At 35.7% G+C, this 122,380-nt stretch overlaps 5 protein-coding genes across 5 annotated transcripts; 2 read left to right on the forward strand and 3 right to left on the reverse strand.

Annotated features, from left to right (window-relative positions):
* The first annotated feature begins 14,288 nt into the window (after positions 1-14,288).
* On the forward strand, positions 14,289-37,086 carry LOC129005942 (WD repeat-containing protein 73-like). The gene is made up of 5 exons (XM_054434978.1): positions 14,289-14,478; positions 15,441-15,657; positions 22,802-22,886; positions 24,160-24,468; positions 36,526-37,086. The coding sequence occupies exons 1-5, from the start codon at positions 14,435-14,437 to the stop codon at positions 36,972-36,974; spliced, it is 1,104 nt and encodes a 367-aa protein (XP_054290953.1). The 5' UTR covers positions 14,289-14,434; the 3' UTR covers positions 36,975-37,086.
* Positions 37,087-49,124: 12,038 nt separating this feature from the next.
* LOC129005946 (GILT-like protein 1) lies at positions 49,125-63,285 on the forward strand. The gene is made up of 5 exons (XM_054434982.1): positions 49,125-49,277; positions 56,934-57,065; positions 58,795-58,947; positions 59,449-59,592; positions 63,107-63,285. The coding sequence occupies exons 1-5, from the start codon at positions 49,128-49,130 to the stop codon at positions 63,197-63,199; spliced, it is 672 nt and encodes a 223-aa protein (XP_054290957.1). The 5' UTR covers positions 49,125-49,127; the 3' UTR covers positions 63,200-63,285.
* Positions 63,286-63,894: 609 nt separating this feature from the next.
* LOC129005936 (guanine nucleotide-binding protein G(I)/G(S)/G(T) subunit beta-1) lies at positions 63,895-120,338 on the reverse strand. The gene is made up of 9 exons (XM_054434973.1): positions 120,068-120,338; positions 91,267-91,355; positions 83,917-84,062; positions 81,454-81,624; positions 74,753-74,875; positions 73,997-74,126; positions 68,584-68,655; positions 67,383-67,599; positions 63,895-66,068 (listed from the first exon to the last, which is right to left on the reverse strand). Exons 2-9 carry the CDS (start codon positions 91,321-91,323, stop codon positions 65,962-65,964), a joined length of 1,023 nt encoding a protein of 340 aa, XP_054290948.1. The 5' UTR covers positions 91,324-91,355; positions 120,068-120,338; the 3' UTR covers positions 63,895-65,961.
* Positions 96,049-97,436, reverse strand: LOC129005930 (uncharacterized). Its single transcript, XM_054434965.1, has 2 exons — positions 97,403-97,436; positions 96,049-96,464 (listed from the first exon to the last, which is right to left on the reverse strand). Exons 1-2 carry the CDS (start codon positions 97,434-97,436, stop codon positions 96,049-96,051), a joined length of 450 nt encoding a protein of 149 aa, XP_054290940.1.
* Positions 102,428-103,162, reverse strand: LOC129005931 (elongator complex protein 6-like). Its single transcript, XM_054434966.1, has one exon. The coding sequence runs from the start codon at positions 103,160-103,162 to the stop codon at positions 102,428-102,430; it is 735 nt and encodes a 244-aa protein (XP_054290941.1).
* Positions 120,339-122,380: the final 2,042 nt, after the last annotated feature.

Here is a 122,380-nt window from a genome sequence, read left to right on the forward strand (position 1 = left end):
TATACCTACTGTAGGTATATATAGTCAACGGTAGTACGTAATGAAACCCCATTTGATTAAGCTGATGGCAAACAGCTGTTTTCTGGACCAAATCCTTACGTTAGTACAGGTAAAACTCACCTAAGAAAACATAAAAATTAGTCCATTCATGAAACTTGCAGGATACGTAGTAATTACCATTAGGTTTTGAAATCTGAAGAGTCCCTAATGATTGTGGGGGTGGAAGTACCATTTTATGGGGGTTAAAGTTTATGGGGGTAGTGATTTTGAGAACATTTTTATTTATGGGATCCAAGCAAGTGAGGTGTCGTTTTCTATGTTTCTTAGGATGCAGAATCGAAAAAGAACAAAATAAAAGCAATACAACCGACGGTTTATTAGAAAAAGAAAAACTAAATATGACAAATTAATTGAGGTAAAATAATCCAGTTAATATCAATTACTGTATTACAAAATTGACTATGAGTCTGTGTCAAATGTTAAAGTTGTAAGGAAAATTAGCCAAGAAACTGGTAGTTTCGCCTCTTTAACCACCACGTGTCATATTGTTCATCAGCTACTGATGCATCATCACCATCCATGGAATGGTGAGGGTCTCTAACTCGTTCTTCTCCATCGTTGTCTTGACTTGACACTGACAGCTAAGTGAGTATGGGTAGCAAAAACATTTCAGTTCTGGTGGTGATTCTGCAACTTAGGGTGAAGATAATATATAAGACCAAGAATGTAAAACTACTCGGACACCAATTTTTAAGGACCTTGGTCGCCCGTATTGACGCCATCAATACGGCGCTCGTAAGAGGATGCTGGGTCGCTATGAATTAATAAATGCCTGAACCGATTTTAATGAAATTTGGCATACAAGTCCTTGAATACAATATCTAATCCCAGTTTGATTAGGCCATTTCAAAATGGCGGCCGTTAATCACTAAAATAATTAAAAATTGTTTAGTGTTTTGTTTTATCAACTCTCTACAGAAATCAGCAGCAATCTTTCATTTTCCTTGCAATGACATGTTGTGATGCAGTTTCTGCAAGTTTCATGAATGGACTAATTTTTATGTTTTCTACTGGTTTTTTAGTATAATTTTACCTGTACTACGTGGGAAGTTCGTTAAAACAGTGTAAAGACCCATAAAGGCCATTATGTTATACATCAAATTTATAGTCTATGAATTTGTCAAGATAGAAATGATACTAGGGATGGATTGTAATTGTTACCGTTATTATATATACGTAAGGGGGCGAATAATTTTAGTCAATTTTTCCATTTCAATTTTAATCCAATCAAAGTTACAGAGGCGCGGCGTCAAGTTAATGATCCCGGTTCAATTGTTGACAATCACCAACGTCGATTGCATTATGATTGCTTTGTTACTAAAATAGCTATAGTCTCTGTATACGTAGTTGTCAGCTTATTACAGTTTATTTACAAAGCAATTCTAGTGTTAAAGACTTCTCTGACCACGGTTCAACCTATATAAGTTATGTGATGTACTGAGGTTAGTTAAATGGCAAACATGAACAGTATTATAAGACTCACCGCTCAGTCTTCTGAAGCACCCTTTATCGGAGGAAGGCGTGGCCATGATGGACCCTGCAACATGCAAAGCAAACATACAGTATAAGTTCTCTTTAACACAAGTTTAGATAAGAAGTCAATAATTAATAATAATTGTTATCTGTAACACTAACGTCGTTTTTAAAAACACGCACATCCATCAATACACCCTTTGTATTATTACAATGAGCCCCTTTAAGTAAATGTGCTATTTTAACGAACATATCTGAGTACATACTTAGATAATCTTCCAACTATTGATAAGCGTAATTCATCAGTTAAAAAAATTCTGCGGTATCACAAATGTGTGTTCACGTCCGCAAGATACGGAACAATTAGGCCTAAATGTTGAAAGAAAGAAAGAGATTTATTTTCTCTATTACACTCATATGATTATACAGGTGTGTAAATAGAAAGAAATATATGCATATTAACTTAATGCTAATAAGTTGTCCATCCAGGATGACCAAGCTAAACAAAATAATGAATTATTTGCTTTATAACTGCCAAAAATCAAAAATGACATTTGTAATGTTTGCTAAAGGAAGATATAGAGCTTCGCAAGCAAAAACCTTAATTTAATTTCCAGAACTTACAATTTAAGGTAGACTAAAAAGAAACAGCGAACGAAAAACATACAAACATTTATTTATATCGATTTACATTTTAACAACAATTTTGAATATGAAAATCCTTTGATCATGAAAGGTCTATCAACTATAAACAAGTTAAGTTCGAAGTTAACTCTGAGCGAGTCGTCGAACCCGTTTTCTGAAGTAATCACTCGACAGTGATCGTTCTCTGAATATTCATACTCTATGTCACTGAGGCAATCACTCGCCCAATATTTATACTCTGTGTCTCCAACGACTGAGATGGAACGATTGTTAGTGAAGGTTATTTTATGTTGTCCATTTATCACTCCCGCCCTTGATTGGGTAACTACGTTGTAGGAGGGGTTTGACCCATATTGTCACATGACAAACTGTCATTCCGTCAAATTCTTGTTCGAACACATTGGCATTGCTCTATAAAAATGTAAAATAGTTCGTGTGGCGTTGAATTGTGAGTGAATACAGTTGTTATACACTCATTACCAGCGACCACAGAGTTAAAATTTTAATTCTGTGGTCGCTGCTCATGTTAGGGTGAAGCGAGCCGGAGTGGTAGAACAATATCGGATTTGGATGTTTTAAAGTGATCACTGCCCTGAAGCTAACATAATTTGTTTGAAATTGGTATTGTAATAATCCAAATATTATACAGAAAAATCTGTTTAAATGTTATTTTATATAGGGGCGTTCGAGCCCAATTTAATACAACTCAAGTATTAGTACGTACAGTAATATCTCATTATGAAAAACGGTCATGGCGTAAAAAATTAACAAGTATAATAACAATGTTAATAACATCAATATGGTCATTACTTACAACAATTTCCGGACATCAAATTTACAATGGCATTCAGGTCAGGGTGATACGGATGCAGACGAAGAACCGTATGACCACTGTCATTCCCCTCTAAGATTTCGTCTAGACTGTATCTCGTTGGTGGTTTATTTTGCTGGATTAGGTTGAGAAGCTCTGCCTTAAACATTGTTGGTGTGAAATCTATGTTTTGTTGAGTCAACCATGTTAAAGTGTTAAAGTTAAAGTGTAAAAACCCAGAGGTTGGGGCAGATTCCCGAAAGGGTGACATGAGTCATAAACAAGCATCTGGCAACAAACACATTTCTCGATAAAGGAAAGAGAAAGCAAGCCTCCTGCAACGTGTTTCCCCCTTACAAGCCCCAAAACGCGACAATAAAAAGGTTTTACAACAATATAAGTTCATTTCAGATCACTATACTAATAATTCGTTTTTTAGACACCATGTTTCTCGTTCATACGATCGATTTATAGTCCAATTTATTTTGAGCGGGAGTTTTCATCACAAGATAACAAATTTAAAAAGGTTTACACCTTAGATTGATCATAATGTATTTCTGAAACTTGACAAAACAAAAATTGTTGTAAATCACCCCAGAATTCGTACAAATTTGAAACTTTGTAATACTGTATAACATTTGACAATACTTTCATAAATTTGATAGGGTTCTCGTAAAAATTGAACGAGTCGTTTTGAATGTGTGGGTGTGATACCGTAAACTCGAGTCTACACTATTTTTTCACGGGCAGTAGTTGTAGGAAACCTATGTTTTCAGGAAAGTACCCGAACTCCTCCCCGCGCCCATCCCAACGCCCGCCAATCCATCGGTCAAGATCTGTGGCGACCCTTATAGTTGCGTGATAGAATTTACTCTGACGTCACTACTTTGAACACGAAACCAAATTGTCTTTGAAGCGCTTTTGCTCTCTTTAATTACTCAATCCACTCAACCGTTCAATCCAAGGACGGGTTTGTTCCTGAGTAGTTTGAAATGTAAACAAACTTCTGTGGAAACATTGACCTACTTTTACCTGAGTGAGTTTAAAGTTAGATGCTCTTAACAAACTTAATAGGATTTTACAAGATTATGGATCCTACTTTTACATCGACAAAGAGGCTTTTAATGAATTATGAGAAAATACAAGTGAAGGTGCCAAACATTTGATTAACCAAACACAATATTATATTTGTCCCCGGTTGCTCACCCTCTGTTATCTAAATAGCATTGTTATTAAATTCACTATAAAAATAGGGGTAAATTTAATCCATAAGGACCTCCAGGCTTTCTAGACAAGAAAACAGGATAAACTAAACGCGTTTCTAATTGTGCTTGAACATACTAAGATTAGATTCGCACATTGCCGATACACCAGAGAAGCTGCAAGACGAGTTTTCCTTTTTGGCACAAAATACATTAAAAGGACAATAATTTTATCAAATAGCTAAGTAACATTGGGATCAAGCTCACGCCATGTTAAAATATCCTTAAATCTTCTTCGCTAACTTTTTCTTATTTTAGAAGAAATTATTTGCACATCCAAACTAGTTTGTAACTAATTTTTACTCATGTAAATTGAATTTTATATTTTATATTTTTATACATACAGTCTACAGAACAACCATCTCACAACCACGATCACAGGAAACATAGGCCCATGTCCAGTGGTAGCGATTTGGTACTTGTAGGGATTATTTTCAGTGATTTTGTTTGTCGCTTTAAAGTTTCAAGCGATTTTAACTGACAGCGTAACTGAAAAAAATTGTTGATATTATCATGTAAAGTTTGTTATATAACAATGCAGAAGAGATATCCTGATGCGGAAGTAATCTATTCATGGACTGGTGATGTGTTACCTGAGTACACTGAAGTTCTGTGATTTGCGTCATAGACTAGAGAGAACTTCAAGTGACCGTCTTCAAAGTTTGCCGGTTTACTTCCTAAAAGTATATATAACACGAACAATTATATCAATGGAACATTAATTAAAAGCTGCATTCTGATGACATGTCGACGATATGAGTAGTAAGTAGAAAAGTTGTCATACAACCAAAACCAGTAGAAAGAGATACTACTTGCGATTCGGAGCCTAATGTATCAGTTTCAGTTGTTGCAATACTTTTTTGGTATCGTAAAAAAATGTTGTAAGAAAGGTTTCGAAATTGTTCAGTACAACCATTGACTATTGAAACTAATCTTAACTTATACAATGGCTGAACAGATGAATAGTTAAGTATTTTGTAATGCAAATCGGTAATATGGTTGTTTTAGTAATCGCGATGAACAATGTTTTAATAGATAACACAAACGTGTTGTTTGTAAATTTGAATCAGGCCTGTGTTATACTTTTTTGGAAGACTCAAAACATGAGACAAATGCTAGTTTTGAATAGTAAAGGTTTTTAAGAGTGTTATTCTATCAATAAGTGTATTTTTCATTCTCAACAATGTTCTCCAGCTAATGGAAGAAGATAGCAAACGTAATTAATTAAACGACAATACTATCCCTTGTATTAAGTAAGAAGCATTTGATAAATGGATGTTTGCATAATATCCATGTATAGCATAATAATGTCAATAGGTTGAAAGTTCCGCAACATTTCTAGCTGAAAGACCAAGTGTTGGATGTTTCATTCAACACGTTTTAAACCACCTTAGTGTTAAAAGACGATGAAAATACCAGTTGCGTCGACTGGTTTCAGCGAATTTCACATATCGGGAATAATCTATTACCGTAGTAGGCTACTCATGGTAAAACCTGGACCCAGGACCGATTTACTTTTTCGTTTTGAGGTCCCCAGAGGCCAAAAGCATTCGTTCAAAATCATATATTTATTTATTTATATCTGTGTGTTTGTGTCCGTTAGCACAATAACTCGAGAAAAAATGATAATATTTTGATGAAATTTGGTATAAACGTGTAAACCTACTTTTTTCGGACGAGTTCGCGAACCAGCATGATCGGACTATGGGAACGGGGGTTTATGGGGAGTTTTATGTTGTAAACATTGGGGTTTTCCCATTGTTGACACTTAAAACATAAAATTTTGCAATTTCTTTATAAACCATTTAGTAGAGACCAAAAAACAAATAATTTAGTATATTGAAGCGTTATTATGCGCCTTATGGAGAAAGTTCTGAAAAGTTGTAAATACAAAATTTCCATGTCATTCTTATGGAGAATAAGTAAACTGTTGTAGTTTGCTTGTTTGTGAACATATTTTCATCAAATTTGGAAAATACATTTATTTCATACTAAGCTATTAACATTTTACAAAAAACCCCTTTTTTACCCTACCTTTTGCAACAGACCTAAGTACTCGTTTAAATAATGCTATTTAAATAGGGAATAAATGTGATATTTTTAAGGAGACATTTTAGAGTAAATTCAATCAGGCAAATGGAAATTCACTTAGTCTGCAGGTTTGCTGCGGCTTACGCAGAAGTTGTACACGGTACGTAGGTGGTCCGGGCGGTCCGATCTTTCGCCAGACGTGTCGGTGTCGGTGTGGTCCGGTTTGGCAAAGTTTCTCGCAGTCGCAATTCCAGGGAACATGTGTTATATCACTGTCGAAGCACGTTCATTGCAGGTCTCAATTGCCGAGTTTCTCTAAAATAAAACTATAAATAATCGTAACCCAAGTTTCTTTGTCGATTTAATTCGATTATCTCTAGTAAGTTAAAGTTGTTGCCATGATAAACAGCTGATTGATCACTTACTGTTCAAATTCTGTCTTCCTCCAAACAGTCGATTGTACCGATTAACCTTACAATTGACTTTGTGACGCTGTCGATCGAATTAACCAGTGAAATGCGTCAGTCTCGGTCGCGAGGTGAAATATTAGAACGAGTTGAAAATAAAATGGCCAGTGTTTGATGTTTATTTATTTATACGATATACCGTACCGTACACCATTTTTACAATGAATAGCGGGACACAATGTAAGAAATTATACGTGAAGAAAAAGGAAAGAAATACAATGATAAGAGCTTAGCTAACATTTTAACAAGGTTGGAGGTAAGTGAAACACTGAAGTTTGACGTAAGAAGGAGTGCAGACACAATCAGACCGTTAGAATAAAATGGTGAAAACAATAATTAGCTATGAAAAAGACAATAATAACAAAGATCAATAGATGAGAGGCTAAAAGACCATAATTAGGTCACAAGTTTGAAAGTATAGATGATAGCATAATATAGTAAAATTGAATTCCAACAAGTAAAACAATGTAACAATGTAACCATGTAGCACACTCTATAGTACATCAGAACAACCAGGGGTACTAGGACGTGTATTCCAAAAATAGCTACGGTATACGTATTGAAAAAATGTTTTTTACATTAATTTTTGTCCGTTTATATACCACTTTTAAGAGTAAACATTGGAATTTGAAGAAAAATAGGTGAATTTTGGGCTTACATGGGATGTTTAAAGTTAAATTTGTGAACTACTTTTCAGTGGGTTTAAATGTTGCCCTTCTTGCACCACGACGAAACATGTGATGAGAACATTCCCTCATTTAGTATACGCAGTGCCGGCATAGGGATGTGAGAATAGAAGGACCAGATTTCTACAGTATTTCCACTTCAAAAGAGAGCAATTTGAACCATCTTTAAAATCAGCTCACGAAATTCATGCAAAGATTTTTTTCAGTCTTCAAATATTTTAACTTTTCCATGCATTTACATCCTCGAAACACTCTCTTTTCTGAAAAAGAACATTTCCATCTTTTCAAGTTCCATATCATGTCCATATTCTTTGCGAAACAGTCTTAATATTCAGATACCACTTTCAAAACATTCAACCACCTTTTTCAAAAAAACATCTTTATTATAACGGTATACTGCTTTTCAATGCATTGCCAACCCATCTAAAAATTGAGTCAAACCCTGTTATTTTTAAAAAATCACTTCAAAAATTACTGGTGTCCAAGTGTTACTACCGTGTCCGTGATTTTATTGCTGCTGGGTAGTCATGGGCATATGGTATGCTTGGTTCATCGTTCATGAATTGATTGCATGTAAATATTGTTTAGTCTAGTAGTTATTCTATAGTTTATAAGACACTCTTTTTTATGTATATTGACTTAGCCAATGCATTAATGTAAATCTGGCCAAATAAATGACTTATGACTTAACACAATGGCGAATGGAATAACACAATGATGACTAAATATTACGACAGGGTGGTCTGAAGATAATATGTAGGTTAAACTGTTTGTTGGACAAACAAATATAGTTTGCAAATTAACTTCAACCCTACATAGTTCAATTAAATGCAACGAAATAATTATTATACAATGACCTATACCTATAGTTATTGGTTTACAATTTCGAAGTCAGTATAAAACTGTATCCAAACAAATGTAATAATTTACACGTTTCATGGTAACTTATATTCTGTTCTGAAGGAAAAAGGTATATAGGTCACATTATTTTAATAATTTGACTTTAGTATCATTCGTGTCGATTCATTTTAACTAGATTGTAAAATAGACCACAGAAAAAAGACTCAATATGAGGTTACGTAACTGACCGCAATTCATTTCCTTTCACATCCTTGAAACATTGACAATGTTATCAACTACAATTCCGGTATCATCGACCCATTCTTAATTTATTGTCTTTGCACAAATTCACCAAATAGCTTAACAAACTGCTGGACAAAAAATTATTGGCTACGTATCTTGGGAATAAAACATGACTGACTGAAATGAATTATGAAACATTTTGAAATAAACCTATATGTGCAATTATGTTCACTAGCATATGATAAAATCTTGCTTGACATCTATGGGACTTGTTTTGACGGTTTAAATACATACATAAAAATACACCAATGGATTTTATCTAGGTGATAATGCTGCAACCCCTAGTTCTAGCCTGAAGTAATGAGAAAAACAATCGTTTGTGTCGAGAGACCAAAGAAAGTTATATTTTAAACAAGAAAAAATACTTAACTCTAATGCTTACCGGTATATCATTTCCAATTCCTAGTCAAAGTAGAAATTCGTTGGGATATTAAACGACAGAAAATGATTTTAAAGTAAAGTACTAATTATTTTTCATACTGCTACACTTAGTACGTCATTTGGTTTCATTTACCCAATCCCAGCAGTGTAAACACTACTGTACCGCCGTATACGAATAGTGACCGATGCACAAGTTTAAATGTGCGCGGACGTTGACCCCGACAAACTACTGTACTATGAACTGACGATGGTACATACAATGTATCTTCTAATATGTACAGAATGTATCGTACAAGATAATTTTTCAAATTAAATTTCATCGCAACAAAGTTAATACAACGTTTATTCAAGTGTGAAAATTCTTAAACTGTATCAATCCTACGATTTTTGTTTTCATATTTCTGTTTCTGTTTTCACAATGGCCTATTACTACTCATCCAAAGTAATTTAAATTCAATTTATTTCAAAACATATTGAGTAATATATTTACAAACAAATATAAGTTTCTTATTGGGAATATGGTGCTCGCATAAAAACGAGCATATTATGTTAAATTATATTATGTTAATTTTATTATTAGATACAACACTAATAATAATGTAGTTTTTTCAACAAATAAAATAAATAAAAATTATTTACAACCAAAAGTAACTGACTTGCGGTAAAACAACATGTTTTGAGCTAGAGGCATAGGTTTATCACTTACAGAAAGACATACTAATAGCCTTGGCTTAAAATCTTGGCTTTTGGGCAGTTCCACAATGAGATATTGAAATGTAAGTTATTCGTTATTCCTAACTAATTAATTAATAGTTATTTTTAATTCATTTAAATCCGACAAGGGATTGTATTGGATAATAGACCTAAAATCCTAACTAATACATAGTGTCGAATTAGAAGCCTTTAAAAACAATTACAGAAAACCTATGTTGAATTAAACTAATAGGTAGTTATAACATTTAACCATTTGTTAACAAATAACTTTTCCAAAGTAAGAAACAAATTAGGAAAATAAGTGTGATTGATAAGTAAAACAGGTGGCTGTAGGCACAGAAAACATACTACTGTAAGCTAAGTGAAGTACCCAAGTGCTGCGGCGACGATACAGATACATATGGCATTATGGCGTACAATTGAATTCTAATCAAAAAGTCTACAAATTGGATACAGTGCATTTTGGAAGAGATTTGTATTTTCATTGACTAAATTAATTGATTGTACAGTAACGAAAGACAAGTAAATTTTAAAATCAAAATTATCATGATTTTGCCTGTAAATTCAAAAAAAAATACCCGTTGTGAATTTACATTTGAAAATATTATTCATGATATGAAACAGGAATATAGTTGTTATCTAACCTGTAATGCAGCCACGTGTGTATGATAGTAGATGGTGTGTAGGAAAGGGACAACCACTCGACGCGGCACTGAAAAACCGACTGCCACTGCCACTAGACACTATCACTATCACAGTATCACAACGACACACACTCGCTCACTTTTTACCAACCAACCAAACAAAACACCGGCTCTGGCTGGACGGCTGTGGAGTGGAGTGGGTTCGGGCGGGGTTGTTGAGAATTGGGAGGGGGGGTCAGCTGTTTTTATGCGGGAGCGCGGGAAATATGTTCGTCTCTTCTTCTTCTTCTTCTCGTTCAACAGGAATTGAGCCAAAAAATATTCACTTCTATAGTTTTTCAACCTGGGGCCCTATTTTTGAAATGGTTGACTGTTGAGTTGAGTGTCGAGTCATTCTATTTCCAATCGTTTCGTATTTTTGAAACGGTTGACGGTGGACTTATACAACCAAAACTACTCAACACCTATCGAGCTGTTGAGTGGAGGTTGACTGCACTTTCTTCTTCCTCTCTTTCGGCAAAAAATTACTCTTTTTGAGACGACGCCATATTGTTTTGTTATTGCTTTAATTTACTAATTGCGATTTAGAGGTTATGTATTTGTTGTCAATGCGTATTAGCACCCAATTATGCGATTGTTTTCTGTAGAATAATCGCATTTTAATTTTATTTACTGTGTCAATACTAGACTATTTAATCAAGGGTTTTAATCTTGTTCGAATGTTTGAAATAGACTAGGCATACTAATTGAACTTATTATAAGATAATTATTGTTATTAGACCTATGATTTAAGGTATTAAAGATTGTGGTAGAGAGAAACAATATCATAGTTTGTTTCAATACCATTCACCTAATAAAGGGATCAAATTAATTTAAGTTACGATATGCTTCCAGTGCAATGGCAAATAGCCGCTTTAACCTAAATAAAAAACAATTAAAAATAACATAAAACAAACCGATGAGATGAAGGAAACTAAAATAAGGTGATGTGTTCCGAAATAGAGACGAAGAAAGCAATTAATAATGTATTTAGGATTGTAGGACCTAAAGTAAAGTGCAGCCTATGCCTAAACTTATAATTAGCTACACCCTAAAACAAACATCCATAGTAAATTTTATTTTTAATACTTAAGTTTAGCCTATATAAGTTAAGGTACTTTGCAATCTCTAAGATTAAATTAAGCAAGACATAACCCATTATAACCTCAATCTCTCAAGAACGGAGTTGACAGTTTACCTCAGTGTCTCGAAATATGGCAGGCAGATTGAGATTAGCTGCCAGATTTTAGAGTAAGAAGAGGTTAAATCGAAGTCCGCAAGAACTCTGCATTGTGATTGGTTCAAAATGACGTCATCTGAATTTTTGACGGTCGTATGCTCTACATTTCCACCACGAGTCTCTCAACTAGTGATTCCCAACTCGCTTCCCAACTGTTGGGTTTCAAAAATACCAAATCATGTTGTTGGTTGAGTTGAGTGCTGACGATTGACTCAACTGTCAACCATTTCAAAAATAGGGCCCCAGCATAGCCCTGCTACCTGCTATACATTTGCTACATGGTATGGCTAAATCATAGATAAAACATACTCCCTTAGTAGATTTCTCATCCTTATGAAACAGTTGAAGACAATTTTATTGTTAGTTCTGTACGGTTTATGCAGAGGTCGTGTTTTGTTTACAATTTGTTTCCCGTTATTACAGCCATTTAAAACCTCGTTTAACCAAATAATACGATATAATCATAAACAATAACTTGTCCCCTAGTTATATAACCAAACAGTAAAGCACAAATCAATAAATTAACCCTAAAATAATGGAAACAAAGTTTCATCGACACTAGCGCCTTTATGTCACGTACATGCACTAGACACGAAAAACGTGCTTCAAAATTTACATTGGGATGAGAAGTCTACTTGTGTTGGTTCTATGGCTAAATCTTAGACATTGTAAGTTCCTCTCCTCTACAGAAATAACATTAGTTTTTTTTGTTTAACATTTGTTAGATCAGATCGACAGATGGAATCATTTTGTAACCATAAGTAATGGACCTCTCTCAACGCTAAAACAACTTAACCATATGGAAGTTCATTGTCGCCAAGTCAAGTCCTGTATAGCCTAAGTATTTTAATTTTAGTCTATGGACTTTTCCACACACACACACACACACACACTTAGAGTAGTTTAAGTCCACAAACTAACATCTTAGCCACGATGAATGTTTAAATCAAGTTAAATTTATTTTTATGTCTTGATTTGCTTGTAGATTAATTTCTTATATTGCTTGATTGTCACTTATCTTGTTGTATTTATTCGGTGAATTAGATTTTATGGGGAAAATCACAAAGGCTACAATAAAGCTTTTCAACCGTATTTTTCAGTAATGGGGGTTATACCATCTTGTTCAGAGTGAAAAGGAGTATATAACATACTCAATTTTAATCTAAATCCCACCACTAAACATTTGGTGGCGGTTTGTCGGGTACGTACATGACATGACAACCTGCCACAAAAAACCCCCGTGGTATATGACTATTAACCCACCGTCATGGGTTTTTCACGGTTGCCGGGGTGGCACCTTATTGATGACTCATTATTTTTTTCTACGAAACTTTTGTTGGAACAAATGATTTTACTAACTAGTTTTGACATTAATTTATTTAGTCAATGCTAACAAATATGTCTATGACAATCAATTATATTATTTAATTTTACCGTACACTGGTTAGAAAGAGACTAGTCCGTCCTAATTAGAAACACAACACTTTCCCCTTTATATAATGCTAAGCAGAAAGCTCGTTTTTCGTGTCTAGTTCATGTCCGGTGACACTGAATAACTGATCGCTAGTGTTGACAAAATTGTGTTTCTATTATTTTAGGGTTTATTTTATTGATATGTGCTTTAATATTTGGCTATATAACTAGAGGACGAGTTATTGTTTATGATTAGATAATTTGTTTAGGTTAAATCAAGTTTTTAATGACTAAAAAAACAAGAAACAAATTGTCAACAAAACACTTCTACAGTGCACCAGACAGGGTCTGACTTAGGGGAGGTACAAATGAGGCATTTAGTTCAAAATTCCTCCGTGAACAGCGCTGTAGTAGAGAGCACTTTGGCAATGAAGGTTTACTAATCGCAAAAATAGTTCTGTTCATAAAATAAAATTATAAATGCCTCAAATTCAATTTTACTATTTTTAATTATAAAATTAAACTATCATAACCTAACCGAACTAACCAAACTTGCTGATAAAGAAATAATATAACAAAAGTTTAGTAATCGGAAAAATAATTCTGTTTATTAAATAAAACTAGAAATTGCTCAATTAAAATTTTATAATGACTTAATAATAAAATTAAACTGTAATAACCAAACCAAACTTGCTGATAATAAAAATATCTTGGACAAAAAGTTACGGCTACCAGCGGGATTCGAAACCGGGATCTACAGTATACCAGCCCGGCACGCTAACCCTTAGACCACCGAGGCCGATGGCTATCGAACGTGTTTTGTTACGGTAATGGCGTTCCCTCAGCTAATAAGAAGCCCTCAGCTGTCATCGTAGCCTCTTCTATACCTCCCCTGAGTAAATACCCACCAGACAGAACTAACAATAAAATTGGCTTCAGCTGTTCGATAAGGATGAAAAAAATATACTTAGGGAGTATGTTTTTATCTTTCGTTCTTACAGTATAACTTTTTGAGGCAACATTGCTTTTAGTACATTTTTGTATCCATCCATGTATTGTTTTTGTAGTATTAGAGTATTAAACTGTAGTACATTAATCATTAAACTTGTAAAATAACAGATTAACCATTGACACACCGGAAGCAACTACATTTAGGGTACCTCGAGGTTGCATGAATTTTTAAAAGCCACAGCCTAGCCATCAGCTTAAAAAGAAGAAGAAGAAGTTGATTTTTTTGTTATTGTTATTATAAAGACACTGTATTGATGGTTAGGTTATTCTAGGTTAGGTGAAATTTATAATAAACTTAAAATACATAAAACCAGAAAGTACATTTTTGTTTTTATAAGATGTATGAAAAAACTTATGATTAGGAAATAGTTTAAAGGCTACTAAAAACCCACTCCATATTTTAATTTGACTAAAATGGAGATAACTGATGAGGACTGGTTCTATGATTCAATTTCAAGGTACTGTTTACTGTAGGCCTATTTAAGCCTAGTACTTAGCATGTACTTAGTACTGTACATATTTTCAGCTTTTATAAGGCATAAATTGTCAAAATATAAAAATCACATTCAGGGTGAAATGCTTTACAATTTAATAGGCCTAACCTCAATGTCGGGAATTTGATAGTAGAAAAATTTCAGTCGTTTATCCAATATTTTTTTGTTTATTTGACTTTTTCAGAGAAAATGACAGTCGTTTTAGAATTCAGGACGTTAACTTATTATTTATCATCATTATTGTGTGGAAATTACTTTATAGTTTTTTTACCTTATCTTTAATCCAATCCATCAAATCTTGTGTGACAGGTAATGACACACAAACACCATTTGTGTAGGTTTGATCTTGTGTGACAGGTATGTGCTAATATACGTTTAATATGTATACATGTATAAATACGTGTAGGCCTATATATACGTGTATAATATAAGTAACTTAATATACCGGGGGTGGATTAGGCGTCCGGCAGTTACCTAGGCTACTGTCATAACCTTTTTTAACCTAACCAACCAAACTTTCTGATAGTGAAAAAATCGAATGAAGGTTAAATTCTGTTCATAAAATAAAATTATAAATGCCAAAAATTCTAACAAAAGATGTACAGTCAAGAACAAATTCAAAGCAAAATCTTGGACGAGAAGATAAAATTACTGATGGAATTTGAACCATGGACCTCTTTAATATCAGTCGAGCACTCTATCCACTACACCACGAAACCGATGGCTGTATATTGTATCGTTGTGGTAATGTTGTTCCGGGCCCCTACAACCTGGTGACGTCACTGCCTAATCCACAACCGGTTACCGGACGCGTATCCTCTGTGTATAAGATTACTAAAACATCCACTATGCACATGACTTAGTGTTTAAGTTTAAACTTGTGATTGTGAAATTAATATGCTTACTCCTTTAAATGTATCTTCCAGATATGAAAATTTACATATGTTTGAATTGGAGCAACCAATACAACAAGTTGAATCTACCGGAACAGACAGCATCTGTGTATCATGTTCAAACACTAGAAGACACCAACTTCTTGAGCTCTCACTTCCATCTAAACTTTTATCTTCCAACAATGAGATTACCAGTAATACCGATTTGAAAATAAAATGTGGCACATTTACAGAAAAAATGTGTTATCAGGTACAGTACCTATGCTAGTTATGACCTTGGTACTGTTCCTAGTACCTGATGATATGTCATCTCATGAAATATTAGTTTGATATAAATATTGATTAAACTATTAAATTTGACCAATAACTTATATATTGATTTTCTGTTGTAAGTTAGGTCTTTTCAAGAAGAGAGAAAAAGCTACAGCATTTACGGTTGTTTAGATTAGTATAGTTCAGTTTGATAATGACAATTGACAAACAAGGCAGGCCCTACCATCTAACAATTTTTTTTTCTAAACACAGGGACTTCATAAAAGAGGACACATACATAACTTACATTGATGTTTTTGTAAATAAATATAATTCTTTTACAAATTATAAAATATCACTAAGAAAGTTACTGAACTTTTCTTTGTGTAAATGTTGGACTTTTTTTGTCATTATTAAGGCTAACCTAAACTGTAACCGCACCGCAGTGTGAAAGAACCTCATACCTTTGTACCTTATACCATACATCCATCGCTGACCAGTATGACTGGATAGATTTCGTCAATGTGAGCATACATACCCGCTTCAAGCTATTATACCTCTTCTTGGAGGGTCCTATAGCTTAAAATATTCACAATACATAGGCCTACAATTAATATTTGTTCTGTATTGAGTAAAAATGTTATTGATTTATATGCCATTTTATTAATATTTCATTATATTTCATATCACAGGCTTTCTGCAGTACTATTTAACCAAGTGTATGGGTAATAGGTCAATTGGGTGATTGCAATTTATGAAACTATCCAACGTTTTTTCTTAATTACTTTGTGTAGCCTACATTAACTAGTTATATATTCAAAAAGTACAACAGTGAATCCTTTCTACCTGCTTGAAAGATTGTCTTGTAGGCTACATAAGTAAAAGGTGTAAACTCACCTTACAATATTCATTTAGGCTAGGCCTATTCTATAAATGTTTAAAGTTAATAAGTTAACAAAGATATGGATTACAAAAGGTGTTTTATTTAAACAAATGAACAATTAACATGCAATGAGAAAAGGTTTGACGTTACAATGAAAGGATTGACAATGGTGTATGGGGTTGAAATTAAATTGAAATAAAAGATAAATTTGAATAATAACTTGAAGGTTCAAATAATTTAGGTGTGATATGTCTCAGGGTAGGGTGTCGTGTTGGCTTGAATGCTAAGAATTTAAATTTACTAGTGTCCAAATAGGCCTAATTAAGGTGTTAAACTTACACAATCCCAACAATGAAAAATCTAATTTTGGTGTTGTCCAAAAGGTAAGTCCAATTAGCACAAAATTTTAAAGAGTTTTAACTCTCAACCAAAATTTAATCAAATGTGAGTCTGAAGTAAACAACTTAAAGCAAGCTAACCCAATAAATGGACAAGCAGGTGCGATTCAAGTAATCTGTAGCGGTAATGAGAACAATGATCGTCAACTGCCGAAATTTAATGGACGAAGCGGTAACCCAATGGAATATCTGCGCAAACTTAAGCGATATTACGAGAGAGGGATCGAAAGGAATATGAACTGCAATCAAACTGAATACCTTAAAGACCTATTGGAAACGTCATTTGAAGGACCCGCATCCCGATGGTTGCAACTAATCAGATCAGACATTCTTGATTGGGACCATTTTGTTAAGGAATTTGAGTGCAAATATTGGAGTCAAGCCGTCCAAAGAGGAATAAAAGCCAAGATTGAGTCTGAAAAATATCGAGCTAATGGAACCTTGAGCCGTACGGAATATTTAACAGAACGAGTACTTTTATTGCAATCCATCTCCCCTAGTTTAAGTGAAGAGGAGATCGTATCATTATTGGCAGAGCGATTTGATCCAATCATCCAGGATAGTGTTAATGTGAAAATATCACCACAATAAGAGCCATGGAACGACTTCTACAGAAGGATGACATTCGAGACGGACCGAAGAAAGCTAAGAGCTACAACAACAGTCATCAGAACAGCAGACCGTCTAGCCCTAACATACAGAACCCGCAACGTTACAATGATCGATCCAACCAACAAGCTTACGTGCCTAAGATGAACCGCCAGAACTTCCAACACAGCGATAACTATGCACAGAACAACCAACATCATAGAAATCAACAAAATTACCGATACAACAGAAACAATGGTAATGAACCCCAACAGTACCAACGGGTGCACCGAGACTACAAACCATATCAGCGTGACCACTACCCAGACCGGAACTATGGCCAAAACTACAAATATAATCAGTTCACCCTACCAAGGAACAGAACCAACTATGTGCGATGTATAGGCAAAATTCCAACTCGCCTAATAACCCGAGTACTCCACCCATGGATCCTAAACAGCCACCATTCAAGTTCTCGTGTTTCACGATCTCCACAGAGGTCGGAAAACCACTCGGCGCTGTAGATTACGGCCGAGAAAGAATTATGTCAACTGATTCTTCATTGAATACAGTGCCAAAATACGAAATCCTCAGTCAATCTAGGAATCATATACTTAACCATATTCAGACAAATAATATATTATGTGATAAAAACTTTCTCTTAGAAGATGAATCCGAAACTAATGTCAACAAAAATTACATTCAAATTAACTGCCCAGAAATTAACATAAAATTAAATAACATCAACACAAATGCCTTAATTGATTCAGGTTCATCAGTTACATGTATAGCCGAATCATGGTTTCAAGAAAACAGAATAAACCTACAACCATTTGAAGAACTCCCTGTAAATAATACCGTTATAAAAACTGCTGTGTAGGAGAAAAGAGGAGCTATTCAAGCCAACACGTTGGTGCGCCAATTTGTAAACTCACCTTACAATATTCATTTAGGCTAGGCCTATTCTATAAATGTTTAAAGTTAATAAGTTAACAAAGATATGGATTACAAAAGGTGTTTTATTTAAACAAATGAACAATTAACATGCAATGAGAAAAGGTTTGACGTTACAATGAAAGGATTGACAATGGTGTATGGGGTTGAAATTAAATTGAAATAAAAGATAAATTTGAATAATAACTTGAAGGTTCAAATAATTTAGGTGTGATATGTCTCAGGGTAGGGTGTCGTGCTGGCTTGAATGCTAAGAATTTAAATTTAATAGTGTCCAAATAGCATACTTGGGAATAACGAATAGAAATTCTATCGAATAGCACTATTAGCTAGTTTTTTTGGCTAACTTCTATTTTATTAGTTTGTTTTTAAATTAACTAACTTATAACTTCTATCAGTTACTTTTTACGGGACTAACTAATAACTTCTAACTAGTTAGAATTTTCAACTAACTTTCCCAATTATGCGGAAGCATCTCAAGTACTGGTTATTTATTTCACGTGATCAGTGAGGGTTGCGTGTGCCCGTGAGAGGTCAGTGCCCTTGTAGACAAACAACGCGGGGGCTGGGGAAATGAAGTCAAAGTCCAGTTGCTTTGGAATGCAGTGGGCCTGTGGAAGGGTAGTGACGGCCATTATCAACACCCCAAGCACTGATGGGTGGGAATGGGAAATGTTTGTTTGGTGATTGATATATCATCTCAAGTGTCAAAACATTGTCTTTAGTTGATGTTCATTATCTGACAAGTTTTATGTCATTTGTTTATGATGTAGTAATGTAAAATGTGACAATGTTTGATTAAAACACAAGTACCAGGGGACCGATCTTGCTCGAGGTGTTTGATTTGTTCAAGAGGTAAAAAATAGAGCTTATAAGCCTACAAATATTTTCAGTTTTACTACGATTAATTAAGTAGTTAAGTCAATTCCTTTTTGTTAGAAATCCACTTATCCTCAATTTAGTCTACACAACTTTTTAATCTGGACGGTCAATCTATAAAATGTCCACAATAAGCTTCAATCAATATAAACTCATGATAGATAACATCTGTTATCTGACGACCGTTATTGCATTAAGTCACTGGGATCGTGGAACGTTGCAACTATAATTACGGGATGGTGTAATAACATATCAATTCGTGCAGTGCATCGTCGAAAAATACAAATCTCCTTGGCCTTTCCTTGAGATTTTTAGTTCAATGTCAGTGTATATTGTTTTGCAGTAAAACACTTAGTGTTTTTGAACAGTCGTAATTATCCCTTTGGTTAGTAAGACATCATACAATGCAAATGTATTATACAAGCAATTTTCAATAGCATTGAAATCGGAGGAAATCGTAGGAGCCATTTTTTAAAATCATATCGTGCGCAATCTTTACTCATATTATAGTATATATTAGTAACCAAGATGTGACATTAAAAAATACTTTAAAACAACTGCCCAACAAACAACTAATTTCTACTAAAACTAACTTTATTTTCTATCAGTTAGTTTTTCAACTAACTAATAACTTCTATCAGTTACTTTTTAAACTAACTAACTTATAACTTCTATCAGTTACTTTTTACGGGACTAACTTATAACTTCTAACTAGTTAGAATTTTTGACTAACTTTCCCAACTATGCCAAATAGGCCTAATTAAGGTGTTAAACTTACACAATCCCAACAATGAAAAATCTAATTTTGGTGTTGTCCAAAAGGTAAGTCCAATTAGCACAAAATTTTAAAGAGTTTAAAGAAAAGTTTATACTTAATTTTGAAGATGATGATTGAGTTGAGTCCTCTTGAGGCTTAGGCTACTATGTGATATAACTTGAAACTGGTCTTCTTGATAAATGAATTTGATTTAACTTAGGTAAAATTTTGACTCCTTCTTCTAACAATTTCAACTTCTCAATGGCTTCCTTCTCTTTCCATCTCAATGTTCACATCACTCATTGTTGAACACATGGGATCACTTTCACTGCTACTTAAATTTTGATTCCTTAAGGACTAATTTTGAAATGATATTATAAGAAATTTTGATGTATTGCAATTCTCTTACATATTTAATAAATAACGAGCTGGTGGCCCGTCCTACGTACGGGAATCGAGTTGTCAACTAAAACGGAATAGTTTAGAACATCTAGTTTACACGCATCTAGACACAAATTCTGGCAGTTTTAATGGGGAAGATCACCTTATAAACAAATGTAACGTGACCACCTATTTATTCCATTCGAATATGGACCTAAAATATGGCGATATGCATTTTACATCCGATAATTTTACCATAAAACAGCATTTGTGTCGATTTGAAAAATCTTGAAGTGAGATTGGCGACCGATTCACACTGGTTTTGAGTAGAGTAGTTACATGCCACCTCCAATTGCATACTTTACTACTTATGTACTTACCGTACCTTATCTTACCTCCGTGACCACTGAAACATTTATGAGGATTCTCTTTTATCACCTGCCTCTTCAAAATTTAGATCCCAGTCTGAGGATGCATTTCATAACTTGATATTTCCCGTCTATCGTGTGGTACTCCTTGAAATATACTTTTTAAGAGTTTATGCACAGCCTGTCCATCCAAGCTTTACCTACTTCTGGAAAGCATCCCTATATTTGGGTGTTAACACATTTCTCTTAGCTCTCTGTTCTTTTTTATTTCGACCTCCGGGCTGTTATCTTGAACTGGTCTGTATTTTTCTCTGCACTTTATTATCTAACCCAGCATTAAGGTTTTTCGGTTCTTTGGTCAGTGCCCAAGTTTCTGAATCATCAGCACTACGGGGAAAGTTGGTATCGTATGAGTCGACTGTGGTTTCTGCTGCAGTTTATTTGCCAGTTTTATAGAGACCTACTACACCGATTGACGTTTTCATTACCAACCAAAATTCTAGTATGCCGACATACTCACATTCAAACATACAGAAAAAGAAGTATTAACACGTAAACCACTTATATCTTAAACAATTAAGCGATAAACTGCTAAAAGATATTTCCAAAATATGAGTTTTAATTTGCAATGCATAAACTAAATACGAACAATATTTTTGTAAACAAACAACTCGTAACATAAACATTTCAATGACAGTTATAAACCAGCTGTTAGTTAAACCAGCATTGAAAATACTTTAAATTGCTAGCGTCGGCTGCTAGACTTTAAAAAAATTAAAACTTAATTTCAAAAAAACTGAAACCCTAAACTAAAATTATGGCTTCGACATTCCCTAGTTCTCAAAATTATATTTCTTTCAACACAAAAATCATGAAAATCCGTCAAGTGGTTGATTCAGAATCGTGAAATAAAAAAACCCTGTTTCGTTTTAATATTATAGATTAGGTTGTGGGTGTTGTAAAAAAAAAAATATATACGCTATGGAATGAATATTATTAATGATTAATTGAACATATTAATGAAATTATATAAATTAGGAAAATGAATATTAGGACAGTCTTTCTGAGGAGTGATTATTAGGTGTATGAATAGAAGTTAACATAAAAAAAAAACTTAATACTAAATAATGAATGAAATGAAATGAAATATTACAAAGGTTAATTTTGTTGAACATCTAAAGATCCTAAAGAAACACAAGATACGACTCATCGAGTTTATCTCGGGTAATAAACTCCTTGCCAACATGGTACAGGATGTTTTTTTAAACGCAACTCATAAGTACTGTTAGTCGCATTATGATGACAAGACAAGCATATGTTAGTATCCCTGTTTTCTTTACTTCATTGCCGATCAGCATGTTTCATAGTAGTTATCTATAAGGTTTTTAGTGTAATTGGGAATTTATTGGATATAAGCTTTGACTATTAATCCAATAGTCAATTATATAAGAGAGCCTACAACATGCTTATAAATAAGCGCTTTGTTGTCCCATAAGCCTGTATCTTCTTTATCTTACCGTACTTCTTTGTGAATTTTGTAAGGGGAGGGTACAAACTATTCTTTATACTTTTTAACATTGACCTTTTTGTTAGATATTAAGTCAAGTCAGCTGTTCCATTTGGTTTGGTTTGTTTAATACAAACCCTTAGTTAAACTTTCGTTTCCTTGAAATAGTCGATGTTTATATTACAAAAAATGTATCTGGTTTTGATTCTGCTATACAGCTTTTTTGTCAGCTTACATAAGAGATCTTAATTTAAATAAGCAGTAAGTACGATTGAGCTTTGCCTTTATGATCCTAGGTAAGTGCGGTGTAACTGTTTCTTATTGCATATACAAAAAAAAAACTCATTAGCCTATATTTCTGTACTCTCACCCCATAGCGAAGCACGGGCAGAGCGACTCGTTAATTGTAATAGAATGTTTGTTTCAGTTAAAAACAATTGATGAATGCAAATTAATAGTTTCATATGTAGATGTGGAGGGCATTTCTCTGTATGGCTTACCATCTGATTCTGGTAAGTTATATCCTAATTTATTGATAATTTAAGATTTAGGCCGATAATCCTCTATGGTACTTCTAGCTTACTCTGTTCAAACAAAAATTGGGAAACAAGTTATTGGTATTAAAAATGGCTATAGATTGTATTCAAACAATGTCAATAGTTTGTATCCATAAGTTCTTTTTTTTTAAAGAGGTTGGTGGCCTCTTTTAACCTTGCATTTGCCCGTCCACATAGACTAACTGCCTGTGTGTGGATTATATCCAGGAAAGCAAGGGGTGAGCCGGTACAGTACGAAGGTGAACTTTACTGATAAAATATTTACGGCAGTGACCAGGAGTTAATGATTGTGAATTCTATAATTACTGTTCAATGTATGTTTATTGCAGAGTTGATACATCAAAAAGCGTTGTTTAAAACTCTCACTTGAAAATGCAGTTTTAACCAAAACTCAAAAATCCAGAAAATAAATTCAATTTCAATTAACTCATGTGTTTGAAATGGCCCAGTAACAACCGAGGTAATTTTTTTTTAACTAACAGCATGTTTTGTTATCAGTTGATAATCCTGAAGGGCTAAAGCGATCCTAATGTGAAAAACATTCATCTTTGCATTTGTTTCAACTAGTGTCCCTGTTGCTCGAATTCAAGCAATTGCTAAGTATTACAGGCGTTATTTTTAAACGAATTTCAACCAAGTCAGCAACTGTTTGTAGCAAACTGTTAGATTAGCAAACTTATTGACTGTTTACAATTATTCTTCTTCTCACTTTTAATTTCTGACAACAGCTGAAGTTTCATAACAATTTTTGTTTCCAATGTTAATCTTATGGAGAAATACGAAACTTTAAAGGACTCCAGGGCCTCGCTCTCTCATTATTTCCCTAAAGAAAAGTTTCCTGCATAACTTCACGTTACGCTCTTTCCACTGACATAAAAAACATGTCTATATTCACAGTTTAACTGCATTGTTCAAACAGCAATGAATCAACAATAACATTGAGACCTCTTGAGGTTTAGGCTACTATGTGATATAACTTGAAACTGGTCTTCTTGATAAATGAATTAAATTATTAGATTAGACTGTATATTAGGGTATACATTGGTTCAGTAGTTTCGGAGGAGTAATTGTCACAAAAAATCTGCTTGCGTATTAAATAAGTATAGATTTTGGACAACATCTGTATTTGCTCCTCTACCCAAAACATGATCAAAGTCTAGCACCTATGTAATGTTCATTAGATAAATGGATTAGACAACATTTTATTGAGGACAACATCATTTTGCAGATGAAATAAAAAAAGAATCCCTCAACATTGATTGCCCCTTGGAGTGTCCGATGATTGCCACAAATGATTCTCTAGTGTGGTTGGCCAAGAAGAGAACCGATAAAATGTATCTATTTGACCTAAAGACAGAGAAGCCAGTCCAATCTTTAAAGCTAGACCAACACACCTCGGATGGGAATGATGAGAAGACTGTGCCAATGTTCCTGGGTCCTCATGTAGCAGCTTTTGGTGGTCAGAGGACTGGAGATGTTTTCATAGCTGATCATAGAGTGTCTCCGGGACGATGGTGTTTGGATACATCCCACCTCTGTGAGTATCTCATACTGTTGTCTTATTGTTACAAATATCTTACTGGAAAGTGATATTGGACAACAGCCATGACAGCAGCCATTTTGTAATTTGTGAACTCTTCCTCTACACTTGAAAAAGTCCTTCAGGGGACGAAATATTGTGTGCACAGTGTTTTTCTACATGTTCTATGATGGCCTACCTACACTTTCAAGGTAAGCTAGCTGCTATCCTCCTTTTTCTACAATTCAAAATCCTGGCCTAGAGCCTTTCCTTGAACAAAACTTACCGGAAAGTGAGCTATTCCACGAACATCTAGGTTTAATGACCCATATGACGTTCTCAGGGTTGGTTTTAAAACTGATTGTGTTTTAATTTATGTGTGTGAAGATAGTAAACTCAACTTTTTTTGCTGCCATTTAATTTTTCGTTGTCTTTAATTTCTGAAATATCTTGGACAAGTTTGTTTGGAAAAATAATTGGAAAACTGACCTTTATATCTATATATTTTAAAACTTTGGTAAAACATGAGGAAGAACTCAATTCCTGGCCATGGGTGGTTCCTCACTTGCTCGTTAATAGCATAATTAATTACAACAATCTTTTCACCACACTATGATGTTTTTAAGCTGTTTTACAAATGTTAATTGGAGGCTGAAAGCTACGTTTTGCTGTCCATACAAGCTGTCATCTGCAATTGGAGGCCGAGCAGGGTTTTATATCCCTAGGGCCGAAAATCAGCTGTTTTCTTATTTACTTAAAACATTAATGTATATTGAACACACAATCAGTGCATTGCAATAGACTTGTTTCATTCCGCTGCCTAGTATAGCAACTATTTATTATTATTTCTGCTGATTTCTTTGAATATTTCTTCACATAACCTTAAAGTTTACTTGTGTTGACTATTAGTATACATTTCATAAATGTTCTTAATCATGTATAGTGTGGTGAAAAATAGTGTTCGTGCCACGGGCCTAGGTAAGAAATATACTATTAACACATTATTTATTATTTTGAAAACTGAGTTTATTAATAAACTTTGCCTATTAGACACAGTAAAAAAAAAAACTTAAATTTATGATATAAATAACATGTAACATAGATTAATAACGTTGTCCATATAAATGATTTTGAATGATTTTACATGATTCTTTTAGCACTTTTATGACTATTTCATTTTTTAATTTTGATGGAAGATTATATTTTTTTAAAAATTCGTCAAAAAATTTTGTAATAGTCCCTCTTGCACCAATTATTATGCCAATTACTGATATTGAATTTAGATTATATTTGTTTCTTAAATAAGTTTCACATTTACTATAAATTTTCCTCTTTTCTTCATCTACTTCTAGGGGTTGGTTTGATGATGTTTCGAACCTTATTGTTGGATCAATTACAATTCCACTTTTAGATTTTGTATCATAAATTAAAATGTCCAATCTTCTGTTCGATCCACCATCTTCAGTGCAATGTATTTCTTCTACTACTTGCCAGCCTTTTTTTCGTAGTTCTTCTGCGATCATTGCTCTTACAGCATGGTGTCTTGCATTACGCAGTAAGGCACCAAAGGGACAAGAGCCAAGGACATGCAGAAGGGTTTCAGGCTCCTTGCAATGTCTGCAAAGGGTTCCATCCTGGCTTCGCCCTGGTACGCTGCGTACTGGTACAACACCAGATATCATTTTTAATGAAGTGATCCATTCTCCTGTAGTAAGGCCATTTTTTAAATAAATCCATGTGTTGCTACTAGGCACTTCTTTGAATAATTCTATTCCTCTACCTTTACATGGTAATTTAGACCAAAGTTCAAATTCTTTCAACTGTAATTTTAATCTCAAATTTAAACCAATTCTTTTTTTCTCTTTAAATTCAAAATCATGTGTAAAAATATCATCAATTTCTATTTGAGGTTTTTGAAGTGACATGGTAATTCTTTGGGGGATGTTTATTAGCTCGTTTACATGGCTATTTTGTATGTTTTTTAGAATTACACACATATTTATATGCTGTATAGAACTTTCCCATTTTGCTCGAATTATTCCCAGACCTTTGAACCTTTTAGGGGAATATAAGAAAGAATTGGGTGTGTCACTTGGTAGAGTGAGAATTTCTTTTACTGCACTTCTAATAATTTTATCGATGTCCTCAAGAAATGTAATACTTATTAATTCGTTTGGTGTTACTTGCAAAATATATGTTAGTCTAGGCCAGAGGTACTGATTTATGATATTCAATTCCTGATTTGGACCTAAAACATTAGTTCCAACTAATCTTTCTAGATCTTTTTGAAAGTTTTGTATAGCTTCACACCTATCAAAAACTATTTCATTTTCAAAATTTACACCAAGATATTTAATTTTTTCCCCAAGTTTTAGAGTATTGAATTTAATAACATTTTGTTCATTTTCAATGTAGATGTCCTCTTCAACAAGTTTACCTTTCTTAATATTAATTATTTTTGATTTATTTATATTAATATCAAGGTCAATTTGAGAAAGTAGTTCTTTTGTTGTCCTAATCAATTTAGACATTGATTTTTCTGTGTTAGAGAATAACACTATGTCATCTGCAAAGGCAGCGATGCTAATATTGTCTAAATTAGAATTAATGTTATATCCAAATTTGTTAGATACTTCTTTTTCTGAAATAGTATTTAAGATATCATTTATAGCTAGATTAAAAAAGATTGGAGAAAGGGGAGACCCTTGAAAAACACCTCTTTTCAATAAAATTTTTTCAGATTTAGTATTTTTAATCCTAATTCTTGTATAGTTATCTTGTATTAAATTTATTAACAAGTTTTTTAATATTGAAGGCATTTCTGTTGATTGGAGACATCTTTTTAAATGTGCGTGACCAATAAAATCAAATGCCTTTGAAACATCTAACATAGCAATCATACAGTCTTTTTTATTCGTTTTTGCATCTTGTAAACATCCATTGACCAGGGCTAGGTTTATGAAGGCTCCAGGTTGAGCTACAAACCCTCTTTGGTTGACATTAAGTTCTATGTAATTTCTTGTTCTTTTCTCCAGCACTCTCTCTATCAATCTTCTAAGAGTTGAACAGACTGAAATTGGTCTCCAATTAGCAGGATCAGCGGGATCATTCCCTTTATATATTAAAATAGTTTTTGCTTCCCTAAAACTTTCTGGGACTAAATTAAATTTCAACATAATATTTGTAAGATTACATATTGTTGGGATACAATTGTATGTCTTTAAAGTTCTGATTAACACTCGGTCAGGGCCAGGTGAACTGTCAATCTTCATTCCTTTCAAGGCTTGTGAAAGTTCTTTACAGGTAATTTTTGTTGGAATTTATTTATAATCTTGTTCCTCATTGCCTTCTTGGTACTAAGTTAGAAGCAACTGTCATGTGTTAATTATATGCCATGTGATTGCTATGTTTATTAATTTGTTGTAAATAAACATCACTTCCACTTTGGACTTTATAAACCACTGTGTGTAGTCATTTTGTTCCTAATATTATAAAGGAAAACCAATTATAAACAAGTGGTTATGGGCCCAGTTTCACTTTTACTGTAACATATTCTCTGTGGCCTATTTTGAACAGTTTAATTTTTGAAGAGAAGTGTTTAAGAAATATTATAGTAAATTTCATTGAAGGAACACTTACTATGATGGGAGACAAAGTTGTGTACTCCACATCAGCCCCTGGAATTTCTAAGTTGAAAGGGTCAGCCAACTATGCCAGTTGGAAATTTGACATGAAGATGGCTCTAAAGTATGAGGGATTGTGGAATTTCATTGAACCACGAAGGACTACTACAGAGACGACACCGCTAACTGTGGATCCAGACAAAGATGAGAGGGCACTCGCCAAGATTGCCATGCACCTGGAGGCAGCTCCAAAACTACATATCAGGACGGCTATATCAGCGAAGGAAGCGTGGGACATTTTAGCAAAGCAGTATGAAGTCAAGAGCACAAACAGGAGAATATTTCTGCTGGACCAGCTTTTAGATTTGAAGTTGGAAGTATGCAACAGCATGAGTGAGTATATTTCTAAATTTCTTGACCTCAATGCTCAACTCGCTGACATAGAGAAACCCGTGGATGATGAAATGAAGGCGTGTCTACTTCTAAGAGGTTTGCCTGAGTCTTACAGGGCATTTAGGATGGCAGTCGAGAGTACAGATAGAGTAGAATATAGTAAAGTACTAGAAAAATTAAATAGCATGGCTGAAAAGGATACCATTGAGTCCCCTGTGGTATTTTCAACTTTTAAAAGCAGTACTGGGAAGCCTTTTCTATCAAAATTAAATAATAGTCAAGCTAACTCTAATAAAAGCTCAAAGACGAGGAAGCCTTTTATTCCTACTTGTTACAAATGTAGAAAGGCAGGCCATATGATAAGGGATTGTCCTGAAAATAATCAAGCTAATATTAGTAATAGCTCAAAGATAGGGTCAATTTCCAAAATTGGTAAGTCAGATGTTAAAAACAAAAATAAAAATGCAAGTTGGACAACTGCTCTGAATGTAAAGGTAGAACCTGAAAGCTGGTACTTAGACTCGTGTTGTTCTGATAATCTTTCTAAAAGTAAAGAAAGTTTTCAAACGTTGAACTCGAATGAGGGAGTTAAAGAGGTCACTGTCGCTAATAATACCAAAATTTACTCTGCGGGTTCTGGGAAAGTTTCTGTGAACCTTAAAAACTTTGGTGAGAGAGTGATATCGAATGTGACGTATGTACCAGATTTATCTACAAATTTGCTATCTGTGAGCAAAATAGCTAGTAAAGGGCAAGTTTTAGTTTTTGATGACAAAGGGTGTAATATTTACATAAAAGATGGGTTTTCAGTAAGAGGTGAAATTTGTGGAACTGGAACAAATGTAAACGGACTGTATCGGTTGGATACAGAGAGTAAATGCAACATTAATCCAAATGATGGAAATTTAGCTATGTCTACTCAAGTTGACCATCAGTCAGTTAGTGTGGACCTTCACAATTTATGGCACAGAAGGTTGGGTCACTTGAATCATGTTAGTATGGGTGTTTTGAAAAAGGGGATGGCTTTGGGTATCGATTTTCCTAATCAGAGGCCAGAATGTTGCATTCCCTGTGTAGAGGGGAAACACTCGAGAGAATCTTTCCCAACCACTCCAAGTAAGAGAGCTGAGGCAAAACTAGAGTTAATCCTAATGGATGTCTGTGGGCCTATGAATGTTCAGTCTCTTCAAGGTAATCACTTCATGCTAATATTTGTTGATGACTTCACCAGAATGACCTTTGGTTATTTCTTGAAATCAAAGGATGAAGTAGTTGATTGTTTTCTCAAGTTTAAGACTTTAGTTGAAAATCAGACCAACCAGACTATAAAAACTGTTAGGTCAGATGAAGGCGGGGAGTACATGAATGCGAGACTAGAAGGAGTGTGTAATAGATTTGGAATAAGGCATCAGGTCACTACTCGATATAGTCCTGAACAGAATGGGGTAGCAGAGCGTGCAAATAGAGCTATCATTGAAAAGGCTAGAAGCATGCTAAGTGACTCAAATTTGAGCAAGGGTTACTGGCAGTATGCTGTGGAGGCAGCTATTTATCTTAAGAACCGAAGTCCTACAAAAGCTGTTTTTGGAGTCACTCCACAGGAGAAATGGACTGGATCGAAAGTGGACCTCAGTAACCTTAGAGTTTTCGGGTGCATAGGCTATGTGCATGTGCCTAAGGAGAGAAGGACCAAATTGGACTATAAGAGTGTTCCTCACATTTTTGTAGGTTACAGTGAGGATGTCAAAGGTTACAAATTGGTCGATCCTAAGTCTCCCCGTAGATTGATTTATTCTAGAGATGTCAAGTTTTTTGAAAACTTATTTTATAATGGGCGTGAAGAAAATAATGGTGATGAAACTATACAACCAGTCGAGACCATAGTAAGCATCCAGACCGCCAAACTCGATGAACCTTGCAGGAATCCTGAGGCAGAAGAGGAGAGCTTCATTCTTGATAATATCAACATTGAGCAAGATGATGACGATGTTGGAACTGGAGGATCCGCTGAAGGGGATTCGGGAAATGATGAGGAAGGTGTTGAAATTAATGTTGGGAGTAGGTACCCTCTAAGAGTAAGAAACCCTAAAATGTTTCCTGATTTTGTTACCTACATGGTTACCTGTGAGGATCTAGAGCCAAGTAGTTATCAAGAGGAAATAGAAGATCCGAATAAGAATTTGTGGAAGCATGCTGTGGAGGAGCAAGCTGATGAAGAACCTCTACATGGTTTTGTTGATGCCAGTCATGGAAACAACTTTGATGGGAAAAGTTGTACGGGATATGTTTTTAAACTGAGTGAAGGACCTGTGTCTTGGGGAAGTAAGAAACAGAGATGCATGACTGATTCCTCAACAGAGTCAGAGTTTGTAGCAATGGTTCAGGCATGTAAGCAAGCAATGTTTCTGAAGCACTTGTTGGAAGAGCTGGGAATATTTCTTGAGCATGTAAATTTGCATTGTGACAACATGCCAGCAATGGAGATTTTGCAGAAGAGAACCGTGAATGACAAGACCAAACATATAACTCGTAAACAGTTATTTGTCAGAGACATAATCAAGAGAAAACTAGTTGTGCTGAATTACGTTCCAACTTCCAGGATAGTAGCGGACATTTTGACAAAATCACTTGGCAAAATCAAGCATGATGGTTTCATGACCGACCTTGGTCTTACCCCAATGAAGGATCAAGATTAAGGAGGGGTGTTGGAATTTATTTATAATCTTGTTCCTCATTGCCTTCTTGGTACTAAGTTAGAAGCAACTGTCATGTGTTAATTATATGCCATGTGATTGCTATGTTTATTAATTTGTTGTAAATAAACATCACTTCCACTTTGGACTTTATAAACCACTGTGTGTAGTCATTTTGTTCCTAATATTATAAAGGAAAACCAATTATAAACAAGAATTTTGACTTCAACCTCTGTGTCTAATGAGTTTTGTAAAGTTTCATCAATTATTTTATATGAATTTGACATTCCATTATTTTCTTTTGACCATCTGTTTTGAAAGGATTCTTGTAATTCTCTTATTGGAATATTACATAATTTCTGTTCATCAGAAAGCACAGTTCTCACACATTTTTTTCTTTCATTGTAGTATAAATATTGAATCAGTTGATGATTATATTTTTCTCGTCTTCTAGCTCGATCACGTTTAGATCTTCTTTGAGGATTTGATGTTTCTGAATACTTTTTGTCATTGTAGGCAAATGTTGTTTTATTTTTCCTAGCCTCATAAAATTTTTGTGCAGGATGCTTTGGTCCATTAAGATGATTATTTGCTTTGGTAAGTTCCGATACTAACTCAACTACAACTGAATTTAAGTATTCAATGCTCGGTGCATTTTCATTATTTAAAATTATACTAAATGTCTTTTCAAATGTGTCTATTTTATCTTGAATTTTTTTACTCACTGAAGGCTTGGACAGTGCTATTTCGTCTTCATTATGTTGTAGAGAATTTTTGGTCTTATTAGATTTAAATCCTTTTATTTTGTTTTTGTTACTTGTGTTGTTGACTATTTTGTCAACTATCTCTTTCCTTCCATTCTCTGGATGAGATTTGCTAATGTGAATTTTAAGACCCTTCACTGAAAAATATTTTTTACAAATTGAACATTTTAGTTTTTTGTTACCTGTGTTATCAATGCTAATACTGCTGGTATCTATTGAGGTGTTTAGTTGTGAATCATTCCTAGTAAATCTTGTTTTATTATCTTTTATAGAGGATCTTTTATAAGTAAGGTTTTTAGATATATCTTCTGTTACAGTATTTGTAACTAGTGAAGTTGACTTATTTTGATTAGTCTCTTGTAATATTTCATCATCACTGCTCTCGTCAAAATAAGAGTAGTAAGGCCGTACATAGCGGGGATCTCTTGTTGCTGGTATTACCATTCTGTAAGGGTTATTTCTGTAGATGGTCCTACTTCAGAAGAGTGGCATGCTATTGTATTTATCTTATTATGATTTTTAGATTTCTGGTTGAGCTGTGTATTTGGTAATTTTGATTTTGAGATTTTTAGATCAGATAAATCTTTGTGTGAAGCTTTAATGTGTGGCTTTAGTCGACTGAAATATTTTAGGCAGTAAGGACACTGGTCCTTGTTCATAGAATAATTTTCAACTTTGTATGAAGGTCCAGGATTTGTTTCTATATCGCCACTTAGTAAAATTAAAAGTAAAATAATGTAACATAGACTCTCTACTTTTGACATTTTTGTTTTAAACATCTTTTTCCATAATTTTGGCTTCTTTCTGTAATACTTATTTAATAGTATTTTGTTCATTGTAGTGTTCATAATGTTAAATTGAAAGAGTAGATACTTTAGAGTCAAGTCAGTCTGAGAATCAAGTTTATTATTTGATAAGTATTGAAACTTTGAAATCTTACCAAGTTTTGAAATCAAAACATATTTTAGTAATACAATTATAAAAACTAGTTGGATGGATTTAATTTTCATGATGAATTCAAGAGAAAAATAAACAATTAACCTAACATTTGAATTTTAAAATCTTAATTTACCTCTTCTTAAGTAATCCTTGACAATTTTGTGGAGTATCTTATATCAAACTCTTCAGTTTTTTATGCAGAATTTACTCACATCAGTACAATTCTTGATGTATTTAACTTGAAAGAATTAAATTCAATATTTTGTTGGAGCAAAATTTTAGTTGATGTTTTTAATAATAACAGCTGTCAGGATTATGTTTTACACATTCACTACCAGGTGATACAAGGTACTTCATACCTTAGACAAATATAATTAAATATAGACCTACAGCTGTGCTGCGGTAAGCATTAGTTGTGTCGTCCACCGCTAGGAGTGCTGTGTAGTTACGTAGTTAACTACAAGGCGCTCCAAGTAGTGGACGCCAGAACTTAAGCTAACCACAGCACTGCTGTCTGTCTATATTTGATTCCATTTGTCTAGTGTTCATATAGAGAATTGTGGTGGCTTTAGACAACTTGTTAACACATTCACTACCAGTGGATTAAAGTACTTCATAAAGAGGAGTGTGGCTGCGGGTAGACATTGTGTTTAAACGCATTTAACAATGCCACTCTGTGCTTATAGTGTGTATTGATCAAACTACCAGACCTAACTTAGTTTATAGGCTGATCAAGCTAGCCTATATATTCCATAGAGCCAAATTTCAAGAATCTATATTATTAAAAGAATTCATTGGACTTTTGTGTACAGCAAATCGACTCCTAAATATTTATTTTTATAGGTATATTGGGTATCAATTTAAAGCTCTTATCCTCTAGATGTGCCTTTTGCGGGTTTGGATGATATATCGTGCTGAACTGTTTCAAATTTACATTTGTTTACATGAAAACAGATGGCCATGATACAATTTTGTTTACATCCATACAAAAATGGGGTTATCTGTGTAGTTGGTTATGTTTCAGTTGAATATTGTAATGCTATTTTTATGAAATGTAATGAAGGAAATAACTTACGTTGGATTTTGTTTTGTGATAGGATTTTGTGGTTTTATTGATGTTTTAGGGAATTCAAGAAAATATATTGTATCGTTATTTGTTTAAAATGTAAAGAAGAGATTTCATGTTTTCATAGTATGTTTCATTAGCTTTTGTAATTTTACCAAGATGACTCAAAGAGATCGCGCACGCAATGAAAATAAATAATAGTGAATGAGAAATAATAATTTTCAGTCTTATCAACTATTCATCAAATATACCACGGATTTTGAAGTGAGGAAGTGACACAGGCTGCTAGTATGTTTTATAATGCTGTTTGCATCCCAGTGTAATACTCACCCTAAACCCGGTCCTGCTCACTAGCGATCTTAAGGGTGCGCTCTACCCCTGCCGTTTCGTGTAAACGCAAGGGTCTGGAGACACAGTGTTTCCGAAGGCTACATCTCACGTTGAATCGAAATTAGAACGTCATTTTGAAGAGAATTAAATTATCTAAAATATGATGGCTGCAAAATGTTTATTATTGTACCATAAAGACCGAAGATCTTCTTTTGAGTATAGTAAAAAAACGGCAATTTTAAACTGCTTGAACTTATTATTGAATCGTTACTTTAAAATTCTAAAACCTGGGTCAAGGGGGGGGGGGTAGATTGTTCTTTGTTCTGTAAAACCCCAATATTTGTGTTTTATTAGCATGTATGGGTAGTTTACAAAGGCAGTTGCTGTGAACGTCTGCAAGCGCTTCTCGCGTCGCTGTTCAATGGCGCAAAATGGCTACTGAATCCCGAGCTGAGGCAGAGCAGGCCCCTAAGTCAGTTGTTTCACAAAGACATCAACTGAGTTGGCCTGCAAAGTACCAAAGATTTTGTTTTGTGGTCTATCTTTCCTCGCCAACACTGAGGGTTTAAGTAATACTCGGTATCAAAGTACAAGTATCAAGTAAGTAAGTAAGTCAGGGCCGCGTTAAGGGTCAGTGGCGCCCTGGGCAAACCCTAAAGCAGTGCCCCCCTTATATATAAATATATATAGGCTATATATATATATATAACTACAGGTTTTGACCACAGCAGTGTAGGGAGGGGAAGAGGAAGGGAGGTTGACTCGTCAGTTCGTAGAAATTCACAGCAGGTGGTTTGGGGGTTAGGGTGAGTGCAATGGACTTGACAGTAGTTACTATGCGAATGCCTCTTGCCCTACGCCAGCAGCTTATTGCACTACGCAGTGATTACTTTTCAGTACAGTACAGTGTGCAGTTTATTGCATTACACATGTATTGAACGAGATTCTACTAAGGGAGTATGTTTTTTTTCCATGGTTCTACTATATGCCTATGCATATATATATATTTATACATTAGCGTGTTTTTTTACCAGTTTTGTTTTGGGAGGGAGTTTTCAATTCCGTATCAGTGGAAATACTGGTTAATACATTTCACTTTCTTTAAAACTGCTTCTTGAGTTTTTTTTCCTTTGAGCCAACCAACCGCTTGCGGCTCTCGGCTCCACTAGGTTTTTTATGCATTTTTCACTGTTTATAGGCCTACTTACTTGTATCAACACTTCTCTATTTATTTATTACTGGTTCACTAACTGCAGTTTGAGTGTCAACACTGACTAGTGACTGTCACAGTTTATAGGTTGTGTTGTGACTGATTTAATGACTGTGCAGCAGGCACAACACGAACACAACCTACTGACTACTGAGGAGGAGGAGTACTGGACTGGACTTGGACTGGCGCCGCGCGGTAGTTCGTAGTTAAGTTGTGACTTGTGGGGATGGGGGTGGGACTGGGAGGGAGAGGAGGGGCAAGTCAACCGTAGGCCCTACATGCTGGCCTACAGTCTACAGCTGGCCTACATGCTATTCCCGTAATTTGCTGACGTAACCCAAATTGCAAACAAAAATCAGCTGATGTATTGCCATATAAGTATACATTTGTTTTGATTTTCTTATTGTTTTTACAATTTTTCTCAATGGTAAAATGGTGTTTGCAATCTGAGTGACGTCAGCATATGACCGGAATTAGCACACCTATGTGCTAATTCCTTCCACCATGCAGCCTCCTTGCCTCTGATAGTATAGTGAGTGCGCCCGGTTCCTGGCCCGGTTCACACTGCTGCCTGCCTTTCCCTGACTACATGAGGTATAACCTGAAAGTTGAGTATTTTCAATTTTGTTGTATTTATTTACTTTTACAATAGGGGAAAATCACTTAACTACAAGTTGAAATCACCCATTATATTTTTGAAATCCCCGGCTGATAAAACCATATTTTCCCTAGTGCGTGCGGTGGTTCAGGGCGCCCCTCGGGCGCCCCCCAGCCACCGGCACCCCTGGGCATATGCCCAGTCTGCCCGTTTATAAAAGTGGGCCTGAAGTAAGTATCTTTCCTGGCCAACACTGAAGGTTTAAGTACTAATTGTTGTGGGACAAATATTGTTCAAGATCTTTTGTAAACGTAATATTGATTTTCTTTCGTCTAAAAGATTTGAAATTTGGAAATTGCCATTTGTGCTAGGATGTTTCCAATACTTTCAAACCATATGATTCACTTTTAGATGGAATACCACATTCTATTGTGTAATATTATCTGATCTTTGTTTCAGCCTCTTCCAAAGATTCGAAATATTGGAGTTTTGCCTCTCTATTCGAGTGCTCGAAGGGAATAACAAACTCATGTAACAATATTTGTTACGCAAAAGTTTCAAGTGATGGGACATTAATGGTGTATGATACTAGGAATGTAGAGTTTCCAGTTTATAGAGACACTAAGTTAGGTGTGAAGACTGACAATGCTACGCCTCAGATTAGATTCAAACCTGGCAACAAAGACTGTGTTTCGGTCGGTGGCTTCAACGGAAATGTGTATGTTTACCAGTTGGAAAAGGAAGATCCCAAACTATTGTTTACTCATGATGGTCATAAACATGTGGAAAGTTATTCATCACAGACTGAGGTGACGAGTCATCTGTGGCCGCAACTTGACAACCTAGTAATATCAGCAGCTGATAATGGGACAATCCAAATGTGGCAGTTTGGAGTGAAGGACAGCTAATAGTTTACTGAAAGCTGTTTAGTTTACTTGAATTGAATGTGAATGAACTAATGCATTGTGAAAGTTCAATTGCATTGGGTTTTTTTACTTTTGCCTGTCATCATAGACCTGCTGGTCAAGACATTAAAATAAGCCAGTGATCAGCCGAAGACACTACCACTGATTGATTGTGTTTGGTCCTATGTGACCCTCACCCCTTCCTACTATTTCTATGTACCAGTATCGATAATGAAAGAGCTAAAAAGAATCAATCAAAGTATCCTTTATCCATTTTGTACAAACCAGGGCATAAAATAGCATGTTAACTGGGTGATACAAGTGTCACCCAGTGCTGAGATTTTGTCGGTGCCGGAATATTTTTTTTTAATCTATCAGAATTTACAAAGTATTAAAAAATACCCCCGCCGCAGCAAACCTGCAGACTAAGCGAATTTCCATTTCCCTGAATGGATTTACACTAAAATGTCTCCTTAAAATTATCACATTTATTCCCTATTTAAATAGAATCAGTTTAAAACATACTTAGGTTTGCTGCAACAGGGAGGGTAAAAGTGTTTTTTATGTAAAATGTTAATAGTTAGTAAGAAATAAAAACATTTTCCAAATTTGGGCAAAATATGTTTATAAACAAGCAAACTACAACAGTTTACTTATTCTCCATAAGAATAACATGGGAATTTTAAATTTACAATTTTTTGGAATTTTCTCCGTAACCATTAGGCGCATTATAACGCTTCAATATACTAAATTATTTGTTTTTTTAAGCTCTACAAAATAGTTTCGAAAGAAATTGCAAAATTTTATGTTTTTTGGGTCAAAAATGCAGGGGTGCCCATCCCCCCCTAGACTCATGACGCACCCCCCCCCAATTGAGCAACAGCCCCCCCCCATAAATGATGTACACAACAAATGAGAAACATTATTCCCCCGCCCAGCACTATTTGTAAAACTATAAAAGAAGTTTTATAATTTTTTTCAGATATTTAAAATTCAAACCCAGTTAATCTATATCAATAAAGTTATAGTTTTGTCTGTACATTGTTCAGAATTATACATATTTTGGGCTATTTATGTTTTATACATTGAAGAAGTTGAAACATGTCTTATTTCCATTTATGTCCGTCTGTCACGGCCCAGAAGGCATTTTATGCAGCCTACTCATGGCCTACTCTAAAGAAAACTAGAGTACCGATTATGATTCTAATGGTTTAATTGTATCCACAGGATTGGCGAGAGAGTCCTTATAGCCATTAAAATATGACATCACTATTTTGGAAATAAAATAACGGACGATCAAAAATACAATTTTGTGTGATTTTTCTAGTTTATTTTCTCCATGTTTACTACATACGTCATTAATTTATGAAATACTAATAATCTGTTAAGAGAACACTATATGAAATTACGAACAGCTGTTTTGATAAAGATCCTTTTCCTAGCTGTCACTGATATGTTTACATAAATGTTCTTTAAGAATACTGTGTAGGCCCTAACCATTTCCGATCACGTTTGTAAGCAAATCCAAAACCAAGTGAGATTAATAACCGTGTGGCTTTGGCTTACATAACGGGTTTGATTTATCACGAGTACTATATGTAACTGTAAATTAAATTAAATAACTAGCCATCATCCAGGTCGGGAACCAGAGATTCTGTGTGTATCAAGTTGTACTTGAATTTGATTACAGGGAAAAGACCGTGAATCAGTGTTGTACAGGACTGGAAAACTTATCTTTCTATATAAATAAAATTAGAGTTTTATAAGTCACCTCAATTTAAGGAATTTTTTATTGCCAGAATATCCATAACGAATTGTCAGCGTCTTTCTCGATATAACGATCCTCTCTCCCTCCCTTTAGAAACATCACAGCTCCTTTGATGAAAATGAAATGGAAACAACGCTTGCGCCAACAATCGTCTGCTCCGTTATACACTTCTGTCTGCTGTGCGCTATGTTACAACATATTTCAGATACAACAGCTGGGGAATGATGACGATATAATGCTTAGTACACTGTGATTGAGTGATAACCATGGTAACTTTAGTAAGGCTGTGATTGGCCAATGAGTAGGCCTAAATATGGCGACTTGTTGAATTTGTGTATGTATTGAAGAGAAACCTATTAATGAACAGAAGAACAAAGAAAGAGAATAACAAGATTGTTCTCGTTACATTCTTTTTTAAGAGTGTTTTAATTATCTCTAAACATAATTTTACACTTTTTTTATTACTTATCTATCAATTCCTATGCTGTGATACAGCATCGGTAGCCTATCTGTCTATCATGAGCAGTACCTTATAACACACTTTCTAAAGGTTCCTTTAATATTTACGTTATTTATAGCAATGTAATGTTTGGCTAATGATTAGTTGAGTTTGAGTTAGCTACAATTTTAAACGTTGCCGTTTGTACAACTGAACCAAGATAAATGATTTGAAATTTACAATAATAATGATTGTGCAATATTGAATTTCGTTTATAAAAATGTAAATCGTGACTTAATGGCTGTTTACAGCGTTTTAATGAGTTTGTCATCTGTTTTTATACTATATTGGATTAACCTATTTTTCATTCCCCCCCTCTCCCTATTAACTCAGGTAATCGAGTATACACAATAGTGTAAAGTATTGTAGCCTATGCTACTTGCTACTTGATTTTATTTTAACGAGATTTATGTCAACAAAGCGTTCTGCTGTGTGGTGTAGCTGGACGTGTCTGTACCATGCGTTATCTTTTATCTATCACAGCAGTTGAGCTATCCCGTGCGCTCCCTCGCTTAGATCTCACGTCTTGCTAATCTTAAATAATAACTTTCTACACGAATCCTAAACTATCCTAAAATCCTATTTTAACTAATTTAATTCAATAATATAACTATTGTCATTAATTATCCACTTTCTATCTGGCGATTTCGTAATGTATTTTGGATTTTCGTCACGTTGAACACTGTTGCAATTAACTTTAGCCCCCCCCCCCATTTGAATTTTTTGAGCCCCCCCCCAAGAATTTCAATGACGCAGTCTGCGTCACGGCCCCCCCTTGTGGGCACCCCTGCAAAAATGGGAAAAACCCATTTTTACCCCATAACAGCCCCCATAAACCCCCGTTCCCATGGTCCGATCATGCTGGTTCGCGAACTCGTTCGAATAAACGTAGGTTTACACGTTTGTACCAAATTTCATCAAAATCGGATCATTTTTGCTCGAGTTATCGCGCTAACGGACACATATATATATATATATATATATACCGGGTGTCCAAAACCACCCGTACACCCCTTTCAAAACGATGGAAACCATTTCTTACAAACAAAAAATAATACAGAACTAGCTAAATTGGGCACGGTCTATCAAATTCTGATAATTTCAAATCCAAAACCACACCGGAAGTGGCTTTTTCAGACCGGAAGTTGACTTTTTTAAATGTAAACTACCAATTTTGATTACAGAATCGGATTCTACGTTGAAAAATACATAACTTTTGTCTAAAACATTTTTCGAAAAAACTTGTTTTCTACCTCTAATGCCCCATTAAAGTCAATAATTTTAGGTCATTCACCTGTCAAAGTTACTCGAAACAATAATAGAGAAAAACAAATAACAAAGATTACATAAAGACATGTGATAAATAGAATCAGCTGTTCATTGTAAACACCTTAGCAATTGAGTAACAGCTGGTCTACACATTGCTTGATTTCATTTTATTTTAAAAATAAATCATTTGTTTTTACATTAAGGGGTCAAATGTAAAAATAAATTATAAAAAAAACATAAACTTAACAATGTGTAGACCAGCTGTTACTCAATTACTAAGGTGTTTAAAATAAACAGCTGATTCTATTCATCATATGTCTTTATGTAATCTTTGTTATTTGTTTTTCTCTATTATTGTTTCGAGTAACTTTGACATACGAATGACCAATAATGATTGACTTTAATGGGGGATTACAGGTAGAAAACAAGTTTTTTTTAAAAAATGTTTTTGACAAAAGCTATGTATTTTTCAACGTAGAATCCGATTCTGTAATCAAAATTGGTAGTTCAGATTTAAAAAAGTCAACTTCCGGTCTGAAAAAGCCACTTCCATATATATGAATTTGAACGGATGGTGTTTTTGACCTCTAGGGACCTCAAAACGAAAAAAAAAATCGGTCCCGGGTCCAGGTCTTACCGTGAGTACTACGGTAATAGCTTATTCCCTATATGGGAAATTCGCTAAAATAACATTTTGTAAATATTTTAGAGTATTGAGCTATGATTTTGGCCCAAGAGGTTGTAAAGGATTCTTGCCCTGTCACAACGTTCTAGAATACGTAATTAAGCGAGATTATAAGGACTATTTAAAAACAAATATAATCGAAAACTTCATTAAAAGATACATAGAAATGTGTGATTTTCACTTTAATTTATGCACAAATTTCCGAGAGATAACCCCCGGAACCCCCTTTTTGAAGGGGGGTATCCGTACCCCCAGACCCCCCAGTAGGTCCGGCCCCCTTGTCGCCCAGTGGAAATCCCTTAAAATATGCTCTGGTACAAACAATATATGAAACGTGTCAATAACATTGGGTATAACAAAACAAAAATATTAATAACTGTACAAGAGTCAACGGAATTTAATAATTTACCTTATAAACAGGTTTGTTACTTAAAAACTAGTAATATTATTTGTTAAATTATTTTCTTTAGAAATGCTGCAGACTTTATCAAATGAGGCAGGCTAAATTATCTACCTTTTAATAATACGCTACACGTTTATTTGTGGTAACTAATTTGTGAGAAAGGCTGGACGTAGAAGCTTGGTAGAGATGTCTTAAGAACTATTGTCATCTATAGATGAGCCATCAAAAGATGTGACCGCTCGAAAAGTGTAGATGCTGCACAAAGCTTTAGCTGAGTGTGGCCATACATTTCGAGAGCGGCAATAACTGTTAGTGCTCGTAATACATACAAGATTTTTCATACCATCATAATTAATTTATCATAGCACACAGATTAAATTTTAGCTGTATATAAAATGTCATTTAGGTTATATTATTTGCTTTGTTAACTGGTTGTTAACCACAGAAAACTTACTACTATAACCCAGAATGCCAACCGCGTGGTAAAAAGCATTAAGTGTTTTGAGAGAGCTTTGCCTGTCAATCGTAGGCAGCGCCACCAGCGTTGCCATGCACTCAGCATAGCAACGCTGGTGGCGCTGCCTACGATTGACAGGCAAAGCTCTCTCAAAACGCTTAATGCTTTTTACCACGCGGTTGGCATTCTGGGTTATAGTAGTATGCAGGGTGTCCACATTCTGGAAAGTCAGGGATAGTCATGGAAAGTCATGGAAAAAAATTTTGGTCATTGAAAGTCAGGGAAATAGGCAAGAAGTCATGGAAAGTCATGGAAATTTTCAATTATGGATGGATTTGAGGGGACCATTCAATGCTCTAGTCAGCCGTAACCTGGACTGTTGTAGCATTTTTCAGGATTTTTCACAAATGTTCGACAATTCAATTTATTACAGTTGTATTATTTTATGAGTTTTCGGTTTGTTTTAGTTCATTGTTGTACCTATTGTACTCCATTGTTAACTGTTATTACATATTTCAGTATTTTCTGCAAAATAACATGTCCAGGCAGTATTATTTGTGTGTGTATGTTATATTATAATTTGCGGGTAAAGTTTGTGAGTCATGGAAATCAATGGTAAATGGTCATGGAAAGTCATGGAAATTAATGACACATTTTTTGTGGACACCCTGGTATGTTTTCTGTGTTGTTAACGTACTTAATTCACGGCTGTGATTAGTGTAGAAACGCCAACTGTGAAATCAGCTGATCATTTCCGCTCTAGAGCTGAAATGAGCTATTTTGTGTACTGTTTACAGCTGTAGCAATGTGATCATTTCCATGCAGTGGTAGGATATGTTTTAGGCCTAGGTAATTACGCTTTGGAAGAGATCATACAGGGTGGGGCAATGAGAACGCCACAATTTGTTTTAGCTGTCACATGTTAATTGTTGCAACAACAAATGATCAGCTGTGCTTAAAACATTAATTAAACTATGCCATTTTAGTAAATGTTATGCCCGAGGCTATTAACACTGAGATTTTGATGTGCAAACATATTTTTAAAATAGTGGTTCTTGTGCAAAAACCCAGAGATTGTTTGGACCACATTCCCTCCTTGGTCAACATGGCACTGTTCCAGATTGGAAAACAATATAATAAATAGGTTACATACCTTATAAATCCGACAAACAGCTCAATTTAATTGAAGGTCGTTTACATGTTTCGGCTTGTATCGGCCATTGTCAAAACATCGCAGTTGGATGGTGAAATCCTGGTCATTGTTTTCTACTAAAAGTACATACACAAACACATACACACGGACGGGACGAAAACATTACATTAATGAGTCTGCATCCTGACCTTGACAACGGTGTGCGTGCGTCCTGCCCGTGTATTTAATAGGCCTATTTAAAGAGTATTATTCGTTTTTCGTAATGTTTTCGTCCCGTCTGTGTGTATGTGTTTGTGTATGTACTTTTAGTAGAAAACAATGACCAGGATTTCACCATCCAACTGCGATGTTTTGACAATGGCCGATACAAGCCGAAACATGTAAACGACCTTCAATTAAATTGAGCTGTTTGTCGGATTTATAAGGTATGTAACCTATTTATTATATTGAATACAACAGCTCAGGAGCTAGAATGGAAATGAATTTTAATGGAAAACAATGGTGAACTGGGTAAAATGATTTAGGATAAACGCTTAAACCTTAAAAATAATCGGTGGGTGCCACAAAACTCTTTGTACACCAGCAAATGTTGAAAGAGTGCGAGTCGCAGTAACTCAAAGTCCAAAGAGATTTGCCAGGAAGCGGTTGTTGTTGAAAGCTTTACATTGGCTCCTTTTTTTGGATGGGGGGGGGGGTTTCTAATAAGTTACTTGAAGTTCGAGGTTTTTCAAAGTCACCCCACAGATTTGCTTGAACCGAAGCTAAGAATTAATTGTCCAAAAACTAAAGTGATTCCTGAAGAAATGCTGGAGGAGTATTTGATGGAGTTTTCAAGTGCCTAATGTCAAGTAGGACAAGGACGTCACTTGCAGGATTTCGTTCTCAAAGAAATGGAAAAATGACTTTTTTAAATTAAAATGGCAAAAGGTAAGCTATGTTTTGATGTGCTATTTATATCCATAGGGCGAAGCTCACGAATCTTCAAAAGAAAGCTTATGAAAATTATTTTACTACTCGACTTTTTGAGGAAAGGTTGGGAAAATAACAATGATCACATGTTTTAATTCATCTTAGAAGCTTTTTCTTTACTATAAATTTTGAACTGCTTAAACTATGCTTGAATTAGTAATAGACACACTATATACAGTTTTAATGGACTACTCGATTCCTGTACGTAGGACGCACCCAACAGCTCGTAATAATAATGCAAATATTTTTTTTTAATTAAAATTCTTGAACTTATTTGAGGAAATTTTATTGGTTGAACAATTTAAAGGGAAATAATAATTAATCATATAACAATTAATTATAATAACATTACTAATGGTAAATAATTAATCTATACTAGCTGTAACCCAAAGCCCGTGTTTAACTTCTTAATTTTCAAGACGATCTCGTTCGCATGGCTCAATCACGTCCTGGTTGAAGTTCGTGAAGTTATATCTGTGATAGTTGATATTACTAGTTTTCAAGCAGTTAAAGAGGAGCCAACAGCTGCAATGGTCGCAATACTTGTATTTTTGATACTATGATTCTGTTTAGGCATCAAGTTGTTAAATTAATTCTGATATCTGAATATAGATTAATTAATTACCATTAGTAATTTTATAATAATTGTTATATGATTAATTAATATTTCCCCTTAAATTGTTCAACCAATAAAATTTCCTCAAGTAAGTTAAAGAGTTTTAATTAAAAATAAAATATTTGCATTATTGTTATTATTATTATAAGCAGGTGTATTATTATTATAAAAAGGCGTTTAATCATATATTCAAAGTCAATGGTATAATGTTTTTAGGGAACTAACAGTTTTTCTTTGGGGTTTCTTACAACTTTTGGATCGTGGAGACTTGTGTTATTGTATATTTCCAGGTGTAATGCACATTTCTTACCTTCTGACTGAAATTTTTTGACTTCAATGAAACACTCCCTTTGGAAAAGTGTAGTCATTCACGTAAACATCACTAATGCAATTTATTGTCTACTTTGGGCTGATAAAAATTATTTAATTTTTCTAAAGCGTAGCACGGATTACAACATACCATAATTAATTCATCCTGACAAAATAACCACATAAAAACTACAATTAAGTTTTAGTTTGATGAGTGTTTGTTGATTTGTTGGATGACTTTAGATCCTGTGTTTTAATAAGGCTAACTGTAACATTCACTAACTATACCTATTAATATATATAATTCTGTAAGACGAAATTTTTACCAGAAAATTGTGGACGTCTGGTAAGTCGCAGAAAAGTGGGAGAGGTCTTAAATTTAAGGTCTCGACCCCAGGGACTCGGGAAAAATAGCAGAACTCCCATAAAGTTACCAGAAAACGAGATATAACCATAGACTAACCAACACAAGTAGACTTCTCATTCCATTGTAAATTTTGAAGCACGTTTTTCGTGTCTAGTTCATGTACGTGACACATGGGCGCTAGTGTCGATGAAACTTTGATTCTATTATTTTAGGGTTAATTTCTTGATTTGTGTTTTACTGTTTGGTTATATAACTAGGGGACAAGTTATTGTTTATGATTAGATCGTATTATTTGGTTAAACGAGGTTTTAAATGGCTGTAATAACGGGAAACAAATTATAAACAAAACACGACATCTGCAGAAAACCGTACAGAACTAACAATAACATTGTCTTCAGCTGTTCCATAAGGATGAGAAATCTACTAAGGGAGTATGTTTTATCTATGATATAACGTAAAATATCCACAATAAGAAATGCATGGGGACTGAAAAACGTCTGCATTCTATCAGCTGTTACTTATTTATTTGCAATGTTTACATTTATTCCGAAAGTCAATGTTGGTAAATAATGTTTCAAAATGAATTGTGTTTATTTTTTTTTTCTTTTTCTCAAGGTCTTCTTTAATTGTATTAACCAATCTATGTACCTTGTTCAAATGTAAGTCAAGCCTTTGACAAAGTTTGGCACTCAGGCCTACTTTATAAACTCAAACTGAATCTTCCTCATACATTTTATATGACAATTAAATCATACCTAACCGACAGATATTTCAGAGTTAAATTTGGAGATAGCATTACAAAATTGTACCCAATTCAAGCTGGCGTTCCCCAAGGAAGTGTTCTCGGACCTGTACTATATACTCTGTTTACAGCCGATCTACCTGAAAATGTGAATACTTCTGTGGCCACTTTTGCTGACGATACAGCTATTTTAGCGTCCCATCCTGATCCATTGGTAGCTTCACTTAATCTTCAAAATTCCCTAGATGACTTAGAAGAATGGTTGCAAACATGGAAAATAAAAGTGAATGAGAGCAAATCTACTCATGTGACCTTCACTACCAGATTAGGTACTTGTCCTCCTGTAACCTTAAATAATGTCCAAATTCCGCAATCCCACGATGTGAAATATCTCGGTATGACGATTGACAAAAGATTAATTAACCTGGAAAACCCATATCTGGAATAAAAGAATGTACCTAAATTTAAAATTTAAAAATCTTTCCTGGCTCCTAAATAGTAAATCAAAATTGACCATTGCAAATAAATTATTACTATACAAAGTAATACTGAAGCCAATTTGGACTTATGGAATCCAACTGTGGGGAACGTCCAGTATGTCGAACATAAACATTATCCAACGATTTCAGTCAAAAGTTTTAAGGTTCATTCTGCAAGCCCCGTGGTATGTTAATAACAATATCCTTCACAAGGACAGTGGAATTCCTACGGTTGAAGAGGAAATAACCAAATTTAGTGCAAAATATCTAAAGAAACTTGAAAATCACCCTAATCACCTGGCTCTAAACCTCTTGGACAACAGCACCAGTATATACAGGCTAAAAAGGATTCATGTTTTGGATCTAAGCACACGTTTTGTTTGAACAATTTAATTTTCCCTTGTTTATTTACATATTTATGTTTTCATTGAAATATTTTTAAGTTAGCTCTGTCAATGGACAGAGATTAACTAACGTTTTATTAAAATTTGTTATTGTATTTGCTAAATGTTCTAAAAATGAACAGATTGTAAATAAAATTGTGATAAAAAAAAAAATTTTTTTGTTTTCCGTTTTTATAATAAGTGACGTAACTAGACAGGGTAGGGGAAGACCTGCAAGCTGCAAGACGTGGAAGAGTGTCCAGGAATTCAACAGTCATGTAGGGCATAACTGTGAAAGAAATCCAGGAGCTGTTTTACAACCTGTCTTTAGAAGAACGCTGGAAAATGAGTTGAGTTGTTTCCCACAATCTAGGTCCTCTTAAAGCGCTTGCCTGCATTGTGGTGCATTTCACTTCGCAGAGGAGGCCACAAAATGGACATTTCATTTCAACGCATGTTGCCACAATGGACATGCCACAACCACAAGTAAATGACGAACTAACTGTTTTTACATGATTCGAACTTCATAAAAAACGTAAGGCAATACAACAGTGCAATTGCTATTGTGTTGTTTTCCGCTACACAAAAAGAGATTCCGGGAAATGGGCCTTACTGTCTTAAAATTCAGGGACAAATTCATAGATATTTCTGACTACCACCACTAAATGGGGAGTTGCCTTCATAATAATTAATAATAATAATTTTAACCTTTACATTTGGTTCTCAAAATGAAAACTATAACAGAATTCGTAAGATTACAAAACAAATCTTCAATTTTAAACTAGAAAAGATGTGCAATGTTTGGCTGTATGATTTCAGCTCTGATTTGTCGCTCTCCGGCCAACCGTGTGCACGTTTCCATTTGTAATATGTTGTGTTATTGATTTAATCATTATTTTAAAATTGTAGGCTATTTCATTGACACATTAGAAGCAACTAATATACGACTCCAACGGAATGAAAACCAAGATATAAAACAAGAAACACTGTTAATTTTAAGTAACATAAAATTGATAATTTTAGAAACATATTTAGAATATTTGTCTTTTTATATGGGTTTTTATTGTAGTCTAAATTAGGGGCTATGGCCCCTACAGGCCACTAGTTCTTGATAAAACAATAATGCACTTCAGTATTAATCGTGTTTATAATCAATCGCCAATCTCAATGTGTACGATTGTTATGTACAGGATATCTGTTCGTGGATATCTAGTACTGAATATAATATGTACAATATTTTTAGGATATTGCATCTAAACTTATATAAATATCTAATGTGAAACTTTTAATATCCATTAAATATCTAAAGAATATCTTAACAGATATTTTACAGATTCATTAGATAAGATATTTTTAAAATATATTTAATTACATGTAGATATCTGTTAGACATATTTCAACCACTTTGGATATTCAATGAATATCTGGTGCTTAGGGTAGGTATATGGAATGTTCCCTTTAGAAAGGAATTACAGTACAACCATAAATAGTTGGATATTTTTGCGCAAGGTTTCTCGTCATGACGAACATTTTAAGTACCTATATGGTTTATGGGGGTGTGACTTGTAGTTTTCTCAAAAGTTCATGGGTACTTTGGGAATTATATGGATTTTGCATTATATAAATTTTGCCAGTGGCTTAAATTTCAGATTAACAAGATGTTGTTACCTTTCGTAGCAATGACGGTGTTTAGTGAGGTTTTGTGACAGTGATACGGTTCGTGAATAAAAAGTGAAGTTTTGTTATTTAGATTGACTGGTTTCTATTTATTAGTTTGTTAGTTTAGTTATTGTTCCTTATTATTTATGAGGAGTATTGAGAAACGCTGGATCAATAAAGGCGTTTTTATTTATTTATTTAAAATCAAAATTTATTAACATTACCCTACACCATATGAGTTTAGAGGAAAGAGGAAGCAAGCAAGTTTCCAGCTATAAAACCTTTATAGTTTCTCAAAGGAACATAATCCCACAAAATATTATGTAATGTTGGTTGTGTGGCTTGGTTACTTGGTATAATTTGCATAACGTCCTCCAGACGCTGCCAGGTGTGACTTCATGACGGCACAAGGAAGGACGGAGGTGGCGCTCCACGCGGCGCGGTCACACTCGACAGACTCCTTCCAGCCGCAGCCGCTGACAGACATGGACCTCCTCGCCGTCCTTTCGTTGTTAGCCGTCGTGGTCGCCTCCTTCGCCCAGAAACAGGTCAGTATATTTAGGCTACATCCGCGCGTGCATAGCGTTGTTAGTTAGTTATCATTTGTTTGCTGCTCTTATCACTACACCGGTGGTGGTAAAAGTCAGGGTAAAAGTCGTAGTTCTCAATCTCGACGTCTTTTTATCGTTTAAAAATCGTGATTTAATCATTCTTGTAAGTGTGTAAACTGTTTTGATAGAGTTTATACCTTAGAAATACTGATTGATTATGATCTTTAGAATGTTGATTTTAAATTTAATACCACTTTATCATTACTTTACAGTATATAGAATCCAAGTCGACATTTTTTTAAAATATAGTGACTACCTACTTAATATGGATTTTGGGGTTATATTTCAGGATCAGTAATTCAAATTAGGACGCTGTAATGAGAGTTTATTTGATAGTTTTCGAAATTCAATGCTCTGAGCACCCGAGGGGAAGGACTAAAATAAACAAGTGGCTTAGAAAATATTAGGTGGTAAATAGGTGTGAAGAACCTGATTCATATACTTTTTATTTTTATTATACGTACTTCGAAGGTCCGATGTATTATTTATCAGAGCTGAAACAAACTAGTGTATAAACAATTCTCTCATTACTATAATTACTCACGTATTACGCAAAAATATTTGCCTCGAATCTGCACAATTCAGTTTCTAATTAATTAGCAAAATCAAAACATAATACAATAACTGATGGTGGAAATAATCAAAAATAAAACTAAAATAATCAAGTATTATTTCTTTTTCGTATTGTTTGTTCTGACTACAAGACGTCAAAGTACGTGTTTTATGGGCATAGTTGACGTAATATTTACGCCTACATCAAGTAAACTTATTGAATTATTGTATTGAACAGGTTGTGTCGTGTGCAATTTACTTTGTCTATTTTGATCGTCAGATTTCCAAGAGGGCGTTGATCCTCTTTACATTTCTTCAAATCTTCGTAAGACGATTAAGGAAAATTCTCGTTCCAGGAACTGCCTAATCGTTCCCCGGACTGTCCTCTAAATATCCAAACATAGTACTGTAGGTATGTTTCTTAGTACTCGCCGACGACGACGACCAATCGACTCCTATATGCATTGTTTGTCACCACTATTGGCTTTAGTACACAACAAAGCGCCATTAAAACGTAAAACAATGGTGATTGAGATGTAGGGTTACTACGACGGCCCTGAAGGGACATTCAGTTCCGTTCTGTTTTTCATTCACTACGACTTCTATCTCGAAGTAGTTCGATATTTCTTTTTAGTCTAACTTCAACACACACTTTAACTTCTCTTTGTTTCTGTCAATGTCAATGTTTTTTTTAAGTGTCTGCTCACTTATGTTATCTTTCTTCTCTTTATATAATCATCTATTAGAATTAATCATCAGCTGTTAGAATAAAAAATTAAGTTTACTAAGGTTATTTTGGATCATCAGTACCTGGGGGGACCGAGCTTTGCTCGGGGAAAATCATTAGTCTACTCTGAAAGCAGTCTTGTATGTCGTGATCGCGGTGACGTCATATATTTCGATCGCCCCATCTTTGCAGACTTTGTCTTTGTCTCTCATTGCGGTAATATTACGAGAGTAGAAGCTTTGCTTTGCTCTATACCTGACTTGCTTCTCGGTTACTTAATCGTTATAGGTTCACTTTGGCTCAGCAATAGAGCCGTTCGCATACCTCTAGGTTCTAACTTTATTTATGAACCCCAATCTTGCAATTTATCAACTTTTTGTCACCCGCCCCCTTTACTCACTTGCGATCACATCGGTTCGAGATGAATATGAACCTACTTACAGTATAGACCCCTTGTTCCGTAGACCTATTACACTACACGAATCAAGGAAAACTCCACTTTAACCCATACACTAAATAACTCGCTACAAAACTTATTAACTGAAGAACCTGTTCCTGTTGAGAATTAACGAAGAATAAGGTACTGTTTCAAGCACCTTTTGGTTGGTTAAAATTTGATTAACAGTATTTTCATTAATTGTAATGTACGAGATAAAATAATAATTACATTTTCGTCACTTTTCCAATTCTCGTTTTTAATCTATTAGTTTCTATAAGACTTGGATAGAAGTTCTGGACCATTTTCAAGTGTTATATCAACGCGACCTCTACTTTTATACTAAATTGAACAAGTACAAGTGCGATTTATCAATTCAATGTCGTAATATTTACATTTACAGGATTGACATGATAATGACAAAAATATAGCATTGAAGTAGGTTGTTAACGGAATTTCGAGAGTTTTTCTGTTTCATTTTAAGATCAAAGAATGAAGTTTGTCATTTCCCTGCTGCTGCAATTCCCATTACAAATTTCTTTAAACAGATTTTTTGTATAAAGATTACAGTTTGGGTTAAACAGGACTCAAGTAAGTCTTACAGAGGTGATCAGTAGAGGTTTATTCGAACATCGGATTCTTCAATCGTTGGTTACGTAACTTCTTAAAACCGAACTGCACTCGTATGAAAGGCCAAAACTCAACGCCCGAGGGCGAATTGGACGTGAAAGTCTTGAATTGTCGAGACTTTCCTCAGTCTGAAAGCTACTCAACAAGTTTATTGTTTATTTATAATTTTAACTAGGGTATGAGATAATTATACTATAGTCGTTATTTTTTTAATGTATTCTTTATAGAAGTATATTTTTATTCATTTATTTATAATTTCAAACACTGGCAATACAATGGTAATATTTAATGATTAAAACTATAAAAATAAGTATGTCGAACACTTTTATTAAATAAGAATGATTTATTTTATTTTCTATAGTTATGATAATTATATTTTAAGTTACTACAATGCATGATTGCGAATGAAAGTTCCATGTATGCTCTATTCTCGACGTCACATTGTTAGTGCCCTATTACCCTTATCGTGGCATGGCAGTTAAATAATTTATACCTTTTGTGACGATTACTACACGCAGCGCTGCCTTCCACTCTCGTATTCTTTCACCGTTTTAACTTAATTCGTTTTATATTCAAGGTTTACGATTTGAAACCTGAGTTTAATCACTTGGATCATAGACAAATAGAATGAAAAATATATGTTTAATAAATAAATATTTATTCTATTTGTCTATGCTTGGATGTACACAAATTTGACATGTTTTAATCTCTGAACGTAAACAATGAATGACACAACAACAGAATGAATGAAACAATGAACAGTTTAGATGCTATTGTTGCAAAAAACGTAAACAATACCTCAAGTAAACCAGGTTGTGTGATGTAATATCATTGACTTTAATATGCAGCGCCAGTCTAGGACCTTGTCAAGGGGGGAAGGGAGGGGCTACCAGGGGGGTTTCCTTAGATGGGAGAGGGATCCGGAGGTCCACTCCCTGGAAAATGTATTTTTAAAGCAGTTTGTGATTTTTTAAGGTCTTTCGTAACGTCTAGAACACTACATCCAAAATCTCCGTTTAAGACGAAATGTATGTTTAATTTTTTTCCAGGGTTCAACGCGATGGCGAATTGACTCTCACTGTGCCACCATTAGAAACTAAGAAACTATTGGATTTAAATCCACTTTTTTCCAAAATAGCAGCTATTTTCAATATGGCAGCTGGCAGCTAGCTTCCGAATTATAACACTCAGTATTTTATAATCTCCGGACACACGCTCAATACAGTCAATTTGATTTAACTGACTAATAAACACTAAAATGTATTGGCAAGTTGGTTTTAATGAGTCTGGAAAACATTTTACAGCCCCGGGGTGCGGTCACAGCAAGATTGAGCAACTTGCTAGACAGCAAGGCTGCAGAGCAGAATGTAGCAGCAGTATTTTACAAATGTCTCGCAATAGTTAATTATTTCCTAGCTGGAGTTGCAAGGTATTACAGGCTATATTAATGTTCGGTTGCGTTGCACTCACTGAAGGTGTTCAAACATGTAGGCCTACCTATATTTAGGGTACTTATTTTGTTTTGGTTTTTCGGACCAAACTGACACTTACTTTGATATAATTAGCAATTTAAATCACCACTTTTTTCAAGTCAAAAGAACAATTTTACCTTTATAGTGTTTTTTTATATACAGGGTGTTGAAAATGTCTGGAACCAACATTATATCTGGTGAGTGGTTAAAGAAAAAAAAATGATATTTTGTGTACGGATATACTATGGTTTTACCTATCTTTTGGTGCCTTATGAAAATTTTTACCACTTATAGGGAACGTCCTGTGGAGGATGCAGTAATAAGTTTAAATGGAAGCCTATGGTAAATGATACATCATTTTAAAGGCCATTTTTTTCTGAGTAAGGAGCCACAAGTTTCATCTCAAAAGGACCACCCTAGCGAAAATGGCGACTGTTTGAAATTTAAATAACCACTTATAGGGAACGTTCTGTGGAGGATGCAGTAAAAAGTTTTCATTGAAGCCTATGGTAAATGATACATCATTTTAAAGGCCATTTTTTTCTGAGTAAGGAGCCACAAAATTCATCTCAAAAGGACCACCCTAGCGAAAATGGCGACTGTTTGAAATTTAAAAATTCCGTTCCCTATAAGTGGTTTTTTAAATTTCAAACAGTCGCCATTTTTGCTAGGGTGGTCCTTTTGAGATGAAACTTGTGGCTCCTTACTCAGAAAAAAATGGCCTTTAAAATGATGTATCATTTACCATAGGCTTCCATTAAAACTTTTTACTGCATCCTCCACAGGACGTTCCCTATAAGTGGTAAAAATTGTCATAAGGCACCAAAAGATAGGTAAAACCATAGTATATCCGTACACAAAATATCAGTTGTTTTTCTTTAACCACTCACGAGATATAATGTTGGTTCCAGACATTTTCAACACCCTGTATAAAGAATCAATTGCAATACCCAGTATACTATCAACACATGTTAATTTCTTTATTTATTTTTATTTATTTACTGTTGTTGAGGGGAAAGGGTTTTACATGTCCGGTAACACAAGAATGATTGATTAAAACATTATTATTATTTTGTTTAACAAGAACCACAGAGTAAAAGCTTCAGTTTTTACAATAGTCTATAATCCGTAGCTCAGAATAGGCTAGAAAATAAAGTTACAAACAAAAATAGTTCATTAAAATTGTAGAATTAAACCAAATGAATATTAATTCTAACTACAGAGCTTCCTCTCTGATCACAGATAAAACAATTGTTGAGTGAATAATTAATGGTGGGTAACTATTATTTTATATTTTAAATAACGCATCTGAGAAAGATGTACATCTAAAATGATCTAGTACTAGTAGCATACAATAAAAAAAAAATTAAAACAATAATACTGTAGTTACTTAATTGCATTAACTACAACTCAGAGAATGTTTTACCCAGGAGCAAAACGTAATATGTAATACAACAAGAGTCAAAACTTACATCACCAGAGACCAGACAAAGGAGCTCGAACCAGTTTTGGTTTTGTTCCTCATTTCCATTCCTAATTTCGAGATTGACACTTCAAGGAAGGCTTTTAACTTCACTTGAGTTGAGGCAAAACAGGAATTAGTCTGCTGAAGACAATCAGTAAATTGGGTTACTTTAGGCCTAAAAAAGTTTTCTGATGGAATGTGGGTTCGAATGATTGTTTTTAAATCGTTGTAACTGTAACGTAATCTCTGTAAAAAGGGGAACAGTTTAAAACTAATGTTTTAAAATTCAACTTAAGCTTCTTTTTTTTATAACTTGTGAGGTTTTCATGTTGATGTGTTTTTTATTCTGAATCACTTTGACAAATAAAGGTTAAAATACCTCTTACTGCCTATTATGTAACTACTGTATTACGTATTTATTAAGATTCTACCGCAGAACCACTAGGCAATAACAGGTATTTTAATCTTTATACAATATTCTTTTTTATCTTATAGGACTCAAATTTATTTCATCAAGCTCAACCAAGGAAATCTTCAAAGAGCTAACAGCTAGTCAAACAGAAAAATCTAATAGAAAAACTATAAATATATTTTGAAAACAATTGACGTTATTGTGAAGAGTAGTCTCTCTGTTTCTTTTACCTCAAAATCCAAAGGTCTCCAGATCAATCTTGAGAAAAAGTCATAGGCTACGCTTTTTGATGGTTCAAAACTGGACCCAGAGCTGTCCTTGGCCAATATGCTTTCAATAAACGACCATGGCTAAAGAACCTGTACTGTAAATCGTAGTAACAAAGCTAGTATATGGGTGACCACATTTAAATAAAACCTTATCTGAAAAATTTACATTTTAACATTTTCCACAACTATTGTTTAGGCCTAATGCTTATACGATCGGATAGTGAAACGCTCAATGCCCCCACACTGTCTGGATAAAAAATCAAAATACTTATATGGAACTATTTCTACAGTTTTTCATCAATATGTGTTGTTAGTTGACTCAAAGTCGGCTTGTGACACTCCACTTGCAAAATACTTTGTTGAACCTTACGCATGCATGACGACTTGGCTCACCTCGCTAGATTGTTCCAAGGATGCCAACATTCCCAGTTAATAAACTAGATCACGGCGATGGCCAAGGTTATGCTTTGTTGACATTTAACTTCCCTTATCACAATTAGAAAATAAACAATCGTGCAATCAATACCTAATCATTACATAACAGTACATGGGTCTGGTTAAAAATAATTTACCGTACACTAAGTTATCATTACATCATAATCTTTTTAGATAGTATAGTATTATAAATAATTAACGAAAATGACTTAAAATATTGACAAAAATGTGAATGTATGCTAAAAATTTCATTACTCAGTAAACTATAACTTTATCTTATAAGTCAAATAAGAAATAGGACGAATAAAGAAACCTGGAATTTTAAATCAATATACATACAGAAAATTTACTTTTCACGTCGGATATAAGTCACTATTTGAACGATAAACTCAAAACCACAGCTTGTTCTTTCCAAAATTGTCTATACCGGTTTACCTATATAATTATCTCGTAACCAGGAATGTACCTAAATCTTGAGTTCAAAGAACTCCTGTACTGAAATTTTAAACTGATGACATTACTATTTAGACTTTCAATTGTTTGGAAACTAGCTGCTGTACCTGTGATTTACAACAGGAAAATGTTGCAGGAGAGAATAATATAACCACAGACAAGTATACACCCCTCTTATCTATTTGGACTAGCTGTCACCAAGTTTTCATCAAAATAATAACATAGTTATGTAAGCATAAGCCGGGTTTTCCTAGGCGCGGAGTCGGCGAGCGGAGAGCGGACTCTACTTGTCTTAGGCAATTTAATGTTACTGTTTTCCTAGAAGCGGAGCGGAATGCCATGTTAATTTCAATTCCGCTCTCCGCGTTCCTCTCTCCGCTCGCCGACTCTGCGCCTAGGAAAACCCAGCATTAAGCAAGGAAACACTATTGCCTTGCATAGTGTACTAGTGTCTAAACCATCCTATCAGTTTGACTTGGTTAAGAAGCAATGCTTGATTTTTTGGGGACGGAGTCCCGGTACCTCTCTTTCGGAAAGATTAAAATATTGGCATAAATAAAAATAGGTACTAATCACATTAAATAGGTTACAGTTAAAGCACCTCATGTTTTACAAACCGAGCACTGTTAAGAAATATGCATATTTGACATAAATCTGTAACAGTCATCAGCACCAGTTACTTTCAACAATGTTCATTTTCATTTAACAACCTGTCGATAACTTTAACATGTGTTGTTTACAGTGTGATCTAGCCGTGCTGTTTGAGTCACATTGTCCAGACAGTAGGAACTTCATCCATCAGAGACTCGTCCCGTTGTGGCACAAACTTGAGCCTCATTGTACCCTGGACTTGGTACCCTTCGGTAAAGCCAGGGTGAGTGTTTACTGTGCATGTAATGTTAGTAGGTGTTTGGCAAGAGTGACATTTTGAACAATGACTAAACATTACCCTTATATGTACAGGAACAGGTTTTTTATTCTGTGTCTCCCTACAAAAGTTTATACAGTATCAAACAAAAATGAGTTTATAGTTCATTGTTTGCTCTCATAATAAAAGAAAATCATTCAAATGAGTTGTTGAGAACACTGGTGTTTATCAAGCCTCTTATGATTAGACATGTGATTTTGATATACTAAAAGCTGTGTTTACATTGAAGTCTCCAACAAAATGTTTAAAACATAATGTTTGATTATGAATTAGGGATGTGTCGGTTCCAAAAGTCGGTTCTCGGTTCCACCGGTTCTTAGCAACATTATGTAGGCTAATACTAACATTATGTATCTTCTAAAAATATTTTGCAAAAACTTTTTCCTTTGAAAACAAGTACAATAAACAGATGTGTACACACTTCTTGCGGAAAACCAAATTTATGTTGCAAACAGAACTATAGCAAACATCAAAATACCCCTGCCGCAGCTAACCTGCAGACTAAGCGAATTTCCATCCGCCTGAATTGATTTTTAATTAAATCTATTAAATAATATTAGTTTTAACGAGTACCGAGTACCTAGGTTTGCTGCTACAGGGAAAATAATTAAGTGTGTTTTTTTAGTAAAATATTAATAGGTTAGTAATAAATAAATAAAATTTACACAGTTTGACCAAAACATCTCCATAAACAAGCAAACTACAACATTTTACAATATATTCTCTATTAAAATAACATGGGATTTTTTATTAAACATTTTTGAATTTTCTCCTTTACCAATAACCGTAAAAAAACACATTGATGAAGTCTTTTTAAGCTCTTTTAAAAGGTCTAGACAGTAATTGGGAAAGTTTGTTTTTTGAGGGTTAAAAAATTAGAAAACCCAATTTTCACCCCATAAGACCCCCCCGAAAAACCCCTTTCCCATGGTCCGATCATGCTGGTTTGTTAACTTATTCAAGTTTATGCCGCCTCACACCTTCAAGCCGAATTTGATCAAAATCGGACAAACATTACTCAAGTTATCACGTTCACATAATATAACTCTAAACTCTATAAACAGTAGAACCTTGAATAAGACTCTCATACATAACTCTTGGGGATTATAAAAAATAATTATAAAGAAAAAATACTTTTTAAAAATGCCACGTTTTTAAACGCTCTAAAAGATGAAAATAATTTATAAATATGTGGAGAGAATAAATACCTGTAAGATTTAAAACGAAAAACGTGGGGCGCGCTAATTTTTCAATTATCTTCACATATTGAACTATTATTATCCATTGCATGCATAGTTTAAAATTGATTGCAAAATTTGTACCGGACAAGAAAGCGAGCTAATAAAAACGTTTTAACAAGCCTGGTTATCAAAGTTGACCTCTTATTGAGGTTTGAAGTAACATGTGTTTGGAGGTAAAATAAATTCAAGGGGATTTGAAAAATACACTTGTTATCGAGGTTCCACTGTATATATATACATATTATATACAAATTTGATCTATTGGTGTTTTTGGCCTCTGGGGACAACAAAATGAAAAATGAAATTGGTCCTGGGCCTTGGCCTTACCGTGCCACCGACAGTAACAGCTACTTCCCTATAGGGAAATTCGCTAATAGAGTAAAATGCAGTGTTCCCTTGTTGCTTCTCCCTGAGTTACAAAAGTGTGTTTTCAGAGCACAGAGGATGGTTTTGTCTGCCAACATGGAGAGAAGGAGTGTCGAGGCAACATGGTGTTATCGTGTGCGCTAGCGAGATTGTCTCCAGGCCGTCAACAACTTGACTTTGCCAGCTGCTTCATGGGCGACCCTGACTTTGGAGGACAGGATGTAAGTTTATTCTATTTAACTTTCTCCTCTTATGCATAGCAAATGGAGAAAGTATTTTGCGACATCAGTCTATGGGTAGAAACCAACCGTCGCCTATGTGCGTCGCCGGTCCATATGAATTAAAAATTTAGTACTATTGCTGCAGCGAACGTGTTAAACAAAGTTCAACACTTCTTTGTAAAAATCAGTTTTTTCTGTTAATTTATGGGTTTTTATGAAAAATCAACATTAAGAATCAAAATTTATAAAAAATGATCAAATGCCTGGAGATATCATAGGTTGGTTCCCACATACAAAATTTAATCAAAATCTATACACAACCACATATCACTTTGAAAACAACTTTTTTGTGTACCTAAACGGATATTTCCACCCCAAACTCGACAAAAACAATACTTTCAACGTTTCAACCAACCGAGCTATGGTGAAATCAATGCTGGAAGCAGGTATTAGTAGTTGTAGACTACAAGGCAACTTTATAAATCTTTAATTTGTCCTCAGTGTGCTACCAAGAGTGGCCTGAACTGGGAAGACGTCCAAGGCTGTATGAGTTCTGAGGAGGGAAATCGTCTGCAACTTGAGGCAGAAACTAAGAGCTACAGCATCAGAATGTCCCGCTTCGTCCCTACTGTCATGATCAACAAGGTCAGTACTCTAACAAAACATTTGAAGCAGCACTTAAAAGTCATGCGCAATTACAATAAGTTTTGGTTGGCGAATTAATTAATTTTTTAAATGTTCAGTTTTGAATGTTTCAGATTACGCAATTGAATGATTTTATTTATTTTTTTTATCTACTCACTTTTGCAAATGCAACTGTAGTTTTTTCACAAATGAGATTGACAGCCTCTTTTACCTTGCATTTGCCCGTCACATTTTCTCACTTAGTTATTGACAGTATGATAGTTGATGTGACTTAAATTTACTTTCACATAGAACTAGGGTGTCTACTTCTATCAATAGTAAAAAATACAACATATTTGGTAAAACAACTAAACAACAGTAGGTTAAGTAAGTTGCTGATTGTCATATCAATTTACTGTCTTGTTATTGTCTGTTATAAATATATTCTTGGTCCTTTTGACCCCTTCTTTGCCATTGATTTAGTGGCTGGATGGATATCTACGAGGGCTATCCAGAAAGTAGATTACGTTTTTGTTTGTATCCGCTAGGGGCTGAGCTAGCGCGACCATCTTGGTGTTAGTTCGTTATGCAGCTCAGTTGGCATCTAGCCGTGCTAGTAAGAGGTTTCTGCTGTACTCCGTTGAGTTACTGTGGCAGTTTAAAATGTCTGTGTTAATTGAAAATGCCGCGAACTGTGAGGTGCGTGCAGTTATAAGGTTTTTGACTGCAAAAAACTGTAAACCGATAGAAATCTATCGGCAACTTTGTGAAGTTTATTGAGAAAACATTATTACTGAAGGTGGAGTTAGTCAGTGGGTCATCAAATTTAAAGATGGCCGAACTAATGTTCACGATGAAGAGCGAAGTGGAAGACCCAGCATTGTGACTGCCGAACTTGTCGAAACAGTTGATGCCGATGTCCGTAAAACTCGAAAGTTCACAATAACAAAACTCTCTATGGGTTTTCCACAAATTTCGCGAAGTTTGTTGCACGATATCATAACCGGAAAAGCTTGGTTACCAAACTGTAACCAAAGAGTCCAATCATTTTTTTTTGCACACACTTCACAGTTCGCGGCATTTTCAATTAACACAGAAATTTTAAACTGTCACAGTAACTCAACGGAGTACAGCAGAAACCTCTTACTAGCACGGCTGAATGCCGACTGAGCTGCATAACAAACTAACACCAAGATGGTCAATTAACACCCAGATGGTCGTGCTAGCCCCGCCCCTAGCGATACAGACAAAAACGTAATCTACTTTCTGGATAGCCCTCGTACAATAGTGCAATCAATAAATAAATCGATAGTGTGCCGAGATAATTTACTTAGTTCTTTTCCTGCAAATAGTTTAGACAGGGTGTCCACCAGGCCAACCAGAAAAAATTCATGAGTAAAAAAAAATTCCAGGTAGTTCAGGAAGTACTTTTCATACTAAAATTTCCAACGTGTTTTGCGCCAATTCTGCAATGCTGTTTTAGCACTAACACAGCTCGCTATTTTAGTCATCGGAAAGAGCATTCTGAGTTAAGGGGAAAAAAATTATGATTGCTGTAATATTGCCTGACACAAGTATTCAATTTTTATATATTACTGATTAAATAATCCAAAAATTTAAAACTAATCATTAAACCTGCAATTTATTAATAACTTCCTAAAAATAGTGATATGTCGATACCAAAATTTATTAAATCTCTGTACAGACACCTGAAAAATAGATTCTTAAAACTGATAATTTCAATTTTACAAAATTTTCTGAAGGATAACTACACCAACCCCTGGCTTTATGTACTTTCATATACTATAATTTTGGAGTAATGGGTTGTTTTCCAAGTGGCCTACAGAAATAATAATGCAGAAATTACAAAATTGCACGTAGCCAATTTATTTTTTAAACCCTTCTAAACACATTAAATAAATACCACGTTAAAGGTAAATGAAGATATTACAAAAAAATAAGAAAAAAACTTTCTAGAAGTGTGCCATTTTGAAATTTTTGGTATATTGTAATCATCTAACACAGTCGTAGAGACACCATCATCGTTTTCTGCGATAAACAAAAAATCTTGAATATCTCACTCAGTAACAGAAACATCACCACCGTCTCCCAAAGTCACGGAAACGGCATCGTCGTCACACGCTGTCACGAAAACATCATCGTCGTCTCCCGTGGTCACGGAAATATCATCGTTGTCTCCCGTGGTCACGGAGACGCCATTGTAGTCTCCCGCGGTCAAGGAAATGTCATCGTCGTCTCCCGTGGTCACGGAAACGTCATCGTCGTCTCCCGCGGTCAAGGAAATGTCATCGTCGTCTCCCGTGGTCACGGAATCGCCATTGTCGTCTCCCGCGGTCACAGAAACGTCGTCATCGTCTCCCGCGGGCACAGAAACGTCATCGTCATATTCCGCGATCACGGAAACATCGTCGTCGTCACACGCTGTCGCGAAAACGTCATCGTTGTTTCCCACGGTCACGGAAACGTCATCGTCGTCACACGCTGTCACGAAAACGCCATCGTTGTCTCCCGCGGTCACGGAAACGTCATCGTCGTCTCTCGCGGTCACGGGTTTGTCATCGTCGTCTCCCGCGGTCACGAAAACGCCATCGTCGTCTCCCGCGGTCACGGAAACGTCATCGTCGTCACACGCTGTCACGAAAACGCCATCGTTGTCTCCCGCGGTCACGGAAACGTCATCGTCGTCTCTCGCGGTCACGGGTTTGTCATCGTCGTCTCCCGCGGTCACGTAAACGTCATCTTCGTCTCTCGCGGTCACGGGTACGTCATCGTCGTCTCCCGCGGTCACGGAAATGTCATCGTCCGCATGCGCAATCGCGGCAAAATCACTAACATATCCCGCGGCCGTTTGGACATCCTCATCGTCTCACGCGTTCACGGAAACGTCATCGTCCGCATGCGCGATCACGGAAAAGTCATCTTCGTCTCCCGAAGTCACGGAAACGTCATCGTCGTCACACGCGGTCACGGAAATATCACCGTTGTCTCCCGTGGTCATGGAAACGCCATCTTCGTTTCCAGCGGTCACGGAAATGTCATCGTCGTCTCCCGCGGTCACGGAAACGTCGTCATCGTCTCCCGCGGTTACGGAAACGTCGTTGTCATCTTCCGCGGTCACGGAAACGTCATCGTCGCTTTCCGCGGTCACGGATATATCATCGTCGTCATGCGCGATCGCGGCAAAAAATTCCCGGTTAAATACAAAATTCACGCATAATTCCCGGTTTTCCCGGTCGGTGGACACCCTGTTTAGATCAAAAAATACAAATCAGAAATAAAAATTTGCTAGAAATTTGTACGTTTACTCTAAGAGTGTAACATTTGTAACATTTTGCTGACAGCACCTTTGATTTATAGGAAAAGAAAAGAAGCTTAGCTATTGTTGAATTTTACCATAGCAAAGATCTTTGTAGTTAAGCTTAAAAGTAGTTATAATAAGCTTATAATAATTAGTTCAGCTTACATCTGATGTATGTCTTATAATCAACGATTAAATTATAAAATTATTTTTCAGAACTACAAACATTCCGACCAGAATCAAGCTATCAGAGGAGACTTCGGAGACCTGATGTGCCAATATGTAGACAGTACTGAGCTGTGTAGTTAAAGTAAAATAAACACGACCTTCAATTTTATTGTTATTTAAGACTTTGATTATTTTTTATGACAAATAAACCTATACTTGTTTTGTAATGTGTGTACTTATTGTATTTTTTCTACCCTACTAGAGTTTTAGTTTCCAGAGGGTTTAAAGGTTGAGAGTAGAATAGGGTTAAAGCTTGTTCTATCCTGTTTACTTTTGGTAGGAAATTGAAAGTCTGAAGTTTTTTTAATAACAAAAAGGAGGAGAAAATATATTATTGAATAGAGGTAGTTTTGTGGAACTGTGTGTTTGTTCCGGGTGAAAAGATAAACTACTGAATTGACTGGGCTACAATTTTACAAAAAGGTAGATCAAGGACCCAACTGATTCTCACTAGCTTTATTAATTGATATAAAAGTCTCACAAACAAGCCCAGTGGATGTCCAAACATGTGGAGACAAGTCTGAGGAAATAAATAACAGTTTGTGCTGACCTACAGAAGGTTGTTCCTTTAAGTAGGCCAGTGCACTTGTTCTCGGGGACAGTTCTGTGAGTTGTAGTGATAGTGAGGTGTACTGGAGGACAGGGTCCTGCTGGGGGAGCTGGAGCCCAAGGCCTTTGGCGAATTAATTGCTTAACCTAATGAGGAATTAATCAATAAGTAACTAATCTGTTCTACATAAAAGATTAGGAAATCTAACGGTTTCAATAAAACACAATTAAAGACAAGTAGCTTTATTGGACAAGTGAGATTTTTTATAGTTTACTTTACAAGACGAATCACAATAAAACAGTCATTCATAAGCTAAACAGCATCTTGCAATAATTTTGTAATAAAATTTTCTCTTTTTTAGATTAATTTTTTGAATCATATACAAAAAGATAACATAAAACTACACAATTGTTTTACTATATGCACAATGGACAAAGGGTTACCTCGGGTTATAACGTGGTAACTTGCCTTGTCACAGGTGTGATGGCAGCAAATATGAGAGTGTTCGATTCCTCCACATCACGTCCTGTCGAGGTTCAAGCAAATAAAACGGGCAAACTCAAGCGTTCTTTGCCACAGGAACAAAATCACTTTGAAAGCAGCCCACAATGTGTTGATGACAAAAGAAGAGGACACTCATATACAAACTTCATGTTTTGCAATAGATAGAAACAGCCCAAGACGAGGCAAATGACGATTTGCCCCGCCTTATTCGTATTGTACAATAATACAAATGTCTTCCTTTCAAAAGACATCCACGACACGGATCGGAGGGATAACACCCCGACCCGCACGGGAAGATTTCCAAAGCTTTGGGCGACTGACAGTGCTCGTCCAATACACCTACTTCCAAGCCTGTTATTCCGTGATATGCCATTCGCTTACAAGAGGTGGGTTTTAATTTAGCTGGGTTACGTGTAAAAATACCCTGAGCCCTTACATCGAGTCTGTTATCCTTTGAGATTCGATGTACCTGATTTTTTTACACTCGAACCCATGAGCACTGCCTAGTGCTGCCTGCGGGAGAGCCCAAAGTTTTGAAACAGTTTACATCCACACGAACTAAGAGGGAGCTGGAGACGTCCGTATACGACCTAGTGATCATTCGTACTCCCGGACGATAATATTAACGGTACGGTACACACATTAAACTCTAAACCTAAAACTCATTCTTACAAAGAAAATGACGGTAATACAGTTAGTTGAAATGTCGCAAATAGACACACTTTGGCGTGCGCTTCTCCCTCCGCATTCACACTGTTTATACATGTACAGACTTCGGATCTAGGCTGATGCGCAGTCACCAAGCTAAAGAAACCGTTCTCGTCACAGGAATAAATAAGTAAATGTCCATTAAAAAAGTAAAATATTCGAAAGCCACACGTCTTGTTGTTAGTAAATATTCCATAGATATACAAAAAGGGTTTCTACGCCAGGTCGTCGCCTGGGGGAGGGGGATATCTAAACGATCACTTCGATAATAATTATAGTATATGTATTATTTTCTTCTCAAAATCTAGTGTGATGAAATTTGTAATAGTACACATATTATCCTATAAGTCTCACCCACAACATGTTTATAAGCAAATGGCAGTAATTACTCATTCATGATTTTCTACTTATATAAGATAAAGCACTCATGAAATACAGTAGGTTACGGATCACATCCCGTGCTGACAGACAGAAATCAGAGATAAAATCCATTATAATTGTTGCCCCGTTGTAGCTGGTCCCTGTACAAATAGGTATGTTGCTCGAGGTAAGACTGCGTATGACTAGAAAAATCCCCTCCAACAGAATATAATACATCGTAAATGCAGAAAATATACTCGGTGGTCAATAAACACTAAATCTTAAAAACGAGTCCACGATTTAAAAATAAAAAATTGTGCCATTACAGTTTTGTACGATGCCGGAGAAGTCTAAGCTTTTTTTGTTTAAATAAATAATATGGAGTTCCGATCGCGACAATCTACTAAGAGAATACCGTGTGCGAAGTAACGATCGTGAGTGTACAACGTGCGTTATGCTGTGATCGTCGAATGTAACACCGTTTCAACATAAATAAAATAATAAATACCACCGTCGAATCTCAACAAACGAATTACATATGTAGGAGATAATAAGTAATTTTAAAAAATATATTACGATAATAATAACAATAAATACAGTAGAACCCCGAGGGTAGAGCGGGGATTGTGACCCCACTCTTTGCTTCAAAACTGGAAGACGGGGGTCACCGAGGTGGGTTCTACTGTAGTGTTTCATATAGTTTGTTATTCATGATGCTTGTTTAGTTCCAGATTCGCAGGAAGCTGTCCCAAGATCCTGTAGCGACGGCCATGCCGTCCTCCGTCACTCCCAGGCAGCTCACTCGATTGTCGTGTCCCGCCAGGATACCTGCAATATACCATTAGTTTAGTCATGGCCACAGAACTCAAACTGGATTGTAATCTAATCATTTTTAAAAGTAGCGGGAAACAGTAAGAAGATTATGAAAATACAACCTCACTCCATATAGTCTTTTTTGATGATACAGTAGAGTCCAGTAATTCCTAACTAACAGGAACTGAACCCTGTTTCGATTAGAGGGAATTTGGAATAAGTGGATTTCTGTTAATAATTAATCATTGCGACTGTGGGAGACAATGATGATGTCTCCACAACTACGGAAGATGTTGACAATTTTGCCGTAATCTCAGAAGATCTTTACGACTACGCCATGATAGATCCAATCTTTGGTTTTTGCGACTGCAGAAAACATCTGCAAAGATGCGCAACATACTAACACATTAAAAAAAAATTGCCAATCTTTATTCGGAATAGGCAGACTTTCAAAATAGCGGGGTTCGGTAAAGTGGAACTCTACTGTAGTACAAATTAAAAGAAAAAATGTAGAATGTGTGTTGTACTCAAAATTAATTTAGCAGAATTTGGCCACCATTAACCAAATCATTTGTAGTGTGTTGAATCTATTCAGGAAAAAGATTCGGCTACGGATGTGATCCATCAAATGATGTGGCATCTTTATGCAGATTTTTTAAAATGGAACAGTGAAAACAACGATCTTATTACTAACTAACATTAAAGCAGCAGGAGACTACTTAATATTAATCTAGCAATTAAAACTGGCCCAGAATCTATTCTTTGGTAAATATTATTAATTAAATTAATTCACTTTTTTATGCTCTTTACAAGCCTAATTTGTCCAAAACGTTATACAAAATAAACCAACACAAACAAAATACTGATCCCACAACCCTTCAAAGCAGGATTTTCAATACCCTCTGGATCCTGCTTCGGTGGTTTTTCCCAAAATCCTGCCAAACCATTCTCGTTTTGCCGTTCGGTTTTTTAACATAGGAGTTGGTGCTAGTTATGATTAAATTAATGATTTCATCATCAAAATAGAATTCAAAAATAAACAGGCTGTAACTGATATTATAGGTCCACATTTACAACTGAAGGTTTCATAACCTTCTCTCATGGTTTTCACCTTTGAAAACAATCTGTTGCACTCAAAATAATAATTGGGAACAGTTGTAAAAGATCAAGCAACTATTGGGAAATGTGTTGTATACAGTCCTACTTTGAAATAGTTCCCTGATTCATCGTCAGATACCACCACCAAGTGGGTTGCGTCCATGACAAGTGGGTCTCGTCAAACCACCTTGAAGGGTTAAATCACTCTCAGTGGAGGGGGGAGATATTTACCCGCACGCTCTGTCTTCATGGAGTCCCAGACGTTGCAGTTAAAGTCGTCATAGCCGGCGAGCAGCAGCCGTCCGGACTTAGAGAACGCCACAGAGGTGATTCCACAGATGATGTTGTCATGAGAGTACATTGCTAGCTCCTGGTCGGACCGAATGTCAAAGAGGCGACACGTTGCGTCGTCCGACCCCGTCGCAAATGCGTATCCGTTGGGGAAGAACTGGAAAAACATCACTCTTAGAGCTTGGTAGCAGAGAAAAATAGGTATATTAAAAATACTACTACAGTCAAAACTAGTACAGTAGGACCTTGACATCTCAAACTGAATGGGCAAGGTTACGAATTTGAGTTATTGAGTTTTTGTTTTTGAGAGACTTAAAAGCAAGATAAAAAAATTTATCGTGCAAACACAAAACGGTTCATATTATAGTGATCTTGTAATTTTGGTAATATAAAATGTAAGTCCCAATGTTTTGACTTAGGAAACATCTGGGAATGTCCATGTTGGTAACATGAAAGTAACATGTTTTGCATATCACTCAAAAAGGAGGTTTAGTATTATTAGTTATTTTTAGTTAGATCGCAAAACAGTTAAAATTGGACTTATCAAGTTTAAATATTTAAAATATTCTACATATAGGCCTAAAAGGTACTTTTTGCATTGTGAATTTCAAGGGGATTGTGGAAAAATTAAGATATAAAGGAATTAGAGTAATCAACTATCTAGTTATTGAGGTTTTACTTTAGAAAGAAGAATTTGAGATTATTTCTTGGATCTAAATGAATCACCCACTGGGCCAAAGTCTGTATATAAATACACTAACATAAACTCTTAACAACTCAAAAATGTATTAATCACTTCATCACTAATCACTCAGATGTATTAATCACTTCTCTGTTGGTCATAGAGTTCATTGTCTTATGGAATTTTACACATTTAACTAATAATTCCTTCTTCCCCAGCCCTCTTTCTCTATTCACTTTTTCTCCTTAATGTAACCTTGTTTTTCTCGTGTTGTATCTGCTAACTATTCTACCCTAAAGGAAATCATCTCTTTAATTACAATTTGGCTCTCTTTTGGATCATAAGCTATAAAATGACACCTACATTGTAAAAACAGTTGAGGACGGGTGAAAAAGTAATGTTACAGAAAAACCCTTATTGCATACGTATATTGATTTATAAATACATAAGATAACTTACTGTAACTGCGTTTATATCTGATTCGTGGCCGGGGAAAGTTTGTTTGCACGAGCCTTCTCGGATGTCCCATAACTGAAAATGAAAAATTAATTATAAATATGCCGACTATTTTACCTGATAAACCTGAAAGTCTAAAATTATCTTTTAATCAGTAAACAATTTTCTTTTTCTTTGAGAAATTCAGATACAAAAGATACAAAGAAATTTTAATAAGAGAATTCAAGACATTTTGGGATGATGTATGTTTTAAGTAGTCAATGTCATAGTGACAGTGCTAGGTGATCTGAACTGATTGTAAGGTCTGGAGAATGGTTATATCTCCCTTATTTCTACATATATATTTGACAAGCAGTCTACTTATTTTCTATTTTTGTTTACAAGAATAATTGTACTAATGATTAATGATGATGTAATTGTTGGTTCACCATAAATGATTATGTGGTAGTTAGTCCAGTGAATAGAAGTAAAAAGTTACATTTAATATTGTTTTGGGGATTGTAGCTCGTCGCTAACTCGTTCGATTTGAATGATCAATATGTCAAATGAAAGCGCTTACATCACAGAATATTTAAAGGCTAGATTGAACTGCAAGCGTTGATAAGACCTGGAGATAAAAACCTTCAAAGTACGAAACCTCCATAAGAAATGTATGGGGGTGAGTTTTTGTTTGAATATATCTTCAAACCGTAAACAGATATTTAAAAGCGGATTTCGGCATTGAAATCGGCGTGAAAATCTGGTTTATAATGATGTGTCACAACGTTATCATTACATGAAATATTTAAATTTATATCCAATATGGCGGATCCCAGATGGTGGCCAAAAATGAGTTCTCTGTGTAAATGAAGTACTAACCACCCAATAAACTTCGGTGGTCGTCCCAAGTCAATATCTCAAAAATCTTTGAATAAAATATGCATGTGGTATATTTTTTTTAATTTGTCCAATGTTAGGAAAAGCTGCCGTTTTTAATCGTGATCTTAGGAGGTTTTCTGTTGACCGATTTTTGGCAACTTTTAGTATGTCACTCTGCAGACCCAACACTACAAAATAAAACCATAAAACGTTTTCTTGCAATTTTTAACGTTCCCTGTGTCAGTTTTTTTAGTTTGCTTTGACTAATAGAGATTTGTCCAAATAACAAAAAAATTGACGTTTTATCGTACAAAAATTTAAATATTTTCGTATTCATAAGTCTTAGAACCAAATTGTTACACTTATATTATAGGAAATTTAATTGTCTACAACATTGACGTTACATGTCTTTTGCTAAAACGCAATAAAACGGAGATTAAGGCGAAAATCTCTAGAAAGTACCGATTTTTTCGATTTTTCAATATGGTGGCGGGCGCGGAGAGGGGAGAATTGTGCATTTTTCATTTTAAACATCTACTTACTAACATCCTAGACAATTAGACTTACTGGACCGTTTGTAAGTTAACCCCCCTATTTACTGGACTAAGTGTAAGGAGTACATTAATCTTATTGGCAGTGTTTATATCCTACAAACACTAAATAACTTTTCAAACGTAAAGATTTACAATTAAAACACATCAATTATTGAGATGGGGGACACTGAAAAAAATAACTAAAATAATAAAATAACACAAAAATATATCTAATATATCTTCATAACGAACAACAGCACAAATTGCAAACGTTTTGTAATCAGTCTCAGGGAAACTAAAAAGAAGTTCAAACAAAGAATAAAACGTTTAACAGGTGGCTGCTAGCAACCAGGGCTAGAGATATACAAGGGCTAGGCCACGCGAGCTCAGAAAGTGATGCCAGCTGGCTCCCCTCCACTCCGCTGCTGTGACGTCACGGCGGTACCTCGGGCTCCCGGCACTGTATAGCTTTGCATGTGTGAGCGGTGGTATTGCCGCTCATTTAGTGTCAAATAAGCTCTACGTTAGACATTTTTTATTAGGTATTGCTATATTTTTTAAAAGTAATTGATTTTCAAATAGGATTACGTATAACATCAAATTTTAATTAATAAAAAATTACTTTAGTAGATATTTAAGGGTGGGAGTGGACTGTAAAGCCATTGCTAAGAATACTGTAGTTATTGATCCAATGCATTAAGTTACTGTGTAATATCTGTGTTCGTATTGCTCGAATGTATCTTAATGTATGGATTTTTAATTGTATTTATTTATTATTTATACCTTTTAGAATTAATTGAGGTTATATAAAATACATTGAGGTTGTATAAAAATACATTATACTTAGTATTTTGTAACTTTTACAAGAAGGAAAAGAATTTCAATTTATCAATTACATTTTACTATACATATTTCAATCCATTAAAATAAAGTTGCCAGACTAACTGACCTCAATCTCTGTTAACCAATAACTAACAAGTCGAGTTTTGGTGTGATTTTACTTTATCAGTTTACATCATGATTATTATTTGTAAAGTTGTAAATGTTTAGTTTCGATATTATTTATTGTGCCTTGACTGAAATGTGACATTACTTTTAGAAACTTGAGACACTATTTTTAGCCGGTTTTTGTGAACTTCATTAGCTGTTTATCAACAACGAATATTGCGGGTGTGACTTTATCACTTTAATTTAATCATATTTATTAGTTGTAAATTTGTACACATATTTAGTTTGTAAACTGTTTTATGTGGATACACTTACTTAATTTGAGGTCTGGTACATTACATTCAGAACGTTTTTGAAACATTTTGTCATAATGAACACAGGATTTGATCGCCAAATGAAAAAGAATAAAACTATAACTATTATAGAAAAAAATTTAAAATATTTATTTATGTATATTTTCTTTTATAACTATGTATATTCATGTAGGGGAATAAGTTTACTTTCATTTTATATAGTTGGCATGTGGGGTTTATGTGTTTGAAAAATCATACTAATATCTTACTAATATTATAAATCTGAAAGTTTGTGAGTTTGTGTGTGTGTGTGTTGCTCAATCACGCACAAACTACTGGACGGATTGGGCTGAAATTTGGCATGATGATAGCTCACATTCCCGATTAACATTAAAGCATATTCTTATCTCAAAAATCCTTTCGGGCTCCGCCCCAGTGGCTCTGTAGTTCCCCATGTTAACCTTATGATTTTTCGTATTTAAAGGAATTAATGAATCTTAACAGCTGTTTCAATTAAACAAGTTGGTTATGTTCTATGATGTTCAATAGCATCAAAGTTATAAGGATTACCAACAGGGTGCAGCACTATTATTTTTTTTTTTTATTTATGACAACAGCTAATTTCCAACCAAAAGGTGAGTGAGCGTTGCGAACAAACTTCAACCTGGAGGTGAGTTAGCGTAGCGAACGAGCTAACCTGAAGGCAAGTGAGCGCAGCGATCGAGCTCCAACCTAAAGGTGAGTGAGCGTAGCGAACGAACTTCAACCAGGACGTGAATGAGCCATGCGAATACTTAATGAAGTTAAACGGGGCGAAGCCCGCGGGTACAGCTAGTTAGGCATATAAATGTGAAAGTTTGTGTGTTTGAAGTTCAATCACGCATAAACCACTGGACGGATTGGGCTGAAATTTGGCATGATGATAGCTTACATTCCCGATTAACATATAGACATATTCTTATCTCAAAAATCCTTTCGGGCTCTGCCCCAGTGGCTCTGTAATTCCCCATGTTAACCTTATGAGTATTCATATTTAAAGGGAACTAGCTGTAACCCGCAGGCTTTGCCCCGTTTAACGTCTTAATTTTCAAGATGATCTCGTTCGCATGGCTCAACCACGTCCTGGTTGGAGCTCGTTCGCTACGCTCACTCACCTTTAGGTTGGAGCTCGTTCGCTGCGCTCACTTGCCTTCGGGTTAAATCGTTCGCTACGCTCACTTGCCTTCAGGTTAGCTCGTTCGCTACGCTAACTCACCTCCAGGTTGAAGTTCGTTCGCTACGCTCACTCACCTTTTGGTTGCAAATTAGCTGTTGTCATGAATGTAAAAGAAATAATAGTGCTGCACCCTGTTGGTAATCCTTTTAACTTTAATGCTATTGAACATCATAGAACAGAACCAACTTGTTTAATTGAAACAGCTGTTAAGATTCATTAATTCCATTTCTCATAAGGTTAACATGGGAAACTCCAGAGCCACTGGGGCGGAGCCGATTGGACGGATCACGAAATTGATGGTGTATAAACCTATTCCATGACATTCTACACGTATGTAGCAAGTTTCGTGGCAATCGGTTCAGCGGTGTCTGAGTTTATCACTGCCAAACAAACAAATATATATATATATATATACAAACATCCTCTTTTATACTTATAGATTAAAGAATTTAGTCAGCTGTTTCAACTAAAAAAGTTAGTTCTATGATATGGAAAATCATTAAAAAGTTATAAGATTTACCAACAGGGTGCAGCACTATATTTTTTTTGCATTTATGAAAACAGCTAATTTGAACTAAGCAGCAACAAAAAACTGTGATTTGCAATGAGAACTGTCAAAGTAGGATTGTTTACAGTTTTGTTTATGTTTTTCATTTTATGAATAATTTGTGATATTTTGCGAATTGTTGATAATTTATTTTTCTCTATTGTTTAGGTGAAGTTGTAGAACATTATTGCTATGGGGGTCGCCGGAATTTTATCCCCCTGGAATTTTACCCCCTGGGCAAAGCTGACGTCACTATGACGTAGTAAGCTGAGTGGCCAAAAGTTTGTTCGCGGCCGGAATTTTACCATCGCGGATTTGGAAGTCTAATGAAAATAACCAGAGCGTGATTAATTAGATTAGCGATAAAAACAGGAATTTTACCCCCTGTCCATATAACTAGCGTTTAGACAACTGAAGATGTACAGGCCGGATTTTTACCCCTGGATTTTTACCCCCGGAATTTTACCCCTGGATTTTTACCCCCCGGAATTTTACCCCCGGAATTTTACCCCCCGGAATTTTACCCCCTGGCCAATTTTAGAAATTGAATGATTGATCTTCTTATTTCTGTTTTTAATTAATTGTAAACATTTCAATTAATTAATCAAAACTAAAAATCAAACTTTAAAAATCAAACTACAAAACTACATTTTATAAACACAACTATTAATATGCGCGTAGATGCCGGGTGACATAGCCCTGGGGTGACATATGCTATGCACTGCCGTGCTAGGCTACCGTCGCGCCGCGCCAATGTACCAGCGCTACGTCACTGAGGAGGGGAAGTAGGATCAGGCAGCGACCGCTAACATCAAAGGAGTGAGCCAGCCCTTGTATATCTCTAGCCCTGGCTAGCAACAGTGAAAATGCAAAAAGAACCAGCAATTGATAATTTGGAGCTTCCACCCTGAACTGATGCATTAACCGAATAATAAGTCCATGGAATACCAAAGGTTGCTCTATGTGATAGTGGCACTGAAGCCGATAATTACATCGTCGTTGTGTGCAGCAATGTACTTACTTTGGCAGAAGCGTCGCAGGCGCCTGAAACGAAGGTACGCATGTCGGGAGCAAGGGACAGAGACATTACATCTCCAGTGTGGCCGATGAACGACGTGCATTGTTGTCCAGTCTCTATGTCCCACAGCGCACTACACACAGAGAAAACACAACATTACAAAACACTAGTGGCTTTGATTTAAGTTTTTCCCACAAAAATTGACGAGAGCTAGTGTTTTTTTATGAGTGATGATGAAAACGATTTCATCCAATACCTAAGCTTCATTTTAACCAAAATCACAGGAAAACACTGACCAGTCATGATACTTTTTATACTAATAAGTAGTGATGAGTCAATACCACCGATCTACCTGTTACCTGAAAAATTGATTATCGATACTGGTACCATTTTTTATGGTAAAACCTTTGCATCTTTTGTTACCGTACATTAATAAGGATCAACGATCTTTAGGACAAGTTCGGCATCACAGTATGTCATTGCCTACTACACAGACAAATATAGCAGTGTAGTTACTATATAACCACAGGGATACTCCTGAAGTTGCCACAAGCCCACGTCTAGTCCAGCTCCAGCTAGTTTGGATGCCATTCACTTCATGAAAAAGTTTAGATACTAGTCACTAAGAGCTTGAACCAGACATCAGAAAATCAAACCAAGCTTTTACTTTTGTGATTGCAAAAAGCGTTCACAAAGATTGTGCGCTTGAAAATTCTTTTAACACAACACTTTCTGATTATTCTATACAGCAATACTCACCATGACATATCTCCTGAACTTGTGACTATTTGGTTATCGTCGAGAAACCGACAGCAGGACAAATAACCTGTGTGACCGGGAAGTTCCCGACTAACTCGCACATTACCTTCTCTCGTTTTCAAACTGAAACAAAAAAGTCAAATTCAGAAACAGTGCTCAAGTGAGTAGTCTAACAATTAGTTTTTCTCATTCCTATTTGATAGGGGTGCTTCGTTAGTTACAATCTACCGGTATACTTAACACCATAAAGGAGGTTTTCTCTGTACAATTCACCTGTCCTACTCAACTGATTTTTTCGACTGATGTATCATAAACACAAAGCTTATGATGAGCTTATAGTCTGGGCGTCGACCCATTGTAATTAACGATGACCTGGAAATTTGGGTGGACAAAGGTTTTTTGACTGATTCTGACTCAGTTTTTTGCGCTGATTACGAATATGCCGGGTGCCACCTTGGCACCCTTGGGCAAACGCCGCCATATTGGAAAAATGGCGGCCAAAACTGGTTTTTCGATAAATACTCGAAAACGGTTAGTTGTAGAGATATTTATGTAGAGACATAAAATGTAGAGCGTAAAAAACTACACAGAAATGATTTCAACACTTTTTTTGATAAACCTCACGGTTTTAGCACAATTTTGTGAAATTGAAGTTATTATTAACATAAAGTTGTAATTTAGTGCCAATACCTATGACATATTACATTCATTCTTCAAAAAACAGAATTATATTATGCATTACACATTTGTACAAGTAACCTTTGATTAAAATAATTGTTAGTTCCATCTAACATCCCTCAGTTACCCACCCCGTAGCTATTGAGCTATTTCTGTATGCGAGTCTTTGGCGGGCTCGGTGGCGCGCTCAGCCTTCAATAAAGTTTCATATACAGTTGTGATAGTTGCTTGTAAGTGGTGTACAAGTGATATGTAGTTTGATACTTTGGTTAGAAATTACTAAGGTAAATTATCTTAAAATTAGATTTTTATGTTATTGCATTATGTCATTGATTTAACCTGCTTATAAATACCTGCCAACTGCATAGACTATTCTAGCTGTAGGACTAGATAAATACGATGATACTATTAATAATTTTTACTCTGTTGGGCATTTAATTGACAAGCTGTAATACTAGTTAGTACAAGGTTCTATTACAATCTATATATATAAAAGGCAAAGCCCTCACTGACTGACTGACTCACTCACTCACTCATCACTAATTCTCCCACTTCCCATTTACCTAGGAGGCTGAAATTTTGTAAACTGATTCTTTAGGCATTAAATAGGAAAACTAAGTGGTTTTTATTCTGATCGGACTCTCGGGCTCCGCCCCAGTGGCTCTGGAGTGTCCCATGTTAACCTAATGGGTACTCATATTTAAATGGAATTAATGAATCATAACAGCTGTTTCAATTAAACAAGTTGGTTCTGTTCTGTGATGTTCAATAGCATTAAAGTTACAAGAATTACCAACAGAGTGCAGCACTATTATATTTTTTAATTTATGACAACAGCTAATTTGCAACCAAAAGGTGAGTGAGCGTAGCGAACGAACTTCAAATCGGAGGCGAGTTAGCGTAGCGAACGAGCTAACCTGAAGGCAAGTGAGCGCAGCGAACGAGCTCCAACCGTAAAGGTGAGTGAGCGTAGCGAACGAACTTCAACCAGGGCGTGTGAGCGCAGCGAACGAGCTCCAATCTAAAGGTGAGTGAGCGTAGCTAACGAACTTCAACCAGGACGTGATTGAGCCATGCGAACGAGCTCACATATGAAGTTAAACGGGGCAAAGCCCGCGGGTACAGCTAGTATATTATATATCAATATAGGCCTATACATTAAATTGGCAAATAATAATGTATTGAATATTAGAACAAATGGTTTTCTATTTAAAAGTTTACATTAAAAAATATATATACATGGTGTGGCGAAACTTCACCTTGCTCTTCCCCTCAAATACCACCACCCCGACGAAAATAACCCAGATCCGGCACAGTATATGTTTGTGGAACGTCTTTATAAAGTTAATGAAGATTCCAATCTATGTGTTTTGTTCTAGATTGGAACAATGAATTGAATACGATAATGACGGAAAATAAAAGTGTATTAGAGGATGAAAGCTTACCTCAAAGGGAAGGGAACATTCTTGCTTTTTAACTGCGGAAAAAATGGACAGTTAATAAGTGGAGGCCCTGTAAGAGTCTGATCAATTAAATCAGCAAGTATTGAACTACAAGAAGAGTTGTTCATATACCTGGATAAAATTTACTCGATTATTTTCATAAATCTTGTGTGTCCTCTTCCTCATAGATATCAAAGACCCACATTCAGCGTGCATTTAAAACATTAGCCCGTCCGTAGTTCCTCCACCACCTAAGCGTTTGAAAAGATCAGATATAGAGAGCTTTGATTTTAGACTAAATTGCCTGTACTGTGGTGAAAAATGTTTGAAAATTGATCTAAAACATCCCGACCGATGGGGCAACCATATTCCCAAATCCGAACTGTTGATAGACCGAACAAGCCCACTCTAAAACAATTAATGTTAGAAAAATGTGAGTTAAGGCAAGATGAGTTTTCTAATAAATTAAAGTTAGAATCAATGGCGTAATTGGAGATCTACATGCAGCCGATGCACGTTTTCATAGGGATAGTCATAATGCTTTTTTGCACCAAAAACAAAGACCTATAAATTACACAAACACAAATCTTGGTAGTGAAGATACTATTTTAAAATCAATTATTGATATAATGAAAGAAGACCCATCACGCGTTTGGAACTCAATAGAGCTGTTTGAGTTTTATAAATCCCAGGGTGGGTCAAACATAATACGTAAAACTCTGGTAAAAAAAAAAAAAAACAGACATGTAGGACCTAGCTTGATTGTGTTAATTTCTCCTGGAAATACTAACATAGTTGCGTTTAAAAATCAAATGCCATTTGCGATAAAACTGGCATTATCTGATTAAGATAAAGGATGTAGTTTTGGAAAAGTAAAAAAGAAAATTGAATCAGAAACTACATCACGCACAGATAACAGAGACAGCTATGAAACCAAATTGAATCATGAAAGCCTTGAATCTAATATCAGCAAGATATTGTTGCCATTTTTAAAAGAGCTTGTACTGGTCTACCTTCCTTGATGATAGGTAACATTGTTACTTCGATAATGACTAAACAAAACACCACAATTAAAGCATTATCATTACTGCTAAATAAGAAGAAACCGATCAATGAACTACCTACACAAATTTGGTGTAACCTGTATATACAGTGATGCTCGGCGGTTTAAAGCATCAGCGGGTGTTGCAGCTACTAAAAATCTAATGTTAACGGGTATAAGAGACTGCAAAGATGGATTTATACAAGCTGTAAGTGACAATTTCGATAAATTCTTATCTACATAGAATTGCTTACGTCAAACCCACAGCATGCCTTTACTTATGGCTCAAGCTAAAACCTCAAGCGACTTCTCAGTTATATGCAATAACTCCATTATTTATATTACCGTACTTAAATATAAATCTGTAACTTTACCAGTATTTATATTTTTTCATCACACCAATAAGTGCTATTGTTGCTTAAAATAAACCGGGAGATTCTCACTGTCCCTACAGATTGGGGGAATACGAGAATGTTCAGTGTAAAGGGGCGAGTGTGATGTGTGGGGAGGGGGGGGGGTTTGAAGGCACTAATAACAATTATTTTTTACAAAGGTTACTTGTACAAATGTGTAATGCATAATATAATTCTGTTTTTTGAAGAATGAATGTAATATGTCATAGGTATTGGCACTAAATTACAACTTTATGTTAATAATAACTTAAATTTCACAAAATTGTGCTAAAACCGTGAGGTTTATCAAAAAAGGTGTTGATATCATTTCTGTGTAGTTTTTTACGCTCTACATTTTATGTCTCTACATAAATATCTCTAAAACTAACCGTTTTCGAGTATTTATCGAAAAACCAGTTTTAGCCGCCATTTTTCCAATATGGCGGCGTTTGCCCAAGGGTGCCAAGGTGGCACCCGGCATATTCGTAATCAGCGCAAAAAACTGAGTCAGAATCAGTCAAAAAACCTTTGTCCACCCAAATTTCCAGGTCCCCCTAGCTGACGCCCAGACTATTAGCTCTAAAGCTTATGATCTAGCAGATGGACGAATAACTAAAAGATCATTTCCTTTTGGGCTTCACCCCTGGCATTCAATTTATTTCTAGAGTTGCTTTTCAAGATTTAGTAAAGCTGAACGACTTTCTTCGTAACCGTTTACATGTTAATGGTAATTTAACAGCTGATTCTTCAGTAGAATGTTTACCAGTCTGATTGTAAAAAAGATAAAAAATGGTTTATAAAATTGATAGGCTAAGGCCACTTGAATAGATAATTGTAACGTATGGATGTAGCTAAATCATACTTTATGGAATTTGTATAGACCTAGATCTACAATGGCACAAAGTTTTGAACCTTCCTGATGGCGCATAAGCACAGGTCGTCACCCAACTTGAACATAACACCTTACCACTAGTCCAGTTAACTCACCTGTATATGGAGCAGATGTTGTCGAGTCCACCACAAGCTACGTAGCTTCCTGATGGCGCATAGGCACAGGTCATCACCCAACTTGAACATAACACCTTACCACTAGTCCAGTTTACTCACCTGTATATGGAGCAGATGTTGTCGAGTCCACCACAAGCTACGTAGCTTCCTGATGTCACATTGGTACAGGTCATCACCCAGCTTGAACATAACACCTTACCACTAGTCCAGTTTACTCACCTGTATATGGAGCAGATGTTGTCGAGTCCACCACAAGCTACGTAGCTTCCTGATGTCACATTGGTACAGGTCATCACCCAGCTTGAACATAACACCTTACCACTAGTCCAGTTTACTCACCTGTATATGGAGCAGATGTTGTCGAGTCCACCACAAGCTACGTAGCTTCCTGATGGCGCATAGGCACAGGTCATCACCCAACTTGAACATAACACCTTACCACTAGTCCAGTTTACTCACCTGTATATGGAGCAGATGTTGTCGAGTCCACCACAAGCTACGTAGCTTCCTGATGGCGCATAGGCACAGGTCATCACCCAACTTGAACATAACACCTTACCACTAGTCCAGTTTACTCACCTGTATATGGAGCAGATGTTGTCGAGTCCACCACAAGCTACGTAGCTTCCTGATGTCACATTGGTACAGGTCATCACCCAGCTTGAACATAACACCTTACCACTAGTCCAGTTTACTCACCTGTATATGGAGCAGATGTTGTCGAGTCCACCACAAGCTACGTAGCTTCCTGATGTCACATTGGTACAGGTCGTCACCCAACTTGAACATAACACCTTACCACTAGTCCAGTTAACTCACCTGTATATGGAGCAGATGTTGTCGAGTCCACCACAAGCTACGTAGCTTCCTGATGGCGCATAGGCACAGGTCATCACCCAACTTGAACATAACACCTTACCACTAGTCCAGTTTACTCACCTGTATATGGAGCAGATGTTGTCGAGTCCACCACAAGCTACGTAGCTTCCTGATGTCACATTGGTACAGGTCATCACCCAGCTTGAACATAACACCTTACCACTAGTCCAGTTTACTCACCTGTATATGGAGCAGATGTTGTCGAGTCCACCACAAGCTACGTAGCTTCCTGATGTCACATTGGTACAGGTCATCACCCAGCTTGAACATAACACCTTACCACTAGTCCAGTTTACTCACCTGTATATGGAGCAGATGTTGTCGAGTCCACCACAAGCTACGTAGCTTCCTGATGGCGCATAGGCACAGGTCATCACCCAACTTGAACATAACACCTTACCACTAGTCCAGTTTACTCACCTGTATATGGAGCAGATGTTGTCGAGTCCACCACAAGCTACGTAGCTTCCTGATGGCGCATAGGCACAGGTCATCACCCAACTTGAACATAACACCTTACCACTAGTCCAGTTTACTCACCTGTATATGGAGCAGATGTTGTCGAGTCCACCACAAGCTACGTAGCTTCCTGATGTCACATTGGTACAGGTCATCACCCAGCTTGAACATAACACCTTACCACTAGTCCAGTTTACTCACCTGTATATGGAGCAGATGTTGTCGAGTCCACCACAAGCTACGTAGCTTCCTGATGTCACATTGGTACAGGTCGTCACCCAACTTGAACATAACACCTTACCACTAGTCCAGTTAACTCACCTGTATATGGAGCAGATGTTGTCGAGTCCACCACAAGTTACGTAGCTTCCTGATGTCACATTGGTACAGGTCGTCACCCAACTTGAACATAACACCTTACCACTAGTCCAGTTAACTCACCTGTATATGGAGCAGATGTTGTCGAGTCCACCACAAGCTACGTAGCTTCCTGATGGCGCATAGGCACAGGTCATCACCCAACTTGAACATAACACCTTACCACTAGTCCAGTTAACTCACCTGTATATGGAGCAGATGTTGTCGAGTCCACCACAAGCTACGTAGCTTCCTGATGTCACATTGGTACAGGTCATCACCCAGCTTGAACATAACACCTTACCACTAGTCCAGTTAACTCACCTGTATATGGAGCAGATGTTGTCGAGTCCACCACAAGCTACGTAGCTTCCTGATGGCGCATAGGCACAGGTCATCACCCAACTTGAACATAACACCTTACCACTAGTCCAGTTAACTCACCTGTATATGGAGCAGATGTTGTCGAGTCCACCACAAGCTACGTAGCTTCCTGATGGCGCATAGGCACAGGTCATCACCCAACTTGAACGTAAAGGAATTGCGTGAACTTTGTTAGTCGTGTAACTATCCCAAACTATGAGTTTACCGTCTTGTGAAGCGGACACTAGATTCCTGAAACAATAACATTAAAGATTAATATAATTATAATATGAAGTTGTCAATAATTAGTCATTACTCTCCTGAAACCATGCATGTTTAAACCCAATTATTATAACTTATCATTAGGCTACTAAAAGCCAGCAGTGCACACAAAGACGAATATGAATGCAATGAGACTAAATGTGAGTGTGGAAAGGAGCGAGATAATCTGTGTAGCTCTGTTACTGACTAAACTTAGCTGTTTCTTAGCAAGGATCGTTTATTTAAAGCCAAGGACTAAGGTTGAGCCCAGTTTCAAGCCATCAAAAAGCTACAGATTTTTCTTTTAATAAAAATGATTGGGTTATTGAGAGAAATGATTGTGGGATGGGAAAGACGTCCTCGGTAGCTTTCTTACTGAATAAGACCAACAGTTTTCTATAAAGCCCAACAATCTTAAAGGGAAGCTGGGTCAAGTTTTAAATCTTTAAAAGCTTCAATCAAGACCAAATCTTATTTTCTTTATTTGAAGAATATTTAGAGGGATGCTGGAATTAGGTATGAATGAACCTACCCACTCCACTAACTCAAACTTTGGAGGATTTATATTCCTGGTAGGTTTAGTTGTTTTCACGTTAAAACAGTTGTATTTTAGTTTTAAGTCTTAAATAAATAAAAAAAATCCTTGACAATCAGTTCTGTCACATATAAGGTCACCCAAAAAGCTATTAACACAGTGATAAATAAAGTCAAACATTGTACAACAACACTGTTTAGCAGCGGCTCTTTATTCAACTTCGGAAGAGAGCAACTGTGGAATTTAACAGGTTGATGAGCTTTTGGTCAGACTTTATTATTAAATTCAGAATGGAAGCCTGCAATTGACCATCTTGAATCTCCAAGTTGATATTGGAAATGGACTGAAAAAATCAATTTTGGAGCTGACTCATCCATAATTAGATTATTAATACGGTGCTAAAACTGTGTTAAAAGCTGACTCAACAGAGTTTGTAGCTCTAATCTTGAGAGAGATTTTCACACCTACTGCCTGTTGGGTAACATAGTCTGAACTGTTTGAAGCAATGTAAACTATTCTGCTAATCACATCTTCCTATAACAATAAGCAATACGAAATAATAGTGTCATGGTAATAGATTATTGAGAATACCCCTAATTGGTAATTTGCATATAGGGTCTGATGATGATTGAGGTGTACAGTTTAAATCTTTTCACCTTCTTTATAGGTTTATAATCTTGTTAAAACAGTATAAGTTTAAACATGTTTCAAGTGTTATCCTACTAAAATTATTATTGAGAAAGTTTGGATGGGTGGATGGATGTATGGATGGATGGATGGATGGATGGATGGATGTATTGATGTTTGTGACAAGTTAACGTGAAAAATAGTAAACGGGTTGGAATTTGGTATGATAATAGCTCACATTCCCGATTAACATATACATATTCTTATCTCAAAAATCCTTTCGGGCTCCGTCCCAGTGGCTTAGTTTCCCATGTTAACCTTATCAGTATTCACATTTAAAAGGAATTGTGTCAGTTGTTTTAACTGCACACGTTGGTTCTATGATATTAAATAGCATTAAAAAGTTACAAGGTTTACCAATTATTAGTAGCACTATTATTTTTTGCATTTATGACGACATTGACAACAGATGATTTAAACGAACTAGCAAGAAAAAGCTGTGGTACACAATGAGAACTTTACTTTATTCTATAGTTTAGGTACAGTGGTAGAACATTATGGCTATGGTGTATGTGCTGTAGCATACTGTATAAGAACCAAACTTTCTTAAACCGTGTCCTCTCCCATAACTGCAATAAGAATTACTTATATGCCAACCCGGGTGCTCTGCTAGTTAGACATATTTTATGTACGTATTTATATTTACTTTCTGTATTATTTTTGTAACATAGTCTGAAATTTGTTAGAGAGAGTAAAATAACTAATCTGCTGATTGTGTCTTCCTATTAACAGCAAGCGATACAAAATAATAGAATCTTCGTAACAGATTACAGAGGATACTACATTACTTCTGTAACATAGTCTGAACCATTGACTATATAACACTATAGATTGAAGACTATGCGGGCGGACACTTGAACAGTGTTATAGTCAATGTCTGAACTGTTAGAGCATGAAAGTGAAACAACGCTGATCGCGTCTTCCTATCAACACCAACTAGCTGAAACGTACTGGACGAGGAAATATAAGGTGGAAAAAATAATTGTGTTACTTCAACTGTTACCAAAAAGCTAAGGAACGGTCCTAGCAAAGTAACGGTATTTGCCATCTCTAGTGCTTACCTGGAGTCAGAGCCCCAGTGCATGGCGTATATCTTGGCGAGGTGTCCACGGAGAGTTCTCCGTGTTCGCATCTGTATCCTGCCGATGGGCTCCATGTTGCTGGTGGCCTGCACCAGACTTGTGTCACAAGCTGCTTTTCTGGCATCCTGCAACATAACATAGCATTGGTCACTGAGGTAAAATAGTAAGACTTTTCCTGTCGCTAGTATTTTTAAATACACTATGATTCGGGAGGTAAAGAATCTCCTGGGCGACACAACTGTACGGTTACATTTGCTCCCACAGAAATGATTGCTATACATCTTATCACTCATTTGATTTTATTTGCATGTTCATCCTCAAAAGCAAAATACAAACTAATTCTTTTTCCTTTTTGATTCAACGTCCGTTTAAATATCCAAGTCATTAAAAGACTATAGCAACCCAGCAGATGCACAGGCAGTGTTTGTCTATACAAATTATAACTATGGTAGCTACAAAATTATAAAGTTTATTAGGTCTATATTCAGTTTTATTAGTTTTATCATTCTCAAAATTTAAGTTCACAATTTTATTAATTTTTCTCTGTATTCTTGATTACTTTATGCTTGTAAAACTTCATTGAGCGGAGCGAAGCGAAGCTCTTTGGGATCAACATTAATGCAATCTTTATAACACTTAATCTCAATAACAGCTGAACATATTTTAGCCAAACTTACCAAGGTTGTTTTGTCAAATGTTTGGATGGTTTGACGTAACCAATTTCAATTTTTTATAATGCCTATATTATTTTAAAGTAACTCAAAGTTTTTAATTTTAACATTGGTCTTATGGGTTGCCATGATGGTTACAAAATAACGACGTAAATGTAAACAAAACAAACAATCATGGCATATGTTGAAAATCAAGCCACAACCTGAAAAAAAGTACGAAGAAAAAAAATTTGGATGATGACAACTGATCAAATGCCACAGAGAAAGTCTTAAGTTTACATTTAAGTTCCAGTTTGGAAACGACCACTGATCGAATGGGTACACGTACAGTCATAGATAAAACATTCTTCATTTATTGCTTTATTAATAACCATGAAACATGATTGCTCCGCTCAACTGGCTTTCATTGCTATGAAAACAATCCTGGTATATATTGTTAAAATTGTAATTATTTGTACATGTAGCGATTTAAGCAGAAGGAATAGATAATTCATTCCTCCCATTTTCAAATGACCCTATATCCTAACTGTACATTTAGATACCTAATTACCTATCTAACCTAACTAAGGTATTTAAATGCAGGGTAACGATATGGGGTCACTTAAAAACTGGAAGAAGTTCCAACTACTTACCCTTAAAAATAAAATTAGTTTGTATTCTTTTAATAATGAACTTTAAAAAGACACTAGAAATATGACAAAAGCTCAAGAGACCCTCTTTATAAGTGCATTACTATAATCTCTCAGATTTTCCGCTTAACTAGAATTTTGCCCTTTCAATTTGTAAAACAAAAAGCCGATAAAACCTACACTTTCATCCCAAATGGTGGAGTCCGCTGTAAATGTATGTCATGCTTATAATTACCTATAAAATGTCCTTACAAATTACCAATTACATAATTCTGCATATATGAATTATTTGTAAATATTGGTTAGGGTATATCTGGTCTACTAGTTAAAAAATGCTTTCCTGGATGAATTGACTAGCAATCCTGTCAATCACTTACAACTACTTTATGGTACTAAAGTTATTGTCAAGGACAATTGCATTTACATACCACATAATATCTGAGTTTACTTAGTTAGTTTTAGCGAATTTCCCAAATCGGGAATAAACTATTACCATAGATTTCATAGTAAGACCTGGACCCGGGACCGATTTACTTTTTTGTTTTTATGTCTCCAGAGGCCAAAAACACCATCCGTTCAAATTCATATATGTATATCTATACTAAAGGTCTCTACCCCGCGGGAAAAAAAGTGGAATTCCCAAAATTGTAACAACAATTTAGATATAACGTAAAATGTTCTCCATAACAATAGCATTGGAAGCCATACACAGCTGATTTTTGTTTACTTGAATATAGTTGATCGCGCTATATTTCCAAGCCAGTATTCAATACACACCGTTGGTTTACTTCTTATCCAATTAACTTTGCAATGCACTGTATCCTATATTATAACCAGGGTTAGACAACGTGATCTATAATTGAGACTTTTTGAAAACCAAACCAAAGATTTTTGTGTCAACTGTGAATGCTAATAAAACTGTTTATTTTGTATAGTACTTATTTACTTCCCTAAAGTTTCATCGGTATCTAACATTTAAAGGACAAACATTGGATTTCATATATATAGATAACAACAACCAGAGAAACTTTTTTAGACAAAGATATGGTGTACAGGCATATCCATCTTGACAAATAAATAGTTTGATTCTTAGTTTGTTTAAATATTAAATAAGTTGTTTTACATTTTGAGCTTTTTAGGGACTTATGTCCCTAAGTGCCTCTGGTGTATTATGTACGTCTTGGTTTTATGTAGATGAGTACCGTGGGTACGGGGTTAATCCCCTTTCTTACAATATATATACACGAGGGGTTTTCAATAAAGACTGACAGTAGCATTTATGCAAGCAAACGAAGTAGCCTACAATAATTCGTTTTTTTCAATTTGGTATGAAACATTTAAATATTGGCAACAACCAAATCAGCTGTTAATATTATAGCATACTTGTTGTTGTCATTGCAACAGATTAATAAACAGTTGCAAATTTTTTGTCTCTTAATTTTACCATGGGTGATTTTTGTGAGCAAAGATATGCAATACAGTTTTGTGGAAAACTGAGGAAAAGTGCTACGGATACTTACAGGGTAGTGATACAATGAGTGAAAGAACTTGTTTTAGGTGACACAAGACTGATATAATGGATGGGAATCGTGTGAGCTGGAAGGTGGACCGACGCCAAAAAACAATGGTGATTACGGTCTTATTTAATTATCATGGTATGGTGTATACCCATCCTGTACCACCGGGTCAGACAATTAACGGGGAGTACTACATTTTATTGTTGAAATCCAAGACCACTCCCCAAAAAAGCGGCCCGACCTCGTCAGACGCTGGAAACTGCATCACAACAATGCTCGCCCCCATGTTGCAAATACCGTGCTTCAGTTTCTTGCCAAAAAAAGGAATCGAAACTGTGCTACACACCCTTAAGCCCTGATCTGGCTCCAAATGACTTTTTTCTGTACCCTCAGCTCAAAAAGGAGCTCAAAGGCTGGTGTCTCCCAAATGCTACTGCAGTTGTTAAGACTTTAGAGGCGATTTTGAATGTTCTGTCTAAGGAGGGCTTTGAACACGTCTTCAAGGAGTGGCAGAGGCGCTGGAACAAGTATGTAGCTTTTTATGGTGACTATACTTAGAAGAAGAAGATGTTACAAATGTTCAAGTCTAAACTTTTATATTAAAGTTGTTGAAAGAGTACTGTCAGTCTTTATTGAACAAACCTCGTATATAAAATGTGTCCATTAGCACGACAACTCAAGCAAACATGATCCAATTTTTCTTGAATTTGGTACGAACGTGTAAGCCTACGTTTATTCGAACGAGTTCGCGAACCAGCGTGATCGGACCATCGAAACGGGGTTTATGGGGAGATTTATGGAGTAACAATTGGGTTTTCTCATTTTTGATTCTAAAAACATAAAATTTAGCAACTTCTCTAAATCATTTTGAAGAGCTTAAAAAACAAATAATTTAGTAGGACTATATTGAAGTGTATTTGTACGGTTATTGGTTATGGAGAAGATAATAGAATTGTTAATTTTAAATTCCCATGTTATTCTTGTGGAGAATAAGTAAACTGTTGTAACTTGCTTGTTTATGGATATATTTTGATCACACTTGGCAAATGTATTTATTTTATACTAAGCTATCAATAAAAAAAATCAATATAAAAAAAACAAACACACACTTTTTTACCCTCCCTGTAGTAGCAAACCTAGGTAGCTTACTCGTTAAACCTAATGTTATTGAATTAGATTTAATTGAAAATAAAATCAGGCAAATGGAAATTCGCTTTGTCTGCAGGTTTGCTTTGGTGGGAGTATTTGAAAATTAGGCTGAAACAATAATTATCAGTAGCCTATAAAAAACCTAAACTCCTGCTATTTTAAACAAATCTAATGCAATAGTCTGATTTACAAATACAATATGACGGTTTCAGAGGGGATTTATTAATAATAATACATAATAGTGCAATTTATTAGATAGTTTGCAGTATTTAGTGATTGCAGACCGCAGTGCTACCCACTGGACTACAGTACAGTACTTAACAAATTAGTACAGATAATAGGCTCTCTAGTGAATACCAGAATAGCATTGCAGACTTGAGAATGATTGACATATATTGAGCTGGGTAGATGAAACTATAAAATAACCAAATTTCCACTTGTTTACCCTTATAACACAAAAATTCCCAGTTGTTATTGCAGTCATTGTGTAGAGTTAAACAAATAATTTTGTGCCATTGATTCAATTACAGGTAACAAAAAATTTCCATAAAACACATTTAATTATTTTGTACAAAGCTAGTATTATTTTAATGAAACACAATTTTCCCTGTAGGGGCAAACCTAAATTAGTTAAATCGTGTTCAATCTTAATATAAAATAAAACTTACTATAAAGGAACTATTTAAGTATAATTCAAAATCAGGCTAAAATTTGCTTTATACTGCGCTGGCAGGGGTATTCATGTTCACAATGTTCAAAATCCTAAATGATCAAAGAAATTGGGGCATTCAATCATTTAAGGAGTCCATCGGGTATTAGCTTTTAATTTTTTTTTTGCCTGAAAATATTTTTTACATTAGCTCTTGTTTTCTATAGTTAGCTCAGTCCGTTTCAACTGCGTTTTCATAGGGAAGCGGGTCTTGTCGACCTGCGTTGCACTGATAAGGTTCCATTTGAAGTCTACAGGTCCGCGGTCCAGATAACTAGAGAGCACGGTACATACTACTACAGTCACAGTGACGTGTACGGTGACGGTGTTATCAGCAATTAGGCCTACATAATGGATGGATTGACGGATTGCTGGCGGTGTGTAGTGGTGGGGGGTAAAGCAACATGGCGGACAGTTATTGATCGTCGCCGCAGCCCAGCCATCGCCGCCCTGACCCTACACGCTACACGAAACCGAAAGTGAACCTCTAGACCGAGTATCTACGTAAAGCCGAGTTGGAGTTGGGCGAAAAGTTGAATAACCCCCACCACAGCAAGCCTGCAGACTGAGTGAAATATCTGATTGGATTAACATTAAAATTAAAATAGTTCCCCATGTCAAAACTACCATAATCCTTACTTATAGAGTATAACATTAAGTTTAACGTGTACTTAGGTCCGATGCCACAGTGAAGGAAACCGCGGTTTTTTTATTAAGTAAAAATTAAATATCCGCCGCAGCAAACCTGCAGACTGAGCAAGTTTACACAAAAAGTGTCCTTAGGTTGGATTTATTCCCTAGGTTTGACAAGTACTTCGGTTGTCTGCTAAAAGGATTATAAATACCACAGCAAACTTGCAGATACTGTAATCAGAATTTCCTTTTGCCATATTTCTATCTATACTAAAACATTTCCTTGAATCCCTTTTTAAATACAGTAGTAAGCTTTTTAAACGAGTCGGCCTACTTGGGTTTGCTACTGGGAAGGGAAAGTAATAGTGTTTTTAGTAAAAATCTATTTGCTTAGTATGAAGAAAATTTGTCAAATTGTATTTCTTACGAATGCATCTTCTTATGAATCTTCTTGTAAATCAGAATGTCTATAAAATATTCCAAAGCAAATAAACAACTACGTATTGCATGCCTTATCAACCGACCCAAGACTCAAGGCCACTACTTGAATGTACTGCAAACAGCGAGTCGGTGTTCTTGTTCTTGCAAGCCATTATAAACAACGTTCCCTCCAATATCAAACAGTGCCTATTCATCCGCGGTGGATCCTACGGTGTATGATTTTGCGATTAGGCCTAAATAAATATAAACCAAACGTGATACCATTAGCTTTGATGTCAATCAAGCCAGTAAAACGTTAAATAGTGTGACACATATTTTTTCTTTTTTTTTTTAGTAGACCTGTTACATTGTTTCCCTTCCAAAAGCATTAACTGAACATAAGCACTGATCAAGAAAGATGTTTATTTAGGAATAAATAAGTCCAGTTAATTGCTTTTGTACCCAAACATATAATGGCATTGGGAATTGCCCATAGTCTTATCAAGGTTATTAAAATTGTGACAGAAAACTTTTTAGATAAATAAAACCCATACTGATTTTAGGGTACAACACTCATTCGAACGAACTTTTTGGTTTCTGGTGCCCGTAAAGCGAACAAGTGTTGGGGTTGTTTACCGTTGGTTGTCCACACCATTGAATATATACCCTACATTCAATGAATATAGGGTATATATTCAATGTCCACACGGTTAATAGGGACTACGGCAAGAACCACTTTCCAACACGAGAATAGTATGGAATTAACTCTGGGAAATCATACGCATTTATATTGCTACATACCTACGACTTATATTTCTTAAAGGCAAACTCTATATTTATAGTATTGTTAATTGCTGCATGTCACTTCATATAGTTTTATTGCGATGCGTGTGTTTGTAGGCGCCAGTCAGTCGTCGGTCGTGGTCGTTACACGCTGCAATGCTACAGGTCACACTCTGCTTTGATAACAAAATACCCCTCCAATCGATCGTTTTAAAATATACAAATAAAGAGTACAGCGCACAAACCGGAATAGACGACGACTATTTTATTTCAGAACAGTAAACGTTCAAACGTTTTACAAAAAAAGAGCACTAGCCGTCACAAAAATGTAAAAACACAAACATCTCTCACTACAGAGAATGTATTTAATACGGTAATACGGTAATTCTTCTTATAACACCGCTAATGGGTTGTACCATTGACTATGGTTGTACTGTACCTATTAAAATATGAGGTATTTTATCGTCAGATTAAAGCTGTATACTGTCGTGTGTGTGTAAAAGCGAATGCAGTTCATAAACATTCTATATTCTGAATATCATTTATAACTTTAAAATAACTTTAAACTTTAAAATCAAAACACTCGAATGGGGTTTTTTTTAAATATCATCCATTATATTTGAAATCGTGCCTATATTGTGTACATATTAAAATGCCCTAAAGGAACAAAATGGTTGTGATTTGGCAACGTGTTAAGATTAATTAAACATACAAGCATAGATTAAAAGAAGTAGACATACTCCTGTCATTACAGACATATACATTCTGTCTATACTCTTTTTATCAATGATACAAGTAAAAGTAGGAGTTTGACTTACTCGGATGGCATTTTTTAATGTTTCTGCTTCCTGTCGTAGACTATCCAACTCATTCATACTTGCTCAGACGCTCTGCTAACCGACAGGAGCTGCAACACAACAGAACAACAAATAAATACAGGGTAAACAATAAATACCAACAACATCAATCAGATACGGAGAATAGGGCGGCTTCTTTAGCCATTAAAAGTCAAACAAAGCAATATAATCACCCGCAACTGTATTTTTCCAATGAGACTAACTAAAAATTATAAAGTTGTACAGCTATATTATACGGTATACATAAATTGTATGACTTGTCAGCGTAAACATTTTGCAGGTGATATAACCTTGGTCATAGTTTGTTACGATGTAGTATATTTTATCGGTGGCCCTTTTTCAAGTTTTACGATTGAGGCGAAGCCGAGGTCGGGAAATGAGCGAGCAACCCTAAGCTAAAACCTAACCTAATAAATAAATCGATAAATAATTTCAATACATGCTATTGCTGCAATCGAAATTTAAAATGGTTTACGACATTGGACTAAAAGGGTGTTTTACTCCTTTTCTTTTTAAATGGTACTCTAGACCCGAAATGCGAGTATACAAAACGACTGTTTTCACTGCAGTATTACGAGAAAAAGCGTAAACGCACCGCTTTTGTCAGTAAGTAAACAGAATATAATAGAAATAAAAACAAGAGTTTATTAAATTGAAAATAATTTTTGCTACTTGAGGCTACATCTATCATATACCAGGGTTCTAACTCCGACTTTTAAGTCCTTTAACGGCTTCCATGCATTGTTTCGCATTCATATTAGATTATGACAGACAAATTTACATCAGACAAATTTATTTAGCATTCGTGCTTGCTAAAGCTAAATCAAATCACCATAACCAATCACTCCTTCACCTACTGTGTACGCCGAATTTGTGAGCTACGGTTAAATAAATCAAATCTCAACATAATAAAGATTTGTCATTTAGTCAATCTGCTCAACAAGTTCAACAAATGTTCGTGTTCAAAATTTTCTTTGGTAAAAATACGCACACGAAAATAAAGAAACTATTTAGTGGGTTCTAGAGTTCAGAGGCTGGAACTAATAAGAGGAAATTCAAACTCAATCGCCTGCACGTCAGTTAGCGCAGGTATTGTACATTACTGCATGATCACGTTCTATGGTCAAACGCTTGACAACGCTCGCACTCATCTCCACTATCCAGTAAAGGCCAACACGTCCGCATAACAATACTCACTGTTCACTACATGTGTTTGCTGGACTCGCACCTACGCCTGGCCTACACAAGTGTTTGCCGTCATTCACCTCAGTTCCCAGTTCGCTGATCGCTGCATTCTACTTTCTGCATTCCACATTCCACGACCGGTCTCGGCGAGGGCCGCATTCCACGGTAGCCGTCACGTCACTCACTTGTCCAACCTCCCCGCGGACTATCCTAATCACTTATTTAGAGCGGTAGTAGCTATAAGCGGATCAGACGATTCTACGTTTGGTTTTTAGAGGGTAATAATGGATAGAGAATCTACGTTTCATAACTCTTTAGGGGAATTTTACGTTATACGATGTACTACTTTTCATAAACTTCAATTGTCTATCGTTAAATACAAACGAGTTAAATAGAAGTAGTCGACGAGGAAACAACCACCAGTGTTTTCATTTACAACAGGGAGGTCATTTTGGAAGAAATTCTGTACTAGAGAAATATAAATATTTATTTCCCCTTTCGACTGACTTAGGACAAAAATATTGAGATGAAGTAGGAGGCATGCACAAAACCACAGACAAGGATAGGATATATTTTTTCTATGACTAAACCCACATTCGTGAGAAACTCGTAGACGTAATGTATGCAGAACAATTAAACTGTAACAGTTTATGAACAAATTACTAAGCATTGTCTACCCAAATACATGTGGCAAGACGGTTAAAATTGGAGATTATCACCGTATTCATCTAATACTTTTACTTTTCATTGAAATGACGATACAAAGTAGGTATTTTAAGCCAAGTATGAATGGAGTTGAGTGTAGGATGAGTGGCACGATCTTGCAGTCCTTGTTAGTGACTAAGGTCGACATATTCCTTAGACACAGTTGTTAATTAATAGCCTATACAGCTAATGGCAACTAAGGCACCTACAGTTTATAGTGAAATCCTAACCAAATTTTTGCCTTGGTATTACATAGCTTTAATTATTTTAAAGTAGTGGTGACCGCTTTAAAGGTCCCTGAATACAGACCCGCCTCCTCTTTCAGAACTGAAACGTGACAGAAGATAAGTCAAAAGGAGAACATGTTACATGTTACTCCTAGACTAATAAACTTAAATGCACAAACATTAATCTTACACGCCTAGTCAGACTCTTCACACGCATACATTGTAATCACTGTACCGGTACTGCCTGAGTTCAAATTCAAAAGGTTCAATTTTACCATGGCATCTTTAGAAATGTCCAAAATGACTAGGATAAATCAAAGATGTTCTACAAACAGATCCTTTGGTATCGGCAGAGGTTCGAAATAGCTACTGGTAGTGGTGTTGCTATCGACAGAAGCAATTAGTAGCCATTTAGCCTCAAATATCCCAGATACTCAGTACATTGACCTCACGAGGTTATTACAGGGAGCTTGTGTATTCCAAACAATGAGCTCATTACAACTCAACTTTTAAACGATCAAAAACATTTAATTCCTAAAATTGTAACATAACAAGTATTTCATTTATTATCGGACCAGGTGTAAAATTGGTCTTGCTTCGTGTACTAGTGATGATTTTTTTTCATTTTCTTCATGACCCACTTTCACATCCAGAACGAAGGCTCTAGCCCTGGAGCCAATACACATTACTTCATGTTAGGCCTAGAGGGTTGAGGCATTATCATCACTGAGATAAAATCCATTAGTGATTAGCGGGATTTGAACCCGGGACTTTGAAGGCTGAAGCCCCACATTCTACCACTAGACCAGGTCGATCTGAGGCTGGATTATAATATTAGCATACAAAATAATTAGGAATGTTGAAAAAGTTGCAAACTGACAAATGAATTACAGTATCGCTACTAATCCATGCACACACACACACAATTGATTTTTATGGAATGGGATTTGTTTTAATTTGCATTTAAGCATGTAGTAGAAGATATGTTTAAGAAAAATAATGCTTACGTTGAGTTAATACTTCTGACATTTTGGGACCTGCGAGTTAAATATAACGTCACTTTGACAACTCATTTCACCAAGGATCCACGACGAGAGGAACAAAGTACACTATATTGTTTATTTTATGAATAGATATTTTGATCAGCTACCTGTCTGAAGAAAATTTAGCATTTCTGTATGTATTCAATAATCTATATATAAATCCCAAAGTATCCATGAACTTTTCAGAAAACTACAAGTCACACCCCCATAAACAATATACCTGCATGTCATGTTCCTCATAACGAGAAACCTTGCGCAAAACTATTCATTATATATATAAATCCCAAAGTATCCATGAACTTTTCAGAAAACTACAAGTCACACCCCCATAAACAATATACCTGCATGTCATGTTCCTCATAACGAGAAACCTTGCGCAAAACTATTCATTATTTCATAAATTGCCCTTTAAGGTCGTAATTCCTTTCTAAAGGGAACTTTTCATATAACTAATTTTAAAAATATCTCAGCTGTACTTATTTGTATGTTATTTTTTCGATTTATTTCCTTATTAAAATCAGGTGTGATTATTTGTTTTTATTAGCTAGGTACTAATATTCTGTTTTGTATATTTCAGCCGTAAACAATCAATTGATCAACTGTTGGTTTTAGAGTATGTTTTATCTATGTTAATACTAATGAAGTCAAGCGGGGTGAAACCCGTGGGTAACAGCTAGTTTATATCTAAGGCCCATTTTCATTCTCCACTTCTTTTAAGTGTACTTTACGTCAACTATCCTTAATAGAATTGCTTAATAATATGATAAGCCAGGGGCTAAAACGTTAAATGTGTATTGTAGGCCTATTGTATGTGTTTAAATCGCTCTTTTACTTTCACTACATTTGTGAAATGAAAAACGTAATACGCTATAGGAAAATGGATAGGCTAAATAGTAAAACGTATGTCAAACAAAACAGTTTTTTTTATAATTTATGCTTGTGTTGGAACGAGTAAAACATTTGCGACCTTCATTAATCCTACTTGACAAATATTTTCTCATCATTGATATCTTGGGCTTGAGGCTGGTCACGCCCCTAAATCCATTTTGTTTAGCCTTGACAGTAAAAAAAACAGATAACTAGTCTCAATTGTAGTTTTGCATCTCCTGGCTCACATGAGCTGGGTCACGCAAACCTGGTGCACTTCAGTTTATCTGTTAGTTATTACTTAATTAACTACTTGGTAACGATATAGGAATAACTTTGCCCCCATTAACAATCAAAGCGTGAAAAATTAATGATAAAATACAAGTTCAACAGTAACAAACTCCATGAAAAACTCTTTAATCTATGATCTCTTTAAGAAAAACTGGAAACAAATGGTCGAAATAGATGGGACTTTTTTATTAATATTACGCAAATTTCTGTTATTATTTCTACTTTTGTTTATTATTATTAAATAAACTAGTTAGGAATGGAAAAAGAAAACGAACAATATTATAACTATGAAGGCAGATAATAGATAAGTAAAAGTACTATTAAAGGAAGTCATTTGGTTGATCTTTTAACTTTTGCTAGTCTATAAGAAGTTCAAGACTTCGAGCATCAGAATCGTAAAAAAATAATGAAGTGGTACTTTCGACTTAAAGTACCCTCTTATCGTAGATGGTGGATTGTGGATTATGGGTGGTAGTTGTTGGATTGGGAATGGTAATGGTGGATAGCAGATATTGGGTTGTAGATGGTAGATGTTGGATTGTGGGTGGTAGATGGTGGATAGCAGATGTTGGGTTGTAGATGGTAGATGTCGGATTGTGGATGGTAGATGGTGGATTGTGGATGGTAGATGGTGGATAGCAGATATTGGGTTGTAGATGGTAGATGTTGGATTGTGGATGGTAGATGGTGGATTGTGGATGGTAGATGGTGGATAGCAGATGTTGGGTTGTAGATGGTAGATGTGGAATTGTGGATGGTAGATGGTGGATAGCAGATGTTGTGTTGTGGATGGTGGCTAGTAGATGGTATAGTAGACCGGACGTATGACCACTGCTGGTTACTGTCCAGTGTCCAGTTTGCGTCACAGGTCTGTTATCGCCTGACGTGTCCTTCACACTACGCGTTGTGCATCTTTACTCACCGACTGCAACGCCGACAACGGCCAATGTCCGGTAGAGAGACAATATACAGAGTAGGGCAAAAGTACGGATACTCCCTCTAGTCCCTCTCAACATTAAAGCGTGCAAACACCAGGGAAAGGCCTGGTTCCACAGGATAAGGAATCTCCGCCGTGCGGTGCGATTTTTTCCGCTGCGGAATTAAAACGACACTGGGTTTAATGGAGTTCCCATGTATGCGGTTCCACTGACTTGCGATTCCGCATCCCGAAATTTCCGTTCCGCATGGCGGAGAAATCATACTGGTCTGAGAGCAGTAGCAGTGCGGATTCCGCCAGCGGAGAAGACCCATCAAATATTGTGACCGTGCAGTTTCATTATGTCTTGTGCTGTAAAAAGAGTTATAGATGAACGATTATAAAGTAACACCTATAATCGCAACACCGATTTTCAACAAACTTACTGTTAAAATAAATTATTATAGCCTAATACATTTAACATAAACTGTCAAAAATAGTAGACCTGACGAACAATTATCCTGAGATGTTTGGGTATCAAGTGTTAAACGGGATTTCGTGATTGAAACGCCTTAAGTTTTGTTAAATAAATAGCAAAATAGGCCCCTTCACTGTCTCGATTCTTAAATAGGGTATGTCACTTCGATCACTGTGACTTGACGCTAACTAAGATAAAAGATCGACAACATCATCATCAATGTCATCATATAGCATCAAAGCCAAAGTGCTTTCCTCTTTCTATCCATACTCGTCGCTAGTTTGGACAGAACTGAATTTCCGCAACGTTATTTTCGCAGTCTGTAGAACCAACCACCCCTCTAGATTTTTCGCTGCGTAATTTTCCGCTGCGAAAAATTACGCACCGCATGGCGGAGATTCCGCATCCTGTGGAACCATAGCTTAAGACTTTATTTTTTTTCTATTCGCACTTTAACTGTCGACAGGCAAAACTAACGAAATCGATCACGAATTTACTTAGAAATGGGATAAAACGTCAGTATCAAGTTTTCTCGTCCTGTAGAATGATTACTACTACCGTAACAAACAATTCCTTCGTGTTTTACCCCCTGGTTTCAGTCCACAGCAGTCCACTACGACCACTATCGCTAACGTGCGCTAACGACAGCCACCACTAATGTATCGATGTTTATAAAAACAACACTCACGTAAGGCTACAATCACGCCAAATGCAACCAACAACTGTGTACGGTGTAGGCCAGCTCAGTGCTCACTAGTCATGGGTAGTAATCATCTATTACGTATTGGCTATAGATTATACAGTTCCTAGAGACTATTTCAATAATGCTTCCAGACCATTTTAAGACCGAGCAATCATTCAGTTCCCTGGTGGCATATTAAATTATTTCATGTTTTATTTGCATTAATATAGCACACCGTCCTACTGTTTTTGTTTATTTTACAATTGCGAACGAAGTGTGGATCATTATTAGTTTGATGGACTCCTCCTACGCTAAGTTTTTTTTATTACGTTTCGAAAGGTGAGGGAACTCCTTTCGTTTTCCAGTGACCTAAATCTACATTTACCTATCCATCCTAACCTAGATGTATTTGGCCCACATATTATATTTTATATCAATTATATCGATTACATAACCTTAAGGTAATATGTTATGAACACACAGATAGGTCACTTGAAAAGGGAGGATTTCTCTCACCTCCACAAACGTCGTGTAGTCCAAACACTTAACGTTAACTAAAATTATAATATACTATCCTTTCCCAATGGAGTATATCTAAAAGACGATTGGTGGCTCCAATACTCCCAGGGTTGCATCTCCTGCTTCAAGAAGTACCAAAACAATCTCATGACAGGTAAAATTATTTCAAGAAAGTTAATCAATGGAATATTTGTAAAATCTAAACCCCCTAAGGATTGTTATACTGCCAAAAACCAACGAAAATGTAAACCAATAAAGTATCTGCTTTGATGATTACTTACTGAATTTGGCTTTTAATTATTGTTATTTCACCTTTTCACCAACACAATAACAATCTTTCAGGCGTGATTATAGGTGTGCTTCTACCATAAAATGTCAATTGCATATTGTTATCCCATCTAAAAACTTCTTTTCAAAATAACATAGCTCCTTGAACAAGGTGTTTTACTAAATTGTATAAATACAGGTGAGGGAGACCACATGTGCTCATTGTATAACGGCCAGGTCAATAGAAAAACAGATCTCCCTATTTTTACCCCGTAGAATTGGGGAAATTATTTTGAAATCTCCCAAACTCATCAAAGGGAAAATGTGTTTTTGGAAAATGTTCAAATTTAAATGTATGTTAAGTTTTGATTATTTCTAAGATTTGTTCACTGAGCATTTAAAAAAAAATAATTCTATCTTGATGCACATGAACAAGATATTCAAAAATGTCTAACATTCAGGGCCTTACAGTTAATTTTATTTCAACCACCTACATAAATGAGAAGGATTACAACTTGAATCCCAGATTATTAAAAATATGCCCTTTACAAACATTTTCTAAAATCTACGTTAAAAGATTACGAATTGTAAAAATACAGGAAAAAGTAAGAACTTACATGTGAATAACCTCAAATTAATAGCAAATTTTCTACATTTAAAGTTTCGTTCCATCTCCAACGATTCCGAAACTATAGTCTAAAAAAGGTATTTTTCAATAACTTTTCGTTTTTTTTTATGTTGGTAGCCATTTTTACCTCACCTGTGCGAGGATCTTATAAAGGAAGCATCCCCCCCCCAAAAAAAAACGGAAATATACAATTTCTCTAAAATTTCCCTAACGATTTTGAAAAAGAAAATTGTGTGTTACCTCCTTTAAATTCTGAACAAAATGGTACAGTATAACTCATATTACTGTACAAATTACAATTCAAAAGTTATTGCAACTTATTTTATTTTCCCATTATACCCCCATAAAATACAGGAAATTATGATTTTTGAAAAAAGCCGGGTTTGATTAAAATTTAATTTAAACCACCGAAGGCTGTAAACATTACGGTTCAAAAGTTATTGCAACTTTTGGGATTTTCCCTATAAAATATCATAACTACTCCCACCGTTTACCGCTTAAAGGTTGTTGACACGCTTACGGGAGAAAGTTTGTGTCACGTTTATTGTCCTAATCATTCGCCTCTTACTTGTGTCGTTCCTACAGTCGTCCATGTATTATTGAGCGAAGTGAGCGAAACACTCCGTCTTTTGTTTTACAAATACTCCTCCTGAACGGCTGAAGCGATCAGCACGAAATTTAGCACATACACACTAAGCAACTATGGGAAGGTATAGATTTGAAAATGGCACAATTCTGACAACTGGGGTCTTCCTTACACGAATTTAAACTTTTAAGAAATTTATCATGGGCCTTTTGGTTTATTTGTTTGCCATGACAGTATTTTGCAACATAACAATAAAAAGACAAACAAAAGTCGTAACATATGTTTATCAATAAAAAATCCAAACTAGCACATTACAAAACAAAATAGAGAACAAAAGGTAAGATCAATCGGATTGATACCGTTGAGCATTATTTGCTAAGTAACTAATAACCAATTATGATTATGAACAATTGACTTTGGAAACCGCAAGTAGACATTCCATTTACGTGAACCAGACGTACCAATTTACTTGATACAATACTGTAAATAGGGATTCCATTTATGTGAATCAAATATATCATTAACCTTGGATACAGCAATTAGACATTGCATTGACGTGACCCAGATGCAGCATTGACTTTAGATACTAGAAGTAGATATCCCATTTCCAAGAAACAGGTACATCATTGACTCTGGATACTGCAAGTAAACATTTAATTTATGCGATCCAGATGAACTATTTACAGTACTTGGATTCTGCAAGTAGGCGACCGAACTACGTGTACCAGACTTTAGATACTGTAGAATGAACGAATTAGGTTGATCTGTGTAGTTTTGATACTGACCAAGATCAGCTGATTCTTTAGCTAAAATCACACTGTTCAGAAACAGCTGGATCCAGTTTCGAACCGACAAGCTTTCGATTGTAAGGCGAGTACTATTAATACTCGCCTACCCAACACTACCCATCCAGTCGAGGACCTTCATAAAGTCTACATAGCCACGTATTCCCTACTCAAGAAAAATATAAATTTGAAATACGGGCTAAGTGAACAAGAAAGTGAGTTTTAAGTGAGTTGCAGCTAAAGCCCAGTAGTTGTACTTATGTTGTCACTGTGATAGTGAGAGTTATACTAACAATGTGTTGAGAGGGCGATAACGTGTCTGATAACACCAAGACATCTTTAATCACAAGAATGACAGAAGTGTGCGGGTAATCTGGCCTTATCTCAATGGGAACAGAATCTGATTCTAAAACTACGGCGCGGCGTTTAGTTCTTTGAACACTTCTAAATATAGATTTTATATGCCTTGAGTAGCTTTGTGGAGCAGATTCTGACTAACTAACTAGAACTATACATAATTAATTGACAACATGCCGAACATTGACATGGGTAGCCATATTGTTTAGTTTTAACAATGTTTAACTAAGGACTGCAACTGTTGGAATTTATATTTTGGGGTGTCACAGGTGTTACAAAAACTTCTTGTTGAAGAAAAATGAAGTTGTCATGAAGTAATATCGGTCGACAATAACACCTATAATTATTCTTCCTTAATTGAATCGATAGGAAAAGATATTGATCGCAGCGAGTGTAAACTGAAACATTAAAATAGTAAATTGACACAAAGTCATACATACTATTATAACTACGCTGTACACGTAGCAATTTCTAAATTTAAGTAGTTGATTTAAATTCCGAAGTACTGTAATTTCAAATAGTTAACTTGACTAGGCTACAATGGCATGGCAATGCTAAATAACACTTTTAACAAGCTTGTATAAGTTTAGGCATCTACAACTAGGTACATAACAGAATCATAATGTTATAAAAACTAAGAGAACAACATTTTCGTCTTTATAGTTAATTTCGTGACATACAAGACGAATTTTGAGTTGGAAACAAAGCCCGAAGGTTTAAATAAACAATTATAATACACTATTCGCAGGTAAATGTCTGAAGTGCCACAAACAACAGCACTGCAGGTTTCAAGTTTCACCTCGCACGCTCGGTCGTTAAGATTGCGTGCAAAGGCAACTCACTTATAAACTCTTCCAAGGAAGTACTTGTACACTCTAGTTTCCACACAGTTGTTGTCTGAGACAAAATCATTAAGTTAAGTCTGTGAAGCAAATTGCCCAAACAACCAGCGTGTAGTTGCTGTTCGTGTAAAACAAATCAGAGTTGATAAATATAATATTTTCATATGTTTCTAGGTCTACACCATGAAATGTGTTATACCACATTTTGATCGATTGGATATCTGATTTATATCTTTAGATTTAATCAATCATCAATTCTTTGAGACATCGACACATACTAAGGTGCGTATTTCAAACTGAATATGAATGCAAGATTATAATTAAATGAAATAATCATTGTAGCATTGTTACTGCATAAGATCTGCTATTTCATTTGTCAAGACATCTGGGCCTTGTTTCGAACCATCAACAAGCTACATAGTCATCTATATGATATGACCCAGCTAAGTGATATGACAGCTAACAAATTGGTCTAAACTGTAAATTTCTCGGATATAACTGCAAAGGAAAATTATTGAACAAATTTTCATGCTTTAGACATTTTATTTTAACCACGCCTTACCACAGAATACACTTCACGAATATTCACAAGAGCAACAAAGTTAGATAAGCGTACATTACAAAAGTAACATGGAGTTTTGAACTCTCATATTCAAACTCTTTGAGTTGATAGTGTAATTACAACAGAGAATTCATGAAGTGAAGGAACAACAACGATTTTGATTTGAGAGTTTAATCTAACTATCACCCGAACACCCCAACAGTTCCAGGCGCGAACACTTTGATCTGTCTATCAGTGAGTTTGAAGTGAAACACTTTCTTATCGCTGGCAGACCCGAAGCTAGGTTCTAGATTATCCACCACTTCCAATGAGCCTGTCACGTTGGTCGAGAACCCTGTCCTGAGAGGCGCCACGGTGACGCGGAGGTCGGCGACGTGGGAAGTGAAGTCAGCCAAGAGCCTGTGGTCTTCGCAGTTCTCCGACACATGTGAGCAAACTAGCAAAGACAAGTCTTTATCGTCCTCCATCAGCTGTCTGAGGCATTGCAAGAGACTGACAACTCCCGCCAAATCCACTCCAGCAGTTATCAAAACACTCAGATCGTCAACAATGAGGCATTTCTTTCCAGACATCGAAGCCAAAGCGGTCTTCACGTCTTCGTACAAAGATCCATCGAGACGACTCAACTCTAAATTTGTTGGTTCCGTTAAAGACTTTTCCCAAACAGGGTCTAAAACGACTGTCTTGTTATCCACAGCGGTTAAATTAAATCCCAACTTCTTGGCTACATTCTGATAATGCGTGGATGAATTTTGCAGCGCGACTAGACAAATTGAGGTGCTTGTTCTTGTCGCGTTCCACATTAAACTTGCGATCACGAATGTAGAACTTGCACCGTGTTCTTCTACAACTTGCAGTAACTTGCCGGACAAATCCTTGTCTTTCAGTCTCAAACTGGAACAAAGCTCGCTCGCCATTACCTGAAACCAAACGGGCTCGTTGTAGGCTTCCATACATTCTCTTCGGTTATATCAAATCAAACCATCACCATCGGTGTCATAGTTGCCATACATCTCCGAACAAAACAACGGATATAATGCTATTTTAAATCAGAACTTGGTGTTCACTGTGTGCCTAACGCACTAGTATCACGACTTCGCTGTCAATCAATCAAGATCAAACATCTTCTCGTACCTAAATTAAAGATTCAATATTAGCATCCAGCCAATCCATGAATACATAGGGATTCGGGGATGTAAAAGTCACAGCAGATCTGGTGATAGTAGCCATCTCTGTTCCTCTTGCAGTGGTGTATAATTTTATAACAATCACAGTTCTTACAAGAAAAAAAATCAACTTAACTATTTTCTACGCTAAACGTGAACTGCCCTAGCCTGAAGGAGTTAATGACAACACATCTCTCACGTAAATGCCCTTTGTATAGCTATAGTGGAATGAAAAATATCTTTCCAGCGCTCAAAGACTATCAAAATGCACTAGACAGGATTTCTAGAGAGTATTACCATGAATAGAAAATGATAATATTTTTGTGATGGGTATTCTACTTACACATTAGTCAGTTGTTACACATTAGTTAACATTAACAGACGTATTTCATCATATGATATCCAAGTCGTCTACTTGTAAAGGTCTTACTTTGCGTATCGAGTGTAGGGGTCCCGGCCACTGGTCGTATTCAGGGGCCAAATTTATATAATCTAACCTAACCTAACCAAACTTCTATATGCGGATTAGGACCAGAGTGGCCGGTTCTCCGTTTCTCTTTGCGTATCATATTATGTCATTGACTGGTAAAACCACAGACGCTGCATCATACAAGGAAGAGGAAATATTGACGATTCTGATTTGCAGAACGTTGTGGAACTCACCACGAAAACCAAACCACGTCTCATCTGTGAACGCACTAAACATCAACCACTTGTTCAAAAGTAGTATTACGTTAGGTACACGTGTTTCGAGTTAGTAGAATACTAGTGTTTTCCACAATATATTAAGCAGCAGACTAAGTGTACATAATGGCCAGGTGGTTGTGCCTACAGCCTTGACACAAATAGCACATAGTGTGTGCTTCGTTAGCCGCATGTCACACGTGCGAGCTTTCAGTTCCGTCTTAGTTGCCACCCACAAGAGCCTAGACTCAATGGCAGATCGATGTAACACATTACAACAGCTATCAGAGACAGGTGTATTCATTGTAACCCTAACATAACTGAATGTGTAACCGAGAGAAAACTTTTTATGTATTTAAATTCTTTGACATAGATAGTGTTATTGCATGTGTATTACGACTGAGAAGTATAAACATGTTTTTATTTAGAAATAAAAAATGCCTAATATCTATCGCAATGGTATTTGGGTCCTTACACAGAATCGACCGATAAAGAATCGACCTAAGCCTACATCCACTGGATAAACTTAGAACGCTTAGACTGTAGTATATTTGTATTTAGGCTTATAGAATTTATGTAATTTCACTCGGGGAAATTCTCCAAATCGCCTCACGAATCAAACCACCGTTGTTTCAAGACGAAGACATTTAAATGTGTTATTAGCAAAATTGTGCCTGGATGGAACATTTATACATGGACTGGTAGACAATCTGTACACAGGAAGACATTTACGTCTACGGTTCGTGTTTAGTTCCCAAGGTCGTAATAACCACAAAGTAACTAAAGCCAAACCACGAGAAGAGCCACCTTGGCTACTGGCCAGACAGTCACCGTGTTATTGTGTCTGTAACTACATATGACGCGGTATTGTTGTGTTGATTTCAACAGTAGTAGTTTATTTGGTGGTGAGTGGTGGGGTAGAATACCTGAGAAGTTTTAATGTTTGCGGAAATCTTACTTGGAGATAAAACATCACGAGACCGTTGTACCGAAACGAGGTCTACATCAAATCATCACCAATCAAATATTCTTTATTCAGTGACAATATGTCTTGAATAGTACCGTTAAACTAACTTAAATAAAAATTATAAACTAAATAATTATAATCATTCACAACAAATTATTCAAATTGTAAGACTAGGTACTTGGAATTCAAATTAACATTAAGAGATTACTTCTAATTATTATTTGAAGAAATAAAATGGGTTTCATTTCAATGAGTCTTTTGCCATTAAGCTTTTGAATCTGTTTGTGTTAATTTCTTTTTTTAGTGATATAGTAATACACAATGGATCAGAATTATACCAACTGACCAACTAATTATCAATAACAAAAATACAGAACATAATCAAGAATGACTGCATGAATTTTGTCATCTGGAAAAAAGGAAATACGGAAATCCAAAAAGCAACAACTTTAAACGCCCTTTTCAGAATTTAAAATATGTTTATGGTGCTAATTACGTTTGAATTTTGTGTTTTAACAATTTTAGTATGGTTTTTAGTCCCAAGATGGATTTGACATCAATGTGATAAATATAATGCCACACTTTTCTTATAAATCCACCTTCTTCAAGGGCGGATTTGATTCACCATGAAATAAAAACGTAGGCTACATAACTTTATCCATAAGTATATTTTAAAGTAACTGTTAATAATGAACAAGTGCATTCTATTAAGTTCAAGGTCTAAGTAAATGTTATGTAGCATACCACAGGTCAGGGCTTATTTTTTACAAATCTCTAAATAAAATAAAAATGTAGATTGCACCCGCCTTGCGAAAATAGCAAACATGAAACATGGCTTGGGTTTTCACCGCGGGTGAATTCATTAACAGTCAATTCAGAGCCTTCAGAGTCGCCCCCTTCGATATGTTCAATCTGAAGCCCCCTTGACGCTCCCTGGCTCTTCAGCTTGCCCTGGGGGGAGGGGGCTCTTACCCCCCACTCACACTCTCACACCCCCAGTGTTGCCTCTTCTAGGGATTTATCCCGAATCTGGACACATTTTTAACCTGAGTACTGACGTTCTAGGGACAAAATACTTTCTGAGGATTTCTGGAGACAAAAGATTTTAGACGATTCCTTGGGGAAAATAAAATTAGGTCTATAGTTAAGACGAACTTGAAAACAAAATATAAACTAGCTGTTACCCACGGGCTTCGCCCCGTTTGACTTCATATGTATTAATAAAACTATTGATTGGTTAAGTTAAGCTGAAATGAACAAAACAGAAAAAAAACAAAATCACACCGGATTTTAATAAGGTTATAAATTGAAAGAATATGTAACAAACAAATAAGTACAGCTGTGGTATTTTTAACATTAGGTAGGCTATGAAAAGTGCCCTTTAGAAAGGAATTACGACCTTAAAGGCCAATTTATGAAATAATGGATAGTTTTGCGCAAGGTTTCTCGTCATGACGAACATTTTAAGTAAAAGGATTATGGGGGTGTGACTTGTAGTTTTCTCAAAAGTTTATGGGTAGGCCTACCTACTTCGGGATTTATATATGGATGAATGCATACAAAAATGGTAAATTTTCTTCTTACAGGTGGCTGATCAAAATATCTATTCACAAAATAAACAATATTGTGTACTTTGTTTCTCTCGTCGTGGATCCTTGGTGAAATGAGTTGTCAAAGTGACGTATTTAACTTGCAGTCATGACGAGGAACATTTTATATGGTTTATAGGGGTGAGACTTTTGGTTTTCTCAAAGATTCATGGGTACTTTGGGATTTATATATGGATTCATTTGTATTTCAAAACATATACTGTACATTATTATGATATTTATTTTAATAAACAAATATAATCTCCCATTGCAGCCTACTAACATTTTTTGGAATGTTTATAGAATAGCCTACTGTTTTGTATGTGAATTTTGGCAATTTTACTACAAACTTGATTTTTTGCTTAATTGCCACCATTGTAATTCACGTGCCATTTGTAGCACATCTAGGGATTTCTAGGGACTTATCGTTGGCAACACTGCTCGAGTGTGTTCTCACTACGATGTTGCGTGTATTATACTTTCCACCCCTCCATTCAACTCAAGTCGTCCTTTACATTTTTTAGGATCGACCCGGGACATACGTGAGGTCAACGAAGAACTGTCACAGGCCTAATCATTGTATTAAAGGGGGAAATTAATCACAAAACGTTACACAATGTAAATTCTACAGAGTTTTGTGTCAAAATTGAATCAGCCACTACTTTCTGAAAACCGACAGCTTTACTATTAATATGCAACTTCATTCAACCACATTGTCAGAAAAATTTAGTGAACAATTGCAAGTTATCGAAATTGTGTTGATGTTACACGCACCAACATGAACATTTCACGAACAGATTGGATTTGAGACTCTTGAGACATATTGCTGACCATTTCAATGAGTTATGATTTCACTTTATGCATGAAAAATGATACTGAATGTTGTTACGACGTTTGCCTCAAGAAGTGTTGATTTCAAACCGGGCTAATTGATATACAGCGGCTTAGACGATACTTGATACTGTATTCGTGTTGCTACATGCAATGGTCAATGTTTATCAGAGGAATGGTTAAATAATATTCACTCCCTCGGTATTAAGTTGAGATCGACACGTGTTAGACACGAGATACCGGTACGTCACCTTCTAACTCCAATTTGATTCGATTGTTAATAGAATCAATTCAATCAAGTGCAGTTGAACGTTGTGTTAACCACTCTGCCAAGGCTTATTTTGTATTACATAATTACTTGTCTATTTCGTTAGGCGATTTGGTTCCAGTTGTATCCGTAATTGCCTTAATTGACTGCTTCCTCTATCAAACGTCCTTGGAGCTAACAATTAAAACGAGATTTAAGTTGCAATAACTCTCGTTTCATGCACTCCCTTCAATAAAAACTTAATTTTTATGGGTGCAAATAAAAAAAATATTTTATATCGGACGACTGTGTAATAGACCTAAACGACTTCGTACTGTGAGAATATTTTGTCTAAATACCTTTAGAAGTTGTAATATTAACTCAGACTTTTCAGGTCCGAAAGCCGTTAATTACGTTTAGACAACTTAACGACGAAAACATCTCCGAGATTACAAACTGCAGTATATCTGGGTGTATCTATTGTTTAGATGTATTTACACAACTCCGGATTTGAGAGTGTGAAACACGGCTCAGCCGAAAGCGGATTACAGACTTGCTTTGTAGCAACACAACGCTAACGAAGGCTCGTCCAGCTGTTGCTATTTGTAAAAATAAGACCCGAGTGACGTAATAACACGTCATCACTCTCCAGTCGTGGCATTGTGCCAGGGTTTACTGGCTGAGTACCTCGACGCCCCATTGGCTCATTAGTGCTGAGACCAGCGACCAAGGTATAGCATGTGATTCCAGCACAAGTCAATCCAAGGTAAATTTTACCCAACCCTCGCCTCGTCACCACGACCAACACTAACACGTCAGTGTAGACTTTCCATCCGTGAGTTTCTCTTCGTCATTGTATGTCTCCAGCACGTGAATGCCCACTTTCTATGAACGGTTGCTGTGAAATCTATCAAGTTGGAAGATTGCTCTTACTCCTGTGGCCATTGAAAACCAAGGCGGTCTTTGGCCGCATAAAGTCAATGATGCTACATAGAAATCAAGAATTTTCGGTCGAAAACATTAAATGAATTACCTTCCTGGCATTAATTTATTCGGAATAACGTTTGATTATTTCCTCGTATTTTACTTTTTGCTCAACATTTGTAAAAATGTTTTCTTTTGATCTTTTGAAGGTCTCTTACTTGATTTTTCTGAGGATTTTGATAGAAGATCCCTTTTTGTTTGCTGTATTCTGCCAAGTGCTGCGTACGTATTACCGTAGTTTATTGATGTGGGTTGTAAACACGCTCGTACTTCGTACAAGTGTGGTAGTTTCTTTAGAGGTCTATTAATAATTTTCAATCCAACATTGAGCAAGACAGTTTGTAAAGTTTGGCAGGGTTCGTAGAATATCCCGATGCTTATTTCCCTACTGTTAGTTGACCTATGGTGGTTCTAAATCGAGAAAACGTTTCTTTACTTGTTGCCGAAAGCTTTTTAACTAGAGATCCAAGATCTCTTTACATTTGTTTAAACTGCCAATAAATATATTTTAACACCTGTGTAGTTGGATGATCTTGTCTTAATTAGCCTAAATTAAACACACCCCCACCCCAAATATTAGTTTATTGATTTAGTGTACATAATATACATTCTAATGTATGTTTAAAAATCTAATTATTAAATATAAAATTCTGTTACAAGTTCTGTAGAATTTTATTAAGAGGCTTGGATGTACCTACCTAATTGGAGTAAAAAAAAAAAAAAAAAAAAACAACAACGTAACGAGATGGATTACATTTTTTTCAATTTAGACAAAAGTTTTCTGTTTTAAAATATAACGTAGCCTGATGTATAAAAATAGTTATAGACCTGAACACATCGATGGCATAAGCATTCGAAAATAGTTTATTTGTAAACAAATATCACAATTAATTCATTAGGCTACAGTTAACTATTACATAACTTACATTATATTACTACGATGTGAAAGAATTATTTATGTACAAAAAGTAAACGGAAAATGACAAATAACTCTAGCAACATTGAAACTGAAGCAGAACCATGCAGAAAATAGCTAGGCTATTTCTGGAGAAGGCAATTAGTTCTTGCTGATAGTTGTTTTTGAAACAGTAGAGATGAAACTCTAAAACGTAATGTAATATTGGATACCCATAGCCCTAAAATGCGTTATTAACTAGTTAAATGCGTGAATTTAAAGATGGATCATTGTATGAATTTTTTTCGTTTAACAGTTTAAGTATACCGTAATGGTTTTCCTAGTAATACTCTGTTAACAGACAAACAGCTAACAAGAACCACGTTTAGTCAGTAATTGATGTCCTGCATAAACAGCAAATTTTCGTAAAAAAAACCCAAAACCAAACAGGTGACGTAACAAAAGCAAATATATTCTGTTTAAAAAAAATATTCATTTATATTAGTCCCCCATATATAAAAATAGCACTGTGCTCAATACATTTTGCTAGTTAAAGGAAGCACCAACCTATTTTGTATTTATATTCAAAAGCCTACCATTAAGTCGATACAGTTTAAGTGCTTATAAACATAATCTATGAAAGATATTAGAGACTACAATGGCAGACACTAGACAAGGTTTACGTTTAACAACATTGAATGAGTATCTAGGTAACCAACACAATACCGGTATGTCTAGGCTAATAATGTGATGTCGTTAACTTACTGCATTTTGAAACTGAAGGAAAAGACGAATATTAAAAGTTAGACGAGTTGTTCCAAGATTGTTCCCGCACAGCACCAAGTTGAATGCGTGATTACCATACGAGTCCGGGAAACACATTTCGAACGAGTGACAAACAATTCTTTCCCCACACTACTCTTAAACATAAAAAATACAATAAAAACTATTAAATCCGTATATTTTCACATTAACAACAACTTCGATAATAACCACTTTAAATTCGACTAGCCTACTTAGTATCAGTCTGTTTTCATTTTATCTAGGATTTTTTACATTAAATACATAAATCAATTTACAACATTAATTTCTGGTTCGATGTAACAGGAATTGCTCACAGAAGTTTGAAGAGGTTTGCAATAACTAAAATAATAATAACTAGTGTACATGTTGCTCGAATTCGAGCAATTCTAAAGCATTACAGGAGTTATTTCAAAAAGAATAACAGTCATATTTACAATGAGTTTAAAAGAGTCAACTCAAAGATCACCGGTGTGTAACTCAAACTATGTTTATCTTCGTTATTGATAAACCTAAAGCATTCCGGTCGGTTTCTCCTTCTCAAAATGCCTCGCTGTACAGGCAACACAGGTCATTGATAGAGGGCCAATTGAAAACGAAAAGTCGTTTTGGGGTAGTGTTAGGGCCGGCGCATTTTTAACCTAATAGTTGAGATTGCCCAGGGTCAGGTGCTGACTTTAAGCCTATTACGCGCCACAGTTCTGTAGCTGCGGTCGTTATCACGATTGCGCCTCCTGTCTATGTTTCGTTGTCGTCACGTCGGAGGCATTTAAAAGAAAAAAAACAACAAATAAACAAATTATAGCTACACAAAACAACGATAAATGCACAAATTTAAGTAATAATCATGCTAACACGATCCGTCATAGCGACACAAAATAACGATAAATACACAAATTTAAGATACAACCACGATTGTATTTTTCTAGTAATCGTGGATACAACCATACTAACACGATCCGTCTTGGGGGTTATGTTTAAACAAACTCAAATAGTAAATAAACGTACTCAAAGTGTTTCATTGAATTGAAAAATAAATAACAGCAGTTAAATTATACAGCTGATCAAAATGTAAACAATTATGTTCTTCATAAGGATAACATGGGAACTTTCAAATCCACTGGGGCAGTGCCCAAGGGACTTTAAAAAAAATATAAGGCCAGTTTGCAAATCTACGCGACACGCTCTTTCCAATGAAACGTCAATGAATAAAATCGGTTAAGAAATGGTGGAGGAGTTCAACCGACAAAGTTTCATGTAGCGTATTAATTATATAGATCAGCTGGTGTCCGGCAAAATTAAAAACCGAACAGTAGTACCACAAAATAAAGAGTAGATTTTGCATTTATAGTACTCTATACGTAATGCAGTTTTTAAGCAGGTGGCCAACAAACAGCTGCTTTAGTCCAGAAAGCAGCTGTTAGTAACAATGCTAGGGAAGTCCACGGATAGTGTGGCGAAATAAAACATTCAAAAATGGTTCAAAATTAACATTCTAGATTAAATATAAGGTAACAACAGCAGATTTATGGCCGTGATTATAAATTGTCATTAAACAAATAAAACGGAACAAAAATGACAACTGTTTTATTATTAAAGTTTTCTTTGCGACTTTCTAAGTTTCGCAACAGAATTCGCGAAATTCAAACTCGGCATTGAACAAACGACCTTGAGGAGAGGAAGACACCAATCATACGACCTGTTGTGTCAAACACGACCAAACATTCGATATTTTCACCTTCTACAATTATTTTAACAGTCAGGATGAAACTGACTTATCTCCAAAACTATTGGTTTCAGAGATCTGCAATATAAAAGTTTGGAAATAAAACAAAATTTTTAAAACTATGCTTGCATTGGGAAAATACATTCGGGAATCGTTGAATTGATCCATGAATTGTTATTCATGATCCTTGTCAGGAGACGACCTATTCATTGTTAATGATTAGATTGCTTTATTTTGGATAAACTAGGTTCAAATAACATACATAAAACATACTCCTTAAATAACAAGAATTGTTTTCAGCTAGGCTAATCCAAAACGATGACAAATCAACTAAAGCAGTATGTTTAACAACAAAACATTTTATAAAACACGATACAGAAATTCTACGTGTTGATTCCGAAATGAAATTGTCCAACCAACGATACAAAACATCGTTGTGAAGTTTAATTCGTTTACAAACACCAGTGTGACTGTGGTATTGACGCACCTCTCTCAGTCAGCACCTCTGTGTTCAGTGTACACGCACAGCGCCATTACTAGTTTAGCTCTAGACACGGACAATCTCGCTATACACAAGCTCTACTTCCCCGAGGGCGCGGGTTAAAATCCCGCCAATCACCAATGGATTTGTGTCAAAGTGATAATGTCGCAACCTCTATAGCCTGAAGTAATGTGGAAAAACAATACCGGGCTGGAGCCTAGTTTAAGAACAAATCTAAAAGATCTGATATTTCATACTTTGGTTTTATACGCCATTCAAACTACAGTATTATCGAATGAAAATAGAGAGCAGTTGTACACAAAGTCTTTTTCAGGGAACAGGTATGATAGAGAAATTTACTTTGAACGTCAATAAGTTTTTATTTTATATTTTTTCGGGGAGAGTGGGAACTATAGCAGTAAATAATCCTCGTTTGGGATTATGATAATACGTTCCGTACTGCCATTCGTCATTAGCGCTCACCCGACAAAATGATGATTAAATTATAAGTGCAGTATCTGACAAATGTAATGACAGTGGGTGGTAATTATGATGGGACATTGCAGCAAATCCTTGGTACTACAGAACGCAGTGACGCCGTAATGCCGAACCGGTTACGAAATCAACGAATATTTGTATTAATAATTATTTAACTGTGGAGAGTGGATGGGATTGCAGTAAATCCTCGTTTACGGTCAATCGTGTTCGTGTAGATAGGCTACTGCAGCCTACTACTGAACGTAGTGAACTGAACTGACCGCGATTCTTAAACACAGACGGACCATGGATTGCTAACGAGAATTTAGATGCGGTACCTGGCAAACTGGCGTGAATTAGCGTTTTTAAATAAATACTAGCTGTGTACCCGTTCTACGCACGGGGATCTTATAATATTCAGTTGAAACCTTCTTATATAAAGAACAGCAGTTGGTTTGCATATTTTAAGATATGCTGGCCAAACTATTATACATAGCTTCATTTTATGTTGTTTTTTGTTGTTCCGGATCGGTATGACAATCAATAAAAGGTTAAATTACCTCTGTGTCTGCCGGTCGATCCTATAACGGTAGGCTTACTTTTATTTTTACTATCTGATCTCGTTTGCATGGCTCAATCACGTCCTGGTTGAAGTTCGTTCGCTACGCTCACTCACCTGTATGTTGGAGCTCGTTCGCTGCGCTCACTTTCCTTCAGGTTAGAATTAGCGTTTTTAAATAAATATGTGGAGACAGTGGGTGTTAACTATGATGAGGTACTGCAGTAAATCTTCCGGGATGAAACCTTTCTTTCTTTCACTACTACGAAATGAAACCAATGATTCGCTTAACAATCGCACGAAATATTATAAGATGAATGCTTTGCAGTACCTGAAAACTGGCGTCCAGACTCACGACGGCGACATGGTCGGGTATCACCGCGTCACCACAAACAACACATCCACTGTCTATCCTACACTTCACTATCAGCACTCTACAGGCTACCTCGCACACACACGACGCAAACACAGGTCAACTGAACATCATCAACATAGCCGAAACTAGCTAAATCTGCACCACGCCCAACGCTACACTGACAGCGGCCATATACTGGGTGACCAGTGCGCATGCGTCGCTAGCAATTGACATGTTACGCTAGTGCACTCTGCCACCCCACCACCGCCTCACGGCCTCCCGACCCGATATGCGAGTAATTAATGTGCCTTTTGCCCGCGACAATCAACGCCGGATATGACACTTTCGATCGTAGGTACAAGTTAACAAACGAAGATACAGGTACAGGAGCCACAGCCTAGGGTACGTGGCTACGAGGTACGAGGCTTATCGAACTCGTAAATTCGGCGGCCGTAAAAGTGCCAAGGCCAGTGGAGAAGACAAGGACTGCCAGAAGCCTTTTCTACCCGACAGTACCAGACCGAGGAGCGAGAGAGAGAGAGAGAGAGAGAGAGAGGGAGGGAGAATGTGAGCGAATGCAAGGGGAGAACACGTGAACGTGACCAAGGGTTGAACAGTATACAGAATGAGGATAGCATGGACTATCATTGAATAGTTATATAGCCTAAAGAAGTTTCTAGACGGAATTTTCAAGTATCTATTGTTGGCGGAAAAAAGGCAAATGTTAATTAAAATAAAATTGTTTCTGACATTTGGAAATACAGTATAAGCCTTGGGCATATTGAAGAAAAATATTATGGTTAATAATTGTTATAGGACTTCATCGAAGAACATTACCTAGACAAATTTTGTGTATTGGCATTCAAAACATTCTTTGTAAAATCAAAAGTATGTAACTTACATACGAGTGCCAGTAAATGTACTAGGGCCTATGTCGGATTGGCTGACTATTCGACACATCATCTATGGAGCAGCTATCGCCAATTCGTCATTGAAAAAGAACTATGGTAGTTTGTTGTGTGAGCCAGATTCCGTTTTCTACCTTAATTGTTGCTGGCATAGTTAATGGGTCATTACAGTTGGCTGTAGCTCACAATAAATCATCCTATCCATTTGATTTGGTAGAAAAGTTTGTGTATTCAACAGAAATTAGTAATTTGGAACAGCACAATCTGCCGGTGGCTCACATAAACTAAGACAATTTTAGTAAAAAACTGGCAACAACTTTTAACATGAAATGTCTAGTTGTTCCAAAAGTCAAAGAGTAGACTAACCCTGCTCCACCATGGACTAACCAACACAAGTTGAGGTGGCGGAATTGTACCCCCCGCAGGTTAGTGACGTCACGATAACGTCTCGAGCATTTTCTCGTCCAAAACGGCGTATACGGGCTAGAATTGTACCCCCTTCATGAAACTTTGATATTGTTTATGCACGAGTGGTTCGATTTAATCCACTTGCATCTAAAAAACTGTACAGGCCGGAATTGTACCCCGCGTTAGTCAAGCCGGAACTGTACCCCCTGGTGACCGAGAAGATGTACGGCCCGGAATTGTATTTGTACCCCCCCCCCCCCCTATGACTCAAACCTATTCATGCACTGAAATTATAATGGACATGATAGCAATACTGTACCTTTGTAATGTGTAATGTTGAATTCAAACTGTATACAATCTCAACTCAAAATAAAATAAAATCCAATGTTGGCCTATGTTGTAGCCCTGTCAAATCTTTACTAAAAGCTTTGGTCATTTAATGAAAAAAAAGAGTTTAATCAACATCGGTGCCCTAGTTTTGAATATGTTTAAGAGCTTCTCTTAGTGATTACCAAGTAAAATTAAAACACTATTTACATTTGAAATTAGAGGTGAATCACACGAAAGAGAACTGACCCAAGTGACCCGACATCTAATACCTAATAGCTACCTCATCCAGTACCTATAGTTCGTAGTTTCATAGTACCTACAGTACTATGAGTTCGCGAACCAGCATGGTCGGACCATGGGAACGGGGTTTTACGGGGGGCTTTATAGGGTAAAAAATTTTAGACCCCCTAGACACAAAATTTCCCAATTTCTCTCTAGACCCCTTTAAAGAGCTTAAAAAACAAATAATTTTGTATATCAAAGTGTTTTTGAACGGTTATTAGTAGGGTAATGGAGAAAATTTAAAAAATTGTAAATTTAAAATTCGCATGTTATTCTTATGGAGAATAGGCCTATCGTAAAATGTTGTAGCTTGCTTGTTTATGGATATTTTGATCAAACTTGGCAAATTTATATAGGCCTATTTTATATTAGTAGCTACTAATATTTTACTAAAAAACACACTTTATTAGCCTCCCTGCAGCAGCAAACCTAGGTACCCGTTAAACTTTTAATGTTTTTGAAATAGATTTAATTGAAAATCAATCAGGCAAATGGAAATTTGCTTAGTCTGCAGGTTTGCTGCGGCGGGGGTATTTAGTATAGGTACCAAATTGTCCAGGCTTTCTCGCTTTTTTCCATTGCAATATTTACGACGACCCAAATTCAAATAGTAAATTATCAGTAATTAAATTGTCCAGCTGATCAAAATGTAAACAATTATGCTCTTCATAAGGATAACATTGGACATTAAGAGCCACTGGGGGAGAGCCCAAGGGACTTTTTCAAACATATGTTGTTTTACAGGAAAATACTTTTAAGTTTTTTATTTACCTTAAATTTAAGAATGTCTTTGTGACCGTACATTTCCTCTTCCTCAACGCACAAAAACGTTCATGTTAGGACTATCACGAACATGTTGCAATGTTTCATGTGGATTTTCACTGCCCCAAATCCTACAGTTACGTGTGTTAATTTCACCACTTATGTGAAAAGTCAACTCGTCAGAAAAGATTATGTAGTCAAAGTCCATCATTATCCATTCGATTGAACATATCAAAGAAGTTCTTACGGTCAACCTTGTCAGTGTTTTTAATTGCTTGTAAAAGCGAATATCGGTATGGTTTCAAATGCAAAAGTTTTCTTAACACATACAGCTCTCCAGATGCTTGCCAGGGTCGATTTTGTAGGGCTTTTGACAAAACTTTGTGTCACTTGCTCAATAACTTTGTCAGATGTGCTTGTACGACCTGAGGTTTCCACGTTTTACTGAGCACCCTGTTTCTCTATGCCACTCATAAATTGTAGGCATTCTAGGAGAATCTTTATAGCGTACTTACTACAAAACCACGCAGCTGAACTGTTGTCACAGACTTTGATTTTTCAAACCAAATCACACTACAGCTAGCAAGCTTAGATCCTGTCAACGCAGGCATAGTCATATTTAAATTTAACATAACTGCCACTAGGGCTTGTGAGGCTTATTTAGTGTGATTAGGCACTAGTGGACTACGCGAGTCAAAACTTAATGTGTGTCCCTTTAAAACAACACTAAATCAAGCTCTGTAGCTAACTTTTTGGGCACGGAAATATTTATTTAGTATGTCTACATTGGGACAGGATGTAGGCCTAGGCGTAATTTTTAGATGTCATCTTACTACAGTTTTTTTCACACTGAATCAAAAAATGGAATAAGTTTTTGACATGAATTGGGTAATGTGCAAATATAAAACAAATCGGTACTTCAGTATTAAACGGAGGCCACATTTTGTCAGCGCGCTGCGGCGGTTATGTTAGGTTGGGATATCGTAAATATTATGTGTGTAGGACTTTCCTCGCTTCGTTATGAATCGAACGATACTTTCTATTATGATAACCCAACCTAACATAACCGCCGCAGCGCGCTGACAAAATGTGGCCTCCGTTTAATACTGAAGTACCAAAAAATCATTAGCCTATATTTATTTTATTATTTAGGCTAATTCAATAAAAATTTATATTTACATTTAAAGAGTGTAATGTAGGTACAAAGTCTAATGTTTAGGCCTATTGAGCACTAATTAATTGTTTTCTGAATTCCATTGAGAATTTTGATTAGGCCTATTGAGAATGTTAGCCTATTGCATTTCCATCCTTAAAGTGTCAACTACCGTACTGGCATGTTTACCTTAAATAAGAGCTGATTATTTAGTTTCCAAACTTAAATTGATTTAATTTCGCATTAAGTCGAGTACCTATAAACAGCTGTTTGCTCTACTCACTTAGTCCACAGCCCACATACGGACCCGTCCAGACCACGTCATATTAGGCTACCATCATTACCGCTTTTAAATTCGTAATGTTAACCTTCGTTTTACAGCCACATAGGAATCTCTCCGACAAAAACTGATTGCATTTCTGGATTCAGCGTGAAAAAAACTGTAAAAGTAGACATCTAAAAATTAAGACCTATATATCCCAACGTAGGCATAAGCTACTAAATAACTGCCACTTTTTAAAAATAATTTTATATGAATTTTCAAAGCTGTAATTAGTCATTTTTGAAACACCCTGAGGAGAAGAGTTATTGTTTAGTTTATGATTGGATCGTTTTAACTTAAGTATTTGGTTACCGTAAGTTAAATGAGGTTTTAAATTAACTTACTAAAATAACAAGAAACTAATTGTAAACAAAAAACGACCTCTACAGTGCACCAGACGGAACTAACGTTAAAATTGACTTCAGCTGTTCCATAAGGATGATAGCCATTCCCGTCACGCAGTGTCCCTCCGTGTTTAGCTCAGCCCATGTCTAAGTTATTATAAGTAAAGGAATCCTAATATAGGCTAGCCTATTAACTTAAATCAATAACAATTGTATAGGCGTACCGCTTAGTCCATTAAGTACGGTTAACACGGGCAATCCCTCAAATAAAAACTTTAAAAAAATAAAAAGTGCTCTACCGGTACTTATTTATTATGACTTATAATCATTGTTCTGAAGTTGTGTGTGCATTATTTACGAAATAAATTAACTTAAGCAGCCTACACTTTAACTTACCAGTACCTGTATCATTTTTTTTCGTTAAGTTAGTAACTTAGGTAACTTATTGCCGATAGAAAAATAACAAAACCCAAAACACAAAACAGTAACTTACTAATTCAAATATAGCCTACTTTTATTGAATAAATGTAAAGTCATAGGAAAGAGTCAATAAAAATTCATATTTTGATTAGGCCTACTGTAGGCCTACCTTAAGTAGGACTATGTAAGTTATTAAGTAGGCCTAGGCCTACAAACTTAAGTTAATTGATGCTATCCAAATCTTATCATAAAATTAAGTTCACAACAGAACTTAGGCCTATTGTCGTAGGCTAATTAAAGATTCTAACTTACCATTTCACCACGAGACAGGATGTCTAAATTTATGTTTAATGTCCTGCAGTCTCGAGTGTTGCCCAGTTCCTATCTTTTTAATTTTATTTATTTCGACGGCAATCGCCATTTTACAAAATATCACCCAGCGTGGGAGCGGTTACCTAAGTAGGATACCTACTTAGATGTAACTTAGGCAAAGTTAGAGATTCTTAGAAAGTGGCGGTTAAGCCGAACTGCTCTCAAAACAAGGTCAGTAAACCAAACTTATATTTGACGAGAGAGGGCTGATTCCGTTAATTTGAGGTCAGTTAGGAGGGGTCTAGGTAGCCTATACTGTGAAAAGGCTCTGCAGACCTAGGCCTAACTTAATAAATAAATAAGATAGCACCCGTAAGAGATAAACAGGTGTAGGCTTAACTTAAGTTATTCTTATTGTAGTGGTTTGAAGCCAACTTGTCTTGGTCATAGGACTAGCCAATGCTACTAAGTTTAGTTAGGCCTAATAAGTTTTATTATGGTAGGCCTATGTAAACTGGTCCATCAACCTTTTTTATAATCCAACAAGTTATTCCTTTTACAAGATCTGGTTAAGTTAGTAACAATACGGAAACCGTCCTCGTTGTATAAATGTTTTCGATAAGTGACAGGTAAGTTTTTTATCGCTTTGACAACGCCTTTAGACAGCGGGTAGGCTTAGGAGCCTCCATTATTAATGCTGTTATCACCGAAAATGTACCACATCGTTTGCCGGTGTAGTGGAGGTAAAGTTTTAGGTTTAGTGAACTATTATTGCTTAAAGTTTTATCTTAGATTAATATTGGCCTATTCTAGGCCTACCTCCAATTCCCAAACACGTCAGACCGTAATCCAGCCAGCTCCTTTTTCGTCGGTTGCAAGGTAGTATTGCAGACCAGTCACTCACTATAATTCTCAATTATTTGTGCACTGCAATTCACTTAACACACTAATCACATTTAAATTGATTAATTGAAAGTTCTAGTTTTGGATTCATACAAACACAATTCGCTAGAATGTCTTAAATACTAATATACAATCTAAATTACTATTGACAAGGACCACTATCTGGGCAGGGTGCGGCTTCCCTCTACTAAACTCTGCAAACCCCGTAGCAGGAATGACGTCATTGCTTTCCCGCGCGATTTGAAATCCATAGCAGCATTTTGATTATTCCTCTCATCCCTCCATGTACTTGTTAAATAAAATTATTTGTCCTAATTTTAGGACGGTTATTTATCCAAAACTTAACCATTTTGAACGTTTAAAACAGCATATCTTAACCTTATTTGTGAGCTTCAAGACTATATAAGTACTAAGTCTAGGCAAGATTTGATAGTAGCTATTAAGTTAGTGTATGCTAACAAGTGCAAGTAAAATGTACTAATGTAGGCTACTATACTCTATCTTACAAGAAATATTTGTTAGGAGAGTCAGCCATGTACAAAAATTGTTTTTTATAAATAAAACTATTTGAGATATGCCTATAGTTTTTTACCAAAAAAACAATACTCTTTTTATCTGGGTTGAAATTCTGCTCCATTTCCATTATGAATCATTTAAAAATGTTGAGGGGTTTCTTTTGTAATGTTCATAAACAATAAACAAACATACAAATCTTCAAAAAATTGTCTGACAAGGTGGATAAAAACATCACCCAGATTTCTATCTGTTTCTATCCATTCAATACACTTCATGTAAAGATGAAGCTATTTTTTTAATGACTTACTCTGAAGTATAAAATAAGTGCACATTTAAACATACCTCTGAGTATGTAAAGATGTACAAACAAGCATTACATAGTTCATATAGGCTATACAGTTTGCATGTGACTACAAGATCCTTTATTCAGCAAGCAAAACTTTTTCATTACCACTAAAACTGGGTGCCAGTTAATATGTTCGGTTAAAAAAGCAAAACAAAATGCCCACTTTTTCTTAACGATAAGAAATATTGCTAGTCAGAAATAGCAGCAAAAGAATAAAACTGTTTAGTCTTCTGAATATGTTAATAAAAAGAAATGTTGGCGGACAGACTCAATGAGATAATATTTATTTATAAGCGTTGGTAAAAGGGCAGAAAACCCTTTTTACAGACAAGAAAACTATAAAGATTGGACAGAAATCATCAATTAGCTACTGCATTGCCTTGACAAATAGTTTATAGAATATCAAATTATGTTGAGAACAAAATAAATTCAACAAAGTTGGCACATTTTTAACATTACAAAAGTACATTTAAGTTTTACATCCAAACTATAATTTAATAAAATAAAAACCACCGATAAACTACAAAGTTAGCGCTGAATTTCCTAAACCTGTATTCACCAATGGGTTGCTTTTATATTGCACACAGTTGTGCTAAATTATGAAAATATTTTTAATGATCGATCATTCTATACCAAGTGGGAAATGAAATACCACTGACTGACAGATGATCACTATATCTCACTAGATACGAGTATAAGACCTAGAATTATAAAATTTTGTATTGGGGTCCCTGTATGATGTAGACGTGCAATAAGACGAGGTTTCACAAAATTCAAGATTCAAGGGGGTATAGGGGAAACTATTTCCAGTGAAATTTGATGATGTAAGCCTTTATATTTAGGTCTTTATAAGCTAAACAATGCTGTAATCTTAAATCTGATGTAAATTGTTTGTGAGGGATTAAATACACTGCTTGTTAAATAGGCCAACACACACCAGGTGATTTTGACACTATGAAATCGCTCAGTGAACGATTCATTGCATATATCTGTACCCAGATGTACACCATCTTCCATCATTAGCGAGGTAGAGATGTTAAATGTTACTCCCACCTCAGACACTCTTGGCTGGATAACCATTTACGATTGTGTCATTATTTTCCACACTGTTAGTGAGAACATCCGTGACCGCAGAAGACGTTTTATATTTTACCATGATCGCGGGAGACAATGATGATGTTTCCTTGACCGTGTAGGAGATGTTCAATATTTTTTTATGGTCACTGAAATAGATGATTATTTTTCTGTGACCATGGGGATTAGTCTAGAATTTTTCCATGAAGATGGAAAAAGATTGTAATGTTCCTTTGTTAGTGGGATACATTAAATATTTTGCCACAATTGCGGAGGATGAGGATAAATGTTTC

The sequence above is a fragment of the Macrosteles quadrilineatus genome, unplaced genomic scaffold (genome assembly GCF_028750875.1).
Source record: "Macrosteles quadrilineatus isolate MER2022 unplaced genomic scaffold, UCM_ALF_1.0 Scaffold_46__1_contigs__length_943047, whole genome shotgun sequence".
Taxonomy (NCBI): domain Eukaryota; kingdom Metazoa; phylum Arthropoda; class Insecta; order Hemiptera; family Cicadellidae; genus Macrosteles; species Macrosteles quadrilineatus.

Coding starts and splice junctions, on each gene's coding strand:
- LOC129005942 (XM_054434978.1), top strand. CDS start 14,435: ATGGAGATAACTGATGAGGACTGGTTCTATGATTCAATTTCAAG. Junction 14,479..15,440: donor TTCTATGATTCAATTTCAAG/GTACTGTTTACT, acceptor TGTATCTTCCAG/ATATGAAAATTTACATATGT. Junction 24,469..36,525: donor TTTGGATACATCCCACCTCT/GTGAGTATCTCA, acceptor TCTTTGTTTCAG/CCTCTTCCAAAGATTCGAAA.
- LOC129005946 (XM_054434982.1), top strand. CDS start 49,128: ATGACGGCACAAGGAAGGACGGAGGTGGCGCTCCACGCGGCGCGGTCA. Junction 49,278..56,933: donor CCTCCTTCGCCCAGAAACAG/GTCAGTATATTT, acceptor TGTTGTTTACAG/TGTGATCTAGCCGTGCTGTT. Junction 58,948..59,448: donor CTGACTTTGGAGGACAGGAT/GTAAGTTTATTC, acceptor ATTTGTCCTCAG/TGTGCTACCAAGAGTGGCCT.
- LOC129005936 (XM_054434973.1), bottom strand. CDS start 91,323: ATGAATGAGTTGGATAGTCTACGACAGGAAGCAGAAACATTAAAAAAT. Junction 74,876..81,453: donor AACATCTGCTCCATATACAG/GTGAGTTAACTG, acceptor TTTTTGTTTCAG/TTTGAAAACGAGAGAAGGTA. Junction 74,127..74,752: donor AGTTCAGGAGATATGTCATG/GTGAGTATTGCT, acceptor CTCTGTGTGTAG/TGCGCTGTGGGACATAGAGA.
- LOC129005930 (XM_054434965.1), bottom strand. CDS start 97,436: ATGGTTCCACAGGATGCGGAATCTCCGCCATGCG. Junction 96,465..97,402: donor TGCGGAATCTCCGCCATGCG/GTGCGTAATTTT, acceptor GACACTGGACAG/TAACCAGCAGTGGTCATACG.
- LOC129005931 (XM_054434966.1), bottom strand. CDS start 103,162: ATGGCGAGCGAGCTTTGTTCCAGTTTGAGACTGAAAGACAAGGATTTG.